This window comes from Mycetomoellerius zeteki, unplaced genomic scaffold (genome assembly GCF_001594055.1).
Source record: "Mycetomoellerius zeteki isolate Tzet28-1 unplaced genomic scaffold, Tzet1.0 scaffold106, whole genome shotgun sequence".
Lineage (NCBI taxonomy): Eukaryota > Metazoa > Arthropoda > Insecta > Hymenoptera > Formicidae > Mycetomoellerius > Mycetomoellerius zeteki.
In genome coordinates this window covers 3,842,376-3,979,704 of record NW_017255975.1, presented here as the reverse complement: position 1 = coordinate 3,979,704, position 137,329 = coordinate 3,842,376, and the positions used below count along the sequence as shown (strand labels likewise).

Sequence of the window (137,329 nt, the reverse complement as noted above, 5' to 3'; positions counted from 1 at the left end):
GTAATGCCGAGTGCGGAAATACGTGAGCACATGTGTTTCAGCTTGCACTCACGCTCAACCTTATACCTACCGTACGTGAATTAATGCCACGAAATCTCACGTATTAATATGTTTTTGTAGAGAAAGGGAGGGACAGAAAAATAGAAATTAGAAAAATTGCGTATAAACAAGACTCTGGAATCAAAGTGGAAACTGGTGGCGTTGTACCGCCGCGCCGCGCCGCGACCATTCCACACGCGCCCGGTATACTCGCGCGCTTAAAACGTTTTTTATCGACGCCAATTCTTTTCATCCCATATTCCAACTTACATGATTTTGACGAGAAAAAGTCAAGCTTTCTTTTTATTTTAGTTTCAAAAAAATCAAAAGGGTCGCATTATGAGAAAAATTGAAAAATACTTTTAAAATTAAAAAATATACATGATAAAAATTTTTTAATGCAAAATAGTATTTTTTATTGCAAAGCCCAAGAAAAAAGCTTTAAAAAACACTCATTATAAAGTTCGTTTGGATAGGTGTGAAAGAAGATATGATTTTTTTAAATAGAACACATTGAGTAAAAACTAAAAATTCAAGCCCCTACATCTTGGCAACCATTTGTACTAGCGGCATTTCCTTTACAGGATTTAAAGAGGTCGACTAGTACTACAATTTAGCAAAGTTACAAAAAGATCGGTGACATCGCAATTTTACGCGGGTACACTTGGGAAATTTTGCCCCATATGGTGCGTTCGGGGAGACGCTAATAGCGCTATTTCTGTCATTCTATCTTCGTTGTTTATTAAACGTAAAACAAGGAATGACACAAATAGCACTAATAGCGTCTCCCTGAACGCACCTATAATATCAGATATTGAAATAATGACATATGTATACATGACAATTTTATCACAGGGAAATGAAACAGCGGCAAAAGCTGCAAAGCGGAGGGATGTTGCCAAAGAAGAAACGGTCGAGGACCAAGATCGCCTCAAAAGTTTTAGATAAATGCGATGACGCAAACCCGACCCTGGCAAAATCGAAATCGCGCCATTGTCAAACGCGAAAGATCATCCCGAACGAATCTTCGAATAATATCGAAGAACATCGTACCGAACCTACCCTGACTTATAGAAAATCGAGAACTTTGGAAGTAATCCACACATTGAGAAAGATTATTGATAGCGTAAGAGAAAACGACGACGCGGAGGAAAATGTTAAGAGAAATGATCACGAGAAAAACGATAATAACGAGATGCAAATGTCGCCAAATAACGACACTTTGCAGAATGACAAACTACATTCTACAAAAGATATAAATTTGGATGAAGCAGATAGATATTCTCGGAGATCAATAAGCACGCAGGTGAAATTAGATTCCCCTTCGTATCACGAAATTGACGCTGAAAAGGATCAAGATCTGATGGAAATTCTAAATTTAACTCGAATTGTTGCAACGCAAACATTGCCAAGTTATATTAGAAATGTAGTTGATATTGGATGCAACACTCCTGTTATCGTATGTAACGATGTAGGAGTTTCCTGCGATCTGATAGGCTCCACAGACTTGACAGAAATGGAACCAACCATGATTGAAGATAAATCGACATCAAATGTTCATATTGAGCCTTCGTCTATTAAAGTTAATGTTGAAAACGAAGATATTAACAGAAACAAGGAACTTCTGCTTAGTGAATGCAAGGAAATATTAAATACGAGATTAAAATTAGAGAATTGTGATATTCCAGCAAACACGATAAATGATGTTGCTGGAGAAATAGAAAAGATTATGCGTGAAGAAGTATATCGAATTTTTTTTAAATCATTAAAAAATTCTGACGATAATACAAACGTTGATATCGATGAAGAACAAGAATCTACAAAATGTTCCAGCAACCACAATGTAAGTAGTACTTCTATAAATAATCTGTTTTCAGAAAAATCTCGATCATCCATCTGCGATTACGATACATCTTCCTCTTCCGAGGAAATCGTGGAAGATCTAACGAGCGATGTAATTGCAACTTTTGAGCTTGCAGCAGAGCGTGCGCGCAATCTTCACGAAGCAGTTATTATATACCACAAAAATTTAATGTCAAGAGAATCTGGGAAGCAAAATGAAGAGAAGGTTGAAGATTACGAAACGTCAGAGTTCAGCGATGAGCAGAATTGTTTCGAGAAATATACTTCTTTTATAAGTCGCGAAAATGAAAATAAGATAAGATCCGAATGCGATGCGATATGTCACTTCGTAAATAATGAATATTTCAGCGGATTTTCAACGTGCTCGTCGCGTGACAGTAGTTCCGATCGAACATGCGGAACCAAATTTCTGAAATCATCGAAAGACGGGAATTATGTTGGGATGAAACGAGAAGAAGAAAATGCCGTTTTTTCAGAAAACGAGCGAGCAATAGCGAGATCGATCCTAAACAAACGCTCCGATCTTGAAGATGTCAAATCGATGATGCAACTGGTGCATCGTACTCAAGAGGATTATGCACTCGAACTGTTAGAATCGGAAAAAAGTTTTGATATGGAAAAAATAAAAAATGATAAAATTTTAGCACTTCCCGCGGCGAATAAAAAAACTTCCCTTATATCGCGCGAGTATCTGCTTTCTTTTATTTATTGCATTGTTTATACTGTAGTGTTTTGGTATTTGCAATATTCGTTCCGATGCGATTCGACGAAATAATCTTCCTGTAATTTTCATTACATATTCAAACGGGATAATATAATTTTATTGTTCGTTTAAGTGATGTTTTTTTTTGGTTTCAATAAATATTCTCTGTATATGTTAAATTTTATTTTGTTATATTTATTATACATACATGTACTTGTTTATTATACGTTTTGCATTATAAAAATATAAACTTATGAAAATTAAGAAAAAAGTGCATGTAGAAAAGTTTTTATCTTAAAGTCACGAAGAAATTTTGTAAAAGACTGTAATAAAGGATTTTTATAATACTGAATAAAAAAGAAGATTGAATATTATTTCAGCACACTATTTCGACAACATATCCTGTGCATTAGAAATGCCTATTTCTCATTAGTTACATTACATTTCATTTTTATCGAAATTAAATTAAATCCTTAGCTCATTATTGTATATAGTATTGACAAATAATTGTTGAAAAAAATAATCGAAATTAATCAATGCAAATTATTTGCAAAAGATAAATTTACAAAAATCGTTGCATTACTCAGTAAAATATCCAAATAAAATTAAAATATTTCGTTATCGCGTTGACCAAATGATTCAGCCAAATGCATCTGACATTCTTAGCATAACGATTGATTTGAATTAAGGTCAAAATGAATTCGAATCGTCACGTAGCCATTCATTCGGTCTCAAGGACGTCGACGGTTGCGCAACCGGTGATGTCGACCAATTCTTTTGAAGTGAAAGTGGCGATTATCTTCTGCTCTCCGGGTTTTTGCGGCACGAGCTGATGCTCCACGTAAACATCTTCCTCGGGCCCGACGTCCCTGAAGGTTAAAGTCTTGTTCCTGGAGAGACCGGGCCCAGCATAGTTGAATTGGCAATTGGTCAAAGTTTTTTTCAAAGGGTTTTTAAAGCTCAATGTGATGGTCGATGGTTGTCCAACTACTGGTTCACCTTCGATCTATAATATCAAAAATAGTCAAAGATAATTTTCTTAGCAAGAAAAAGTCTTTAGATATTTGTACATTGAGAAAAAAATTTGTTCAACTAACTAAACACATTTAGTTGTTTGCAGATTTGATTAATTCAACAAATTTTATTTAATTGAATTTAACTTTAATCTGCTTAACGAGCTGTTCAATGTTAAACAGACTACGGTATAAATTGAGAATAAAAATCATTAGTCCGATAAATTTTAAATAATTCGGATCTGTATTTACAAATTATATATATATATTATATATATATATAAATTTGAATAATTAATTAATTAATATAATTAATTTTAAACTTATATAACGTCAAACCAACGAAGAGATATTTAAATATATTTTCAAGAAAAATCTATCTTGTTTACCTTGACATCGATGTTCGGTTTTAAAACTTGAAAATCGTCCTCGTCCGCCCAAGTTTGCCGAGTTTCCTTGACCGTGGCGATGCAATATAGCTTCATAATGCAATACTCCACCAGCTTGTCCAGATAATCGTTTACTGTCATCGTGAGCCTTAATTGTTCCGCTATAATGAATTGAAATGAAAATGATAATCTAAACGTAAATTACATATTACAAACGGCGTAGTTTATTTGAGACAATTAGCGCAAAGACGTCAAATAACAACGCAATAAAAAGTTACACGGTTTTTCACTTATTCACTAATTATCCAATAAATTATCATTATCTAAGAATTCCAGAGATAAAATCAACCAAGCTAATTAATCAAGCTAAAGCAATCATTAATGATTGAATATTAGCATTTAATGCTGCGGAAATTAAACGCGTTAAATGTTGCAAATTTAATATTTTACATGCCAAATTTTAATATTAGATTATGTTTATAAACATCGAGTTCCTTATAAATAAATTAAAATTCCATTAAAGTATTTTGATTAATTCGGTCTTGCTTATATAAACTCATCATAATTCTTCAATTAGTAATTACGATTCAAGAATTATCAACGCTTTAACAAACTACCGTTTTTGTTTATCTACTTCTAATGTTAATTTCATTCTTGTAGCATTACTCGACTTTTGCCGCGAGCGTTTGAAAAAAAAAAAAGAATCTTTTTCTTACTGGCATTTGGTTGAAGCACGAAGTCACCGGATGCTCTCTTCACCAGGTTCGCTTTAACTCCAGTGTAGTAAACGCTGCCGGCTGACAAGATAGCCTGAATAGTGCGCGTCTGGTCGGACTTGTTCTTAATGTTCACGGTCACAGCGAATGGCTCGCCGATGTTGACGCGTTCGAGCTCGACAAGATCGAACTCGACGTCCTCTTTACCTGGCGATGGCAGCGAGTAGAATCTCTTCGCCATCTCGGTACTGCGGACCGCCCTGTACAGAGTCAGTCTCTCGACCTCGGTGCCTAGAAGTCAATTATTAAATTGAGTTTGCAATCGGCTGACCAAGAAGAGGATGAAAAACATGAAATATCTCGATAATTAATATAACATGGATTATTAATTAATACTGTTAAAGAAACGAGCCAAATTTCACTGAAAATTTTCAGATACAAAACAAAAACTCTTGGAAATAAAATTATAAAATTAAATTAAAAGCAGAGCTAATTAATAAGAAGCGCGGGCGACAGAGCGTTATATCGTATAAATTTATAAAATAATAAATCGATATGTAAAAACAAATTGAACGTTTCGGTTCAAATTTGAGCCATCTTTAACAATAGAGTACAGTAGTACAAACTCAAGAGTTCAAAAGTCTGAATTCAGATTAAGAATATCAATGAAACGTGAGACAAAATTTTCATCATTTAAATCATATATTTTTGTTCGTACTATTTATTGTTGTTGAAGATCGCTCAAATTTGAACCGAAACGTTCAATTCATTTTTATGTATTAATTTATTATTTTATACAATATAACTCGATCTTATTAGCCCTGTTTTTAATTTAATTTTTACATACGTTTATTATTGCATAATAGAATCTGGATGGTCAGAATAAAAGTAATTTGCTTGCATCGCTTACCTTCCTTAGATTTATAAAATGACGTTATATCCTGTCTATCTTTATCTCCATTAGGATCAAAGATCCATGGCGCCTTCGTTAAAATCATACGGCCGATGCTGTGAAGATAATTATTCGAAGATAATTATTTGATTTTCAATATGCGCAAAACGTGCCGTAATGACTAGATCTTTATATTATTCAGGATTAGCAATTGTTTTACAAGAAGAAAAGAAATATGCAACGACACGATAATTAACGAAAAATAGATTATTAATTAGTACTGCAAATAATAAAGAAAGGATAACGTATAAGAATACAAGTGGAGTTTTTATCGTTGGAAACTCCTATGACGAGATAGACATGAGAAACAATAATGTGCGGAATAATAGATAATTTATTACAATAATCTTTATCGTTGCAACGAATCGACCGTCGAGTCTGTCATGTTTATGTTGCGCTTCGCATTATCTATATTTGCCATAGAAATGCCTCGCGGAAATTATGCAAATCGCGACACATCGTACATAGTAATTCATGCTTTACGATGCCTCGAAGGACAATGTAATCGAGAGTTGCAGGCTGAGCAAATAGCGCAAGGTTTGCGTTTCCGCTTTCGTCACTACACATCCATCGTTCACTTCAATGTTTTTTATGTATTTCACGCATCATAGCTTGTCATAGCTATTTCCATCCGCAACGAATTTGCGGTGATCAGCAAATGCGTTATCGATGAATGAAATCATCACAAAAAAATATCGGATGAAACATAGAGAGATGTTCTTTGGGACAACCTCGAGAGGCGTTAATTATTTTATGAGTGCTTTCGAGAGTGTTGATTAAATAATCGCTTCTCTCGGTAATATTCAGCAATCAGAAGTTTAGTTGAATAAAATTCGTAAATTAAAATTTGCAATTTGAATTGAAATAAAAATATATAATATCGTTATATTTTAGTAAATGATATGATTTTCAATATATTATAATACTATATTTTTAACAATATTAATAAAAGATCTATACCGGTTCGTGATTGTTTTTTCTTTTTTTTTACTTCATAGAAATGTTTAATTTCTAATATAATATAACTTTAATAAAATTATGTTTAATATCTGTAATTATAATATACTAAGCCCTAATCGGTATTTGTTCTGAAATTTCCTTTATAACTGATTATTGTGGATGCAATGTACTGATATATATCTATTTAATTTAATTATACCTTTACTCAATTTAATTAAACGACTTTTTTTTATTTTAAAAATCAAAATCCGAGTTATAAGATTATATAAATTAAAATTATGTAAAGTTGTGATATAAATAATTTCTCGCAATTGACAAAATCTACTGGATCCATAAATATCGATTAAGGCTAAAAATACGATAATTTGAAATTTTTCCTCAAGAAGTACGACAAAAGTGTATAACTTCCAACAAAGGTACCAAAACTATTGCATACTCACTGGTACTTATTACAGTCAATCTTGGAATATCCCAGATCACTCTCCGGGTCCTCCTTCCATCTCATCAAATCCGCGTTTACGGATGCCACCATGAAGGTCACATCATAGTTGTAACCAACGGCACCTTCCTTGATAGCCTCCACCGACGCCGGACCGCACTGATAAAAGTTTTCCGACTGCTCCTGAGGAGTGGCATCGATGGCCTGCCAGCCGCCGTAACCCTTGGGAAGATCTGGTCTCGCCATCCACACGTCGTTCCATACATGATAATTCCAGATGGAGTCCTCGCCCATGGGATTGTTCGGATCGTATTCGAGTTCCTCGTTATTTAGATCGTAGTAACGATCCACCGATAGCGAAGCATTAGCGTCATGGGCCGATACCAGATTGGACACCACTCTCGACGGAATTCCCAGAGCACGACACACTGTGGTGACGACACCAGCGAAGACCCAACATTGACCATATTTTACCTCATTGCCAGTTTCCCAGAACTGCTCGAGGATGGGCACACTTCCGGTCCAAGCAGCTGGCGCGGTACCGTCACTGTATTCGCCATCCCAGCGGCCAGTTAACACACCCTTATCGTCATTAGAATTTATCTAAAAACAATGGAAAAAAAATAAATTTTACTTGATTCTGACTTAAAGATAATTTAAATGAAAAATAGCCATTAGAAATTAAAAAAAAGACTAAGTGTTGCAATATTTTCATTCGTTTTTAATTATTTTTTCTAAAATAAGATTAAGTAATTTTGTGATATATCCTGAATAATATAATTAGTAATCATAACATTATATCACATTTTAATTACAAGTGGAAATTAGACCGATAAGAATAAATTAAATAAAAGGAAAGAATTTTATTTTTGAATCATGTTGTCAAAGCAGATCATGATGCTTAATAATATTCAAATGCAAATTTGTAAATATATTTTTTTCAGTTTTATAAACTGCACATTGAGTCAGTTTATCAGCCTTGAAATGCAAACATAAACTGAAGCTGGAAATAACATCACAAACATTGATCGTCAATTTAATAATGATGTTTATTGTAAGCATCTTAAAATTGTAAAGAACTTATTGCGAAAAATATTATCTCAGAACTATATAGAACTAAAAAAAGTATATTTTTAAATTTGAATATAAATATTATTAAACACATCAAGATTCGCTTCAATAGAAAATAGGAATCTTTCTCTTATTCGATCGAATTATTTCAGTTGTTGTTAGACTACTTGTAATTCTAAGTAAATTCATATTTCAAATACTATTGTTAATCCTAAAACAAATATTGGAAAAGATATCTTACGATTCTCGAGATTGCCCGAACCATCTTGACCGGATCGCCCCTGGAAATCGCTTTGATACCGGATCTCTCGAGCAGCAATTGGCAAGCTGGTAACACACACGCGTCGAATTGCCCAAAAACCCATTCTCTACCACGAGAACTACCCCATGGACCTACCCATATCTTCCCAACGTCATTCAGGATGTATTCGTCGAGCAGCTGTTCATCCTCCATATACACCAAATCCTCTGCATCATGTTTAACATTTAATTATATTTCTTTAAAATTTTATAATTATTTTAAAATAAAAACAATCATAACTCATTTAATAAAAGCATTTGCGAAGAAATATTTGTGCAAAACCAACCAAAATTCACAAAATTAAATATTAATGACAATAATTAGCCAAATCTTCTCTAATACCAAATAATTCATTATTAATTATATCGAGTGATTTTTCAATCCTTTAATATACAGGATGTCCCATGGGAATGTGTTGAAACTAATCAGCTGTCATTTTCGAAGGTATTCAGTTATTGAAAAACAAAAATTGCGCTGAAAAGAGGAAAATCTGCAATTTTTAATGAGTATAAATAAAATTTAACAAAATGTTTGTGTATCAATTAATTTTATTGATGAAAAATATGCTCATAATCCCAAGGAGTAATTTTTTCGGAGTGTGCACCATCTGAATTTGTACAAAACACAATTTTTTTACGAAAGCTCGTAAAAACTTTTTCTAACATATCGTTTTTAATATTGCTAATAACTTTTTAAATAACTGCTATTAAATCTGTTTTTCGATCTTATCTGCGATTTTACATATAATTTTAAAGCTTGATTTTAGCATAATTTCTCATCAATACAATTAATTAGATACACAAACATTTTGTTAAACTTTATTTATACTCATTAAAAATTGCAGACTTTCCTCTTTTCAGCGTAATTTTTGTTACCCTGTATATAGCGCTAGAAATTAATATCGAGAGAAAGAGAGAGATTGAGAAAATATTATTAACATATTAGATTTATATCCCCCCATAATATATTTAGACATTCTTATTGATTGCGCTCAACTGCGTACCTTTCAACCACGGGTTGAAGAGCAAGTAGATATCTCTATCATAACTGTAAGTATTCGGTGCTTTCTTTCTACCGAGAGTATTGGTCTCCACGTTCAATTGCCATACTCCGACGGGACTATCGATCGGACTTCTGACCTCGACAGACAGATCCACTCCATGAGTGCCGACCATGCGAACACCCCAAGCCTCCAGATCAGTCAGATAAGCTTCCCTTTTAGTGATCCTATTAACTCCTCTGGTGCCCCGCAGCACGTTGGGATTCGGGCCAAAGCTGAAGAGTAATCGGACAATGTCGGTTTCGTCCACGTACTCGCGATTGAATCTCAGAGCAATGTGGAAGACTTGTCCTCGTCGAAGGACGGGAATCGCCGGATCCTGATGGACGATCTCGAAGTTGAAGGTGCGATGAGCCTCGGCATTTTCCTTCTCGTACAAGTACACTGCTTCAATTTCCAACGGCTCCTCTGACATCTGAAGAGACCAATAAAGTAAATTAGAAAATAATCGCACACTTATAGAGATATAAAAGAAATTATATTAACTTGTTATAAATTAATTTATTAAAATACTCCGCATTAATTATATGGAAAATTGAATTTGATAAAATAAATTAATTTTAACACACAATGCAACTTGCAATGTAATGAATAATAGATGTTATAGACAATAATGGCTCAATAATGGATAATTTTTGAATTATGGTGTATTAAAGATATATGCTCTGTATAAGCATAAGTATTATATCTTTGATGCAACCATAGCTAAAAAATTATCCATTATTAAGTCTTATGTTTTCTGTTCATCATATTATAAGCTATATATTATGTGCGAAAATTATAACTCATTTCATCGAATTATTTTCTTAAGACAAAATATTCTGAAAATTTTGAGAAATAATCTTTCTTATGAAAATTTTCTAATTCTTAAATTTTTTAAATCGTTGATATATATTATAATATTATAATTAATCTAAAATTTAATGATATCCATACAAGATATAAAATTTCGTGTATAGATATGCTAAGGAAAAGTTCATTTTTTTTCAGTTAACAATCATGTTAAAAATATTAGTTTCATATTAAAAATATTAGTTTCGGAAGTAAAAGTAAAATTCGATGCATCAATCGCAATTCTGCAACCTCATTCCTGGGTATTGCTACAGCCAAGACGTGTTCTCCTTGTCAGGTCGATGAGTGGTCAGTATCCGTCATTGATTCACGCGGAGACATTGCGTAAAAGTTTGATAAAAATTCCAAACGCGTAATCCGCGTAATCGTGTCCCGTGAAGGGGCGATCGAACGACCTCGATCGCTGATTCACCCAAAGCGATCTCAGCACAGGTGAAATGCGGGATTCCACCTGTGTGAAATCGCGATATGCCGCAACTCACGTATTCCCGACCATCCGGCGAAAACCACTTGCGCGTTTTTATATCGGTTATAGAAATGAAACCGGTATTTCGAGACGATCCTCTTCATTTGAATAAACAGTGTTATACAAGCCACGCGCTTCTTCGTGTTGGAAGCGAGTTGTATTCTGTGATATTATAATCGAAAAAAGCTGATAATTTACAGCAATATCACTATATTGCTATAAATAAAGCAGGATCTGTAGATAAGCGGCGAGATTTAAAATACGCACATTATACAAAATACGAATAATATTGAGGGAATGGAGATCAAGAAAACTAAATCTCTGATTGGTAGAAAGCGAATAAATTTAAATAAATTTAAGTAATTAAGTTTAGCACGAAAGTATTAATTTAAAACATACAATAAATAATATAATTTTCTTATATATATTAATTATAAAAATATATAATCGTTAATAAAATATATAATTAAACAGATATATGATTGATTTTTTATGCATTAAAAAGTTTAAGTGTTAATATTAAATAATTCCATTAAATAATTATTTATACAAATTAATTTAAGACATAATATTTTGGTAAACAACTGCACATATTAAAATTTAATTCACGAAATTTATAAGAATTTTATTGAACGTAAATACGTTGAACGTAAATTTTATTGAACGTAAATTAATTTCACAGTATATATTTTCCAAATTTTATCATAAAAAAATCCGTATTGATATACCTCGTATCTAATTTTTTAACTAATTTTATTGAATAAAAGCAATAAATTTGAACTTACCTTGTATGGCTTTGTTAAAAATCAATGATGAAACAAACCACGGAACAGAACAACCACGAGCGATAATAGATTTACAAGTTACACTGCAACGATACTGACGTTCGTAAATGCGTTCCTACCTCTTATATGAGATACAGCTTCCTACGGAGTAACCGCAAAGTCCCCACTACGACAATAATCGCGTGTAGCATTTAAATTTCTGAGTAAATGAGTCGATATGATCAAAATGTGTATTATGTATGATTTTATAAAAAAAAAACAATAAATCGATTAATTTTACTGTTCAAATATATACTTGTTGCTTAAAATAAAGTGATTTATTAAATGACTTTTGAGAGACAGAAGACGAAACTTCAGTGAGTTCAATTAAAGTTGCAAAAAGTATTTCTGTTATAAGAAAAGAATACGATTAATTTGTTTTTGCTTTTTATAACACTTTATTTCTTTATGTTATATATATTTAAATAAATTGTATTTATTTATATAATTATATTTAATTTTTTTTTATTTATATTTAAATAAATTATAAATAAAAGAAGATAAATGTTTTTAATTAATATTTAAGAAACATTAAAAATCTGTATTATTTTTATAAACAAGATATGTAAAAAGAAAATTGATATAAATTTTCAAATTTAATATATAAATTAAAATTAAACTTATAAAAATTATTTAACCTTTATAAAACGGAAAAACTTGCACTATAGTGGCGCTGAAACGTCATTTTTTAAGGCAAAGAATACAATGAAATAATGAATTATAAAAAAATTTATTCAAAGGAAAGATGAGTTTTTGAAAATAAAACCCTGTCCTCTAAAGATTAAATGCATTAAAAGTTAAATGTTAAAGGTTAAATGGTTAAATGGTTAATTAAAGGTTAATTAATGATTAATTAAATTGATGATTAATTAATAGTTAATGATTAATTAATGGTCAATGGTTAATAGTTAATAGTTAATGGTTAATTAATGGTTAATTAATGGTCAATTAAAGGTTAAATGCATTTTTTAATGATTCAATTCTTCGACCATCCTTTTAGTTTATATATTATTTACATCTAAAAAAATATAGATGTTTTATATTCTATGTTAAATATACAATGGAAATCATCATTTAAAAAATAAACTTCAATCATAATACGCGCTAATTAATAAGAACTAATTTAATGTTATTTATTTGAAATGAAATTCCTAATTAGACGGTCATATCTTATCAACTCACGATGCAGCGGTAATTAACTCGATAAACCGCAAGTTCTCGTGGGTGGACGTTGCGGTCAATTTGTAGATTAACCGCTGGTGATGGGAAATGCTTGCGTAGAAGGAAACGGGGTGGACCTGGGGTGAGGTAGGCTACTTGTACGACTGAATTGTTTTCACAAATTTATTTGCGTCCTGTGTATCGAGCTACACAAATTAGTAGTAAATTATTGGTCTGTAGTTGTTTTTGGATTCTTTCCTGCCACACGATTCATCGCGTGCGCGCAATAATTGCGAGATCCAATAATATAATCGAGGGCATGAATCTCTCCCTTTCTGCGATTCCGCAATTTCATCATTAACAAATATACCCGCCCATTGTGCACTTCGTGTATCGCGTTTAAAGGCCTCTCACTCAAATCTTTCACAGTCAAACTTTAAAACTAAAAGAAACGTAACTCTTTCCATCTCATTTTTCAATTTCTGTTTCGGAAAATAAGATATATTTCATAAATTTACTTTGTGTGTATTAGAAACACACACAAAAGAAAATCATGTCTAATTTCTATTTTATCTAATTTAATATATATCTTACTAAAATAAATTTAATTATTATTTTAACATCAGCTTTTTAAAATATATTTATAAACATATATTTTAAAAAGTAATTATGCATAAGAAAATTTAATAAATTGAAAGAATAGAAAATTATAAAATTTTGAAAATATAAATTATATATTGCACATATAGTGTATAACAATGAACAATCCTCACGTACTTTAGCAGCTCATCATAGATAACTACCCAGAATATGAAAATTTTTATCTCAGTTGTTCCATCAAGTATTTACTAAGACCTTTAATCGATATATGAAGCACACAACCGACATCAATTGCAGCACATACACATTCGTATATAGCCTTAAATAAACGGACCGTGTGTATTGAGCACCCATCTAAAATATCTAAAAACATTACAGTAAGGCAAGTAGCAGTCATACATAAACAAGAACGAGGAATAGATACTATCGACTACGTAATACAATTAACTAACGCAACATCCGCTTCGGGTAATTTCCTGATCGGGGAATTCATCGTCTTGTGTGCTCCGCATTTTTTTTTCTCTCAATCATCATCTTTTACGCTTCTTCGCGGTCTATAGGAGTTGCGTCGTTTATGTGGAAAAAGTGCCCTTCCTGCTGCCGATTTATACGATCATTGATTCTGCGATCATCCACAGAAAATTAACAAAGTCACGAATAAAAAAACATTTATATATTTTTTTTATAAAATAAAAGATTATAGAAATCAGTTAAAAAGAAATTACATGTCTTTTTAAATGAAAATCTGATTCATCTCATATTAATGTGAATAAGTTTCTATATAAAATATTGTTGAATCTTTTAATTTACCAATTTTTTACAAGAGAAATCTATTCTGTCATTAATATTATAATACGTCAAATAATCTTTTATTAAATTTATTAAATTAAATTTAATTTAATTTAAAAAAATTCGTATCAGGAAATAATTATTACATAATACCATTATTATTGTCAAATAATTGTTTTGTCGAAAATTCAATTTTGTGCGGATAATCAAAAATCGATGACCGGATAACTTTGTAACGTCGCTTCGTTGTGTGAAACGAATCTCAATGATTTGGCATAACTTTGCTCTAGGTAACAAGTTTTTTTTAACATTGACTCCCTAATGTGGCGGAAAAGCTGTACAAGCGCACGACAATCGACAGGAACAAGTATGTCTTCGTTAAGGGTATTTCAATTTTTTACCAAATTTGGCACAGGACTTGGCTGTCGCGTTTATTGGCTACAATCCTCGCAAGACGTCTCGATGTCTTCTCCTAATTTCTTTCACAACCGATCGCCATTAATTTCCGACATGAGATTGCTTCCTCGAATTCAATTTATCGCTACGTAAAAATAAATTAATAAAATAAATCTAAGAATTTTATTTTCATTAATATAAATAAATATAAATAAATATAAAGACCGCCAATAATCGGTCAAAGTTAAATGTTATGAATATAATACATATTCCTAATTTTTAAATTTAATTATCTCAGATGCGACTGTGCGCCGAAACGTTCGGACATTAATCACGATCTGAGATGTTAATAATATAAATATGAAAATTATTAATTAATTTTCTTTCTTCTTGTTTGTTGGATATAAAACAATCAAATGCATTGTGCTATTTGTTTATCAAAATCAAAACTGATTGACAAACGATCTTTGAATTAATATATATTCATTCTTTTTACTTCTCTTTATTGAGTCTTAAATAATGTCCTGAAAAAAATATTTTTATTTAATTATCTGTGCTTGAAAAGAAGCAATCTCGTTCAGCAATACGTCCGCAATAACTGGATGAATTAAAAATAGTCAACAGATTTATTTCTTGAAATTCCAATTTCAATTTCGCGAGATATATTACTGTTTGCTCATCTTAATTCTCCCTTTTTTGCACAGACGATTCCTCTATTCTTCCTAGACGTCGGAAACAGCTAATCCGTAATCTACTTTATTACCCGGATGACAAAACATCTCAAAATTGATATCTCCGTGTATATGCGATGTGGACCGAAAGATCATATTTATAAATTCCAGGGGTTCATCATGTTATGACAATGTACTACAGATCGAGTTTGCAAAATCCCGTTTAAAGGTTCTCCGGCAAAGCGATTTACAAATCTGCTTCTCGTGCGTGTGCTCGCGTTTACTAGCGCATATATCAGAATACTTCCGCCTCTTAACGAGTCGTTTTAGTAACGACACGTCGGTCGATACGTTTCTATTTACGGTCAAACTTATCTCGCGTACGTTCTCATGTCGACGGAATGTTTGTCGCACGCGAAGTCGAGTCGTGTATTTCGAATCCGGATACGCGAAAGATATACTGCTTGCCCCATTCTGTTTTCACTATTTTTTCGAGAGGCATAATCAGAAGAGAATAAACAAGTTCTCAATTCGATCGCGTTCGATCGTTATTTCGCTTCGTTTCCTGCGCGAATATAATAACGTATTCAACGTAGTCAATAGATAATAGAAGTGTAACAATAATGGTAATGTCCAGTAAAAGATCGAAACTTAAAGTTATACCGTAATACCGTTTGTATATCCCGTCAATATAATTAATTATTAAACAATATACCGATATAGAAAACAACGATTAAGGGATTATCCTTTCTTCTTTCTTTCTCTCTTTACATTCTTATAAATATAGCTAATTAATATAACAGCACTTCTCTTAGATTCCATATTGAGCTCGAAGGAGAACGATCGCGCTTACCAATTGCTTTTTTTCCTTTTTTTCGAAGCTAGAAAAAATCATAAAAACGATCTCCTCACTGCGCCGTATATATCATACAAACCGCATTTCCCGTTTCCCCGCCTCTTAAAGATAACATTCTTTTCTTTATTTTACGAAAACAAAGATTTGCGCAGTAAAGAATTAAACGCGATCGTGCTTCTGAGAGCACGCATTCACGATCCTATTATCACAGTCAACCTCCATCCTCTCTCGTCTCCCATTATAATCGCAAATGTAATAACGCCATTTTTTTTCTTTGAACAACTCGTTCCGAAAAGTGTAATTATTACGGAATTTATTCGAATATTGCCCGTTTCTATACGTATCAATATAGATTAACTTTAATCTCGGTTTAATTTACTTTTTATCTCTCTTCAGTTCCGAGAAAAAGATAAAGAGTAAATTTAAGCGAGATTGAAGTTAATCTACATTGGTAAAAATGAACATAAATGAAATATTTCGCGAGCCGTTCGTCTCGAAAATGCGGCAAGTGGTAAAGCTTCGAAACGCGACAAACTTAATTCATTTATGCGGAATTAACTTTTCCTCTACCTGTAATTTAATCAAATCAATATATAAGGTAAGGAACTTTAATAAACACAATTTTTTTATTAATTAAATTCGCTCGATTAGAAATAATTCAAAAAAATGATTTTCCTCTTACTTTTCGAATAAATAATTACAAAACCATAACGAACATTTAATTATAAATAACATCACGTCTAATGCTTTATTAAGTCTAATACTTTATATGTTATATCAAATAGATTATTAATAAGCAAATAAATTATTAGCGATTAAAGCAAGTCAATTAAGCATAAATGAGTTAAGTAAGACACAACAAATCGATGCCCTTATATGTTTCAAGATTCTCAAAATTTTGACAAACTTTCAAAATAGAGTCACTTTCGATACAAACGATTCGCGTGATCGAATCCAGAAGATATATGCCGTCGTTTACTTCCAGAATCAATCATATAGTAGGAATAGTTACGCACAAGAGAATTCGATTCTCTTTCTCTCTCTTCCTCTCTCTTTCTCTTTCTTTCTTTCTTTCTTCATTTCTCTTATATCTCCGGGTCCATCCGAGCTGCGCAATTTAACCCTTTCAGTACCAAACTAAATATAGGGACATTAGCACCTTTCACGTATTAATTCAATGCAATTTTACAGCCGGCGTTCATCAGTATATTTCGCTTAACTTTAACTGTCATTAAGTAAATACTCTCTTACGTTCGTCGCGGGATACAAATATGCAAACATTAATATTTAGGCAAGAGTCCTCATTCTTTTCAACTCTCATTTAAATTTGTCAAAAACCCCTTTTCTACTTGTAATATAGTTTAGTATAGTTTAGTTTATGCTACAGTCTGTAAAGACATCAAGAATCATTTAAATGTCACATTAAAATTATCAGCAAATAACTACAAAGTCACATTTTTCTTCAATTAGCAAAGTTATAGAAATTGAAAACTTTACTAATTGAAAAACCCATTTTGCAATAACAGAGAAAACTTCTCAATATATTCTTTTAAGAATCCGGCCGTTAAACTTTAAAGAAATCGTGTTTCTTCAACGTTCAGATCTGTATTTTTGCTCAACATAGAACGCCACGAATTGTCTCCATTAATATAACATTTCATCGCAATTTTGTTTAGTGACAGCGGAGAAAATTAAACTCTATATGTCTCGAGACTCATGTGACATCGAGAACGTGGCGGGAATTAACATGGGACGCATCGTAGAATAATTTTATTAAATTTTTATATCATTATTAAATGCAGGTTTAAGGCAGGTACTGAAAGAGCTAATGGCGAATAAGGAAAGCGAATTCTATTATATTTCGGTAAATACTTCATTCATGAAGTATTATCGCGCGTGTATTACGCGCTACATCAAGATTATCCAATTGTGATGTTATATAATAGTGTTAATTTTGTTAATACATTGTTATTAATATTGATTATATATATATATATATCAGCTGTGATAGAGTAGTGCCCGACTAGCTCGAAATACATAATTAACGAACAAGTAATCGCGCGAAATATGCGTTGTTAATCTATATCTGTATGTATAGATACTTTATATGTATATAACTGTAGATATATACTATATGTATATATACATATACCATTTTTTGTTCATTCTATTTCTTTTGTCGTACCCCAGGGCTTAGGTACACGCGTGACTAGCTCAAAAAGAAAAAAGAAAGCAAAAACCCTTTCGCTCGCCATTCACTTACCTTCGTATCTTCGCTTTCTTTGTATGCATATATTGTTTATATATGTGTGTCTGAGGTATATTTATCCATATGTGTATGTTTCCGTTAAAACAACGTATAATTTGCAAATACGGCTCGCGCGGGCGCTCGAGGTTCGCTTTAAAGTTTGCTCGAGAAAGATACGCGCTCGGGATGAGCCCGAGATCTCTCGTTTTACGAGACAGCTGCCTCTCTAAACTCCCACGGAAGTCTAGGTACTAAAACGACAATAACTCCTATTCGGAGGGACGATCGCGCGATGATCTACGCATAGAAACGATCCTCGCGATCGTCGACGAGTAGCACAGCAACGACGAAGACAATGACAACGGTAGGCGACAGCGTCGCCGTTCACGAGGTAATGCTATGTGCGCCAGTGGGGCGACGGGGTCTCGTGTCGTTTTTTGGCTGAATTAAATCGAATTCTATCGTCGAGGGCTAACTCGGCGCATCTTCCGGTTCCACCACGCCACCGGCCGATCCCGTCTGGCTACCACCTCGGCTCATCGTTACAAACTGCTGCGATAGCGTCTGCAGGCTCTGCCGCACCTACAAACAAATATATTCCCTCGTATCACAATAAGTAAACATGACACAGTTAATTACTTAGATTTATATTTCGATTAGACGTCTTCATCAATCACACACCTGATCTACTTTTATTATCTGTGATTTCAATTATTGCGATAAAATTCAAACACCTGACGCGATACATGATTATACACTTAATAAAAATTACTCATAAATTTATCTATATTAGATGATAAAAAAATATCTTATTTATCAATTTAATTAATTTAATTTAATAATCATTTTTTATTTATCAATTTAATTAATTTTATTTAATAATCATTTAATTTAGAACTAAAAATTTTTTTAATATTGAAATCAAATATCACCACATACACATTTGTAATTATTTTTTAAAGTAAAAGTCTTATCTTTAATTTAATTTAATAAATCTTATTTATTTTAGTAATTATATATTTAATGTGCACACATTAAGTTAAAAAATATAATTTGTTTACTCTCTGAGGCTAAAAACTTCATTATAATAACGTTATTATTTAAATTTGCACTTCATTATCCAGATAGTACAACGTGAAATTTATGATGTAATTAGTAATAAGTAAGGTAATTTACCTTCACTATTTGATCTAGATTCGTGTTAAGATAGTGCAACAACCGATCTTGCGTAAAACGTTCCGGTGAGACGAGGGGATGGTTTAAATAAGCGGTGTGCAGCCTGTCAATACGCATCATCATTAGAGCCGCCGATACGTAAAGAATTGCCAAGAGAGCTACCAATATCGTTATCACCATGCCAGGTTTCAATCCATTGGTAAACAAAGATCTCAGCCTGTCGGATTTGCTCGGTGTCAGTGTCTTTGTTAATACTGCTGTCTCCAATCTAAAAAAAAAGACGAAAGATAAAAATAAGTGAAATAAGCGACAATTGCAAAATTCAACGTATCATATTTCGTAAAACTATCAACTAATTGTGGAAATAGACTCGATAAGATTATCTAAATCTTTTTTGTTATTTTTCAAGATTTTAAGAAAGCAAATAAAATTATATTTTATTTTATATCCCGCATATTACATGATTTAGTCTCATATATTTTTGTTAAATTTTTAATTAATTCATCTAAAATTAATTCGCATAAAAATAATTTCACGGTAATTAATAATTAACTAATCAATTTTTTTATTTATATGCTTCTTCCTTTAAGGATATATATAGTCTCTGTAAAAAGTGATTAGAATTGGAAATTGTACTTTCCGTACAAAAATAAATGTTATATACTTATGAAATGATCAATAATATCAATATTTATACTATAATATAATATAAAATATATTTAACAATACAATTTTATAGTTAAAATGAAAATTTTCTTATATATTTTATTTTTTAAAAACATGTCTACTTCTTATTGAAATAATTTTTTATCCAGACTCTAAATCGTTGCTAAACACTTTTTATATTACTTTTAAATATTAATTATAGAAAAATCTATAATTTAAAAAAAATTTATTAGAAAATGTGTAATACATCCTTTATTATACGGATACGGAAATAGGAAGACTACCTGGGGGGTACCAAATTCGGCTTATTGAGGGTCTCAGGAGCACCATCGGGATCGGTGGTGCAGACGTTCGGCGCCGTGATATCAGTACCACTCTCGGATACACTCGAATCGTCGTCGACGTCGACGTCGTCTGGCGGGAGATGCTTCGTGTCGGTGTCAATCTCCGGCAACTCGTCTACCGTCGTTTGCGGCTCCATCGCCGCGTCCCAGACCTGCTTCATCAGCTTGTAGGTAGAATCGCGTGAAAGCAGTGAGCAAAAGACGTGGCGTTCCTCTTCAGTAGCCACTGCCACCGCATTCGGTATGATCTTCGCCGTCTTCTCCTTGCTGATCTTCAACACCGACACCGTCGGTATCAGCAGCTTCGTCACGTAGCCAAACACATTGCTGTAGAATGCGAAGTAGTTGGGCGTGATATACAGATGACCCTGTAGTAGAATGTCGCCCACTAGCGCGCAGCTGTAGTAATTCAATACACGCTCATCCTCAGCCACCTGATAGCGAAATTTCGAAGACTACGGATTAGGTCAGTACTGCCCTTTCACTGAAGCGGTGAAATGCAAATGGTTTTTCTTCTAAAAGATCCTATTACCTTGTCCATTCGCGCGAATCTTTGTAAAATATTACTCGGAAAGAATGATATTACTAAAGTGAATTAAAAAATTTAAGTAGACACAAAAAATAATTTTGTTGGACCATCAAAATAATTATGTAGAACGTTTAAGCTGCTAAAATGTCAAAATTTTTTGTATTACCTACTCATCATGCTTGAATTTTTTACAAATTATTTTCAGACCTATATCTAGTTTAATTTTTAGATACTGTTTTCCCTATAGCTGATAAAACGAGCTTGATCGTATTATTACAGAAAACGCAATGTAAAATAGTAAAATTTAAATCTTCGTGGTCCAACGTTTTTTTTTCATTTTTTTTTGGTCCAACCGGGCCACTAGTGCCCGATTGTGTTTTTGGACTCTAAAAAATCTAAAAAATTCTGGCATACTTTTTCAACATTCAAAAATATGATTTTAGAATAACCCGAAACGTTTTTCACATTCATTGTAAGTGTCCGAATCAAGATTTCATTTTCTTACAGAGAAGTTCTAGCATTCAAATTTCTTTTTAAGAACGCCCTTCATTTGTCACACTCGGGACAGCTGGTTTCAAGTTACTATATACTTATTGTTGCTTAATAGATACAGAGTGTACGACATTTTCGTTCTAAAGACGCTCTGTTTCAATTTGACACACGATCCTTGTTTATCAAATATACGTCAAACATCAAAAAGACCTCTCTATTGCGCTCGCATTCATTAATAATTTCACTTGTGTGTGACGCTATTGTGTATTTGACAATAACGTCAATCGACATAAACGCAAAGCTACTGATATAATAATTAATATAATTAACGAAGCTATTGATATAATAATTAATATAATGAATAAAATATAATATATAATACATCCCAATATATTTTAATAATTTATGCATTTAATAATTTATCCTTTTATCAAACACCTGGGACTTTTGTCTCTATGAAGTTCACCAACAGATGAGGGGAAGTATTTTTATACTACACGTAGAGGCGTGCATTGACGTATGCGTTTATATCCTACGTCCGGAGAAGTTAAAACACTATCTGCGCCGGATGAAGATTAAATAAGTATCGCAACATGATAATGGATCCGGGTTAAACAAGTTGTGTGTGTTACTGATGGAAAGAACAACATTTGCAGGGCGTTTTCTTCTAGATCTTCTCGTACTACTATCTCGTATTATAGTACTCTATCGTGAACCTTAAGAAAATTTATGTACCACTTAAACGTATCTGTACCTGACTGAAGTGCCTGTGGAACTTCTTCTGTCTCGCGCTGCTGGTAGTCGGCGACGACCTCGACGAGGCTCTGCTAACCTTTGCTGGAGTTTGCACGCCGCCAGCTGCCATCGATGGAGTACTCCTACTCAGTGGCTTTGAAAGGTGACTGAAAAAAGAAAAATAAATAAAAATATACAAGGGAATTTTTACCGATAGATATTAGATATTGTATTTAACTTTTAAGTACATATTGAAGAAAAATACGTCGTCCGATCGTGTGATCAAAATCGAAAGTATCTAAAAAGATTAAGTATTTTTTTTAATACTAAATAATTGTTGAGATATAAAATTTACATTAAGAATTAAATAAGAATATTGTAATAATTACTATAATACTAGTTGTAAAAAATAATATAATTATTAGAACATAATAGTAAAAATAAAATTTACGTACGCAACAATAATTTTAATTACAAACATAATTTTTAAAATAATAATAAAAATCCAGACATATTTCTCTGACATACCTACATATTATTAAATAAAATTGTATATATAGATCAACTTCTTCATGCGTGAAATTTTCATGACTCTAAAAATTCAGTTAAAACATTTCCCTTTCTACTGACTGCGTTTAATGTCGTTATATTAAGAATGCCTTACACCCTCAAAGATATATTATTAGGTAAAAAGAGAATATATACTAGTGTTTTGCTTACATATCTAAAAATTTAATATATCATTCGTATAACTAGAAATTGTTTTCTACAACATTCAGTTGAAGTCTCCGGAAAAGGATATCGAGTATCCGAAAAATCTTCTCAGAGGTCAGGACAGTAACGCTATGTGTGTTATGAAGGTTATCTTTTTCATACATTATCGAAACACATCCGGACCGATGATGCTGTTTAACGTGTTATACAACACTCATTTTTGTGTACCGCCACTACGTTCGTATAATACGCAGAATGTTTGAGATTTAAAAATCTTTACTAAACAATAATTAAATGTGATAATTAATTGTGACAAACTTCGGAGATTTAAGACACTTCGTTTCTAAACTAATCTGTAATTAACTTTATTTCCAATTTACTTTGACGCTTAAAAATTGTCGAGACATTTAACAATTTGAATTATAAATTAAAACTATGAATTAAAAATAAAATTATAAAGGAAAATTTCGATTTAGATCTTCGTTCGAGGAAACAAAATCACAAGATTATCATTATATTATATCTTATCCTCTATTAAAGCTTAAGAGTAATATTGTATTACTCTTCTACATCTTATCTTAAACTATATTACAAATAAATGAGCAAATAAAAATAATCACTGCTAACATGTTGGAGTTAATTTGTTCGGAGATTGCCCTGTTTCTTTTTCTTATAACGGAAAAACTCCACAAATCGTTGCCACACATCTCCGCTCGCGTCCCCATTGTTAAATTTTTTATTGCACTTCGTTTTTCGCGTTTTACAAATTGAAACAATCTCATGCGTATGCTCTTTTATTGACACAGTTTGCAGTTCGTACAATGGACCACAGTGTTGAACGATGAAAAAACTCACGTATCGTTGAAAAATGCGAAAGCCTTCACCTTTGAAAATTTCAACATAAGCTGGCTAGATAAAATATTTATTTTATTTAAATTATTTCATCTAAATTATTTTAGACGAACGAAGATTATTTTTTTTGTTCAAATTATTTTTTCTTCCAAGCATTGAAGAAAATGTATAAAGAAAATACACAAGTTAAATTACTGCATCAAAATCTACATTTTTCGCTAAAAAGTAGATTCAAAATTTTAAAAATTCTTCACATTTTTTTGCCAATTTAATCAATAAAACAATTTAAATAAATTTGTTAGTTAAAATAATTATTTAAAATAAATTATAAATAATTCACAGAAATTTATACCTTCGTAACGTCTATCTGAATTCACATATTCTTTTTGAACTCAAGTATTTGAGTTCAGAGAATATTTAAAGATATAAAAAATATAAACAACACCCACTAAATAGTTTTCTCTTTCTTACAATAAAATTAATTATAGCAAAATAAGATTCTTATTTTGTTCATTAGAATACTGCTTTCAGAAATTCAAAAGTATTCAAATGATTCAATCCGAATCACCGATTCATCTTCCCGATCGCGTCGCGTATCGTGCGATTTTCGCACGTGAAGATGACCCGTCCGAAGCGTAGCGTAATGCGTAACTGGTTCACGATCCGTGGCTTAACAATCCGCTGCCGGAGGCAATGATAACACGTGGGAGACTGTCTGGAGCGGCCGTTGTGCCATCTCGCTCGATTAAGAGACTCGCCGGAACCGAAACGAACAAAAAAAAAGTCACATGACGATAACTGACGGATGCAATAAGCGGATTCGATGATAATAAACGACGAGATAAACATGGCAGATAGAACTTCGAATATGGTGAGATTCGCGAAAGCTAATGGAAGGTCGGCAGAAATACAAGCGCGAGTTTCACAATTTGGCGAATATAATTCCGTAAAAACGTGCACAATTCAAGCGGCAGGAAACGGAAAAATTTTTTCTTCCGTTACTACAACATCTTTGTCCGTTCAATAAGATCCGTGACATATTGCACGTCTCCCTCATGTCACTTGTATGCTTTTTTTTGGAATTATCTTTCGTGATATATACCGCATGCGATTGTACACAGAACGTTTGTAATCTATAGGTTTGTTCGCGTCGCAAGCTCCAACATGCTCCAACATGCTCCTACCGTAGCTCCTACTCACTCTATCAAGCGCGTTGGAGTGAGTAGGAGCTATGGTAGGAACATATTGAAACATGTTGGAGCTTGCGACGCGAACAAACCTTATCATGACAGTTATCAGAATTGACCTCCAGTAATTCTTCTCTTTGTGAGAGATGTAATTACTTCTATACAATAAATGTAGATAACAAATATATATTTTTATGTAGCGCATTAGAATGAATATTAATGAGAACTTAGCATAAAAACGTAAACATATTTATCTGTAATACTTATTTCTTTCACCAGAATTAAAATAGCTAGAAAAAGTAGATGCGTGAATCTCTTTATAATTAAAAAGTTTCAAATTAGTTGAACCGGATTTGTAAACACTGAAAGAAATTGTATATATTACTCTTTTAATAGGAAAAAAATTGTCATGTTTATATAACAAATTTTATTAGAGTGAGAGGAGTAGGAATTTTACAAAAAAAATTTTTTTTTGTAAATTTTTACTCCGAACAGTAATTTAATATGCGTTTTTGCGTGTTTTGATTTTAACATTGTACATCGATTTTCATGAAGAATTGTATCTGAAGAGGGCTCAATCTTGTAGCCGAAACTTGTAATTTGAGTATCTGTGAGTGATTTAGAGTTTTTGTTATTTGATTGTTATTTAATTTATTTAATTAAATGTTTTATAATTAAATTCAAACTGATTTTAACTTAATTTATTTTCTCTAATTATGTTTACTAATTTCAAACTATATTTATAATGGGTTTGACTCTTATTTTGCCCTTTATTTATTGTTTTTAAAAAAAATTTTCATTTTATAAAAGAATTTTCTACAAAAAACTACGGGAGAAATGTTATTATATTTTTCGCAAAAAGAAATTCTTTTAATTTTATTTAAGAAGACTTGCAAAAATATTATCAAGAGCGAACAACGAAATACTTACACTTTGTACCAAGACGGTTTAGTCACAAAAGACAATTTTTCCCAGATAATACGCGCGACGTCATGCTTTGTACTGTAATAACCGTTTACACAGCATGCATGGAGCGGCTATTGTAAGAAAATGACCGCAAAACATTCCCATACGATTGAACTGTTTCAAAACACAATTCTATTCTCGACATGATTTAACGCTACAAGTGCTGTCTAACTCCGCGGTATTTAGCGTTAAACATGCGATGATAATGTCGACCTATATCGATGCTCTGCTTGCAAATTGCTCCTTTTTAATGCACGAGAGACGAAAATCTGGTTTTTCAGGTCTTGTATTATCTATTAAAATCGATGTATTTCATCGATTTTAATAGATAATATAATACAAGACCTGAAAAACCAGATTTTCGTCTCTCGTGCATTAAAAAGGAGCAATTTGCAAGCTGCATTTAATAAACATTTCATTAAAAAAACAAAATGTATTATGTAACAAAACGAAATAACGTATGATTAAAAACAGATGTATCTAATTTATGCAGTTAATACATAGAGTAACTCCGATATAGATATACGTCGCGTCTAACAAAAACTTAATTTATCAAGTATCATTTACTATGTTTAAAGTAAATAAATTATATCAGTAAAAAAAACTTTGTATATACCATCTATAACTATTATAAAAAAAATATTAGGAGAGAAAGAGAGAGAGAGAGAGAGAGAGAGAGAGAGAGAGAGAGAATATAATATTCGAAAAATATTTATTTTTATATTAAAATTTGTGAAATCTTTGTATTTTTGCCGTATATATTACTGAAATCATAACACAATATAACATACTAATATAACATAAAGGCATATAACAGAGTAATTGCGAACGGATTATCTCCATTCCTCCTATTTTTTCTGCAGCGTAAATACCTTAGTACTCTAATCTAAGTATCTTATTCTAATCTAATCTAACGAAGATACTTCTTACACATTTGTGAGAAAAAAGAACTTTTTACAATCATAAGCTCTTGATCATGTATGCTCCTTAATAAATTATTTACTTTATAACAGAATAATTCACTTCAATGCATTCCAGATTAGAAAAACAAGTTATACTTCTTGATGATAATAAAAAAAAAAACGTTAACTGCATGCATTTCTAAAATTATTTCCTTTATGAGTCTTCTGTTTAAGTTACACCGACAAAAGAGTGGTCTGACTTCGCTAATATTATCACGGCAAGTGTATCATAATAATATTTGAATGCCATAAATAAATGTAGTTATCAGCGGCATTCGATTATTATGATGTGGCAGTTATCTCGAGAAACGTATTTCCCAGTACACAAACAAACAAGTTAATTATACGGTCTTATCACGAAAGCATATAACACGTCTCTTACTTTTCATTATAATCTCTCTCTCTCTCTCTCTTTCTCTCTCTCTTCCTCTCTCCCTTCCTGCACTCTTCTGCAATTCATGTACAGATGTGACATTATCATTTTTTTTTGCTTGGTGATAATTTCCAAGAATCGATAACGCACACTATTTTACGCGCAAATTTGACTTGCGGAAGCAAAGTTGACAATAATATTAAAAACCATATCAATAACATTAATTCAAAATTCGTATAGAAAATTATTTATCGTTCTTAACAATAGAATATCATCAGCAGAATATTGCTCAATTTCCTGCTACGTACAATAATTATAAAACGTAAGTTGTCTCTCTTTTTAAATAAATTAAATATTGAAATAGATAAGTATATATTGATTTCAATATTTTATTTATTTGCAAGTATTATAATATTTTAATTATTATAATTCAAAAAGGGATAAAGCATTTTATTAACGTATTAACTATGTCACATGATTTATATGTGTTGTATCTACAATCCTTTTACTTAAGTAAAATAAATATTTATTTCGACTTAGTTTCTCCCTATTTATTATAGTTTCCGATTTGTTTATAGGAAAGTGTATAATATATAACATTTATGCACGCGCCAATCTTAAAACAATATGTTACTTCACAGAAATATATTGAAACGCCGGAGGTATCACTTCGTTTCGTGCAAGAAACGCATCAGGTTATAAATCCGCGTTGCAGCAAGCGCAGCGGCGTCGAGCGAGCTTTACGACAGAGCGGAACCTCACCTGTCATTACATTTCAAGGCCGCGTGACTAGGGCTCCTCGGAGGCTGAGGATGGCTGGCGCCGGCCACGGTGAGTTGAGACCCGCTGATCGATTGTTGGCCCCCGGCTTCGGGAGTGGTTTGTAAGGGCGTGCTGGGTGCCGATCGCGCGCCTATGGACCCCGCAGACCTGTGAACAAGATGGAAGATAGGATTTGAGAGAAATTGCAAAGAGACTTGGAGAAGGGAAGCTGCTCGACGATTTTCAGAATTTTTCATCCCTTTTAGGCATGTTTTTTCATCTTAAGAAGAAATTGATTATAAATTTCATCAAAAATATGCCAACAGCATTTATTTAAAAAATAATATAATTGCAAAAATTTTAACTTTCCCAGATCTCTTTTCTTAGTTTCTCCTATACATCAATTAGAGTGGAAAGATATCAGTTAAGTACTCAGTGAATCAGTTTTTCGACGCAGCGTCATTTCTGACGAGTAAATATAGTAATCATTTCAAGATTTAAAAATCGATCGATAAAAGTAATACTACTTCGATTTTTTAGTTTCATTTTGTTAAAATATAAAATAAAAATGTAACGTTGGGGAAGATTGATTTGTTAAAAAATTACACGCGTATGCTGATAAAAATTTATATATCAATTTTGTTACATCCATATATTATATTAGATATACAGTATTAATATTAACTACAATTATAAAATAAGCTTAAGTGATTTCTATGATATATTTGTGTGCAGTCAGTTCATTAAATAATTCTATTTTAAATTTCAATATCAAGAGTCTTCATATCGTATATCGATCTTTAATTTGGATAAAATATCGATGACATTATTCACTTCCTTTAAAAGTTTATCTGTCATAAATCACCACGTACCTGGCCCTGATAAGTGGGCGAGACGAGAAGCAAAGGTTGATCAGCGCCTGTGTTTCGAACTCCATCATCGCGAAAAAAGGCCAACGTTACGAAATATTACTGTTACATTATCTCCGAAATAGTATCTGCGAAAAGTTTCCTTTTCTGAGACGCAAGAAGGCTCTATCACGGCTTGTATTAGGTAGCTTCAACGCCGGTTACCAGTCAATCGGCAATCGATGTGAGCTCCGCGAGCAATCTGCGTTGTTATCAGACGGACATCGGCAAATATCGAAGTGAATCTCGATAAAAAAATATTATTATCGGAAATTGCACGAACGGGAGACACGAATCGACGGGTTGATTCATCGATATATTTAACAACATAGTTGCAATTTTCCAAACAGCGACTAATGACGTGGCTTATACTGCACTACCATCACATCTGCTCGACATGATAACGATCAATTTTATCTGCTTTTATCTGGCTTATCGCTCAAGTTGAATAATGAGCGCAACCGTGGAAATAATCGAAGTAGTGGGCAGAGATTAATATGAAAACAGAAGGGAAATAGTGACGAGTAATATTACTACGAGTCGAGTTTAAACGAATTGGTCACTCGCCAATTTTAGCGGATGCGAGAAGAGAAAAGGATAAAGACGAACACCAAGATCAGAGACGAGAGAAAATCGAAGAGAAAAGGAAAAAGGGAAGCTGTCTGGATGGAATGAAACCAAACGGGGCGAAAGGACGAGGTGACTAACGAACCAGTTTCGGTCCTCTCTTCATACCGCGAGAATAACCACACCTCACTACATAGGTTGGTTCAACGAGCCAGGCCAGACTGCCTTTAACAAGCGACAGCGGCTCGCCGTGATGCACAATGAGGCGAGCGAGCGCGAAAAAAGAGGGGCTCTCGTTGCGAAACGGAACAACCGCAGGCTCCGTTCAGTAGAAACCACGTTCGTATCGATACTTCCTGAAGATCCCTCTTTTCGATTGCCGCCACTTAGCACCCATCGATCTCACGGCCAACCTTGCGAGGAAGAAGATGCTCATCTTGAAGCGGCGGTAATCTCTTCGGTGAAGAGAAGACGAGTATCTGCCTCGCGAGAGCGATCGTACCGAGCCAGCGGTCCAATTCTCTCGTTGTGAAAAGTCTAGGGGTCGAGATGATGATCGATGTTGATGAAAATGGACGGAAAAATTGCGAAGTTTGAGCTCCTTGAGCACAAGGAACGAAGAGTCGGAGAAGCTGATGAGGAACGAGAATCACGAGAGTCCGGTACTCCACGGGCCAGCCGGGATATCAGACTGGTCGTGGTTAGGCATGCTCGAAGTTTCTTACCCATCGGTCGACGTTATGACCTTCTTCATAATTGACAAATCCGCGGATGTACATCTGTCTATGTAATGGGAGCTCTATAGCTCGCGTTCTAGAGTACCTACTTGTACTTAAGTTACATGAGGTACCGCGTGATCGGATCGAATATCACGTACGTTAAGACTTAAGAGACACGAAGACGGAAATCAAAATTCATCGATGGTGAATCATTTATAATGTTAAGCGTTACTATTTGTTAAAATGCAGAATAGGTATTATTAATAAAATCTATCTGCAAGAATATTGACCAAGTTCATCTCTAAAAGATTATGCTACTTTTTTGTCTGCGAAAAGAACGATTTTGCTAAAGTATCTAAAAATTTAGTTAGATACGAATCTGAAAATAATTTTGTCAGACTATCAAAATAACTATGTATGCCTAAAGTACATAACACCTAAAAATCGATGATAATTTGCAAAAAGTTTTAGCATTCTAGCAACGAGTTTAAGAGTCCTATATAATTATTTTGATGATCCAAACAAAATTATTTTCAGATCCGTATCTAATTAAATTCTTAGATACTTTGGCAAGACTATTTTTTCATGTGTACATAAATATCACTATATCCGCAATTATTATTATGTAAAAGATATTGAAAGAAATTAATTTATATCGAGAAAGCATTTTATAATATTGCATTTAAAGGATATGAAGGTTAATGAAAAGAAATAATCACTTTAAAAAATCCAAGCTGTTCTGTATATTTATAAATTATGCAAATTGTTGTATAATATGGATGCTAATTAATGTTCGCAATTATATATGCAAATAAAAAAATAATCTATGTTATATATAAAATGGATTATATTTTAATTTACAATAAGAAAATAATAATCATTATTGTAATTACGATTACGTAAAGCGTAAAAAAAAAGATACATGAAACTTCGCTCCAGTTTGCGTCACTACGGATGTTTGAATAAACGTCATTCCGACAAATTGATGCGTGCGGAAACACACGCTCGAATTTCCCGAGCAACGCGACACTTCACTGAACAGGAAGAAAACGCAAAATATTTAGCTGTTAAGCATTGGTGCCTTTAAACTGGAAAAGAGTATGTATGCGTCAACTCGCATTCTCTGGCACTCTCCCAAAAGGTCGAAACGCTCTTTCTCTCGTGCTGCACATCAATAAAGGATGGCGAGAGGAATGAGAGAACACGTGTTTTAATGTATTTTCAAGTTTCCCGCACGGTCTAAAAGCGAATACCAGCAATAGCGAAGCAGATCGAATCTTATATTACTCTCGTTAAACGGTATTAATAATAATCATCAAATAGCAATACCATAAAGTCGGCATAAAGCAAAAATATACGCAGAAAAATGTACGAAAAAATTATATAAATATAACCTTTTATACATGAAAAGAACGATTTTGTTGTAATATTTAAAAAGTTAACTAGATACAAACCTAAAAATAATTTTTTGTTTATTAAAATAATTACGACAAACTAATTACTAGAATATCAAAACTTTTTACAGCATTGCTTAATTATCGTGCTTAAGATTTCTACGTAATTATTTTGATAATTAACAAAAAAATATTTTCAAATCTGTATCTAGTTAAATTTTTAGATACTTCAGCAAAATCGTTCTTTCCATGATATACTATATTTTTAATTTTTTGTTTTCATATATATATATATATATAAATGAACACAAAAGGATAAGAGTAAAAAATATAAAAATATGAAAAAATACAGAGATAAATCAAGCAATCAGTATAATTACAGATAATTTTGTACTACAGAAATAACAATATTAAATCAACTGGCTACGTAATGTGGTTCGCCTATACCCCAATTGAAAGCAAACACATATGAATAAAAAACATGATATGAAATTGACTTATTAATCACTTAAGTCGCGAGATACGCGATTGATCGTTGGTTACTTTAGTGTAATGGCACAAAGTACGAGTACACGTGCGCGATGCCGACGTGCCGGTCTCCGGGAAGTGCAGTTGGGACTATTATTATCTTATACCACGCAGTCACGGACATATAACACGGAATTTGATTATGGGCTCTCTACCTCCCCCTCTCTCTCTCTCTCTCTTTCTCTCTCTCTTTCTATGGACATGATATCAATAAAGCGATGCCCACCAACGCGTAGTCTCGTGGCGGCCTACATTATTGAGATGCGCCAGGTGTTCGCCGATTGCGCGAAGTCTTTCTTGAAGGCCGCAAAAAGACGTCACGCGACATGACACTTGTACAAAGTTTTGTTTTTGTTGTATATCTGGAAGAAGTCTGAAAGTTACGTTCTGTGCCAGGACACTGCGTAACTCGGTGCGACAAATGGAAATGTTTCTAGAAAATCGATTCACGGGGCAATCCAACATAGACAAAAATAAACGTACAAAGATATCGTCACAACGACGATATCCATTAAATGTTATTAAAAATGAAATAAATATTTAAAGTAAACAATTGTAAATGGAAATTAGACTAATAAGAATAAATCATCACAAGAGTAAGAAAAAGAATCATTTTCAAGGATCTTGATGCTTAATAATATTCATATACATATTTATTATTTGTTAACATAAAAATTATAAATTTATATATAATTGTATAATTTCCAAGATTATCTTAATTTAAATCAACAATAAAGGAAAGAATCCCATTCTCAGTCGAAACTTGGTGCTCAATAATATTCATAATGCAAATTTGCAAGTACATATGTATTCACAAATTTACATATGAATGTTATTAAGCATCAAAATCCGCTTCGACTAAAAATCGAATTCTTTCTCTTATTTAACTTCAGTTAAAAACTCTTGAAAAATCATATAATTATATATAAGTCTATATATAGCTTTACGTTAATAGATAATAAATGTATTCAAATGTGTGTGTGTATGTATGTGATATGAATAATGATCAATAATTTAATTAATTTATCCGATTTATATAATTATTGTAGACATTATAGACATTATAGACGATATTTTGAACTTATTCGTTAGATATTATTATTATCAAGGCTCGAATAAATCTCGATAAATGTCTTTCGAATTTGCGTAATTTTCGAGATAATCTTCAGCATGCAAGACAAACGATTGCAACGAGTCGAGATAATGAGACAGAGAAAGACACTTTATTTCAACATCACGCGAATTGTCGGAAATACACAGATACGTAGATACTGTTGCATGCATTTCCTTGAAGACGAATACGCGTTTGCATATTTATCGTTTCAACACCATCGATCTGTCGGGGACTGATTTCTCGAAGACATGGGCTTTAACGTCTGCCTATTGTATGAGAATTATGTACGTGACACACGTCTTTTTTAAAACGCGTTTTCTGAGAGATGAATGCAACGTCGATTTATTTATGATACCGCAAATTATTATGTGAGAGAATATATTAACATAACTAGTTTTTATTTATCATTATTGTTAGTAAGCTACATATACTATCAAATTAATGATTTTTATTATAAAAAATAACCAATTTTTTTGTAGATTTTCTACACAAATTAAAAAAATATATATGTACAAATTAACCAAATGGATAAATTTTTAAACATTTCTTATAGATATAATTTGATTTGGTAAAGTAAATATATATAAGCAATGAAACTTTTGACGTTTATAACATTTGTAATTTATGACATTTGTAAAAAAAACATCGATAAATGTCATAAATAGCACAAATGTCATAACAAAAAATCGTATAAAAGGATTTTACTTCGATTTTGGAACGCTGAGCTACTTACATTTCATTCGAATAACAAACTTATTCGGAAAAGGCCCTATCGATAACCCATACCGATAATCTATATCGATTTATCTACAATATTTTGCAAACATATCGTAGTTGATGAATATTATCCAGATAAACGTGTATTTAATCACAATTTTTTACTACTTTTTTATCTAATTTTCGACAAACGCAACTACAATATTAACCAATATTAATATCTTTCAAATTTATTTATAAAAATATTAATCCTTGTTTTATTCGTGCGTTCACCATTTGCTAATATTGAATTTTGATGTCAATAACACTTTAATCATTTCCTAAAATTTTACGTGAGAAAATTTAATTTAAACTTCCTCTGTTAATTTAAAAACATTAGGATAACAAACTCCTGCGTGCAACATTTGCGCAAGTATACTTTATTGTATACGATGCGTCTGAAAAAATCTGGTTTACGTAATGAATACGGTCGCGTGGTACGAAGCGATTAGTCATTGTTGCGAGTTCGCAAAAAAAAGCACGTGTGATCTCTCCTCTCATCAGCAAACACCCACATGTACATATATATACATATATACGACGCATGCTCGCATCCATATTCGAGAGCTTCAGAAGGTTATTTGATCATCTTCTATGATCGAGAGATACCGTACATTTCCTCATTTATTAGCTGATGTTTCATTGTTCTAAGAAACTTCTTAAAATGATAATATCGATATTGAGTAATCAACTTTTATGCTTGGGCTCTAATAGATTATTATTATTATACACAATAATAAAAAAGATAATATTTTCATAAAAAAACGAACAATAATTGAGAAATTGAAGCTTCTATGAAATCATTAATTTAATTAATATGTAAATATATGTCATATTAGATTAATGTAATACTACTTATATATAACTTATATGTAATACTTCTTGTATAGGTTTTAAATTATAAATACTAATTATACAGTGAAATAAATTATATTGAGAAGTTTTATATATATATAAATTATATTTGAGAAATTTTATATATTTATATTTTTATGTCATTGTTTATATATATAAAAAAAATATTAATATGTAAATCTTCTCACAGAATTTCGAATTTTTTCATCTTCATCGATAATTCTCTACATTTAATAGAATTTATATTCTAATATACATCCACAAATGAAGTCAGGATTTTGTGTCAAATAAAATTATGATAATAAAATAAAATGACAAATTTCGCATGTAAAATTTAAGAAACAATTTTCTACGTTCTCGTTCATTCCATCTTTGATCATTCAATTTTGTGTTTCAAAACTAAATCTGATTCAACTTAACTCTTTTCTAAAAACAGAAAGCATAAAACATTACCTAAAAATGTTTTATTTATTTTATGTATTTATACATGTTTCAAATATAAACGAGATATTTATTCGAATAAACGAGATTTCATCGTCACGTTCAGACATTCAGACATTATAGAAACAACAAATCGCGCAAGCCGCTGATTATACAAGAGTTCACGGCATTGTCTTTCTTCGAAAGAAAAGAAATCACGCCAAAAAATATTCCCAACGCGTCACCGTATAATCTCGTGACTAAGTAATATGCATCGAAGAGTCAAGGTTCTTGCTATGGAAATACGAAATGATCCATGGTCTACAATGATTTGATAGATCTTCGCAAGAAACTTTATGTGCTACGTAAAAACCAAAAAAACATCTCTAAATAAATTCGATTTTTCTTTCCGACTTTTTATCAAACATTTTTTTTAATTAAATTGAAATTAATTAAACTTCTTTGTTGTTTCTTTTGTTTACTTAAAATTATCTCAAACTTATCTACTTTGAAAAAAAAAAACAAAATCTTAATTTAACTGTTTTACTTTTAAATGTATGTTCAGAATTTTTTATCGTCATCATTATGATAGAAATTCTAATCTAATATTGAATAATAATGAGATCAAAAAACTGCCATATTAATGGCTTGTTTTATTAAATATTTATTTAAACGCAATTCATCAAAAAATCAATGCATATTTCATCAACTATTCTACAATCGAAATCAAAATACTAATTAACTAATTATATAATCATATGTTCATTATATCATAGAATAAAATAAGTAAAGTTGAACGATCAAATCCCATTTAGGAAATTGTTGAAAGAAACAATATAAGAAGATTAGATCTTTCAATTGGTTGTACAATCCTTTATCACATATCTCGTAATGACAAAGCTGAAACATTATTATGTTAAACATATATTCCATTTTGGACTTACATTACGTTTATCGGACACGCGAGTATCCATTTGTGCCTACATCAACAAATCCGTAAAATCCACTTAACGTGGCTGCTTGCAATATCATCATTTCGATTTACGTAAATATTATCGCGTGTATAAATGCTAATGCCTAGGAAAGGAATTGCCACCGTAACGCATTTGCGCGGAACACAGGACTTTAGCATTTACGGTACACGCAAAGTACACGATAAACTAGATGTTGCGAAAGTCTCCCTATTAATAGTACGTACATGTGTATCGATCGTGGGGATACACCTTCAAGAAAGCTTGGCGAATCAATCTGCGCAGAATGGATTACTTATTGATGATCCCTATATATATTTGACCACTCTCGAATCTCATCTCACGAGCATTTTTGTCTGTGTAAAAAACGCTGGATGCACGATTGTAGATGCACATATATTTGATATGCTCGCGCTGGTATAAACGAGAGGCACTATCTAATGGATATAAAAAGATAATATCGACTGACCTTCAAAAATAGATTAGGAGATTACTATATCGTTATTGTGAATAAATATCCCGATAACACGCAATTCGATCCTCGCGAAAAGAATTTTCTCTCTGTGCATTTCTGTACGATTTCTTAAGCAATTTGAACGTATATCATTTTGCAAAATTCATGTTTGAATCTCATGTAAATTTCATACTAATCATAAAGCTTAATAACAAAATGATTAATTCATAGTAATGTATATGAGTTTAGCAATGTAACGTTTGTAATAATATTTAATTAAAAAAGGTTTCATAACGCAGTTTATAATTAACAATCCGGTTTTTCTACATTTCACACGAAAATATGTTACTTCGGATAATTTATAATATTTGAAATTATAGAAATTACATTTAATAATTATAAAAATTATAATGTAATATAAAATTTAGCTTCTCCGCTCTTCTCTCTATCTCTCTCGTGTTTCGATATTGTCATACCAATGAACTTGAACAAATCCAACGCATAAAAAGGTCAAACAATGAGAAAGCTAAATTAGAAGATATAACAAAAGGAACGTACTTGCGATCAAATTATAATTTGCCATTCAATATTTGGAGAAGAGTACATCACATAGATCCGTATTTCATAGCGGTTGTACGTACGAGTATTTTATAAAGTGTGTAACATCCGGAAAGTAACATAATTGCCTTTATATCAGGAAGTTTTCCGAGAACAAAAAATATAGGACTATTAGTTTTACCGGTCAATCCTACGCAAGTTGTTCAAGGATAAAAAAAACAGAGATATGCTAAAGGTTCCTTACTGACCTCTCATCAATTTCCCGAATACAGCTATAAGAGTATCCGCCTCAACAAAGTATAATAATATTACAGTATTAATATTTGTATATATAATAAATAAGATATATATAACAAAGAAAATATAAAAAACTGATTAGATAGGAAATAATAAAATGATACATATGATAAACTAATATTTAAAATAATAAAAAATAATGACTAATGAAAAGTATTTATTTAACAAGAGAATAATACTTATTTATTTACTTATTGTATGAAAACGGAGAAAATACAAATGAAAATATCGTGTATTATATATACAGCAAATATTAATACAACATTCGAGTATTATTATATTATCAAACAGTCATTTCATCGTTCTATATACTATAAAATATTGGTAATTGATCTCTAGCAATCGACAGCCCCATTTCAGAGCAGTAAATATACATAGCATCAGCAGTTACACGTGTAAAACGCGTTTGTACTCGACCTCCATAAACCGCTCGATACTCCAACTTGAAATTTTAAACAATGAGTGTCCTTACACGCGCTTATCCTCTCGTCTTCACTTTTTCCATTACGTTGCACTATTCTTCACCTTCTGTTCTAACTAGCTCACGTTTAACCAACTCTTAAATGCATCTTGTGAAAGAAGCGATTAGTTGCCTCATGTTACAAAAACAAGTTAGTCCATAGTCACAAATTTTTTAATTTAATTATATTTACAATTTTCTGCACAAAAAACTTTTAACATTATTAATAAAAATTAATTTCAATAAATTAAATTATCTAAATTAGTGATCAAATTAATATTGAAAATAAATTTAAAACATGGTATTTTTAATTTACGATATTGTTTAATATTTTAGGTCATTTTCATCCATTTCGCAAAACCTTGAAGTACTAATAAAATCACGACCTTCCTAGAACATATGTACAAGATCTTGGCAGAGCATTCCGTAAACTTGTCAAATGAAGAAAAATAAACGAAAGGTAATTGGAAGATGAAGTGATCGCGAAATATCGTAGCGTTCGACAGAGAAGAGCATTAAATAAAGAGGTCATGGCACAGTCAAGGTTGCCACGAGGCAGAAAGTTTTCGCGATGGATGATGCAGAAAACACATTAAACCCGTCGGTTGCAGATTATATTGTCAGCTGAACTAACATTACGTTCGACAGGCAGGCCTTGTGAGAAAAAGTGTACGTCAAATCAAGATCTTAAATATAATACGTAGCTAAATATCATTTTACTATCTATTTATAAATTCTAAAAATAATTTTTAAAGGTCTTTCAAACTTAAAAATCTTTAAAAATTATTTTCCTTAGTTAGAGAATATTTTAACAAATTCTCTTCATTTTTTAAAAGAAATTATTCGTCAATATAAATTCACTCGCGTTAAATATCATCTTGCACAATGTTAAGTAAGCAGAAAAATTACGGACTAAGTTCTACCGACAACCTGACTCTACGTGTTTTAATAAAAAAAAACACGATTGCAATAATTGCATATAGAGTTACATGGATGTTTTTATTTCTGTGCTTCAATAATGCGTGGAATGGTTTTATATTTACGTACTCTGGAATATTTTTTATAATATCTGTTATTAGATAATTATATAGGAAATGCGAGCCGTTTAAAGTGTCACGTGTCGATGATATAACAATGATAGCGTGTTGTCAAGTTTAATCAAAAGTATATACATATATCACATGCGAGAATTAATTTCCCAAACCATAGTTAATTTTATTTATTAAAATATATTAGTTCATTATTAGATTATTAAAGTTTAAATAAAATAATATTTTAATAATTGAATAAATATAGCTTGGCTTTTTTGTAACTTACTTTTTAAATAATAATATACACATAAAATGCATATTTTGCCATAAATCATTTTTTGGATCTCTATTTTCCCGCTATTTGTAATCTATATGAATAAATAATGAAATTCTATTTGAGTTACAAATTTGCATTTGCTTACGTCACGCCAATTTCATATGAAATTTCCGCAAGCTGTACCGTCTTCGTGATTTAGACAAAACGGTATATCGCGTGTCTTTCTTCGTGATATAACAAATATCTGGTTTTGATAAAAAGATGCAATACGATAGTATCGAATTTTCTATACAATTAAGTATTCTAAATAATGGTTTCGATCAATTTAAAATAATATTCTATTTATTATTATATTTTTTTATATTTCAATAAATTTTATAATAGTAAATATAAATTAATTTTTTCTTGTTATCTAAAATCTAAAAGACTGAAAAAATAATTGTAAATATTTAATGAAATATTTTAGCGTGTATCTACCTACTCCACATAAAAATGTTTTTTTATATTTCTAATTAAATACAAATTTCTACAAAACATTTTTTCACAAATGCTACAATCACTATTTAGACTTTAATGAAATTCGCGAATTTAATTATTAATTAAATTAATCGTTCGAATTAAAGTAATCGTTCAGTAGTATAATAAGTAAAGAGTAAAGAGAATGATGAAACAATTATTAAATTATTAAATTAAACTATAGAACGCGAATGTAGATCATCGATTTTGCTAATAATGTATTATTAGGTCAGACTGAATCTTGTTCCTCAATGTTACGTGATTATTGTGTTATATTGTTACGGAGAGATTAGTCCGAGTTATCGTATTTAGTTTTGTCGATATGATTTCGCTGTTTATTTAACATACTGCGTGCAAGATTAAATTCTTATCTGTTAATGATGAAAGCCACAAATAGAATATAAGCATCAGAATTGAATTGTTGCAACTTATTGTTTTAAAGCTAAACAAAAATTATTTCCAATAATTAGTATACAATTTACTCTTTCAATATCTCTCACAATCTTTAATACCTTTTGGTTAATAAAACTGTCTTAAATTAACTTTTGTGGACAAAGTTTAAGATAAATTTAAAATTACATATTATCAAGATTTCTTTAATGAAGAATTGTTGTTCGATGCAAAGCTTTCCGTGAAACTTTAGCTATTTGCATGCTTGGTATTATGCTATATTTTATCGAACAAATTATAAAACAACAGTTATTAATATTGAAGTATAAATCTCACGATATAATTCTTCTCTTCAATAAATGAAAAAATATAAGATATCTAATAATAAAAAAATTTTCAGAAAAATTCTTATGACAACCTACAAATTCATTCGTTTAAGAATTCTTAAATCATGTATATTTACGATGACACATAGCTCCACCAAAAATAAAATAAGAGAATCCCAAGAAAAAGCGAGCGCGCGATTTTAACAGATCCCCAAGATCTGTTACACAATAGAGTCGCAATTCGTAAGCCGTAAGAAATTAACCAACCATTTGTCGATTATTTTTGTCATATTCAACTGTGAATTGGCAATTTCTTACGGCTTACGAATTGCGATTCTATTGTGTAACAAGCCTAAGAGAAGCTCTCGGAGAGAAGCTCAACGTCTTTTCCTACGATGACCTATTAATTCCGACAGGGCCGCGATGATCCACCGACGCATGTTGTGAATGAAGCGGTCCGGAGTGCGGAAGTTACGGCGATCGCAGTATACAACACGACGGCCGGCTGAATAACAGAGCAAGCCACGTGAACGCGCTGTGAAAACGAGCCGGCGACGGCAGCTGCTACTGCGCCCGCGAACGAGCTCGCCCCGAGACACCGCGCCGCGCGCCGCGCCGGTTCCGCGAGGTCGTCGTTCTACGAGCCGAGGAGCTTAGCGGTATATTTCTCTCTCTTCCGTACGCCCCGAGACCATCGCTGCCGTCATCCGTCGCCGCTACTGCTGATTGACCCTAGAAACTCACGAGCAGCATCGCGTATGATGACCCCGCGTATGATGAAAAATTCGTGCTTGTAAACATTGCAGCTAGTTCCGCAAATTTTCTCGGAGATTGAAACAGAATAAGAGAAAGAAGAGAAAAAAAAGAGACCAAGAGAGAGAGAGACTGGCGTATGTAAAGAGAAAGAAGATTAGAACTTAAATTACGAAAAATATATTTAAAGAGATGTTCAATGTCTACAAAAGTAAATGTAGATTAGAGTATACACAGAATTAAAGTACAAGTGAAAAAAAGTACTAAATTACATATTTCTTTGAACAGTACTGAGTAAACATTTACTTACGGTAAATAAATATTTACTCAATAAAATAATAGTTAATTTAAATTAATAATTTTTATATCAATCAAATATGTCTATTATACATTTAGTGAATTTTATATTTACTTAGAACTATTCAAACAAATATTTATTAACATTTAGTATTTTCTTCAGTGTATAATAAAATGATAAAAAAGCTTATATCTTTACACAAGAAAAATTATTTAACACTAGAATTACTGATTCCTCGCCCACTGATTGCGTGTCTTCCTTTTCATTGCGTTTTATACTGCCGCTGTATGTTTTCGTTCTTATTTGTTATACATCAATACAGTCATCATTATTATTATTATAAGCACCAGTTTTTTCACTAAAAGAGCCAATTTTTGAAAAATCAAAAAAACTTCAAAATCCTATCTTTTCACATAAAAAATATAATATTAATCTATATATATATATATAAATAATAAAAACAATCAATGATAACCATTTAATACTTTTAGATTATTTAAAAGACTTCAATGCACGTTTCTAAAATAAGCTGTTTAAAACTATTTTAAAACTATTTTTTTCATATGTATAAATATCACTTATATTATATACATTTCTGTGAATGTAATAAATAATTTCAGAGAGTTAGCTTCATAATATTTCAATTTTTGTTCATTAATTTCTGTAACAATAATACGTATGAGATATATTACTTAGAATCGACATTTTCTGATCGATGTTTGTACTGACAATATTTGGTTAACTAAAAGTATCGTCGCTTCGTATTTCAGGGAAATATTAATGAAGACACCACGCTCAACTCATATCGTCGAGCAACTATAATGCGTAACTATAACGGTTCAGTCACGACGAAACCGTTCTTCACTGGGTATAAAGCTGCCTGTTCGCTATTTTGGGTTACAACCGTCACGATTCGATCATTCGTAAAACGAGTGTCCCAATTGTCGGCGATATCCAGGAATTCGAAATAAAACGTGTTTCAAAGTAGAGCAAAGTAAAAATCGTATTTCACGTCATAGATATTTGTATAAATCCATGAAAACTACTCAAAATAGACTCGTTAAGTATTAAAAGTTCCAGGGTTAAAGAGGTTCTCACGCTTCCTAATCAATAAACAGTTTAAATTCTTAAAATTGTATATATATATATAAAACAATTGAAATAATAATATCGAAAATATTATCAACAATATTAATTCACTAATGTCATTATACATAATCATTATTAATTTTATATGTTATTAAGTATCTTAAATTAACAAAAAGTTATAAGACGTTTATTTAATGATAGGGTTAGTCAGTATACTTGAGATTATACGTCTTACTTTCAAAATAGTGCACGCGGCAAAATATGCAAATAATAGAAATAATATAATATCACAATTATATGACATAAATTTAAAAACTGCTGTTGATAAGTTTAATATTAATACTTCTATAAGTAATATGCATAATCACAGACACATGCGTTGATTATTTGACAAATATTCTTGCTTTTCTTCATCGAAAAATATAAATTCCTCTCAAATTGTACGATCAGTTTAGACGAAATTTTACCAAAACGAACTTAAGTGTTTATTTTGTAATATTATAACGTTTTTAAAAGTTCTGTTTTATACTTGCAAATGTTTCAAATTAAGAAAAAATATCTACGGAATAAGGTTTGGCGTGTATAGTCGGGGCCTAAAAGGTTGCAACATTTTTTTTTTTTTCGATGGGTTTCGGAATGGAGCTTGCTCAAAGAGCGATTGATTCTTATTCATGGATCGACAAATAAGAACTAATCGCTCGGTGAGTAGGCTGCATTCCAAAATTCATTTTAAGAAAAGTATTGCAACCTTTTAGGATACATTTAGAATTAAATATCTTCAAAATAGTATAGTAAAAATCAATTAAATTTTTCTGGATACTTATTATATTATTGATATAATCACTTTCGTATCAATAACATAATACTTAGAATAATTTGGTTTTTATGTATACAGACTTGTCTTATATTTCATTAAACGCGAGAACCTCCTTGAAGATAGTAAACTGTCGCTTTTCAAGTGGGACGGAATTTTAAATTTGAAACTTAATCATCGGAAGCAATTTCTAACATGGAAAGTTAAAGGAATTAAAGAAACTACCGGTACGAGATAATCACTAATTTGTATAACACATGTAGCGTTTAACAGAAATGTAATATAGATAAGCGAAAAATATATTATGTATAATTATTTTTTTTTGTGGCTCGATGAAAAGACCGGCACTTATAACTATACTCACGATTGGATCAATTGTATCAATTAGAAGATTGTTGCAACGCTAGATCGTCGTATCATTGTTCGCCGACATGTCGACGGTTCGGCACACAACAGCGAACTATCCTTCCTTTCGGGTCACGTCAAAATTAGAAACGTTCATTTCTTCGTGTTAGCGCACAACGAAAATACACCGCAGTGAATCCGCAGCTTTTCATTAGAACACCGACTGTAACTCTGTTATTTTTCCTCGTTTCCTGCGATTAATTAGAAACTTGCGAATCTGTTTTTACTCATGATGTAACGACGCAATATGCGTCACGCGAGAACTTTTTGCCGATCATCGACACGCAAATATATCATATCTATATGAATATTCATCTTCATCGACCATCCCTGCGTCATTTTTTTAAATGTTTTATTTTTTGCATCTGTAAACGCTGTAACTACTTCATTCACAGAAGTCGTTATAGAAAAATTAATACCGTCATATAAAAAATATTCAATATCATAGCTGAACTTATTCATTTAATTTTATTGTATATTTTAAAAAATCAGATAAATCAATCATTGTCGATGTTTAGAAATTAAAAAATAAAATATTTTAAAATAATTTTAATTTTTATAAGAGATCTTTTGATCGATTACACATAATATTTTTTGAGACCTTGAATTCGAAGCAAGAATTAAAACTTTAGTAAAGGTTAAAAATTTGCTTTATAAACGAGTTTGTTATGTAATATCAATTCAAAAGCTTCTTCTTTCGAAGAAGGCTAAGTTTTCAGTTGGTTATAAATTAAAAAATCATAAGTGAAGAAAAGTCAAATCTGATCTAATTGAAACTAACGTCATCAAATTTATAGCTTCCGTCACGCTACATCAAAATTACGAATATTTCATTGGCAACAATAATGTTAAATTAATATCTTAATATCTTGAGAATTTCCTCGAGCATATTGACTGCAAGAGGAATAATTTCCCTCGAGCGAATCCATGTGTTGTATGAATAATCGACTCGTGCGTTTTGCAAAACTAAATGTTTTATGGTCGAGAGATATAGAAAACGAAAGAGAGAGACACGAGACGCGTAAGGCCGGAATCGCGGTCGGTCTCTCGTTGCTTTGAGCATCGTTGGCCTCTCCTCTCATCTTCTTCGTACACAACCTGTGCCAGTTGTTATGCGCTTGCGACGTCAGTGACCCAAATAGGACGGTGCTAGTCGAGAGAAAAAGGAGAGAAAAGGAAAAAACATGTTCTCTCGAATCTATATTAACCCTTGCGCGATAAGGCGTGCACTCTAACGCGAATCTCCTTCGGTAATCCTTTTCACGCGTCCGTATTTAGCTCAGGAGAAGAAATATCGATGGACACCGTGATGGCTGTCTTTGTCCAATGACGCGAATTTAAAACGCGTAAAGCAGCGTCTACAATGAGCTTTTGGGTATAAAATTTAAACTTTTATCCTTAAACCGTAAGAAATTGACTAATCACAGTCAATCGATTATTCACCTCACATTCGACTGTGATTAATCAATTTTTTTAATTTCCTTTTTTAAGTTTTGTACCTTAAAATGTCATTGTAGATAGCTTGATAGACACACGAAATCTTTTTATCCAGTGACGTATTAGCACCTAGGCTATGTATGGCAACCTAAGCTATGCATGGAGGCGGCAAATTTAGGTGAGGAAGCGGTATTTTTTTTAATTTCTAAAAAAATTGCCAGTTTTTGCCAAATACGAATGATTAAAAAAAATTGTTTACCAGAGGTAATAACCAACAGAATATAGAATTTGATTAATTTAAATTAAATTACATTTGAAGCTTGACAAAGGGCAGCAACAATTTAATCGCACAGGGGTAGCATGAGTCCTAATCCAGCTTTATTTTTATATCGATGTTATAAAAAAATTATCAAATATCTGATATTCACAAATATCTGAAAAATCTGATTCCGCGAATGAGAAAATAAATTCATTATTTCACTTTCGTAATATTTCCGATATTTTTGGTAATATAAACTGTCTATCATTCAATTTGCAATATACAGTAATGGATCTGGTTAATTCGCAATGTCATTCCGTTTTCAACAGAATTCGAAATTGATATCGCGATGCAATTCATCAGAAACTGCATCGAAATTAATACAGAGAGAGATTAATGCAACTTAAATACATATTTTAATAAAATTTGAAGATGTAAATAAGGCACGAAAACAATAATTCCGTAAAGCAATAATAATTCCATGAAGCGCATCAAGTTACATAAATTATAAGATATAATACAACGAATTGTACGATTAGCGGTTTTATCGTATCATACAAATTGTCATAATTCGGTCTCTTTACTAATTAGTTATCTGATTGATTACTCATTTACTGAGCTAATTCTAAATGCAAGACTAAAAGCAATCTACTCTAACAATTAACAAATATAATGTGCTACTTATATGTAAATTTATTGTTTATTCGCATCTTCTGCCGATTTTACTAAAATATCCATACATTAAAAAAAAATTATTAAATTTTAGTATAATATATTTCTTTGAATAATACTAAACAGTAATTTACAGTAAATATTTACTTAAATATCTATATCAATAAAAAAATTGTAGTTAAATCAAATTAATGATTTATGTTAAATAAATATGTTTACATTTAATAAATATTTACTTAAAACTATTCAAACAAATATTTATTAAAATTTAGTTTTTTTCAGTGTATTTTAGAAAAGTAAATTGAACAATAAAAAGTATTTCTATAAAAGCAACTAAAAGCGGCAAATTTATAAATTATTTCAAACTAAAAACACTTTTAGGGCGCGTTCACACCTTGACCGGAAAAGCAGAAAGCAGAAAAGCAGTTAGCGGCTAATCATAACTCGATCGCGCTGGTAGTAAGTAGTACAAAAAGCCGAAATGTAGACTACCAGCGCGAATTCTGATTGGCTGTTACTTTTCCGGTCTTTCTGCTTTTTCGTCAAGGTGAACGCGCCCTTAGAATCGGCAGATCAAAAAGATTTCCGGCGATCTCTTGAGGATACCTTCCTCATACACCTTAAGGGTATACCCTTAAGGTATAAATTACGCGACTTAATTCTATTTACCTTTTATTACGTCGCGATTTCGAGTCATCCTTCGTGTAAAACCCCTGAACGAAGCACAGCATTATGAGTTCTCTGAGATGATCGTACACCTCTCCCATGCACTCCTGTTCGCACACCCTCTTTAAAATCCACACAAGGAGTCTCGAAACTCCCAGACTTCCGTCTATTCTTAATACTAAGACTTTGTCGTAGATCGCGAACTATGTTTCTTTCCGTCGAGTTAAACGTTTCCAAGATCAGCGATTTCGATTTTCCAGGGTATTTTCGTTTCCGTAAAATATCCAGAATGAAGGTGCGTAAATCCAGACTGAAATTTATCGATCCTCGTTTTCGCGCAATTTACGAACGATCGGCGATTCGACGAGATTCGGATTGATTTGGCGCTATTCTCGATCGGCTGATTCTCGAAGGGTTTCGATCAGCTGACAATTTTCCAATTCCTTCTTTGGCGTCTTCCACGAAGCGTCTTCCACGAAGTGACCGTCTCTTGCGTTCTCCGCGTCGTTCTTCGTCCTTTGCGGAGAACGCAATTCCGTGCTCCGTCTTTATCGTCCGGGGGTTGCGGGGGCAACACGTCGGCGCCCTTAAGGTATAGCCACGCGGTTGCCAAGCCAACAGCCAGGAAAGGGCGAAGCACTCGTCGAACTGCGTACTAACGACAAGAAGGCACGAAGCCCGTGCACTCTATTGATTCTCTTCTCTCTTCTTCTTTTCTCGCTCACTCTCTGCTCACCAGTCGTTAGGCAAAGATCAACAAAATGTCGTTGACTAAATATTTTCAGCGATTAGGAACTGATCGAACATCCATCGCGAACTGTCTCAGAGAATCGTGGATGTGACTCTTGTTTAGTCGATTGCTTTCCTATACGATGTTTTACGGATGCTGTAGAAAAAAAGCATCGATACTTCGTCTGTGTTTTTATTTTACGATCGATTACACGAGAGCCTCTTGATAAGCTAAGCGTTAAAAGATACTTGAAATGTATCTGTTCGTCAGTCTCATTCGAGGATAATTATCATAAAATACTAATAATTGCGATAATAAATTTAACAATCGATTTCTGAGGATTATTCTACGAGCAATGTACGAGGACGTTCAAACCTTTCCATTTCCATCGATGTATGCGAGATCGTTCCATTCGTTTTCTGATAATGCTTCACTGTAGCCCACAGCGTTTATTTGTTAACAAGACAAATTTATGCGACCGAGATTTACATAGATTTAACGACGCGTGAGTATCCTGCGTGTGTGGCTAATGACAATATAATTAAAACCTTCCGCTATTATCGAAGCACGCGCTCTCGTTGATCCGCTCGTTGCTAATCCAACACGTTCATCGCGATTTATTTATAAATTAACAACGAAACTGGAGGAAAATAAATTTACCGGGCATCCAGACTGCAATAGATCATCGCACGACGATTTCTAAGAGTCTCCGAATCGTTCTATTCCCGATTGGAAGCGTCCAACTCGTTATCTTGCACTCTGTCTATAAAAATTCATTCATAAACACAAATACTAAGTTCGCATTTATTTATCAGAATCCTCTCTCGCATCTCGTTGACTAATATTTAAATCTCTCCGTGTTATCTGCGTCCACCAGGAAAAATTCCGTTTTACGTTACGAAATCCGATTTAAATAGCAACCGGAGAATTCGCCGAAATCGCCGATCGATCGAATCTCGCGCGGGTCGTCGGTATCCTCCGCCTCCGGGGTTATCGGGGGTTAACGCTCCCCGGGTTGGTTATTTCTCCGGCAACCCGGAGAGAGCTCGACGCCGATGGCACTCGGAGCCGCTCGGATGGCACACGAGACGTGCAGCTGATCCTGTTCTTCGTTCGCCGATGAAAAAGTCGACGGAACACACGGAGCGACTCCAACGCGAAGTCCAGGACGACCTGGACGAGCCGTATCTCCATCAGACACTGACGACGGCGAAACGCCACCGCCGCCGATCAGCGCGCGCGTTCCTCTCTCTCCACAGCCGTTGCCGCCACCACCGCCATCGCTCGATACGTCTCTCTATACCGCCTTCGTCCTAACTCGCACAGCAACGCGACGCTTGTTATACTCCACGAGCTTCACATGCGCGTTGTCTCTGACGCACCTACATCACGCACCGTCCTTATGCACGCGCCGCGGAGCAGGTGGCTGAGAAATGGGAACCGGTGTTCATACACCGTCGCATGATAAAAACAAACCGGCACTTTTCTCATAGACGATTGTACGAACTTGTGTAATAACATTGAAAATAATCGCGCTATTAATTTCTGCGTTTCAATGATTATTGATACTTTCCAGCAAGCGACGCAGTACACCAAAACTGTACGTAAATTATTATATAATAAAATATCCATTGAATTATGAAAAAAAATTGGTCCAATGAATTCTCATAACGATTTAGGTTATAAAACTATCACTAGAATTCATTGCAAGAATGAATATGTAGTTATAGAAATGAATCCAATTATCAATGAATTAACTGGACATTAAGTCGGACATTGATTAACGATCATTCATTGAACCAAAAATGACCAAAATTTCATCCGGTATAATCATTTCAATTTTGTGTAACGTTGGCAAACATCAACAATGTAATGATTCACTGTGTTACATTATGCCATTTGTGTCTCTTGCTGGAAAGCGTCCTGCAATACTTATTTGCTATTACCAATAACAATTAAAAAGCAAAGCTTTTGAAAAGTAAATTTAAATGCTTCGAATATTATATACATTAAAATTATATAATAATATAATTTTGAAATGCAATGTTGGCGTAATAATGGCTGATTATATAGAAAAGTGTTTTATTAAAGCATGTTTTTTTCTCCTTTTCTTTATGTTCTCGTGGTTTTTAAGCAACTAATGCCTGTTTCCATCAAAGTGGATTAACTTTAATCTTGGTTTAACCTATTCTTTTTCGAAGAATTAAAAAAAGATGAAGAATAAATTAAACCGAGATTAAGGTAAACCTTATTCGTCTTTTTCTAATTCTTAGAAAAAAAGTTAGTTAAACAGAGATTAAAGTTAATCCACATTTGGAAACAAGCATAAAAGCAACTAAAGATTTAAAAAATCACAAAAAACAATTTTAAATTATGTCACTGTTATTAAAAGTGAGCGATATTATGTACATATTAGAATAAGAAAAACAAAAAGTTTTCCATCTCTCTGATAAATTTTGCGTTTATGTGGCTGATAAAATTACTTTTAATTATATCGCATTTGCGAAAGAACTGTGCATTATCCACATTCACGGATTTTATATGTGCCATCACATTTTGTTATTAATATTATGTATTGAAAATATTTCATTCATTATCGTTAGTAAAAGCAATAATAGTAAAAAAGAATGTCTTACACAGTATTATATTAATGCTATCAAATGTATTTGCTTTCTGAAAGGCAGAAACTTCGAAATAATTTTCTATCTAAAGCGATCTAACTGCGAAATAATTGCGTTATTATTTACAAGGAATAAATATTTTATTAATTTTCCTAAGCATCACCTTTCGATTGCAAAAAACTTTGTTTCTTTATGAAGTATTATGAACTTTAACGTTCGCAAAAGTCAAGTTTATAGAAAAAATGCCTTTTATATTATTAAATCATTGATTCAGGGCAACATTTATGATAAGATTTTATTGTAACGATAGTATAAAGTCCCGCTTGTCGAGTCGATTGCGACACACAAGTATATTGATGCGAGTGCCTCAGATCCGATTACTAAATTATTACAAGCCTCGCAATGGACTCGGCTTTTTTTCTTCTACTGTCGTAGCGGCGGCAACGTCTTGCGACACGTGTAGGTGCCGCGTGGTCTCTCGCTAAATCAATACATGCGTCGTACTTTCTATGCGCTAGAACTAACTTCGAAAAAACAAGTTATAGTTAAGAGATAATAAACACGGCAGTTTATCGAATTACTGCATTTTTTCCCTCCTTTGTGCGTGCGTTTTATTCAATATTATCCGTAATTTCATATCGCATGAAATGCGATTTTCCTCGAGAATTTTCTCTGACAGTTATCCATTCTGCCACAACTTTATGACACGATTGAATTTTATAACTCTACCTAAAAACCGTGCGTGATATAATCTTAACGATCGATCTTGTTACTCACAGGTGCAGCGTAGTCTTCCATGTGGCCATGAATTGAAACGGAACACTCAATCAATATCTTTTAAATTGGTATTGATAAGAACCTATACGCAGCTTATATTCAATGATCATTTAAAAAATTCCACGTGTGAAAGCTATAACATTTTAAACAAATCTTATGATTTTAGACGAATCTTATTGATTTTATTATAATGGTAATTTTATGAATTTATTGTAATGGATAAAAATAAATTTTACATCCTTGTTCATTTTTCAGACGTATTCGAATTCTCACCTTACAAAAATTATTAATGAATGTCCCATGATACTAAATAATTTTATAAAATGCAGAAGAAAAAGACAAAATTAATATGTGATAAAATAATTAAGTATTTGAAAACAAAGAAAAAAAGTTCGCTAGCGGGGTACTCAAGTCTCATTTACATTTGTATAATAATGTTTAATCTTTTTACCGAAATAGGGAAGCAGCGTATTACGTAATAACCGAGAAACGCTATTAATAGATGCAGCTTAACTCTGAACGTGTTATCCGCAAAATATGTTTAGACTCTTTAGAAACAACGAATTATACTTTTAAGACGACCTACTTCAAATGATGTATTTTATTGTATTTGCACAAATATACGAAGAACAAGTAGCTCGTGATTAGATACGCGTTCCATTTTAAAAGTCTTATCTTCTTTTGTCGCAAAATGACTGTTTCGTAACCGAATACAAGTCTTCAACAACAAAATATGTAGTTGCTATTTTCAAAACTGTGAATACATAAACAAGTAATGTGTTGTTAGACAGGTTATGGCAAACGTAGTGGCTAAAAAACTATGAAACTGAAATTGAATTATAATATAATTGGAAATATGATTGGCAATAAATTATTTAAGAAATTTAATCTGCTTCTTTTTTTCAATTGTGTTATTTTTCATCAATTGTGTTTCCTTCGTTAACATCAAGGAGTAAATTCGTCATAAAATGTTTTTATATAACTTGCACACAATTCTAAGAATTTTTCTTGCTGTATATCCTCGATTTTGCCCGCACAATATTCAAGACATTTAAAATTCCAGTCAAAACTAAAAGCATTAAATCTTCGCTGCGCTAGATATCAAAGGAGCAAAGTTAACTTAATCTTAAGTTAAATAATATTTGGTTATTTTTAATTTCCATCACGTCAAAATGTAAATTAATCCATTTTTCTGTTATTAGTTTCAAAATACATCGTCTATGTTAACATATACGCTTAGTATAATAAAATAAATTTGAATTAAATTTAATACATTTTCTTGAGTTAAATTCCATTATTTTAATCAAATTAACATATTAGATAGAAACAGTGACGGCAGAAATGATTAAAAATAACTCAACTTGACTGTAATTTGACATTATGAATTAACAGTGTATATGAAGGCCGTTTCCCACAAGAACTAATTAAAATTAAGTGAGTCGCCATTTTTCCCAGAATAAATAACAATACAAAATAAGTTATCAACTATAATGAAAATTAAGATACATAATTTACAATTTATGAAGAAGAGCCTGCAATGCGATTAAATAGCGATAATTAAATAACGGTTACTATCTTTTTCCCCTACCTCGAAACTGTCTAACAACGTTTCTCAACGCCTACAAACGAATTACCTGTTTCTAAGATATTAATTCTCGTCCATCTCTATACCGCACCATGTTATCCGGATCACTCAGCACTATCACTCACGACAGAAACGCGCCACATTCTGGGGTGAATCTGCGACCCTTGTGGAAGCGACTGATGTCGCGGCGTCAAGCTTGTTTTCCTTGTCGACGGAATAAATGCGATGTATATGGAAAAATTATCGCGTCGCGTCCGTTATCTGTGCAACGAGTTATCTGCGACGAGTGGCAACGACAATGGTATGGAAGACGCCTCTGCCGCCGTTACTATCGCCGCTGCGTTGCAGCGCTGCAACATCTGCGCGCGCGGAGGCTGGTAATCTTCCGCCTCGTCGGCAAAAGGAATCGTGGATCGAAGTGTATATCGAGACAAAAACCGTCTATTAATCGATAAAGTTCAATTGACCATTTACCTGAACACTTTTTAAAGACGCCCGAACGCTTCTAAAGACGCGCCCGACCGCCGCTATAGGGAATTGTATATTATTTAAATACCTTCTGCGTGCGTTTAATGGACGGCCATTACGCGTATTAATTCGCGGATATATTAATTCGGGCGTGTTAACCACTTGTGCAAATTTAAATCTCACTGCAGAGTAATCATTATGTTGTTACTAGGGGATTAACCGTCGGATAGTTAAATAGATTTGGATTTAGAAACATAGGAAAGTAATAAAAAATAAAATTTCTTATTTAATAAATATATTATGTAATACGTTTATGTATTTTTATGTATTTATAATTTCTTTAAGGATGTATCAGGTATCAAAAAGAGTGACTAGAATGAGAAGTTTATACTTTCCATGTGAAAATAAATGTTATTCAAATGTTTTATTATACATATATGAAACAGGCATCGCGTTTTTCTCATGCTTTAAGACTTTAAACGAATGGCTTGAGAATACACATTTACAATTATATTTTATGTAATGATAGATACCGTAAGCCAGAGATCGTGACGTAATAAGATTACAGGTCGAATATAAACGATATATAGTTAGAAATTAAAACTGAGGGAACCGGCAGGTTAATCCGACAAATAACACGACCCCATGAAACCCTTCACGTGACATCGATTGGATTTGTGTCTTATTCTATTCGCTTCGCATCATCCTTCTCACTTTCTATCGTTATACAATTTGCGAGAATTAATGATAACTGACATTACGACATACTTGAGTTCTTTTAAATAATTACTTAAGTATCTAACAAGGAAAGGGACGCAACTGTCTCCCTCCGATTTTAATGAGTTTTTAATATGTTATTCTCCAGACAAAAATAAGCGACACGTATTTTTTTATACGTGCCCATACGCACTTTTAGGGGGTGAAACACTCTTTAGAAGAAAATCGGTTTTTCTCTTTCGAAGCGAATATCTCCAGAACTGTAAGAGATAGAAAAAAATTTTCATTATGAAAGTTTTTTTCTATCTCTTACAGTTCTGGCGATATTCGCTTCGAAAGAGAAAAACCGATTTTCTTCTAAAGAGTGTTTCACCCCCTAAAAGTGCGTATGGGCACGCATAAAAAAATACGCGTCGCTTATTTTTGTAATGTACGAAATATGACTGCAATGAATGTATCTATTGGAACAAAAATTCACCTGCGTTTTGGTACAAATAAACGAAATTTAAACTTTGAAAAAGAGTTTTAAAGCTTAAAATCTCTACTTTTGAAAAGTCACTATTTTTTGAATATCTGTGACTTCGACAATTTTTACATATACAGGGTGTTAGTTAAGTATGTTGCCATACTCAACAGAGCGATTCTTTGGTTTATTTCAAGTAAAAAAGTCCATATAAACATGTGTCCTAAACGGCTTAGTTTTCGAAATACAGGTGAATATTCGCAAATGTTTGACAAAACGGTAAATTGTGTTGGAGATATCTTCTTGCATAAATATGTCTTGCTTCACGTGAGTTACCATTCGCACAACCGTAAACAAAGTGATAAGATCAAAGTCAAAGTCACAAAATCAAAAATAGACTTCAGTTCTGATGTTGCGGGTCAGTTAGCTTGTACATACGTTTTCGGGCCAAATTGTTTCAGTCCATTAAAATCGTAAGGTGGACATTTTCAACAATTCATCTAATTGTTTTATTTCATCAGAAGAACTGAAGCCTGTTTTTGTTTTTCTATTTTTGACTAGTTTTTGACTAGTTCAAGCTGTATTTCTTTCAAATAAACAGATTATTACTACACGTTTAAATTTTTTTATTTCGGAAACTAAGTCGTTTGGGACACATGTTTATATGGACTCTTTTATTTGAAATAAACCAAAGAATCGCTCTGTTGAGTATGGCAATATACTTAACTAACACCCTGTATATAAAAAAACTATGAACTCTTGTGGACAAATAGGAAATTTTTTTCTCTCTTTGTGGACCTATCATGTATCATCGTTTTTAAAAAATATTCCTAATATTTTTTGGCTCGAATGGTATAATTGCCAAAACTTTTTGTTCAACATATGTATAAAACATGATACAAATAAATCAGCGCTACGAATTTTTGTTCCAACCCAATATGTTTCACTTTTTCTTTATTCAAAAAAATTCTTTATCATAAAAAATTTAATAACAATTATCGTGGTTCAAAATAAAATTTAAAATGTTTAAATTTTCATCGAAATAAATTATTCGAGTTTGAAATTACCGCGGAACAGAATTTCATAATTTAATAATAATTATAACAATTATAACTTTACATTCGTATATAATGATATATATAGTGTTATATATTTGAATAATTTAAAATCACAGAATCAAGTTTCGTCCTTTTTGTTAATATTAGTGTCCAGGTAAATGGTCAATTGTTTTATATTTTCATTCATTGACTTTTAATCCTTACAATTTTGTATCTTTTTATTTCTAAAATATGACAGATTCATTTGAGTCCGTGACTTGCCAAACCCTCATCTCATTTATTTCTCATTAACACGGTATATTGCATTCAACACAGTTAAGATCAACGGTTTTGACTGTAAAATCACCGTTGCTTCAACGGAGCACAATTGCAAAACGCTCGTTTCATCAACCGTATGCACACTTGTTAATGCCTTTTGATAGTACGCGATAAGTGCTGCGCGCAAGGCCGGCCAGTGGCACGGACGACAGTTCATTGCACCGCAGTTATTTTTTCCTCTTTTTCTCATCCATTCCTCTCTGGTATGCCCAGCAATCAAATCTACAAATAAATAGTATTCTTTTTGACCTTTTGCTTTCAAAACATCATTATCTCGCAACAACAAGAATAATAATTCCCGAAACGATATTAAAAAATTGTGGAATCAGGAATTTATCATACATGATAAATTATTTGTATACTCTGTAGTTTGATCGCATTTGCGATACATAATACGTTACTGTATAATTCCATATTACATCAAAAGTGCAAGAAATAAATGATAGTGTTGCGGTTATGAACTGTTTTCACATCGACGATAAATTATGATCATAATTCTTAATAATTACCAGTAATGTAATATTCTCTTTTGATGCCAACGCGAACGACCACTCGTAATCGTATATAGAGGCCTCTCTGAAAATTTCACGACGACGTATATTTAGCTGGTATTAGCCGGCTTGTTCCTTCCTCAAGCCGGTCTCTCAACATCGTAAAATCGAACGCGAACGCAAGCCATCTCATAAAGATCAACGTGAACGCGAATAGAAGAGGGTTACGGACACGAAACGGTATTAATAGCGAGATGGAAGAACGAGTCCTCTTTCTAGAGCGATTATTGGCTACAGAGTCCACGAAGTAATATTGCGTGGCTAAACTGGAAGTTATTGTGATAAAATGTTTCTGGTTAAACTCGATCCAGCGAATGTTAACTCGGAATCGCAAATAAATTAAGATACGACATTTTCTTCCCACAGATCTTAACTCTGACAAGCGATTGTTACAAATTAACAGATCATTACATGTGCACCTAAATGAAATATATAATCTTTTATACATAACTCAAATCTAAACTGAAATACAAATATTAAAAGTAGAGAGATAAAAGAAATAAAAAAATATTACAATTAGAATTTATATTTAATTTTATCTCCAGTTTTATAATAATAAAAATTATTCAAAATAAAAAATAATATTATATAATTTATATAAATTAATTTCTCTGACTGAGAGCGATGTATTTCAGTTTGATTAAATAGTTCGCACTCTAATAAAATATTGATTTTTATTTTGCCAATTTTCACAAAAATTGTAATTAATCATTTTAATATAAATATAAATGTTTATTGCAAGTTGGATAAAAATAAACTTCAGAGAAAGTAATTATCTCTATGCATCCGTTTAAAACTTTTCGGCACGTAATTAAAATGTATGTATAAAAGAATGAACGTGCCAAATAATCTTGGAATATTGATATTCTTTATACATATATTTTATTTGTACATCGAGAGTTGAAAAGTATTATCAATGAGACGAAAATGCTCCAAGCCCAAGTTCGTCCTTAATTAAGTCCTCGAAGGATGTTACGGTGTTAACTATAAAACATGCGATGCGATTTTTTATTTTATAATAAGCAACTACATATGTGCGATATGCGAGCGTAAATAAATGTCGCTTCTTAATATTAATTTCACTTGCTCGTGTTATCCTCGGAGAAAAATATTGAAAGATATACATATAAACTATATAGATCTTAAGCAAATTAAGGCTGATGTAAGTAAGTTAGAAGTATAAATTTAAGCAGACCGTAAATCTTATGGAATTACATAGAATGTTATATATAATAACATTAATAAATTAACACTATAAATGTAAAGTTGTGGCATTATTATACATCTGAAGGAGACTTTCCTCGATAAATCACGGATGTCACGTTTTACCAAGACGATAATACGACGGGTGTTCGCAGTGAAGAAACTTTCATTAGGAAGATGATCCCGCATCCTGTTCATTCCCTGTGGTATTTTACGCTGTTATATTTTATTCCACTGAAAACGCCTACACTGAGAAAAAAGTCTGGTATTAGCTACCAGATGTGTTGAGAGAAATAATTTCAATCAAATGTTTGAATAACGTAACCAAAAATAATCTTACTTTTATAAATACTTAGTAATTATTATCAAACGGTTATATTATTATGTTTGGTAAAACTTTATACTAAATATTTATAGAAAAATAAAATTATTTTTTGTTATATTAACATTATATGAACATTTGATTAAAATTATTTCACTTAATATTTGATGGCTATTACTAGACTCTATTTTAGTGTACGAAACTATTTGGATGAACAAAATTCGATTATGCACCGTCATAAAATTATTTCATAATTTTAAATCAAAATGACGTGTAATATATAATGTTGTTATGATAGAATATTATTCTTAGCCGAAAAAACAGAGGTTATCTAACAAATTTTTAGTAACACCACGATAGCATTAATTCATGTCCGCAGACGATGCGTTTTCGTAATGATATCGGTGAACGGTAAAAGATGTAATTATCTTAGGTTCATGACCGAAGTTCCGATGATATTAAAAGGAAAAAGATATCGTGTAAATGAAAAGAACGCGATAGTTCCGCTCTTATTAGAACAAGAGAAATGATCTTGAAGAATAGAAGAATAGAAGAAAGAAATAAGAGTAATGATTTTTTCACGAGATAAAAGTTATAATGCAAAAACAAAATTGGTTTCACAAAATCGTGTCTGTCAAATGACTTATTAAAATTTAAAGAACTCTGCATTAATTATACGATAAATTAGATCCGAGTAAAATGAAGTAAAATTCTGACGTATGATATAACTCATAATGTGATGAAAAAAAGATATACACTCAATAATGGATCATTTTTTAATTGTATTATTGTGATGTATCGCATTATAATTTAAGAACTATTCATTATTTAATCTTGTACTTGTATCGATGACATTTTTCATTCATATTATAAGCTACATTATATGTGAAAACTAATTCATTTCATCGGGATTTAATTTTCCATTAAATAAACAGAATCCTTTGTAAGAAAATATTTTAAAAATATATAAATCAAATTACATTAAACTGAATTAGATAATGAAAGATGAAATTCAGATTTAATTACGTATGTTAAAAACGGATCGCACTAGTCATAGACTACCGCAATCTCTCACTCACTCTGAGACCAAGGATGTAGAAAGCCCACTTTCCAACGTGGGATATTAACTGCAGTTAATATGCCATCGTGAGAGAACCGAATGCCTGGTGCAAAACCCAAGAGAAAACTAGATCAAGAAGATTAACCTTAATATCAAAGGTTTAAGCGAAACCTTAGAATTAGTCATTTCATGGGAGAAAGAAACAAACTAGAGGAAACACATTCAGGGAATCCCGCAAAAACCGCCGGTTGCCCTAATTCATCACCGTGCATCGTAATTAGATTTCGGTCTTCGTAAATTCACGCGATTCGAAAATTCGATCGTGAAATATGGTATTCCCAGTCTGTATATTGTAAAAAGCATTCCCAGTACATCGACTCTCAGATAAAGCAAATTTCCGGTAAAACATATATACTTTCTACCAAGTAATTTCGAAAGTAACGGTCGATCGCGTCAGTCTCGCACAAGCCTGCATTATCATTAAACTAGCGCGGATCTCTTATTATCGAGCACTTCCACGTTCGTGCAGCACCTTTTTATCTTCATACGTGCGTAGCGGTGCATCGCTATAAAGCACTATTGCACGTAACAGTTTTCTATTGTGCACGCGTAATTCACGCCGACAGTGTTTTAAGCTCGGAATTATGACAGTCCGTAAATAACGCTAATTTATTGGTAGCATCCATCGTGAAAGAGGAAATGGACCTATGCTACACGATCGGGAATCTGTCACCGCATGCGTTTTCCAACACTGCTCATCCCGACAATAATCGATACTCCAGTAACGATAGAAAACTATTCTAACCGGCAGTGCGTCGGAAAATTTTACATGAAAAAGCGCAATTGCGGCTTTTATAAAACGTAATAACTTGGCTCTTTCGTGCGATTAATTGCGAAAGCACGACGCTTGGCAGGATGTTCGTTTATACTCATACGTATGTAGAGTCGTATGTTGTCAATGTTGTTGATCGCCGTTATAATTACCCATTGCTATATATAGACATGAGAAACTGCGATGTCTAATGCAGAGGCGTTTTAATTTAATTTCTGTGGGTCTCAGATGGTAACAGTATCTAGATACGTAAATTATTATTCTGTTTCAACTGCATAAAAGCTCTATATACAATCTAGTAAAATTTTAGGACTACATGTGCTGTTATTATTACCATCTCTCTTTTCTCCTATGTATCTTTCTAGGTATAATAATAGTCAATAATGAAATACAAACGTGAGGAGACTCTTATTCTCGTTTTTAAAACATACATTTATCTTTTATACGCAGCTCGAGATATTTAATTAAATCATATCAACTTAAATATTTTAGATTACCACCGCAAAAGTTTAAACGATATTTACATATCATGATTTATCGCGAAAAACAAGAAACGTTGCCTTGACATATTGGATCATTTTATAATAAAATTCATATTTTACCGGATAAATTGCAAATCGCAAAATATTCCCGTCTCTCATCAAAACGCATTTTAAATTTCGCCCACGCTAATCTCGACGCAATTCATCGTATTGATCGTCCTGTTAGCTATCCACCACAAATTCTATTAAAAGTCCGACTCGGAGATCGACCTATAGAGAGGAGACATCGCGACAAATTGACAGCAATGAATTTGTCTCAACGGCGATGCACTTTAGTTATGCGATGAATTTAAATGCAAACTCATTCAAACATTAACGTCGCCTTGGCCCGCCCGAATCGTTGATATGTCGGTTCTAAATAGAGTATACCGCTACATGCGAAGTTTATTTTTCATTATTACCCACCGGGGATTTAAAGGTCGAAGCTTTTTGTACTCGATATACGGATATTCTCGATATACGGTTTTCCCATTTAAAAACATAATTTAGAAAGTACAACAGTTACGGTGAAAATGCACACAATGGTTGATGTTTTACTAATTTTCTTGAACTGTGAGTGCGAATTATTGAGCTACGTAATTTATTGTAAGTGTAGAACTCATTTGTACATTAATTTTATTTAATTATAGTTATACTCAGTGACGTTCAATTTTAATACACTTTCTACGATGCGATGAATCGTCATAATTGTATCCTGACAAACAAGCATGAGAGAGAGAGAGAGAGAGAGAGAGAGAGAGAGAGAGAGATATCATAATATTTTCCAATAATATTAATTACAATCGGCACTTTGATTCATAATTTTTCAATAACATCAAACAGCAAACTTTATTAACAATAATCTTTACTTTTATCACAGGGAAAAAATATTCTAATATAATTTAATTAAATTCACTTTTTCAAGCGACTTTCTTTTCTTTATGTTATGTTTTTTCTTTCAAAATTTGAGTATTAAGAACACTTAACAGAATTTAACAGAGCTTAAAACTTTTGCTGTGATAATACAATGAGTAAAAAAGCTATAAATGTTCAAGTGACGTATATTTCGTTGAAAGCTATTAGCATACCAAGTATGGAATAATGCGACTCTACAAAGGAGGTGGGTATATTTTATGTTCACATTTGTTAGTCTATTGTTGCTTTAACGATCCGGCGACTGGTGTTAGCACGGCTAATTCTCACATTTGCTTCCTGATGTTTCGCAGATTACATGTAAAAACGCCCGTTATCTACCTGTCTACCATAAATTATAGCGCACAAACACTGTCACAGTTATCTACGTGACACGATAAACAACAAAGGAACTTCAGCTGTCAGGGAATTGCAAAATTTTCGTTTTTATTAGAACGCACTTATGATACTATGTAACGATAACTGTGTGATAATTATTCAAATTCACATTCATAACATATATCGTAAATTATTTCCGCTGTAAAATGATATTACTAATTATCACTGATATAATAACTTGTTATTATATGTTATTGATAAAAATATGAATTTATGCGTATACAATTTCATAAATTATACCGGAAGCGAGTATAAATAAATATTTTTAACATTTACGCCTTCTTTGCGGTTTTTATTATTTCTAAGTATAGTGTGCTTTAAATCAGTGTGCTTTTAAAATATTTATCTTCATATCATTGTTTACTATCGGCATTTTAATTTTCGAATTAACAAATGCTAGTTATTTTCAAGATCCATATTTAGATATTATCGTTTTATGAATCCAAAAAACGTATCAGATAAGACACTTGGAATAAAGTTTTATATTTGGGACACAGACGATTCAATATCCTCATTTTATGATAAACATTCCATTGAGTGTACATACTCAGCTGATTGCGAGAAGGGAACGATTAATCCTCTAATAAAGTATTATACAACTGTTATGGAATACTTCATAATATTTGCATATACAACAAGATAGTTATTAAATAACGTTCTTAAATGTTTTTACTTCGAGTAATACAAAACCGAATTACTGATAAAGAATAGATAAGCTATGTAAAATTTAAAACTCGATCGAAATATGTAAAACACATATCGAAGATCTTGAAATATTAATTTCTTGCAGCAAATTACTAATATATTATTTCTATGTTATGTTCTCAACGGAAATTTCTGGTAAAAATTTGTATCTAACAATTCACATATAAAACGTTCCATAAATTAATAATTATACTATACAATTTTAAAATTTATACGTATTGCGTTAATCAACTTTAGCCTATCCATTCTAAAATTGTCCTTTTTTATCTCTTTATTTATCTCTCACGCTCTTACTTTGAGAGAGAGAGAGAGAGAGAGAGAGAGAGAGAGAGAGAGAGAGAGAGATACACATAATATATTTATACGTACATAATATATTTCATGTAAGGTAAGATGGTACAATTTCAAACATGGTACCATTATGAACGAAACAAGATCTAGATCCAATTTCGAGATTCAAGTTTCGTAACCTTAATCTCACATTGTAAGGACACTTTTTAAAGAGTACCCCCATCAAACAGAAAAAAACCAAACTTGAATCTCGAAAAATGTATTCAAATCTTATTTCGTTCAGAATTGTATCATATTCGAAATGTTACTATCTTACCCTAACATATTTTCATGCAGATCTATCACTTTAATCCATTCTTTTATCGCCGACTATAGTTGTCTTCAGCGAAACGATACGTCAATATTACCGTCGACTGCTATAGTTGTCCTCCACATATATTATTTATTAAGCATTATAATTTGCGAAAATAAATTTTTTATGTAAATTCCATTTCTCTTTATATACTTATATCTTTTAAAGTGAACTGTAAGAGTAAAGGCCTGAGCACAAATATGGTTGTAACCTGTAACTATGAGTCGTGAAACATGAGTTGTAATCGTAGGTCAACGTAAATATATGCCGTATCGACATACATATGATATAATTAAAACATTATGCGTTGACCTACAACTACGACTCACGTTTCACGACTCAATTGCAGCAATTATTACGCTCAGGCCCTAATGCGTAACTTAAGAACGTGTCGTAATGTTATTTCTCTGCCGACAATGTTGAACTTATATACAGGATATCAGAAATAGTTGGCCAAACTTTAAGAGCGTATTCCACTCATTGTAAGAAAAATATTTATATTTATATTTATATGAAAAAAAAAGTCATATGGGTTCGGAAACACTTCTTTTCCAAGTTATAAACATTTTTTAGTTACTTATATCTATATTTTCATTACAGAAATTGCTGGAAATGATCGTCTTTGAAGAAAGATTTGTTGATAAAGACGTTGAGCTTCTCTGATGTTTCCATTAGCTCGCCTATACATATAGTGGATATCTGCCAATTTGATAATTGAATAAGTTGTTATGTTGATGAATACCATCTTCACTCTTAAATGCTTAAATAAAGACTGATTCCAATTCCATACAGACTCTAATAACTCTTTGTTTACTTTAGAAGATGAATAGAAGTACAATTCATGAAACATCGAAGCGAGGCATGTCTTCCGACGTAAATACGAACAAATAAGAAATGTTTATAACTAGGAAAGGAAGCGTTTCCGAACCCATGTTTATATGACTTTTTTTCATCCTTACAATGAATGGAATATGCTCTTAAAGTTTAGCCAACTATTTCTGAAGCACCCTGTATATATTTTTACTTATGGAAATTTTAACGAGTTTTCACTATCATAGAAGTTGGATTTTATTTATTTTTTATAGATTTAAATTTTTATTAGATATATATATATATTCTGAAAAATAAATCAAATACAATCCCACTTCTATGATAGTAAAAACTCGTTAAAACTTCACACAAATAAGAGTGAAAAATTTTTCAAATTTTTATATAGTCCATAACAATATAAAAATCTGTACTAAAATTGAAAGACAGATTGCGGACGAAAGGTGAAAATTTCACATTTAGCCAAGAGAAGATTTACATGAATGTGTTATTGATCCGTATATAGTATCGTTATTTTTCGGTTAGACCGTACCCGAGCAGCACAATTCATTGGAGAAACATTAACATACATTGGGGATATGTTGGGCCAATGTTACGCTGATAGATTGTGCTACTAGGGTAGTGAAAAGATTAATAAATAAAAAATAATATATTACTCACACATCAATATAATCCGTAGTGGAGCCGCGGCGTTGTAACCACATTTTGAAATTCTCAAACATTCTCTTCTTCCAGAGATCTGTTCACTGCACTTTCAATACACACAATGTTCGCGAAAATACAATTAATAACGATCGCGCGTACTAATCACCAGAACAGGATAATCACATGGTATTTCCGATATTAATCGCACGCGACACGCACTTTACTATCGCACATTGTCACGTTGTTGAAGAATAATGAAAGAAAGACACGACCATGATTCGCGTTGTGATCCGAAAAATTCCACTATCGTTCGAAAATATGAGAAATTGAAATTTAATATTGCATGTGTAATATATTTCAAACTCCAAAATCGAAAATTTGCAAATACGCATTTTAATAAATGCTATCTCTATATATAAATATATGTATATCACGATCTTTAATTATTTAAATCACTCAAATCACCATTCACATATTAAGTACCTCGCGATATCAACTTGAAAATAACAAATTTCGTTCAAATTTAAAGTATTTAAAATTATAACTCGTATAAATAAAACAATTTAAGTTTTCGCCTCTTATCACTTCGATTCGCGATATGAAATGACTGGATCACGAGAGATACTTCGATAAACAACCGATACATTTACATTCGTGGAAGTTAATTAAAACGCGTGGACCGACAGCTAATTATTCGTATAAAGTAATCGAGTTTTGATGAATAATATGAAGACGGAGCGATCTGCATTACCTGCTCGCTTGAATATTGCCACATGAATGATAATACAACACGAGACAGCCTTGTCTCTTGTGTACGAGGTCGAAACAAAACAAACGTCAAGGTCATCAGCCAGACAGCCTGATTGTTGGGAAATGTTTAACGTATTATAAAATAATTATGAATGCTAATTCCGTTTCTTCCTTTTCAAATCAATTATTATCAATTCGACATAACGCGACTTCTCATATTATCGGATTTGTATTATCTAACGTTATCAATTTCAAAATAGCACCCTGAGAAAAATATTTGATTGGATTAATTGGAATTTTGGTTGAACAAATCAGAATTTTTTGATTAATTTACTAGAATTCTAGTTGTGATCATTGGAATTCTGATTGATAATCAGAATCTTCTAGTTCATTTTCAACCAGACATTTTTCTCAGTGCACAAGTAAAGCTCCTATTCTGTAACTCTTAATGACAATAAGAATATCGTTACATTGTCGTTGAGCTAGTTTTGTATATGATAAAAAAAACTGCGCAACGACAATATGACAGTCGTTACTGTCGTTAAGAATTACAAAACAAAGGCCTTAAGTTATATTTTTACAAGGTTAGAATTATATCGCTAAAAAAATAGTTTTTCTTATATCTATCTTACATCTTACGTCTTTCTTACAAATTCTATTTCTTCATCTTTTTTTCATTTGTGATTTCTTTAACAAAAATACAATTGTAAATACGAGTCCAAAGAGAGAGGATATTACGTTATCCGTTCAGTTTGTCAAGGAATCGAAGAGAATCGTTAAACCAAACATCGTCTGCATTCTATTTGTCAGAATAATGCAAAGAGAACTGTCGGGACTGTGTAAATAAGTCTAAGAGCGCGTACGAAGGCATTTTTTAATCATTTATTTTTGGATCTCGCCCTTGAACGATGGAGAAAAAATTGTTCTAAAAATACGTAAGCGAACACGGGAGTTTTGTTTACGGGCCATGAGACATATTGATCAGCGTGTAATGGCTTAGCGCACAAGTCTCTAGGCTGCATTTTACAACGCATAGAATCCACGATATTAGAGTTGATTGTTATATAGCGATTTTTAACGCACACGTTGTACCACTCATTTTCGATCGAATCAACCGACGCTACTAATTACGTAATAATTAATGCAATCATTATGATTAATTACGGCCATATTTTCGCGTTTATCGAATCGTCATTTCGAATTGACAAAAAACTTTTCTACAGCGAGAACAGAGTGATAAATTCTATAAATGATTCAATAAAAATATTGTCAGATAATCAAGTTTTTTGATAAATAACAATATTATTTTCGTTATAGAATTACGTTTAATTTATTTATTATATAATATTTAAATATCGATTATCGAGTTGAAGCAATAATAATGTTAATTTTAAAAGCTTTATTACGCAGCATTTTAAATAAAGTTTTATATAGACTCTATTTTTATTTATTTATTTAATTTCTAAAAAAAGCACGCGTGTAATCAAATTTTTGAAAAATAATATACAAAATCGCTATTTCTTGTCCATTTTTACGAAAAAGTATTTCGAAGTATATATATAACTACATCTATCGATCATACAAACGAACATCAATTAAATAAGTTGATAAACTTTCTACAGAAATCTCTCGTCGCGAAGAATTCGGAAAAAATAAATATTTGACACTACACAGATATTCTATGATAATTTTCAAAGATTGTAATAGATATAAGCAACGATTTTTAAAAATCTACATCTCTTTATTTCCATTATTTTTTCATCACATCTTATATTATAAAATGTACATAAAAAATAAAATAATTGTATAAAAGAGACAAGGCCGAAATGATATATTGAACATATCGCGTCATTCAATTAATCAACGATTCAATCTGTTCATACATTTATCAATCTTTTCGATAACCAAAATAATCTATGATTCAACTGTAGTCTTTTCTAAGCTAAAAATTATTTTAAGACCCAATAATAACAAAATATATCTGAGTAACTTATGTCAATTGAATAAATATTAACAAGTGTCTTCATACTTTTGAAAGAAATGTTTTCAATACATTCCTAAATACTATACTAAATTATACTCCATTTAATTTCGGATTATATATTTATTTTTTTTTACTTTTATTTTATTTTATTTATTTATTTATCTATATTTTTTAACTCTGAAATATACGGAATATTTTAAATTATATATTTAATCAAGATTCTCAATGTGTTGTGTATACGTGTTATATATTTTATTATAATTTAAATTTTCTATTATATATGACATATTTTTAATAATTAAATTTATTTCGTGCAATATAATTTTATTAATTCTACTCGCGTAAAGTGTCCAGAAAACCCCCGCTTTATAAATTCGCTAAATGTATAAATGCTATTTATATACACATTATTATTTATTTATACACCTGCAAAAAATAATAAGTGTACAGTGGCCTACATTTTTTACAGGTGAGTATATTTAGCGTAAATTGTTTACATATTAAAAAAATTTTTGCATTTATATTTTTCTCTAAAGGATATACAGAATATTATCAATTTTTATTAAATTATAAATCATCAAAGAGAACAATGAAAATTAAAATATAATATTGAGATCTCTCATGCGAGTAATTACGTTAAAAAAACCACACGAATAAAGTAGGTCTAATAATAAGCTTGCGAATATATTATTTTCTTCATAATTAGAAACTGTAAACATCGCACACAGATATATCAAAACGCATTATGATATACTTACCACTTTGACGTGCTTTCATGCTTTTGCAGATGCGCCTCCTCTTCATGACACATACACGATATTTGCTCGTCGCATAACACGGATCTCTTAATTCTTAGCCGATGCAACACGATCTCGTAATTCGCCAATAAACAATTCTTGCAAGTCCGAGAAATTCTCAGTGCCGTCGAGATGTTGTCTTTATTATTAATGAGTCTGAGTCGTCGGATTCGCAACGACAACTCGGATTTTGTATCGCGAATTCTTGTCATTTTTCAATCGAGCGCCACTCAATCACTGATGCGATTCATGTGTCGTACAAGATTTCGCCTGCACCTAACATCTTGCAGAGAGCTTCGACACTTCCTTCCTACTCTTTCGACCGCGATTCGAAGTCTCATCGCCGAAGATGTGCGGCAAGAATTCTTCTTATCAATTTACGTTTGCGCTTGACAAGAAGTTGATGAAGAATTATCTACTATTTGGCAACGACAGCCACCGGATCACGAGGCGTATCATTATAACGCGATAACACGATGCACGATCCTATTATAAACACAGCGATGCTAAACGATACGAGAATATAGGAACGAGAACAATTTTGTTGACAGTGCCGCAAAAGTAACAGAGCTTATCAGATGTGGCGACTATTTGTTTATCATTTGTTGCGTATCTGGTCGTTTCTCTACAAAGTAAGTGCCGTGCGTTGTTACGCATGAGTTACGTACAAGAAGAAAAAGTTATCGACTCGAGTACTTGTTACAGCTAAGTAGTCTTGCAATATAGAGTATACCGATATAATATAATCTAAATTGAACTTAAATGAGAATCACGCTACTTCTCTAATAAAATACTTGTTATTAAAATGTGATATATTTGCGATTTTTCTATTCTCAATAATGAAGATAGGATGATAAGCTATTATTTATATATTTATTCTTATTAATATAAAAAAGTATGATCTTTAATGAAACAATTAGTTACGTCTTTCGAAAATTATTAAATTTGAAATAACTATATACTTTCGAAACTTGATTATTAACGTCTCTCATTTAAATATTATTTTTTATGTTATGTTATATTATTTTAAAAAAATAATTTATATATAATATAAATATAATTACAAATATTATATTTATTTTATTGCATGTCTTTAGCACAGTATTACCGTTAAAGTATTGCTCAGAAAACTAAATAATGTTGCATAAGAATTAGCAAGTTAAGAGATATGCTAGATATGTATTTATACCGAACTCTTTATCACTCAATGTCGATTAGAATCTTTATGTGTCTCGCTTACACGCTATTCATTCATAAAATCGTTTATTCGCCAGAAAAGAATGGACGTCAGTACATACGCAAAATATTCCTAGAATGCCTAATCAGTTGGAATCTAATTTTAGATAGCCATTCATCGAAATCATATTTTCTCAATTCTAATAACTAGTAATAACTTAATGCGTTTGCCGCTCTTGTAATTACTATATTAATAATAGCATCACTTATTTCTGACTAGGCCGTTCCCAACGTTAATTAAAGTTAAGCGATATCAAAATTAATGACAGTTAATTTTTCAATAATTATATTCAATATTGATAATCGACATTAAAATATATTCAACATATTGCATATATTTTCTATTTTTTTATTTATTTCGATATTGAAATTAATGACAATTAATTTTTGAATAATTATATTTAAATCGTTTGTTAATAAAATGCTTTTGATTTTAAAAACAATGTACAATAATATACAGTTCAATACTTTTCACTTACTTGGTGTATATTTTTTCCTCTTTTTTAATAAAAAAATTTTTTAGGAATTAAAGAATTATTATCTGGTTTTTTCTCTCTAATCCTTTAATAAATTTATTTAATTAAAATAAGGGAACGGCTCTAGTCTGTAAGTCTCGAATTGCTGATATTAAAACTCACCCATTGATGATGGAAGCGGATTCATCGACGTTAGGTGGGCTCGACACCTTGACTTTGGGCACGGTGTAACCGTCCAGGTTCTGTCCATAACCTGCACCTTGCTGCTGGTGATGGGCAGTGGTATAGTCATCACTGTCGCTGCTCGGCGGTTGCTCCGACCCGACACCGCCACGAGGTCTACAATGAAACGAGTTACCGGATATTGATGAACAGATGAACGAGAGACACAAATTTTATTCCGTCGCCATGAAGTACGGTCGCGTGACTCTGCGTCGAATTTCTACTCCACGAAATTTGTATCACCGAGAGTACACAAGATATATCACGCGATACGCATTCGAACTGAAATATGTACACCTTTCTAGTGATATTTAATCAGTTAAACTATTCCGTTCTCTCACGTTTCACCGAGAGATCAATATTTCAACTCGAGTTTCCAAGCTTCGTGACAATCAGTTTGTAATGCGCGGAGACACGTGGATTTTAAATCGCCGAATTACCGTCGTGATATACGATATGTAACCGTACGATATATTGCCAACAGATGTGTATTGATCCAGTTAGAAACGAAAGATATATAGAGTATCTCTGATACATATCTACCCTTGAAGATGATTTTACTATATAAAGTATCTAACAATTTAGCTATTTATACATATGTAGTTACAGATCTGAAAATAATTTGGTTGGATCATCAAAATAATTACATAAGAATCTCAATAATGCGAGTAAAAAGTTTTGACATTCTAACAACCAGTTAGAACGTCCAACAAAATTATTTTCAGATCTTATAATCTAGGTAAATTGTCAGATACTTCAGCAAAACCATCTTTTTCGAGTAGTTTATATAACTTCTTTTCTAAAAAAAATTGTAGAACACATTTTGTATCTATAAAATGTCTAATATAAGAAATAGAAATAATGGCCGATGTCGGCCATTACTTTTATTTCTTATTGTTGAATTTTCAAATGTACGGTCCAATAAAATTCTTATTGTTTATGTCTATAATATGTACGGTTAAAAAAATATAGAAATTAAACTTGCGAAACATGTAATATATATATATTCTCGTAACAAAATAAGTTCTATCACAGAAATTGATAAAGAGATAAAACATACACTAATAACATTAAATAGAGACACTGATAATTTTGTCGAGAGCGTTTAGGATGCGCAAATTTCTGAGTTTTAAAACTGAATCGGAAATACTCGAGGCATGACGACAGATAAACGTCACGATCAGCTGTCGCCACAAGCGTGACGAATCCCATTGCGATGCGGATCGGAAAATTAACTGGTTGAGTTAACCAAGCCGCGAGTTAATCAACTCTATCTCACATGGACAGAGAGTACAATACATATGCTCTTCAACGAGAGCAGCGTGGAAAGATTCCTATCTCCGTGAAGCATACCCTTTGCGCACGTTACTAGAGCAATTGCTGCTTATAAAGCAAATCGTTCGGCTTCTTTTATTAGCGGTATCTGAATCGCGTTCAGAATACTTATCGCCATTCATAGAATCATAATTAAATCGCGAAAGCGAAATTTGAAAGACAAATGAAACGTAGCTTCAAAATAATATTTTAATTGTGATATTAAAATAATAGTTTCATTAAAAAATCAAGTTTTAATTTAAATGCAAGATTAGTCAGAGTAATTTTAGATTTTTGCGATGTAATTTTTTAGAAAACGAGTAAAATAAACGTTAATTCATTGATATGCCAATAATAAAATTTGTAAATTAAAAAACAACGTAATTCCCTTTTAAGAATTCAATTTTCTGATAGTCACTCTAGCATAAAATTTTATCCAGGAAAGAAATTATTTTTGTGATAATTCTATGTAGAACAAGCTTTAAAAATAACTAAATGTCCACTTTTTTGTATCTTGATTTCAGTCTATATTTTAACAATTCAGTGTTCGTATTGTTTTTTGCCTTTTGCCTCTATTTTAATTTTCCGGATCCTTATGTCATATATTTTACAGAGTACAAGACTGTAGGATCGATTGTCCTAAACTCGCGCTGGCATTGCGCCAGTGCAGCCGCATTATTGAAGTATATTTCTAGAATAGTGATAAAATGTATACGCGGTAATGAACGAAAGAGAAAAAAAAACGTAAATATTCCGCGAATCCTCAGACTGCTCTATCGTTTGCCTCATATCCGTCACGTCGAGCGAGAGTGTTCATGACAGGACGAATGCATTTGTCGTACAACTGCGAAGGCATTCGTCACGTCCGGAACAAAGTCTATCCAGAACAAACAGCATTTGGAAGCAAACGCAATGATTTCTTCAATTTCATATCTTACAAAACATTCGCATTCACACGAAGCGCGTTGTTCGCGCTAAACTCGAACTATATTTTGTTCACGATAGATATTCTTTATCGAGATAAATCACGAAGCACTGAAAATTCATTTAATAGTTGGAATATTGTTTCGTTGCGAGCTACAAATTTTGCATTGAAAAAGAGCTTATTTTTCATTCGCGATGGTATAGCATCCAAAGTGGAATCACTGTGCTACGTAGAAGTCATGCAAATATGTATCTACATCTGTCAGTCAACGTGGTAGTGACACTCCATATTTATATTGATTCGTTCGTTCTTAATTAACCCTTCATTTTTAGTAACATAATTGATCATTCTAACAAGGACGTGATCTTTGATCTGTGATTCTTATAAGTAAAGACTTGGCGGGTCAATAGGTCAATATTGATCGTTCGTGATTAAAGCCGCATGCACAATCGCGAACAATAAAATAAATGTTAAAATGACTGCGAAGAAAAAAGTAAAAGCCAAGCATTGTGATACAATATCTACTTATGCAATGATAGCGCGATAACAATAGATGATCCGAGAGCTGAAGAGTAGTTCAGTTCGAGCCCATTTCTTTTAACAAACGCTGTTTTAAGAACTTGAGGATATTTATCTAAATTTAATACGTACTCCCAGTTTTAAGATTGATCTTCTCTTAAATTTTTTAAGAAACAATTAGATCTGCAAAAAAATGTTTCAAGTGTATAACGTAATTTCATAAATTCTTTATGTTTTATCTTAGGATGCCAGTACATTTAATTAAAGGATAAATTAAAGCGATTTACGTCAATCGATCTGAGTCAATAGCAACAAAGTATAATTACAATTGCAACTGACTCAATTATAACTATAATTGTAACAAATTATAATTATAATTATGAAATATTGCAAGGCCAATTGCAACAAATTATAATTTATTACAATTACAACTATAATTTGTTACAATCATAGTTATAATTATAATTACATAATCCTGAATATATAACGATCGCATTTCAATGACCGACTAAAATCAGTTTATGAACAATTCGTCTACATTGATACTTTCGACGTCGACACGCGGGCCTTCGGTCGCACCTGCGATGAGTGCTATCGTAGCTGGCAGTCCAGTAGAGAGGCGCCACTGTCCCGCGTTATCGCTGCTCACAGCGGTGGATACATGCAAAGCCTCCTCCTGAGCTGGAACTAGGTCTTGCCCCACGCGAAGCGCAGCTTCAATTATGCCAATTTTCCCGCATCCTCTATCACGCCTCGTCGACGTGTCGCCGATGATAAGCCAACGGCGAGCGCGAGGACCGCAGCGGAATCTTCCGCGCGGCCCCGGATGTGACACTCTCCCTTATCAGCTGATAATACCTCTCCTCCACTGTATCTTCCAAAAAAATCCCTCTCAAAACATCGTCGACGTTCTCTTCTTCGAGATTCCCGATATCCTCGTCTTTCTCGAGCTCCTCTTCTTTTCTGATCCTTTTAGCTGTCACCGAAAGCAACGTCACCGAAGATCCGGGAGAAGGATGGGAGATTGTCCTGCAGATGTTAGTAAGCGCTCTCCTTGGAAGAGAAGATGCGGCGACGACGACGTTGACAGAAGAGAACGATGCACCGCCGTTTTCTTCGCTTTGATATCCCGGATGTATTCTGACGACGAGAAGAGGAATACGGCAATGCGGCGCGAAACGTGTCCGCGTTCGTGCTCCACTCTCCGCAGCAGCGGGTCTCGGCAACGCTTTCGCGGATGTACGTGTGGCACGGGGTACGATGATGTGAGCACCACACACAGACGAACGGGAGCGACAGGCTGGTACCGCCGCGTCTGCGCCGCGCAGCTTACCTATTGACCGAATATCATCGCGATAGCTATATAGCTACGATAGTGGTGCACACACCAGCAACGGGAATGGCGTGCTGGTCGTATTCGCGGGAGCGGTTGCTTCGAGGTGAATCCTGAGGCTCGCTCTCGCTCTCACGCCTCCTCATCGAGCGGCCACCGGTGAGCGCGATGGCAGCATCAGCTGATCGTCTGCCGTTCGCAATTTCGAGACTCTGTAATTGTCAATCAGCGAATTTGTTTTCCTCTCGTTTTTCGCCGTTCGATAGATTTTCCACGTGAAATCCTCCTCCCAAATTTTATCTTTCCGTGTCGAAAGTAGTTGTGCGATTTTTTAGATTCAATAATATATCTTCATCTTTCGCCTTTTAGTTTTATGAGAGAATCATGCGATCAATCTTCTAACAAAAGTTCTAGACACACTGTCTTCTTCCCCTTTTTTATTTTTCTTCTGTCTAGTGTCTTGGCGATCTGTTATCCTTTTATCCTGTTTTTCTTTTTTACGGAATATACTCATCTGCCTCTGTTACGCCGCAACGCTCTTTGTAATGTCAATATTTTCCATCGTCCGTCTGTTTTTCTTATTATGTTTACATCCATATATTTTTGTTATATAATTCCCACGAATATATAATATACCGAAAGACTGATCTTTATTTTAACACTCAGTTGCAATAAATTCCGGAGAATTGTAACCGATATACTTTCGTTGAATTTAATTTTGTGATACTTTGAGATATGATCACTGTACGTTCCATACAGGGCGTTGCGATATACACTGCCAGTACTGAAAGTCTACAGTTCATGTTACGTACATATACTGTAGAATTTCAATACTATATATTGGATCATGGCCACATTAGACGCCCTCTAATCAGAGGGTGCGGTCAAAATCTCACTACAAATGCTTTGAAGCATTTGATTTGATCAATCGGAAGAAGGAATTTTATGAACTGACCAATCAAAAAATGCTTCGAAGGCTTTGTGGATGCTTTTCATTTGGTCACACAAGTCGACACAAACGTCGTTTTATTTTTGTTATTCTCTGAATACTAAGAAAGATAGAACAATGTTTATGTCAACTTGTGTCACTAAATGGGAAGTATCCTTCAGCATTACATTGACCGTATCTAAGAGACCTTATAACAGAGTCTGGCCACGAGCAATTTTGATAACAAAATAAAAGTGAAAGAAGGATAAATACTGTCTCTTTTTATATATACTATCTCATTCTAACTCACACTATCTTATTCATTCTAATTTACTGAAGTTGACAAAAACCGACGGATTAATCAAATGTTTGTCATCTCGTGGCCAAACTCTGTTATAGGATCTCTAACCGTATTCAGAGTTACGAAATACATCTATAATTTTGATTAATACTGCCATTTTTCAGCAAATTAAACAGTATATTTTCAATCAGAATTCCAATTAGTGCGACCAAACTTTTTTTCCAGTGTACAGTCATAAAATGGGATTGTCGACCCAACGTTATTTTGTGACTTTGATTAGAGAATCTCTATACCGTATAAGAACGTTCCAGCAATATGCCAATAACATTGCAACGTTGCTGGAATGTTACTGGAATGGAACTCTGCGTTGTAGGTATATAGGATCGCATCAATCACCGCTTCTCATGTCTCTTAACACTGTCCCTTTATATTGCAACAAGCGGGAGAGCATCGACACTGCGCCGTACCTGCACAGCTACATTTAATTGTCTCACGAGACTCTCGTGAAAATGACTTCCTCGTTGAAGAAGGGGGCCGTTTGCGACTCGCTCGTTCCCAAACGCGATCGCGGAAGTCCGTCGACATCGTTCCAACCCGACAAAGAAGGGTCGTCCGGAGGCAGGAACACGAAGCGTTTGTTGCGAGGGCTAACTCGAAGTGCCGTTCACACAACAATCAAACGTCGTTATAATGCACACGCTACCGTACCGTAAAAATCAGCATTATAAGAATTTTCATCCTATTTCCTAGAGTTACGACACAATGGCCTCTCGGAGTTGCAAATCTTGTGGGAACGATACTTTAACGAGATACAATTATATCCAGATAAATGCGTCGAAGTGTTACGGGAGAGGAAAGGGTAATCGGGCTATTCTTCTAGACTCATTCCGACGTGGGCGGAAACATATCCCGACGTGATCTTTTTTCACGTCTTCCGTGTTACGTCATACCTGAGTTGCGCAATCAGTACCAACCCTCGAGCCGATCCCGTTCCATTCGATGCGACTCCTCTTTATAACGTCGCCTTGACCGAGTAAATAATCAACGCCATTGAGTCACGTCTCGGAGAGATCGGGGCCAATATAATTCCGATGAGTTCAGATTCCGATGCGTTCGCCACACGTGTCAAGATCACCTTTATATTCATTCATGACAATGAAATAATTGATATGACTTCACTGACGTGAAGTCTATTTTTCCTGTACGCTTTTCGCGCGGAAAATTGAATTCAACGAAGATTATACTCGTATCTATAGTGGCTTCGATCTCCCTGATGTGAAGAGAAAGGATGGAAAGTGTTGGAAAAGTGACTTACGTGGGCATCGACACGGCAGGACATCCAAGTTGCAGGAGGCTCCTGGCGAGGTACTCTGGTGCAGGTGCGTCACTCGCAGCTTCAGGTACGCATCGCCTGGTGGACCGGAACGGTCTATTATTTCCGCCGCCACCGGCGCATCTGTCCGTCGACACGGTTGAAGAAGACGTGGAGGTCGACGTTGACAACGACAACGTCGACGACGGCGACGATCTCGTGCTCGTCAAGCGTTCTTGCGCGACGTGATGATCGTCGCTCGTCCGTGAGATCTTCAGAGAACCACCGCGACGCAAGCCTAGCTCACTCTCTGAAATTTTAAATTCACAATATACATATGATTAGTCACTACTTATATCGATGATTGACGTGGGCTACTATTGACGTGTCAATCGCAAAAGTGAAAGCAATCTACGAGTAATGATTGGGAAATCTAGAGAATGGAGAGAAGTGTTATTATAAAATTTCTCTTTCATACTCCTTTTAAACTAAAAAACCAGGTATTTCCCAGTATTCTTAATTTTTATTTTTAATAGTGGATATTTGTTAATTAAATTTAACATCGATATCTTTTTCGAGAAAACTATTTGCAATTGCTTCTTGATTCAAAAAAGTCAAATTCTTATTTTTAATATGCAATTTAAATGGAATTTGGTGATTAAATTTCGAATTAAAATCCACTCACTTTTCCAATATATTCCATGAAACATCAAACGCCGGAAAGAAAGTGTTTGGTATTTGTGACTATAATTATATGGCAAAATAATTATAATAATTAAAATAATTAGAGAGAGAGAGGAGCTCTATTTTTATATTATTATTGCTATAATGTTAATAATAATAATTATACTCTCTCTTATAGTTCGATATAAATATAATTATTATTACTAATAATACAACAGTAATAACTATAAAAATGAAGTTTTTAATCATATAATTACTTTATCACGTAATTATGCAAATATCACTTTTCTTTTAGTACAATGACTCCTCTACAACAAAAGCTTGCCACAACATTACTACAACATTTACAATGTTACTGCAATATTGCTGGAATGAGACTTTGCTCTGTGCTGTATGGAACTTGATTATCTAAACAAAATATGATTTTACAATATATCGAAGTATAAACTTTAAGAGTGCCGTCACATACAGTCCTCAATCCATAATCCGCACCGGATGTCCGCAAAAGCATCTAGGGATTGCGTATGTACGACAGATATTTCTCACGTAATCCGCAACTACGTGAAAAGGGAGTTCTAGTGCAGTCTAGTGAACGTCAGAAAACAGATCATTTGTTGTATTTGCACTAATAACATATATCAAAGATTCATTATGCACTTCTAATTTCAAAATTGTTGTCAAACAAATTAATCACTATTTATAAATTAAAGGTAGATTATGACACGTTTATTTTTGTTTGACGTCGGAGTGCAATTGCGTGCTTATATGGCTCCTTATGTCCCATGGAGCCGCAAAATGCGGACGTGTAAATGTAATATTTTTTATTTAAGAAGTTATACTGTTCATTTTCATTTTATTTTATAAGAAAATTACAGAATATATCTTTTGATTATAACAAAAGTTTTAATTAAATCGTCAAATTTAGTCAAATAGATAAAATTAGGAAAAGTATTACTGGTAATAATTAGTAATTTTTATGGAAATTTCATGGGATTACTGATCCATGGGACACAAGGAGGTAAAACACACGTAACGTTACGGACGCAATACCTGGTAACTTTTGCAGACATCCAGTGCGGATTACGGATATATGGGCTGTACGTGACGGCACCCTTACACATTTCGAAATAACAAGCGAAAATCTCTTACGTTCTTCACTCGATCGCGGAACTTTTCTAATGTGCCTTCACAAAACTACCGAACGTTCGTGTGATAGCTTTCTCTTTTGCGTGCAACTCTTTCGAAAGAATTAGTTACTTCGATGAACGCAACAAATTACTGTGATTTACGGAATCAAAAAAAGAGCGAAGCGATGGAAACGAAACGCATGCCAGCAACGCACTCGTCGTCCGATTGAACCTGCTTCGTCCCCGTCATCGACGACTTTAATTCGTTTAAAACCTCCGCTCGTGCATTACGTCAACTCGTATATTAACGGCATGCCGCATCTCCGATATACTACCTGCATTACGTGAGCGTATTACGAAGGCAAGGTGCCTTTAGTAAGTGGCTTAAGCCTCATGTCGAACGCGCCGGCTTACCTTGGATCTGGAACATCCGCAGAGCCATGTTAGCAAAGATCGAAAGCCCATTGCCAACCAACCATCCCTGACGATCAGCCTACACCCTCTAATTCTGCTAAATATTACAAGATTTTCAGACAAAACGATCAATCGATCTTAGGATACCTATTTGAGCTCTATACCTACAAATAAGTGTAAAGAATTCGAAATCAAGAAAATTCAAAACAGAAATTAAAGCGGTATAACTTTGGTGAGTTTATATACGGAAAGAATGATTTTTTTGGTGAAGTATCTAAAAAATTAGCTGGATACAAATCTGAAAATGTGGAATACTTAAGCATTGCTAACAATGCTGTAAAAAAGTTTAATATTCTAACAATCTATTTGATCGTTCTACATAATTATTTTGATGATTCAAGTAAAATTATTTTTAAATCTACACATATATATATATCTAGCTATTTTTTTAGAAGTTTTAATAAAATCATTTTTTTCCGAATAAAAAAGGATCGATCATAAATCATTGAAATGAATATTTCTATAAGAACGGAAAATTTTATTTGAATTGTTGAAATTGTAGGTGAATAACTGATATAAAATGATGAAAACAATTGGACGAGATTTACATATCATTTTAATAAGAATATAATATTAATATGAATATTCATTCAACAAGAAAAGCAAAAGATTTTACCATATATCATTTAAATTGACTATTTTAACGTTTAAATTTTGACAACGGTAGACGCAAATGTCCAGAATATTTATGCGCTATGCAAAAAGCTTCTAATTGTAAGATCAATTAAAAAATAAGGAAATAATTTTTGAAACGTAACATTAATGTAGACACACAAAAATTACATTATTTATTATTAATTAATTATTTCATAATTATAATTTATTGAAAATTTACTTGAATACACAAGAAATTATTTATTTATAATTATTGAATACACAAACAATTAAATTATTTTATTCATTTATTCTTCATTTAATGCAAGCTTGTCTCTCCGAAAAAAATAGGCTCTTATTGCAAAGTAAACTTTTCATGTCGAATATGTATAAAATCGAGATCACCAGAATTATACCAATTTCGATTTCTAATTTCTGTATCGCTGCTAATTCAATGTGACGCGAATCAATGACACGAAAGTGGAACAGATAGATCTATTTTTTTTCACAAGAGATATTTCACAATTGGTTAACGAACGTTATACGACCTCGTAGCCTTCCGTTCAACAACTGAAAAATCAAGAATGTCGAGCAGGCGCGCGTGTACACCGGAATTACCACGTTTTTGGCAATGTGCCGCGCATCGTTCTGTGTACCGTGCGAGAAAACACCGCATTTTTCGGAAGAATCGACAACGCGCCGCTTGGATCGAACGTGATTCGCGAATTATTTGCGGCACAACACGACATGATAGAGAAGCAGTAGGCGGTTCCCTGGAAACCGCAACGTCCCGGAATTCCCTTTCATTTCCAGATACTGGAAATCGTAGGTTGAAGAAGAATGACGTGTTTCACGGAACTTAACTTGCGATTCTAAACCGGAAAAATAAAATACGAAGAAATAAAAATAAATCACAATATCGCAAAAGAATTCAACAGAAACGAGAAATTCATTGGCAGAAATTTAAACCAATTTCTCTAATTATATACGTATCGAATTTATTTTCAATTAAAGAAAAAATACTAAATAAAAAAATATTGAAGATTTGAATATCTACAAAAAATATATACTTTCTATGCCGATAATTTGGAGCAAAGCCCAATCAATAATGATTTGCATTAAAATAATCTGAATCTACTGTTATTCAAGTACATTAATTCAAAGTACATTAATCATTATTTTAACTCGAAATTTTCTTTAAACGTCCTGCTATTTTTTATTATTTAAGAATATTTGATATCAAATAATTGCATTACATTTGTTTATCATAATCTTTTCCCAGACGAAACTCTGATGCAGTTAAAACGTACTTTATGCTTAATAAACCTGAAATTTACGAACGCTCTTATCAATCTACATATTTTCCCTTTTGTTCAAAATGCTGATATAAATTCTCCATTATTACCTCACACTATCCATTACAATTAATCTATCCAGTAAACATCGATCGTGTTTTAGACGAGAATGCTCGTTTATAACAACCAAACAATTTATCTTCGATATTAGAACGAAAGTCGCTTGCATAATTATATTTAATTGCTGCCATTAGATGCAGCTGCTGCTTTCAAGAGCGATAAGCACTTGCGATTTCGTCATAGATGTATTGAAATAATTCTACTCAGTATGTTGCAATAAACATTATAAATACTTCAAATATCATTCTGAAAAACGAAAAAAAATTAGAAAAATATTTAATATGAAATGTAATAATTTTACAAAAATACATCTGTATGCATGGCCCCTTTCCATTTATAAATTCAATATATTTAATAAAAATATTTAACGTTATTTTGTAGAAATAACGTTAAATATTTCGTGATAATTATCTGGCGAACGGTCATGATATTGTTTAATAATATGCGGCTTCCTACACAAAAATTGTGAATTAAGCCGGATACACCTACAAACGAACGAATACCGAATGCAAACATTCGTTATTTGTTGCACAAATGTCGTACAAGTTCAAGTTGCTATGTGCAGATATTGTTATATGCTAAGCTCTACCACTGAATTTAATCGAATCAAATCGAAGCATTCCATGCAATCAAGAATAGGAACAAATGACTTACAAATACAAACATGAATGTCTCCGAACATTTGCGTTCGCTAAGCGTATGCCAGTTTTAGTAGGTTTGTTTTTTTTATAGTTGAATTTGTCGCACCGTTTATCTTTTTTGTCTTTTATCCAATTTTTAATTATGATGTATAATATATTTATTTCATTTTTGTATTCACTTCGTTTGAAGAGAATGCAGAAAATGTTATAATCTCTCTAGAGTAGAACTATTGTCATGTTCGTATTACGATGAGATTCAATAAATAGCAGCATGAATCGTTTTGCATTTCATTACATTTAAAATGATAATTCTCGTAATAAAAAATTAACCTGCACGGTTAATCAACTTCAGCGATTCGCACGCGTGTTAAAATGACTGTTTATCGAAACGGATATTTCACATTCATTTATTTGGAATGAAAATTAATAGAAAATCATAATTACTCGTTATAACTTCCGAGAAATTATTATTTCGAATGTACAACGTGCTTTGAATGTTATGAAATTAAATATAACTTATTATCGTTCTTTATCGTGGAAAACGTACAAATCACTGGACAAGTATTATGAAAAGCGATGATATCGAACGTTTGATAATAATTAATTCAAAATGTAACAATATTCAGTATTTAATTATTGTTGTAGAAATAACAAGTACGTGATTCTATAAATGAAGAATTTTTTGATTGGTCAATTAGTAAAATTCTTTCTTCTTACAATTAATGCTATAAAATTCATTCTTCTGGTTGATTAATCAAATGTTTCGAAGCATTTATAATGATATTTTGACCGCAATCAACGTTACATATTTCATAGTAATAACTATTTAGCATGTGACTTCAGCCGCAAGAATGATAGTGTATTGTTCGCGCCGTATTGTTATTATTCGCGCGTCGAGTCGGCAGGTAGCAGCGCGAGCTGCTCCACGTGTCATTTTCATCGAAATGCGATCGCATCAAATATGAGAAGGAATCGAACGCGTTTATTTTCAACGAACAATTAGCTCGATTATCAATCCATGCAATTAATTGACTCCTGCGACGAACGACTGTAAACTTCGTGAGTAGTTTTATCAAAATATTTCACGCAGTTTATTCGTTTTATTTAAACATTGTAGCGGCAGATAGACAGATATTATAAAGTATTGTTTTACTGCGATATTTATGCACGTACGAATGAAAATGAATTGCTAAAAGGTATTTACATTTGAATGTATCAAGCCTCGAATTTTTCACGTATTTAAATTTAAATGCAATTTGTTCGTTATATAATACTTTTAGATTGAGAGCGCAGAATAGATTAAATATTTCGAAATACAGAGATATCATTTGTTGCGTTAATTTCGAGTCGCACGTGTCGCGTGAATTATTTGTTTTTTTCGCATTGTTTTTACAATCGCGTTTCGATTGGATTTGGGATTTCGCCGCAATGTAAAATAATGTCGCGTGCGACGGTGCGACTAATATCGGGAATACCGTGCAAAATGCGAGAAATTATTCTATCATTATGATTAATATACGCGATATCGTAATTAACTGTGTTTTTATGAGTGCAACGAGCGAATCTGCGAAGAGAGGAAGACCTGTTTTAACACATGCAGTCCCACTAAGTCATGTCAGTGAAGTAACATATTATTATTTTAGATTCTTTTCTCTTTTTAGCTTTCTGATTAGCTTGTAGTTAAACTTAACCTGATAATGTAAAATTGTATTTTCTATCTATAATTAACCATTAAATGATGGTTTTGTAGAATAACTTTTAAAGTTACCACACACTATAAAACTATTAATTTAGTGATCAATCATAGCTAAAAAAGACACAATTTTTACATTATCATTAAATAAAATTAAGTCTAAATCACAATTAACCAAATAATAAAAAAACCGAATCTTATCTCAGTTCATTTACTTCGAATTTTTCTTTCAAATCATTAATGTATTACATGATCTTTTCAAATCGTTTTTACCATATTATATGATAACAATCATATATTGCATATGTTTTGAGAAATTTTCTCTAGAATAAGATAAATTAATAAATAAATAAGAGTGTGAAAAAGTAATAAATAGGATCAATAATTTCTTTTCACTTTTGCTTTGTTTTATATTTGAAATAATAATTCGTGAACGATTTGAATGAATTTTTTAAAATATTAAAAAAATGTTTTTATTTGCTTGTTGTTTGTATGACATATATTTAAAAAAACATTTATTGCGTGGGAAAATAAATGTTTTCCCCTCCGAGTTCTAGTTTTCTCAAAAGGGCAGGCGGACAAATATGCATTTCCTACACAAATTGCACATCGCTTAGATAAAGACTTAGATAAAGATCGAAGTGCGCACGAAGATAATAACACTTTATCGAGATGACATCGGTAATATATATGCTATATTCATACCATATACTCGTACATTTTCGATTCAATGCAAATAGATGCGATCCGTGAGCCGTCAGCGATTCAGTGATCTCAGTTTGCCAATTGCATATTGGAACCAAATTAGAATTAATACATATTAAATTTCTACACGTTTTGCATGATTCTCAACTTTCCGCTATTGTATGATGCATCTATATGAAACTAGATTACAATTAGTATCAAATTAGAGCTACGGAGCTTCTCTGCGAATTAAAATAATATAAATAATTATATTATAAAATAATACAATATATATATATATAAAAGATATGTACACGAAAAGAACGTTTTTGTTGTAGTATCTAAAAATTTAGCTAAATCTGAAAATAATTTTGTTGGATCGTTAAAATAAAGATTACGAATATATTTTTATATTTCACTATTTTTAAGATCACAATTATATAATGTTTTATATATATATATGTATATATAACATTACATAATTGAGGTTTTACTATAAGCAACGAAATAAAAATATATTCGTATAATCTTTCGAAATAGATAATATATATAAATAATTAGCCAACGTGTCATTAAATAGCAAAAAGCGATTCTATAGTGACAAGATTTAATATAAAAATGACATAAAAAAATTGTTCTAGATTCAATTAAATGAAATTCACTTTCAGAAATAAATGTAATACAAGAGCGAAAAATCAAATTAAAGTTATTGTTAGTAAGTTACTATTTCGTGAATTTTTAAATTATTTTTGTACCTGAGCAATGTGATCGTCGACTGCACTTGACTGCAGTTGAACACAAACTCAACGGTTTTATGGTTACAGTGACTTGGAACGCGGAATAGTTTGCAATAATTCGGTCAGGGTGACGTCAGTTATCAGACAGCTGCCAGACGAAGTCGCGTCGCAATATCGTTTAATTTGAGAAATTCGCGACACACAGATGCAAGCAGACACAATATCTAAAGATAAAATAATCGAATGTAGGAGTGAGAATGCGTGAAATTTTGCCGAGGGAAAGCCGGAGGGTCGTTATCCCGACGTGTCACGCGGGTTTCGAGAGAATACCGTTGGGACTTGGGAAAATTGCTTTCGTCGTCGATCAACGTAAATCCCATCGGAAAACTTCAAGCAAAACCAATAAAAGTAGATTTACAAAACCTTCTACGGAACCTTGAAACGAATGATTCAGACGAAGCCACGCATATCGCAGTTTCAACTATATACTTTGGTGCGTCTGTCAATGATTAAAAGACCGTAACAAGCACTTGAACATGAAAATATTGGCTATCGACAAAGTTGATTTTACAGATCAAATATACGATTTCAAGTTACGTAAATTTTAGTTACTTTTAAACTAATTGAAATTAGACTTCAAACTTAATATTAAACTTCAGCGTGTGGCCAAAGCAATTGCTGCCAATTATACACATGGAGGACTTCTCTCAAAATAATCCGTCAATATTTTCACGCTAAATATAGAACCGTGTATAGTACTTAAATAAATCTATTTAAATCAATTTAATAGTAAGAAAATCAGCTAATAATTTAATGAATAAAGTCACAATTATAATAAATGAAGTTGATCTTTCTCTGATGCGGAGTTCTTCGTGACGCAAGCACATGAATCACAAACAGACGTTGCCAAATGTTTCCTTTTTGCTATTAATAATCTTATGATGTGCATGATAATAATCCACTCATACGAGAATACGTAACGTGTTGCTTGTGTCATATGTCACATATGTTTCTAATCGTTGACATGCATAACATTGTATATGTTCCATTTGACTAGTTTTTTTCAGCTCGTATTTCGCTAGAAAGATGAGTCAGAACGAGGCCAGCAATTAAGCACTAATTATTTAATCTCGGAATTTGTGATTCGAATAAAGATACGTTGTTTTAGTGACCTTTTTCCTTGAACTGTTAGAATTTGTGATGAACAAAATTAATAAGAATTTTTAATAAGAGAAAATACAATAATATTAAATTTCTCTCTCTCTCTCTCTCTCTCTCTCTCTCTCTCTATCTCTAGATAATTGTGTTGCAAAGGGTGATGCTTTTTTTAAGGCATTCGCTGCTTATATTTCTATATAAATTCTTTACAGTTTTCTCTTATTAAAATGTATACAAATATCTCTAAGAAATTAATTTCAATATAACATATATCACAAAAATGTTTTTTAACTAAATAAAAATTGCAAAAAGATAATAATAATTGTCAAGAGAAATATATTTTTAAATTGTTAAAAAAATTTATGACCGAAAATATATAATTTAGGAATATATATATTATATATATATTAATTCTTACATTATTTTGTGTCAAAATTTCATTACAATAAAAGCTCATGTATTATTCTAATGGAATCCAATAATTATTTTGGAATGGGATGCTTAATATAGCAAAGACAAATATACATGCTCTTTAGTACCGGAACCTATCGATCGCGATGTGCAAGCACACATTGTATCGCACATTACAAGTAAGAGAATATTTCGTGTCTCATAACTAGCACATACGATATCAAGTTTGATATTTCTCAACTAGTATTAAATATCAGATCACTTTCAATAATCACGGATCTATATTTAACATCGAAAATAATTATTCGACGTTACACGTTTATTATTTTCGATGTTAAATATAGATCCGTGATTATTGAGCGGAGATAACCAAATAGAAGTTTCATTGTAGCTTTTTTAAAAGATTTCGATGTCAAGAGTATTGAATAAAAAAATAAAAGTTCTAATTTAAAAAGTGGAAATTCCAATTCAAATTTTTAAAATCAACTTTGAGAGTTCTGTTATATCTACACTCAAGGTTAAATGAATATTGCCGTTTGATGAAACATTTTTTTCTTAAATATCTTATTTTCAAGATATTTAGCCAGTTCGATACTTTTGCTCACTCTGTATAATATACAAAGAAAAAATTAGGTCAAATTAGATCGCACGAATGCGATAAATATGATAAATGATTAGATTTGAATACTTTTCACGTCGATTAGGAAAATCGTTGGCAAAGTTTCGCGGGTCTTTTCGGCAAATCCTACCTAAGTATCTAGCTTACCTTCAACAGAAGAAGTTGACGGTATCTTGCAACTTGAATCTCGTCGCAGATCGACGACCACAACTTCCACTTCGGGGTCCAACATTCCACTCATTCGTCAAATTCGTTAAAAAAAGATATAAAGAGAGAAGGGGGGAAAAAAAAGATAATCGTACAATAACGCGACGACAAAACTCGGCCAAACTGAGTTAACAATGGTCAATGGCGTCTATTCTTGAGACAGGCGAGGAATTCGCGAGTATGCTTATCGACCAGCTCGTCGCCTATCGTCTGGATCGGCCAATGGTAGTGATAGGAAATAGTCACGTGCGTCACGTGCAGCAGCTTTCAACAGCGTATTTTTGATGATCCGTCAGTCATGCAACTTAAGTTTTATAACGTACACTTGCATAGTTTATAATCGCGAGCATTTCAGACGCCACCGATCGGTACTGATAGTCACCACTCATCGTCGATTCACACTGTTTAGTGTTCATTCTCGAGTCCCACACGGAATTATCCGTAAGAACCTCTTTTTTTTCCTCGTTTCCCACACAAGGAAATTGTCTTCTTTCCTGTACTTGTGAGGTCTTCGACCGAATTCTGAATCACTCGGGTAAACAATTTGATAATGTCTCCGAATGAATTATTGAGAATTAAGAAATGTTAGAACAGATGCATCAGCGTGACGAGATTCTAGCAAATATTATATCAAAATTACTATATTTATTTATATTACAACTAATATATTATATTTCTGTTGTTAAAGTTTCGTAATTGTGTTGATATTATCAGCATTTAAGTAATAACTAATATGTTATTATTTCATTATTATATAGAGTGAATTAGACTTTAGAACTTAAGCAATTTTATCAAATTGATAATCTCCTCTTTTAAAAAGAAACAGAAGTCCAAGACGTATAAAAGATAATACTCTATGTCTTTATGGCATCTTTTAAAAGTTATAGCGTTTAACTTTATTATCGAGTTATGCAAAATGCTTTTCACGAAAATTCAACGGCGTTCGGAAATTTAAATTTTAATTAACACTTGGAGAACAAATAAGATAACTGCAACCAATATAGTCTAATATCCAATATGGCTTACTTGCCATTTATAGATAATTACATGAATTAAATCTTCACTGTACTCATGTATTGAAAGTGTGTCATATTTTTAATATTCATAAATATTTTCTATTTTGAATCTCACGATTAGTTTTTAATGTTGGACTCAGCAAAAATCGCAACGTTTAGCCATATTGAATAAAATTACCTTACATGATAAAAATTGTATTTTTTTTTAAGTTTAATAATTAAGCTAATTTATAAGTATTTTATATACAAAATATCGAAATATATTTCCCGAATATAGCTGTTTCAAAAATAACTCTTGACTTTATTGTCATTAACATACTTTTCAATTGTATTCTTCAATATACCGATCATTCGCAGGTGCAAGTTTCTCGCAATTATCGAAATGACGCAAAAACATTTCGTCAGAGTTAAAATTACGATGTTTGCAATTGAGAATCGATTCGTTTAACTACACCTATTGTAAAACGAGATCAGTCACGATCTGACGAAAGTCGCTCCGATAGTATCTCGCGCGAAGCTGTGGATCACGATGGTCGACGTCATACTGCCAGAAGTATCATCTCTCGCATATACCGAAGAGCCGACCGCCGCTTGCTTGTGATTCGCGAATTTACGTGTCGACGCGTCAGCTTCTAGGAATTTGTGTGATCTCGTAGATCTGGTCATTTTTTTTTTATGACGTCAAGAGTCGCGAGAGTACCATTAGTGAGCGATAAAATCTAATGGAATAGCTTGTTCAATGAACGTTTTGTCCATTGAAAGCTTAAAACGTTGTTGGTGATAAGCACACTGTTGATAAGCTTATGATTGGCTGTACGTCATGAACGTTCGGACGCAACTGAGAGACTGAGTTAAAGCTCGATGGTTTATTTCTATTGCGATATATAGTGGACGAAATGCCGATACTTCGCGATATGGTAGCAGAATTAATTAAACGCGTGAAATGTGCACGGGAAATTATTTTTTCCTCGCATGTCGCAAAAATGTATAACGAAAGAGAACGCTAAATGTGCGAATTATAAATTTGCACCTGTGTCTCAAAAAAGAAAGGATTTCAATGCCAACTCGGAATTTGTTTACACAAGGCCCGAACTATGTCACTGTCAAGCTCGCGTGAAGCTTTAATCCTTTGGCTGCAGCCAAGTAAAACTGATCTTTCGAAATTCCCGACAAATAGAGAAGTAGAAACATATATTTATAAATATTAATATAAATAAACAAGAGAGAGAGAGTACTTAATAATAAATTGACAACAAGGAAAATATCAATTAATCATTTACTTAAAGCTTTATTTGTGAAATTTTCAATTTTACTTGGAAGTGTAATGTCTGCAACTAGAGAATTAAACGTAATTTAATTCTTCACGAAACGAAAGCGATTCGCACGAGTCCAAATTGTGCGAGTACAGCGAGCGCCCGAGTGTGACTGAGGAGCGAGCCATGCGTTAAATAAAAGTTCGTTTATTTCAGTTATCGCGTCGTGCCAAAAAGCCGAATGCAGCTGACAGCCAGTCAGTGACATAGTAATCGTGGCAGCGACATCGCACAGCATTTCCGACATAAATCAATCGAGGTGTTTCCGAAACAATCTTTTGAGACTGTACTTTCAAGGAATAAGTCTAGATCCACAACCTTGCTTTAAGAGGCTGTAAGCCGTAAAGCCTTAAGAACTGTGACCAATCACAGTTAAATGAGAAAAATAATCGACTGTGATTGGTCAATCTCTTATGGCTTTACGGCTTAAGGCCTTTTAAAGTGAGGTTGTGGACCTAGACTAATAGGACTTATACGAACAGGATAATAGGAAGAGGAGTTGATTTTATTACTGAGCATTAGAAATTTGCTATAAAGAATCTCGCACTAATTATATGGAAAATTGAGTGGGAATGAAATGATTTTTCATATAATGTAGTTTATAATGTGATAAACAAAAGGAGTCGTAGACACAAAGCTCGTAATAGACAGTTTTTGAGCTATGATATATTAATGATACTCTGTGAGCACAAGTTTTACACCTTTGATACACATAACTAAAAAACTACTATTGTTGAACCTTATATTTATAACATTTTTATTCATTACATTATAGGCTACATTATGGCCGGTATTCATAATCTATTCTTATTTTAAGACAGACTTAAGTAATGCCTTAAGACGCTAATACGATTCTGTGATTGGCTTATGACAGCTTAAGATTGTACTTAAGACCGTCTTAAATATAAGAACTGATTATGAATACTTGCCTATACGTGAAAACTAATTCATTTCACCGGGACCTAATTTTCTATATAATTAGTGTGGAGTCTTTTGTTTTAGAACTTACAAAGATCTCAGCTACGACCCTGAAAAATATGGATAGAGAGATAAACATCCGTCATTACGGGACGTGATAAAAAGAACACAATCTTAGAAAACTAGCATCTTCATTTTTCTTTCTCGTTCAATATTTTATAAGTATACATAATTGTTCTCACAAAACTTTCGTACTCCGCCCTTGACGGAGATCCCTCTCGGCGAGACGAATCTGCCTCCTCATTTCTCACATATATTCTACATAACTTCGTTATTATATTATATTTCACTTTTACGTATCACTGGTACTCGATGACTCGTCGAAGTCGCTACGAAGTCGCGAGCGAATAATGCGGGAATTAAGTATCGATAACGATTCAATTTTGCCTATCTACATTGAATCCTGCTTATCGCAATCGTTCTAACTATACACGAAAGAATTTCCTCACGAATCGAAGAGAATAATTCTTTGAGCACCAAACTGGAATATTTCAAAGTTATAAAAAACTTTCTTTCTCTTAAAAAGTATTCTCTTTACAAATTTTTAAAATATTTCTCCTATAAAAGAAAAATTTTCCTTCGCCAAGAAAGACCAGGTGGTTAAAAATAAAATTAAATATCCCTTAGAAGGATTTTAAGTTCGAAATATGAAAAAGATATTCTCATAAATATATAAATAAAATAAAAAATTAGAAAATACATACAGGGTGAATCATAAATATGTTTAAAGTTTCTGAATGAACGTTCCTGAATAAAAAGGAAAAACAAATATTCCTATGAATTTTAGGTCGTAAATGCTTCATTATCGAAATGATAAACACATGAAGATTTGAAATAATGACTGATTGTGAATATTAGATCAGATTCTTGGTTAGATATGTATGGAAAATGATACAGGATACTTTGAGCATTTCTTGTAAACAAAAAAATCCTACCTGAAACATTTAAATAAAGTCATTATTTGATACTACTGTATTTGTGTCCATTACTTCGACAACGAAGCATTTGCGACCTAATGTTTAAACAAACATTTGTTTCTATTTTTAATTCAGAAACATGCTCACAAAATTTTAAAACATACTTATGACTCACTCCGTATATTGGATGGAAAGCACACAATCAAACGTCTTAAAAATATTTCAAGAATACCAAAAACCTTAAAAAAACAAATTACATTGAAGATGAACTACTTTAAAGAAACGCCACTGAATAACATCGTATATATCGAATATGCAGTGTTGGGTAACTAAACGTTAAAAGTTAAAAAAAAGTTAAAAAGTTAATAACTTTTAACTTAACTTAGTTAATTTTAAATGCATTAAATTTTAACTTAACTAAGTTACTTTTAAACGTTAACTTTTTAAGTTAAAAATTTTTATCTCTTTTAAATGCCTCAGAAAAATAATAAAATATAATAAGACTAAGGGCGTATATTCGTAATTCGTTTATATTTTAAGACCATCTTAAGTAATTTCTTAAGATGCTAATACAGCCCTTTGATTGACTTATGCCTTATATCATAAGACTTAGTCCGGATCTACAATAAGCGTTTTAAGCCTTAAGTCATAAGAAATTGACCAATTACAGTCGAATGCGAGGAGAATATTTGACTGTAATTGGTCCATTTCTTATGGGGCTGAAGGCTTATTAAAAAGTAAAAACCTAAAAAGTTATATGTTACATCATATGTGAATAAAAAAATCAAAAATTTAATTTACTTAATAATCTATATGATAGTTGTTATTTAATCTCATTTTAAGAAAAATTAGGACATTTTGACTTCAAAAATAATTTTTTTCGAAATTAACTTTTTTTTTTAACTTAAGTTAATTCAATATTAACTTAACTTGATTAACGTTGTAAAGTCATTAACTTTAACTTTATTCAGTTAAAAAAAAACATTAACTTACCCAACCCTGCGAATATGTCTTAACGTGACTTAGACGATACGAAATCACAAAAAAGAGAGAAATTGTGTTGCAACAAATTATTGTGCGAGCATTAATGCGCGACCGCCTGCACGCTTATTACTTTTATATTTACACACCCTGATGACAAGAAAAATCCTATACGATCGACTCATCGCGCCTTCGTCAAATTCAAAATCTCAGGATGCTAATCCTGATCATCGTAAGCCTATTCTCTCAAGATACTTGCAAAATCTCTCGATGAATATTTTTTCCTGCGGGCGCTTGACCGCCATCTCAATGATACCGACACTAACCGAGCAAAAGGATTTGACGAGCATCACGTGAGCCGCCATTAACAAATCGTCATCGGTAGTGAAACGTCTGTCGCGAAGGAGCGATGCGAGTGACGGCTCGTCGTGACACCGAGCGTCCCAGAAATCGTCCTCGCGGTAACAGGCGTGCTTCGCGTACGCGGCGGTGAGAACAGCGATCAAGTACGCCAGGAACCTACGGTGGCACCACAACGTCTCGTGATTATCGTGCAAGGTGATGTACTGCTCGTTATACAAGCACTCTTCCGTCCAGTATGACAACGCCGTTAGGTAACACCTGAGTTTGCGGACGTCGGCGGTCAAGTAACCGTGATCACGTTCCAGACGCGCGACCTCGCGAATACGTTCCAGCAACGTCCGTTCGTCGTCGTCGAGGTCGTGACGACCCATGTAGAGAAATGGGCCGTCGTACCTGATGGAACGGTAACCGGAGTTGTCGTGCGTCTCCCTGCCCGAGGAGACCACTGCCAGGATGTACTTTCGCAGCAGGAACTGCCGATAGGAGTACGCGCTATGGTCGGACACATGTTGCCGGCACCAAATGAGCGTACTCATCCATTCGCTATCGAAGCTGAAATGATGTAAACCACGAGACTCGAACAGGGTGACCAAGTGGCGTCGATAGCTCCACGCGTGGTAGTTGTTCGCGTAGCGATCGGCGCAGGTCTGCACGAGCTCGAGCTCGTCGTTCGCGAGTGCTTCGGCGACATCGGTCCGCTCGGCGTCCAGGACGAACGGCATCAGCCAGCTTCGATACGAAAAGGCCTCGAAGCACTTTGGAGTGTGATAGAGCACCGGCCGCGTGAAGGATAGCTCGTCGCGCGGGTCCAACCTGCCAGCGCGCACCAGTTCTCGTCTCATATTCCAGAACATGGTCACGCTCGGATTGAACAGAAGAGCGCCCAGCAGCCATCTCGCCACGGTGCTGGGTTCCTCGCGCCGCTGATGGCGCGTCCGCCGATACTCCAGCAGCCGGCGATACGTGTACACGTAGAGCGGCTGAACGCACCACGACGCCAGGCCCAAGCTGTCCTCCTGGTGAAACACCGGCGATCGATTCTCGCTATCCTCCATAGGCAGGATCACGAAGCTCCTTCTAGAGATACAGAGAAGTCGCGACTATAAACTGTCGCTTCGCTTTGTGTGTAAAAAAAATTTGAAAAAAAAACGTCCGTAAATTATTTTTGGTAAGACTTTTAAATTAAGGAAAGTGAAAATAGTTATACACTGTTAAATTTATCAAATTATACGCAATCTGAGTTATTTTTAATCATTTCTGTAGGTCATCGATGCTTCTATTTAATACGTTATTAATTTAACTGAAACAATGGAGTTAAATAATTTAATTCAAGAAACGTAATATAATTTGACTCAAATTTAATTTATTACTTACTAGTTGCATACGTTAATATTTATATAAACGCTGTTTACTTTAAAACTAAGCAATTCAATCCAGAAATAGATTAATTTACATTTTGACACACACGGAAGTTAAAAATAACAAAATGTTATTTAACTCAAGGGATTGAAGTCAATCGTTGCCCCTTTGACATTTAACAGTGTATTATTCCAAGTTTTCGTACATTGCTTACATTCACTCTCCGGAGTTGATTTAGAGGACCTGTTTTTTTTTTGGACCTACTTAATTATAAATCTCTGACAAAAATGTCAAATAATTCATTTTTCTTTACATCTGCAAAATTTGGATTATTCTTGTTAAAATATACGTATTTATTCTTTTTTTTATACGAGATATGTCTTTTTGGTTTCTTCAAATTAATTATGTGCTTTTTAATTAATATAAAGTGCTTTTTAATTAATATAAATTAAATGGATCTTATAGATCCAACATAATTGTATTACAAATTTTGGCATTACAGCTTCGACAGAAGGAGAGAGAGAAAGAAAATTAATATTTCTTATTACTTAGCCTAATATATTTAATACTTAAAATTAATCGTAATAAAAGTCTATATATAATCATTTCGAGTAATATAAATATTATGTATTATATTATAAATAATTAATATTAGAAAAAGAGAAAGAGAGAATATGTATAATTATTCTCAACAGTGTGAATATAAGGCAAGGAAAGAAAAAAATAAACAAGTAATTATCAATGTTTTCAGTGATAAATAGAAATTAAGATAGTGCGTTTAATATCTAAACAATTTTCGTTTTATTAAATGTTTAGAAAATTATTTCTATATTCGGCTATGATCTATTAACATGTATAATTAAAATCCGTCATGGGTAATGCAGCTAGATAAGACAACTGTTCGTCACAATGCTGATGTCTGTAGGAATGAAGAGTTTAGCTTGCACCGGCAAGTTTATAATCTCTCTCACATAAAATTATAAGTCTTCTTATGTCCGTGTTCGAAGTTCTCTATTTTTTTAGTCTAACAATTTAAACAATACTTTAATTTCTAGTTATCAGTATGAACTATTGAATATATTTTACAAAGGAACGTTTATAACAATCCTTTTCCGCGATTTCCACGAAAGATTTTTTTTTAGATTTTGATGAATTCTTTTTTAATTTATTGTAGAAAAAACTTAAATAAAAGACTATATTCTACTTTTTATATGCAAGTAAAATATATGCCTGTAAAATAGTTTCCCGATAGTTAATTCCTTATATTTGAGTTTCCTTATATTTGAGTTCTATATTCGATTTTACGGAAATTACATAAAGCCTGTTATGTAAGATGATACAATTACATGTATATGAGAAAATTTTATAATCACACATACACCGAAGTTCCAATAGTTGAAGGAGAATCCGCAAGTATATAGACACAATTCTGAAATTTTTTTCTTTCTTCGCCGCGATTTAACCGGAACTGGTAAAAATGAATGAGTAATTAAAACCAAGTACATAACGCAGTGGAATTAAGGATGGCAAACAAATCGCGATTATTAGCACTCGATGCTCTTCGGATGGTGCTATTTTACGGACGCAAGCTGATTAATTATTTATAATGCATGACCATCTTTTTGTCTCCGTCGCACACTTCTTCTATGTTTGACGTTGTAGATTTTTTATTTTGACTTAATCATAGTCGCGAATGCGAGTTTATTTTAATCTCGAGCTCAAAACCGGGATAACGAGATTAACAAGCGTTTTCGAGAAAATAATTGGAGCCGGTTTTAACTTTTTATTTTTATACAGCACTCGGAAGCTCACATTCATATTAACATGTGAATTCAAAACCTTGAAATTAAACAGAATAAACGTAAAATAGGGCGTTAATAATGCTTGCTCATTACTCTCTATATACGCATGAGACACGTTTTGTGTTAAATCTAGGATTAAGAAGATTGGTTTTAATTACCCTCAGAGTAATTCGAATAAGCTGAGTGCCAACCGCAATTTTCCTATGTCAGTGTTACATAGTTGACTAATTATTAAGTCTATTTTACAATTGCGTCAGCATATTAGTTGTGAGTGACTGTGTTGTAAGAATTAACCAATCACAATCGAATATTCTCCTCATATTCAACTGTGATTGATCAATTCTTGCAACTACAACCATTTACAAATTACAACTACGCTATTAAATTTATAATGTCAAATTATATCCAATTTGAATCATTTTTAATCATTTCTATAGATCACCACTGCTGCTATCAATATGTTATTAATTTAACTTAAAACAATGGAGTTAAACAATTTAACTTGTTAAATTTAAATTAAGTTTAGTTTATTATTCACTAAGTGCATACACTAATATGGACGTTGTTTACTTTGAAACTAACCACAGAAATGGATTTATATTTTGATATTCATGAAAGTTAAAAATAACAAAATTTTATTTAACTCAAGGGATCGAGTTACCATTGTGTTTCTGCGAATCTAACAATGTACGCCTACACAATTGCAGAATGGACTTAACTGTAGTTTCGCGAAATATAAGAAATCACGCGAGCAAAAAAAAGGTCAAATAATTCATACGAATTAAAAAAAAACGAAAGAAAAACATTTACCATTTATTATTGCATTGAAGTTTCCTTAATAAATATTTACGGAGATTTATTACTTTTAATAAATCTCAACGGAAATTTATCAAATCCGATAATGGAACTTTCGACAATACCAGGAGAGTTAATGTTAAATCGAGCGCGCTCTCTCAATATTTCATAGATTATGATCTAGAGCAGCGGTCAATTATAGTTGGAGCACGTGACTCGCGATAGACTCGCAGTCAACTTCGCGGCTATTATCGCGGCACGGTCGCCGTGACGGCGAGCGGCGTGGGCGAAAGTTGGCGCGCGCGAGATCGATCGTCGCGTTAAAATCGCGAGGTCGACTCGCCTCCACGATCACCGGTGCACGCTTTTTTCCCTCCCCTCGCCCTCTCACCGCCCATCCCTTCGAAGACTCCGCCCTCGCAACTGCGCGGTTAGGATCGCGTGTGCGTGTTCCGTAAGTTCTGTTGCCGGTTTACGGGCGTTACAGTGCGGGCTCCGAAACGAGAGGCTCTCTCGGAGAGCCATTTTAGGTTAGGATCCACCGAAGTAACTCCGCGGCGATTTTAAATCGATAACGCGTATAAATTGGACCACTTCGTCTGCTTAGCAGCTCTCTTACTCCACGTTTCCTATTATCAAGAATAAAATCGACGTGTATAAATGCGTTTAGACTTTGAAAAAGATAGAAAATAACAATCGTAACGGGATGTAGAAGATATATTTGAGGAGAACCGACGAAAACCTGACGAGGGATCGTAACACGATCGTAACTGATCGTAACTTGCACCGAGTTCAAAATCGCGACACCACAAACGCGCGGAAGTGCGATCGGCTGTCTCGTGTAAATGACGGAACGAACGCGGTGTGGCAGCTTTTCGCGCATTCACGACGGTCGAGTAGTCGTTGCCGCGGTTCTACCGATTTCAATCTTTGCCTGTCACGAGAAACGGGATTAGAGACGGCAAAACACGCCCGTGCGCGGTGCAACAGACTTCCGGGTTTATTCACGAGGAAAAAGATGAGAAAAAACGCGAACTCACATGGTGGGATTCCTCCGGACGGTGTTCTCGATGTCACGGAGGATCTTCTCGGCGGCCGGGAACTCGTTGTCCACCATCGTGTGAGCCGCATCACATCTCCCTCGTGGACGTATCAATCGACGGCGGACGCGCCAGTGTGACACACCACCCTTCGCGTCCTTTCCTTCTCACTTCCACCCTCCGTCCGTCTATCTCCCTCTTTCTGTTCTGCCGCCCCGCACGGCGCGTCCCGTTGCGGCGTATACGGCGGTGCGGCACTTCGCTCTGCGGAAGCGCTATCGGAGCAGCCGGATGCAGCCGGAGTGCGGCAAGCAGACACGCTCGGGTGCGCGCGGCGCGAAGTCAGTCGCGAGTCGGGCCGGGCGCGCCGCCCAGGCTCGCCAACTTCACGCGGCCCCGGCCCCGGCCTCGCGACTCTTACCGCGCACCGAATCGAATCCTACTTTGTGCGACGCGCAAATTTTCTTGCAGGTCGATTAAATATAAAAATTTTTTAATTGATATGTATCTATCTTATCATTATATTATCACTATCTTTGGTTATGAATAATTTTCTAATTTTTTTTATAACATTTATAATTATATATAATATAATGTGTAATATATAATTTATAATTAATTAATATGCGCTATTAATTAAAATGCACACATTTTATACATTATTTAAGTACTTTCACGTATAATAGCGAATCGCCTAGATTTTAATCTCTTTTAAAATTTTCCTTTGATTTTAAAATAATTTTAAGAAACATTTAAAGATATTCATCGAATAAGAAACGAAAGTTTACATCTGAATTTTAGATTGGACGTAGAGTGTCGTAAAACGTCAACTTTGAATGCTTGATAAACAATTGAAATATCGCATACCCCTATAAACTTAAGTATAAACTTCCTGCATAAACTAGGTATTGTTTTCTCTTTATCGCTTTTCAGAAAATTATCGTGTCGTTGATTACCGTAAACGTCTGATATGTTCTCATTGGACGAAGCGCGATAATACCGCGACCCGATAATAAGGCGAAAGGTAAAGCTTGCTCTTACTAGATCCTTTTGGATAACGATAATCGCGTCATATCCCAGCGCTTGTTGTGCGATAAAACGAAGGCTCTTTTGCGTTTCCCGTTTTATAGATCGTAATAAAACTAGCGAGCTTACTGCAGCACGACGTAATATAAGTTGCTTTCTCTTTACACCGAAACTCAGATAATTCATAATTCTTATTTATGACGTCATGATTCAGTTGAATGTACGTTCTTTTTTATTCTACACTCAGAGAAAAAAGTCGTATCAGTAACTATAAATTTGTAGTGAAATAGCGCCTCAACTATATACATATTATTAAATTCTAATAAGAATACTAGATTAAGTGAACTAAGAAAATATAGTACATTAACCATATAAACAATTTATAAATAGTTAATATTACTATATTTTCTTAGTTCACTTAATTTACTTATTGTTCTTATTAAAGCTTTATAATACATAGTTACAAATTTGTGTATGTATTTCTTATTTATTTTTGTCTTCCAAGTTTGAAACCAAAGCTGCGCCTTTTATTGTAAGCAAGTGGTTTCCTTCTTAGGAGAAACTGAACTCCGCTACGTCCTTCTGGTGACAAAGCCGCGTATTACTCGTACTGAGCGACACTTTAAAAATTTTTGTCTAAACTAGAAAAATGTAATTGTTATATCTATTTGCATGAAGTCCAAGTAACTACTCAATGTAGTTGAGTCACTACTTCACTACCAATTAATAGTGCATACAATTTGTTATCGTGACTATATTTTTATAATATTCAGCACTACTTTAGTTTCTATTACTTTGTAAAACTAGTTATAGGTAGTTCAATTGCAAAAGTTGCCAAATTTATAGTTGCTGGAACTATTTTGTTTTCTCTCAGTGTGACAAGTGAGATTCAACTTTTTACAATCTGCACAAACGAGAGATCGAATCTTCCCAGTAGACAACATGCATGTAAGATCTAGTTTGACAAATACAAGATTAACTTTAATCTCGGTTCAATTTACTCATCTTCATCTTATTTCTATTTCTTAGTATTGGGAAAAGATAAACCAGTAAGTTGAACAGAGATTAAAGTTAATCTTACATTGATAGAATCAGTAGACCTAAAAAAACCTCATAGAAATATCATAAAAGCATCTTTTAGGACATGCACGTGTATAAAGATGTTTAAAATAAGACATCATAAAGGCTATGTTCCAAATTTACTATCAGTGCGGAAAATTACAGCGCATGTAATGTAAACTATAGATTTTCAGCGCTGGTAATAAATTTGGAATACGGCCAAAGATATCTTCTAAACATTGCGTGTTAACTCACGTTAAAAGTGAGGTTATAAACCTGTGTTGTTACCCGATAACTTGGGCTGTGTTCCAAAATTTACTACCAGTATTGAAAATCTATAGTTTACGTCACGTGCACTATAGATTTTCAGTACTGGCAGTAAATTTTGGAACACAGCCTTGGATCATCAAAGTAAGACGTTATTATATGAATATAAAATATATTCACATCTTAAATTATTAGACTCAGGCTGTGTTGTCAGTACTAAAAATTTATAGTGCACGTAACGTAAACTAAAGTAAATTTTCAGCAGTAAATTTGGAATACAGTCTCAATATCACTTGGGTGGAAATGAAAAGCAACTGTAATAATGAAAAACCCAGAAACCGCCTACGAGACTGACTGAAAACTGAAACAAACCGCGGCAAAATATCGATACGGACGTGACATCGAAATCGAGATCTCGACGAATGTCACGTGACGTCAGGCAGTCGAACGGTACGAAGTGAAGTGAACGTGAGTTGTACATAACCTCATCGTGCCACAATTCCGTTTCTATCGACTCATCCTTGCCTAATAAGGCAAAAAAAGAAAAGAAAGCGAAGAGACTGTCGATTCCTCGACGCACATCCACGACTCCAGCTTCTCTCGTCCTTGACGTCCCCAAAAAGGTGAAGCGTCCGTTTGCGAACAACAAATAATGTCTGACCCGCGTATAAGAACGCTCAAGATTAAGACAGGAGTAGTGAAGCGTCTCGCGAAAGAAAAGGTCACGTACGAAAAGGAGGCGGCGCAACAGCGCGAGAGGATACAAAAGTTGAAAGAACAGGGTGAGGATCGTTTTCAGTTAAGAGGGGAGGAAGGATGCAATTCCTTATCACTTCACATCGTAACTTTTTTCATAGCCACGTAATATATTCGGAAATATTTACTGCGTAGATTCATCTGATATATAATATTCAATTTGTAGTGTTTAAAAAATATTTTTATTAAAGCGCTTATAAATGTTTTTAGTGAAACAATTGTTTCATAGGATCATAACTTTAATATTTAAATCAATTTTATTCACAAGATGCTTTCCTTTCTTTAATTTCAAAGTCTTTGAAGTGATATTATTGTTAAATTAATATTAAACAATTTTTTTACATGTGTTGTTGTAGATAAAGACGGCTACGACATAAAGAAGCAAGAGGAGGTGCTTCAAGAGTCCCTTATGATGGTACCAGATTGTCAAAGACGTCTCGTTAAAGCATTTGAAGAACTCAAGAAGATTCTGGAAACTGAGCAAGATTTAAAGGAAATTGAAGATTACATTGAGGCTGAAAAAGTATTGCAGGAAGCGGAAGAACAGTTGCCGAAAGAAGGAGATATCTTGCAGATGTGTTAAAAAAGTGCTCTTTAATGATTTTCGCTAAATTATTTTCGAATATTATCCAACATACATTTTTATTTCTTTCCTCTACTAACCTTTTAAGATTGATTAATTTTACACTTAAAACTTATAGCCTAACTATTATAGTTTAAGTTTTTTTGTCATTTTTCTCATTTGAATGCACACATATTAAAATAAATATGTACAGTGATCAATCTTTCCAACAAGATACTGGACAGACTTATCAAAATGTGCATTTTAACACGTACTATCCAATAAATCAGCAACCATTTACATACAATGTAAATTACGGTGGGAATATATATTATAATGTTTATCCAAGCCATGTAACATGTGATAACAGTACTGTTAATAATGCGACGTCAATCGATAGAATAAGAACAAGACAAGAAGATGAAAAGATCATTGAACAGTTCATCCAACAGACAGATTCAGTAGTTCCTACCAAATACAAACAGAAAGATCCGTTTAAGATCGCGGACACTAAAAATGCATTGATGTCCGTGGCTAGATTAAATAAACAACTTGAGGCTTTTTGCGCGGAACTTAAGAACAACCTTAATTTACCGGAAGAGGAATGGCAAGAGAAGGTCAGTGCCTGTAACGCTGCAAAACATGAAATCTGTGAAATCTTAAAAACTATAAAAAATGTGAACTTTTTAAATAAAGTTAAGAACAATTTAGAGAAACGTAAGAAGAAACGTGTGAGAGAACGACTTAGAAGAGAAGAATGGAAAAAGGAGAAGTTAATGAAGGAAGAAAGAAGAGCAAGGTTACATGCAGAAGCTGATGCATGGATCCGAAAAGAACAGGCGGTAATCGAACAAGAGAAACAAGAGGAGAATTTGCGCAAAGACGCGGATATGGTTTTATCTGATGTTCGAAGCAAGAGGAACGATGCACGAAAGTATCTAGGGATTTTACAAGAACTACGGAACTTACGAGAGATCAAGGCGAATATTGCTCGAGCACGGGGCGAGAAATTGTCCTTAGCAACCGAGAAAGCCTTCAACAATACCATCGGTAGTGTATTTTATTTTACTATCCTGATGGAAAAAATTTGTCAGAGTTGGTCCGAAAAATATAAAAAATAAATTCTAAGAAATTCAGACAGTATTACCGAAATTTGATGGAAAGTATCTTATTTTATTTGTAACTGTCCGAATTTGTACATCTCGACAATTTTCGGAAACATTTAGGACGAATTCAGACACATTTTGACTACATTTCGGACAATTTCAGACACATTCGGACAAATTTTTCCATCAGTACATATCATTATTTTCAATGATAAAAATAATAAACTTAAATTTTTTAAAATGCAAAATAAAAATAGATATATCGGTAAATAACAATATAATAAGAAATTCTAATAAATATAAAATATGGTTAATAATAGAGTATTTAATACAAGCTAGGATTTTTTAATTGTGTTGCTTATATAAATATAATATAAATTATAATTATTTTATTTTTAATTATAAATGTATATTACACCTAAATTAATAGAACAGTGGACTACTTTGGATCGCGAGTACACAATAGAAGAACAGGAATTGAAATTAATGCTAAAAACGGACAACGAAAAGAGGATCGAAAAACAAACGAAAAATTTATTCGACGATTGGGAAAATGTGTTATTTGGAACAAGTATATTGGCTGCTGAACAATCCTATAAAGATATAGATAGTTTTATCACGATTCGGTATGTATTTAATATCAAGACGTAATTAATTTCAAATGATATCGTATCAATTTTTTTCAGTCGAGAAAATGTATCTTTTTTTGCATTTCAGTGAGGCCTGGGATAAGTTCATCAGTTCAGAAAATGATGCGACAACGATTCCAATTGGGTGGATAGTGCCTGAAAAACCTTCTTCTGCTGCTTGGCAAAAATGTCTCAATAAGGAGACTTCTTGAAATAAGCGAATGACGTGTCAATTTAAGTTTAAAAAAATAAAAAACAATTTGCTAGAATATTTTCAATTAAGCTTATGACTTGTATACACCACAAACTTTTTCACTATAAATTAATTTTTGAAAAATTTTAAATTTGTTATTCTTCACTTATTCATTAAGGGGAAAGTATTTAAATTGTTGCTTGTTTATTTATATTTCGAGAAATTTAATGCTAATGTAATGTAAAATTATGTACAAAAAACTATTTTACAAAAATTATTTTACAATTAAATATTTTATAAATTATTTTAAGCTATATTTAAAACAATATCACGTTCTGTTTGAGCGGCGTTTGACGGTTCCAAGCTTTGAATTTCTTTTACAGCAGGTAAAGAAGATGTTTCAGCGCCAGACAATATCATTTGCATTGAACCTTGCAATTGCGTTAAGGCTAAAATTAATTGCTCTTCCTCCTGCAATTTTTGCAACAGTATAGCAAACGTTTTTCGTGTTTCCTCTGACAGTTCGTCCAAATGATCTTCGTAAACGTCTATTAAACAAAGAATAGATTTTATTATTAATGTAAAAAATATGTGAGATTCTAAAGAAATCTAAAAGGAAATATTTAAAACTTACCTAATAACACATTCGCTACGTGCGACAATACTCTTCCAAAACGTATACTGCCAATGTATTTGTTCAAAAATTTAATAATATTAACTAGCGACTTGCCGTCTCTACCGGCCAAAGCTCGCTTTAAGCCTTCGCGCCTAATAAGTTCCTGTGTAAGCGCTACAGTGACATGTGGCGTTTTATTAACCACATAATTCATCATGACACAATCGAGCGCTTTACTATATTGAAACTTTCGCAAGCAGGCATCGTGCTTGCTCATTACCTCTTTGACTTCTTGGTGCACGACTACGTCAATACTTCGCACATGCAGATTTTCTCCTGCATGCCTATATGACACCTTCTTTCGTTTCGGTTTTATTACATCTTTCACGTCTTCCTCGCGTCTTCTAACAGAAATCATACCGTCTACCATACCAGCTACGACGGTTTCGTCGTCTACCTGCAATTTAATATTAATGCATTTAACTGTATCAATTTTTACAAATAATTCAATTTTATAATATTAAATAGATTAAATTTATTAATCCGAGAGTAGTCATGTTTTACGTAAACGATCACCTGAGATATTTTTAAATCCCAATTAAAAATCACTTATCATATAACAATGTATCATATTATTGAATATTTTCCAATTTGTTAGTCTTTGAGAATATTACGGATATATAGATTTACTCAATTTTCTAAAAAAAAGTAAATAGAAACCAGACAAATATTACAAACAGATTAAACGTTAAGTAGCTTATTATGACAGTATTTTTGAAAAATAAAGTTGTTTATTAAAATGCTTTCTTATTGTGGGTTTTCGATGAAATTGTATATTTAAAGATTCGTAAAAAAAAACAGTTATTAAAGAAGAAAGTAAAGTTATTAAAAATGGAAAAATATAAAAACACCCCAGACGATTTCCCGGGTCAAATAAGTATGGATGTGACAGTAGATTTAACGCGGTAACGGCAAAAAGACAATATTTTCTTCTTACACTAATTCCTATGCTGAGAACCGCATTAGGATAATCCAAAGCATGAAGAGTTTTATATGTTCCAGCATCGTAAACTTTAACATGCCTGTCCAACGAACCAGACAGTATTCTATTACCATTAGAAGCAATTTTCAGGCAAGTTACAGTTTTATGATGTTGCGTAATTTTCGCGATCAATTTGCCACCCGCAAGAGCATCCCATACTTTAATATCTGTCCCACCTTGAAATCACAGATAAATAAATAACAAACAATTTTATACATAAAGCCTCAACTGTATGAAATAGTATAGAATGTGTATATAATAATATGTATAATTATTATACAATTATTTACTAAAAAGTTTATAAAATTTTTTAAACAATAATAAAAGACTTATTAAAACCATATAATGTGAATACACAACGAGTAAGAATTTAAAGCCTATAACAGTCAAAACTAGATCTTAGATGCTTATAATTTCCATGTGAATTTATATACTACATATGTAGTCATTTGAATTGCGCATTGAAAATTCTTTAAAATTATATGATACGTAAAATATAATCAAACTATCATAAATATTATACCTGCTGACAGAAATATTCCTCCAGTCGGCAAGAAAAGTAAACTTTCTACTGGTGCGTTATGATTAACACTAAATACCTTCTTATTCGTTCTGACATCATACATATTCACAATTTTGTCATATCCACCAGATAATAACACATCAGAGGATACAGGACTTACTGCGCCGGCTCTAACGTAATCTGTATGTTCATTGAAGCTTGTCAATTGTTTTTCACTAGGTATATCCCACAAAACTACAGTCTGATCGTCTGAAAATGAGGCAACGTGAACATCATCAGCTGTGAAGAAAGCTCTGTGCACTGCAGCCTTGTGTCCAGAAAAGATTCGCAACATGCTATTTGAACTGATATTAAAGAGTTTAATCACTGCTTCTTCTCCACCGACACACAACAGCTTGCCGTCTCTACGGAAGCAACCTCCATATGCAGCTTCTTTGAACTTGCTGTAAGTTTTTGTGGTTAATTTTGTGATAGGATTATACAGTTGTACTCGTACTGAGCAGGTTGTTGCGAAATAATGTGGCTCTACTGGTGAGAAGTCAATGTAGTCTATCTGACCAAATTCTTTTATTAAAACTGGAGGCTGTAAACATATATAATTCACACAAATAATTTATCATTCTCTACAAATATAATTTTAATGCATAGACTACAAAAATTAACCCTTAGTACACACGATAATTTTCTGATCCTTTACTCAGAGGATCATTCATGTTCTGGATTAATTTTCATCACTTTAATAAATACACAAAGGTTATTAAATCATTCTTACATATACTTTAATATCTTTAGAAAGTATTTCTAAGGTTATATATTTAAAAAAATTGTATCTAAATGTTATAACTAAATGATGCTTAGTTTTTCGAAGAAAAAAAATATGCTGAGCACGAATGATTTAATTGCATATACTAAGGGTTAAAAATCTAAGAGATGTCTTAAATATATCAGACATTTATTATAGGCAAATGAAAATATAAACCAAATGAAAAGTATAGAAAAGTTTTATTTAAAAAATATAAATTAATAGCCCCCCAGCGTATAATAAATCTGTTTAAAAATATAAATTAATAGTTTATAATTATATTTATATTATAAATACAGATTTGTGAAACAGAGACCTTACTTATTTTACAGTCTTATATATTAATGTATGCTATATTCAGAAATCACCAAATAAAGACATACAGTAACATATCAGATATAATATAATTTGATGACATTCTAATAAAGAAAAAGATTTTTCTAAAGAAATTAAAAAATTCTTTGTATATGAATCAGAGTGTTTATACACCATTCTAACAAAGAAATTTTAAAGAAAATGTTTTCCTGAAGAAATTAGAAAATTCTTTCTGTATGAAATCAGAACGTTTATATGACATTCGAACAAAGACATTTTAAAGATAAGGTTTTTCTAACGCGCGACAAAATTAGAAAATTCTTATCTTTTTAGGCTTTTCTTTATATACGTTTGAAACGTCACGAGCAACATTTCATAAGTAAATAGATCAGAGCTTTCAATTTAGATTAATACTATCGGAAAAAATCTATATGTCTATATTTCATAAGAATGAAATTGTTCTCTTTCTTTTTGTTATTAGAAAACGTGAGAAAAAAATAAAACCTAAAAACAAATCGGTGAATCTACTCAGGTTATGTATGCACACGTGGACGTAGTATTAAGGAGAATCACGTTTTTTTCACACAAACTCATAAACATACATACCGCATATTTCTTCCAATATATATTATCTTCAGTTAATTCCGGTCCTGTTCGAGCAAACACTTTGGTATTTATTTTCTTAAACGACGTCATTTTTAAAGTTATTAAGTCTATAAAAACAGTCCAAAATGAGTATATCGAGAGATTTTCGGCGTGCCTAATATTTGTGGTAGTTTCCAAGATAGAACAGTAGTTTGTTCGCGTTGCTCGAAATCTTCAAAATTTTCGAACTTAAACGAGATAAATATACATTCGGGCGTTGAAGAAAAAGAAAGCGAAGATGCTGAGTGCAAAAAGTGCAAAAAGTGCAAGCAACGTGAATGAACTGAGCGCGGAATTGTGTAGAATCGTTGATACAACGGGTCTGTTTTTTGTGGCTAAACTATTTTTTATGGAACTTGAAGTGAGATAGATATATATTTAATATTTGGCGAAAGCGAGAGAGTTTTTGTGCAGTTTAGTGTTGGAATAGGCCTGTTTTTTTTAATTGAACTTCTTGAATGGTTCATCTTTTCTCTTTTCTCTCCAACGATGAGAGAAAGTTAAGAAAGATGAACCGTAGCAGGAATTTTAGCTAAAAAGGACTGACCTCGTAAAAGAGATCTAACGTAAAATCTTCCTTTCGAATTTGGACAAAAAGATTATAACTTTTTTCTATGCTTTGCGAACGCAATAATAGGTCTGTTCGCGTTGCATGCACTTTTTGCACTCGGCATCTTCGCTTTCTTTCCTTTCAACGTCCAAATATATATCTATCTCATTTTAAGTTCAAAAATTTTTAGGGATTTCAAGTAACGCGAACAGACCTATTGTCGCAAGCGCGAATCGCTAGGCACATTCAAGCCGGATACACAAGTAAGAACCAATCACGTTCAATCGCTCGGCGAGCCGATTGTTTTGTCCAATAATAAAAGTGCCCATTAGATTAATTTTTTTATTGCTACACTGCATTAGAATTTTTCTCCTCGCTTTTATCAAATTTCAAATATCACTTTAAAGCCCACGACACACAAAAAAATGTAAAACAGTAAACGAATTGGCCAATCACAGTAAAGAACGCAAGGCAATAAATAACATAAACAATAAAAGAAAATAATAAATCCAAACTGTCGATTTGCTTACTGTTTACGTTTTATTACTTATTATTTAAGTTTTTTTGTGTGTCACAGCCTTAAGTACAAAAAGTATACAAGATTCAGCAACGATAAAAAAAAATAAACTTATTCTCTTCGATTCGCCATCGATGGCGTCTAGAAAGCTTATTTTGCGACTATTAGAAATTTTCTCGTTGAGATAAGAATATTCCTGTAGATTTAAAAGTATTATCCAATCAGCGAGAAGAAAAGTTCCAACAGTTACAAAATAAACTACCTGAACGCAGCCATCACCATTGTTCGGAACGTTCCTTTACGCCTGAAACTAAGCAACGATAGCGAGTCAGAGAGGAGGGGAGAGTTTAAATGACCCCGCGGGTGAAGAGGGGTAAGGGGGAAACGTCAAGCTGATGTTGACAGTTGTAGGTGTGCACGTGGTGGAAAACCATCATAGGTCATCACGCACACCTAACGTGCCGGCCGTTCCTGTCATGCTGTCGGGATAAACATCATCGTCTCCCCCCCGGGTGGCACGCAGAGTTGAGATCGTTGTCGACGCTGCAACGACGGTCTCTCTCGGATTATCAAGGCGCTGAAGCGTCGCCTTCAACATGGCGGTGCCGTTCGTGCAATCACCCCGTACGTTTCGCCGCTCATCATGACCACGGTGGATCGTATCGGCCGCGTATCGTCTCTCCGTAGTTCCAGTCGCACGGCACTCCAGAACGCACGCGAACGACGTTGCTCGTAGGCTTACGGCAGGCGAGCGAGGTTACACGCGTCGATTCCAGCTACTTCAAGAGCGTGCAACGAGGAACGGGCATCGGTCCCGGACGGACAGTTGACCCTCCTTTGTGGAGCGCGGTGCTGCGATCTCGATCTGGACGGACCCAGGAGTCCTGGTGTAATTATACGTCCAACGTACGTCGAACTCGAAGAGGCAGAGGATACCTGTCGCGGCCCGACTATCGTAAATCGCCACCCGTGACTTTCATTGTCCTCGTACAAGACAACTGTAATTACCGAAAAACGGTAAGCGACCGCAAGAAAAAAAAAGGGAAAACTCGTTTCATTCAGGTTCCTTTAACGGAAGTAACAGAAAACAGGTAGAAACTTCGGAGTCGTTGCAAAAAAATCTAAACACACGCTGAGACATTTCAAACGTGTACGAAGAAAAAACCTACGAAGATAAACATTCTGATTCGTAAAAAGAAATTTCTAATTTCGTCTCTTCGGAGAGACCTTTTCTTTAAAATGTTTTTGTTCCTGTCTGCGTTCCCTTTGGAATTCACAGCATTTTAAGCATCATTTTTCATCCTTGTTTTGTTTATCAAATATTAAACAAGAACAAATGATGCTTACAAACTAGTAGCGCCGAACGCAGCCGTTCTGATTTATACAAAAAGAATTTTCTATATAGTTTCTTCTTTTTCCTTGTTTCTCAGAAAAATATCTTTAAAATTTCTTTATTCGAATGTCACCATATTATGTTATTAAATTCTGATATATCATTGTAAATGTTTATTTTGGTCATTTGAAACTTTGATAAATAGACGTTTATTGAGCAACACTATGTATAGAAATACTAATATTTATTTTGTCCTTATCTTAACGTTGTCAATTCTTTGTTGAAAAAAATGTTTCATTTATCATTATTTTGAAAATAGGGTTTCTTAAAAATTGACTTATTAGAGAGAGAGAGAGAGAGAGAGAGAGAGAGAGAGAGAGAGAGAGAGAGAGAAATATTGCTCTAATATAATAAATACAGTAATAAATTAATATAATTCATACTAATTGTAAGTAAATTTATACTATTTAATTATACTAAAAGTAAACATTCTAAAAATGTATATTGACTGAAAATTTTGTTTATTTTAGATCGCAGCTGATTATTGAAGATATTTCTTGACGGATGTATCTTGCATCAGCCTATCTATAAATAAAACTACATTCGTTATATTTCTCATAATACTTAGATTGTCGATGTTAATTGAAGAATTTTATTTATTGTACAAGCAAATAGTCCAATCAATTATTTCCAAAGACTTCTATAAGCTTGCAAGAAACAGGAGTAACAGAATAACTATTTAATCTAATAACTAATTTGATTAATTTATAGGAAAAAATTTTTAAGAAATTTCTTTTTCTTAGAAGTGAAAGTGTGGAAATAAAATAATCCATTTTTATTAGCTACAAGAAATTCAATTGATATGATATAAATACAATTGTGTTTATAAATATAATAGTTAAAATATATAATTCAAAATCAAAATTTAAAAAACTAATTCTTGTTAGAAGCAGTTTGATCAGTATATTTAGACATCATCTTATATATAGTGCCTCCTTATTTTATCACTGTTAGTTACTCAACAAGGAAAACCTGTTTTACTCAAACCTTACGGAAGAAAAACTGGAAGGAAAGCTTCTTGTCAACTTCTAGAAATTTCTGACGTATCTTAGGATATATTATAATTTGAATGTGACTTTACTGATTAATCTTATTACAATCTGCCAAAATTTTGTAAATAAACACTTAGATAAAAAAAAAATAGAAGCTTAAAGAGGGAGAGAAAGAAGGGAGGAGACGTTAAAACTAGCTAATATCTCGTAAGAGACTGCTTATATTCATAGTAAAAAGTATTGTTCAAATCGCAAATATTGTTGCCAATATAGAATCTTTTTTCTTTTTATTTGACATAAATAATTATTACCGGTATTGTTTTTATTTTCGCTAATAAGACTTTCCTATTCAATAATAATACTCAGTGTTCCTTGCAAGTTGCCTGAATATTGTAAAGTCCGTTAAACGTTAAATTATAATAATGGCTGAGACGCAAAGAATGACTGTGTACGGAAGACATCCTCCGTGTGCTTACAGCAGCAGATTGGACGATCGCCGATCTAAAAGGTAAAAATCATTGATGATATGCTGTAACGTGCATCACTGAATTAATTGTTTTTTTTTTTCTAGGATGGCATTACGACATGAAAGAAATAGAAAGCCGGACAAGCCGGATGATTTCGTATGTTACGAGTCGAGCGACGATGAAGCCGAGACGGTGACCGAAGGCAAACAGTTCCTGAGAACATCCTTCAACTTTGTAGATTATGTGCGCGCACGCGAAACGAACACGCGCGAAGTGCGGAATATTAATCAGGAATACGGTTCCCGTCATATATTGACGCACGATCTATTCAAGGAATATTCGGTCAGCTTGAACAACATGAACAAAGTATTCTGTTCTCAGTGGTTGAGTGATAGACAAGTAGTATTCGGTACAAAGTGCAATAAGCTTATGGTTTATGACGTAGCGACGCAAAAATTAGATCAGATTCCGTCTCTTCACGGAAGACAGCTCAGTCCGGGCGGTAACGTTATGCCCGAGCAGCAATGTGGCATTCATTCCGTTCAAATTAATCCTTCGAGGTAAAAAAATTTCTGGATTTTTCTTCTCATCACTTCTTATCGTCCAAAGAAATAAAAAAAAAAGAACAAAATTTTTTATTCTACGTAAATTAATCTATATCTTTGTCTTACAGAACTCTTTTATCCACCGGCGCGAGAAATAGTAATGAAATAGCGATCTATAGATTACCGACTTTAGATCCAGTTTGCGTCGGCGAAAGTGGCCATAGGGACTGGGTATTCGACATGTGCTGGTTGGATGATGAATTTTTAGTGTCGGGTTCTAGAGATACGAAAATGGCTCTATGGCGTATAGATAGTGATCTCGCTGAAGCTCCCGATAAAGCAGATGTGCCTACACATAGGTAAAATCGAATATACAATTAAAATTGTCACAATTAAAAAGTCTCCTTTGCTACACTAAAAGCAGAAAATCGGAATAATTTTCCTTTTATAATAGATATTAAAATATATTAATTTTTTTTATCCAATGACTCCATAGTGAGGTATTAGAAATTCAGAAACATGAAACTGGAAATAATTATTGTTAATATTATTTGTATTTTAATGCTTTTAGTACTTATTTTTATTAATTCCATTATTAGTTTTAAAAATAATTTCTAATAATTATTACTCCTATTTAGATTGATTCAACCTGTCTGCGTGAAGGAATGCAAGTCCGCACAGAAAGTGCGAGCGCTAGCATTCAATAAAGCATACAAGGAGATCGCAGCTTTGACCCTCAATAGCTTTATACATATCTGGTCGGCCGAATCCTTCAAACAGAAAATATCTAGAAAACTGCCAGCCTGCCAGGAAAACGTTTGTCTTGCTGTACAAGACGATGGTGTGTACGCAATTGGATGCAGGTCTTATACTCTTCTACTGGACGCACGTACATTACAACCAATTAAAAAAATACCGTCAAGGTAAATTAATTTTTTTTTCTAGTAATCTAACTTTTTCTTAGTATTCTAGAGTCACTTAATAATACCAACAAATTCTTGAATACAGATATAGTGGTTGTGGCATCAGATCAGCAAGTTTTCAAGGATCTGTCCTAACTATCGGGACTGGACTAGGAATGCTTATGTTCTATGATGTTAGAGCTCAGAAATACTTGGAATCTTCTATAAATTCTAATAGAACTGTTGTGTTAAAAGCTTCAAAAGGATATGTGGTAAGTTTTATTGTGTTGTTTAAAAGTAATGAGTCATATATTCGTATTCAAATTTATAAATAATTAGATAATTATTGCATTTTATAACTGAAAAATATTGTGAGAATGCTTTATCGATTTGCACAATTTTTAGATTCAAATTAATTTTAAATTAAACGTTTTCGTGAATCATCATATGACGTGTCCACAAAGAGTCAAATATCGTAGGAAAATATTAGTAACAATATAAATAGTAATCACGTGCGGTTTTTTTGGAAATGTTCCAATTTTAAATCTAACTTTTTATTATATTTGTGAACGTCACTTTAATTTAATTCATTTTACGTATGGAATGATTTATGTATTTATTCCATTACCAGTTTCCGGACGAAGAATATATAGATGGTTTCCAAAATGTGAAATACACTCCCGCCATTTATACACATTGCTATGATGCATCGGGTACTCGACTATTTACAGCAGGTGGTCCATTGCCTGCAAATCTATACGGCAACTACGCAGGATTATGGCAATGAAGATTTAAGCGAATGAAACAAGTATGATAATTGCTAAATTAAATAGTTAGGACATAAGTCGTATGTATATATCATGAAAGGCTTGACTGCTTGATTTCAAAATTACAGGCTATCGTGTGTGTTTGAAGTTTCATATTAATTTAATATTTTAGGTCTCGAAAAGACGATAAACTTGTCAAAAAACTTTTAACTTTCCTCGAAATTATTTAATTCATTGATTCTTTTCTTTTTTCTTCCAGAAAATTGATTAATCCTACGTATTACATGGAAAACTTGGAAGTAGAAATAATTTATATTTACAATAACTTCATGATTATACTGAACCCTGTTACAAACATAAAAACGTATTTATATTTTATAAAAACGTAATATTTTTTAAATTATAAATAATAAAAGAAAAACGTTTTGTTGAAAGGACACAAATATACCATTATTATACCTTATAACATATGTATGTGATAATTAATTTAAAAAAAACTTTTAAAAAATTACTTTTTTATTTCACTAATTTAAAATTTTTAAAATTGAATATTTTTAGAAGTAATGAATAAATTTTTTGTATAAATTTAATTATAAGTAAATCAGATCATAAAAAATAATGATCTGATAAGTAAAATCAGATCATAAAAAATTAACGCTGGTCGCTATTTCTATTATGAACAAATAATAATTTAAAAATAATATCAATATTGTGTGTGTGTATTTAAATATTACATGATGAAATAAAACTGCGTTCCATAAGCATCATTGATACTTTGAGCGAATATAATTTTCATTTGGACGATATATTTATCACATGATAAAAGATTAAAAAAGGATCATTAGTAACTATGAGTATAATAAATTTAAATTAATTTGATTTATTTTTAAATTGTTAAAAAATATCACTACTAACATATATTTTATTATAGTTATTATAGAAATTATCGAAACATTGTGGTAAATTCATGGCAATATTAAATTATTTCAAAATAATTTGTATTTGTAAAAGCAATCGCTATAAATATTTTAGATTTATTTTTTTTTATCAAACAGAATGAGACAAACATAGATGATATGTGAAACTTTATGTTGTTAAAAAAGCGAAAATGTGATTCGTAATTTCTGCATGCAAGTATAATATAATATGTGTATTATATGCGTTGTTACAATTTTCCAAATGTTAATTACAATGCAATTGAATGAAATTGCAAATCGCAAAGATTTTCTTCAAGAGAATTTATTTATCCCTAATTTAATTTAAAGTGAAGCATTATATATATATATATATACATATATATATATAATGCGGTACAAAAATATATTGTCAACGAATATTATATTAATAATGAATATTAAATTTCAAACTTATCAAGTTGAAACACCGGCCTCGAAATAGCAACATGCAATGAATTTTGTTTAGCATATACTTATTTTAGCATAGCAATATCAATTTTGACCTACATATTACTATTTCACATATTATAAATAATATCGCAAAGAAATCCTGGCTAGCATCAGTTTTTTACTAACGACTAACGTGTCCGACAAAGAGCGTTATTTAATAATAGCTTAAACAAGAAGATTCTAAATGCATCAATAGCACAATAATCTAGAATATTTTTATCTAGAAATATATGTTTTATATTTATTCGCCTTTGACTACGGTCTTTGACTTGATGCTACAAATACTTCGAAGAATTTTTTGATTGATCAATTAGTGAAATTCCTTCTTCCGAATGGTCAATCAAATGCTTCGAAGCATTTGTAACGTCAAGTGGACTGCACCATTTATTATTTACAATTAGTTTCGAATTAATTATATTTTTTCACTAGCTTTTGAATATTTATTGAGTTTAACACAAGTATAATCTGACTGTTTAAGTTTGACCAAGCTCGATGTTGCTGCGATATTTGGCATGTTGGAGAAAGTTATGGAATTAAGCATTTAGTAACAAAAATGTCGACCTGTGATTATTATATAAAAATATCGCGTTTGTGTTGTGTGCAATCGAGACAGCATTTGTTTCCATTATACGTTGCATATACTATTGTATTCCCATCGTCAGCTCATTAAGTATCTTACAACGGTAACATTAGAGTTCGACGATTTTTAGTCGAACACGCTCAAATACGATTCAGGAAGTAAGCCTCCTCGGTTTAGCATAAATATAAATATGTTGTGTAACGCGTACTTAAACGAAATAAGATCCACATTGTTAAATGCATTCAATTATCGTATGATGAGTCGTCGCGAGTGCCGCATTCTAGTATAAGATAGCACAATGGCGAAACGAAATGATCGGCGTCAACGTCATTGAACCCCGTTATAGTACATAATGAGCATGTATGTTAACAAAATATATTCCCGACCTGCATATTTATAAAAGTGAGAGTGAGAGATTGCAAGTTGTTAACGTATAATAATTATAGGGTCTCACAATATTACGTTAAGATATAGATAAATGTGTGCATTGTATCCGATAGCTCTGTAGTTTCACCGATACACGTTCATCTCTCTATATAAATGAGCCGATATATACATACATACATACATACAATAGGATTCACCGAGAGGCCGCACGGGCATTTGTTTCGCCAAAAAAAAGAAGGATGAAGATCTTTTAGCATGTAACCCAGAGAACACTATATAGCGTACCACAGCATACGTTCATTGTATGATACTTACGGATGTTTAAATCCAATTTAACGTCCGACATTTTTACGCGGAAAAATACCGTATGTAAAAATCTGTAAGTGTCATTCCCCCTTCCTCCCCCCCCCCTCTCTCTCTCTCTCTCTCTGACAAGCGTTTAAATTCAATATTTTAACCGTAACACTCACAAACATCTCTGATAGCCTATTTTTATAAACAAGCAATAGTTAACGGGTAGCTTCTCGAGACCTTACTTGGCATCATTTCGCGCCCCTCAAATCGTTTGGAAATATGTAAGACGAGCAGATAGAAATTCGAATTCAAACCGCTGCCACTTCCAGTGCACTCTTAATTTGTAACAAATAACATACAAAAATAACAAATTGATAATTTTATACTTGAAATCCATACTTGTAAGTGCTTCGACGACAGTTGTCCCGTGTTGAAAGAGCAGCTATCGTAATAGTGTAAACATAAAACTATCACAGTGGCAGGGTTTGTGACCGGTGATTTTTGATAATTTTCCATGACACGAAGATACTTTTGCACGCGAACTACAATTCAATTGAATGAGGAAAACGACGGATAAACTATATCATTGTGACTTTATATATGTGCGACTTCGTATATCTATGTAAATAAATATACCAAGCTCTTGAGACTGATATGTCGTTCACCTTCTTTTTTCAGGATGTAAAGTGCAACAGCAAATAGCAGAGACAAACGAGACTGTTGTTTGTTAATAATTTATTATAATGGCTTGGTACCTATACATCTCTTAAGATAGACAATCATCACAAATAACGTGTAAAGTGGGTATACACCGCGTACAAAAGGCGCAAAATGTCGATAAAGAGTCCTCTTTTTTTTTCTTCTATGTCCTACGTTAATAATCATCGAGATAAAATCGCGATGAAATCAGATATGTAGAAATTGTTTCTTTAATCGAGTGTTATAAAAAATGTGCACGTACAATAGCGCTAACAGTGAGTTATGTACGCAATGCACATCCCGATACTTTCGCAATGCATGCGTTTTACTGTTTGTGCGTGTACGAAGAAAGGTGACCGATATATTTATTCGTTTTGAGAAAATTCACATAAAATCGAAAAGAAATTGAAACGTATTGTGACGCAATTAAAATCTAACTTATCTCTAAAATATTCGTCAAAAAATTCGTCTTTTCTTGTCAATTATATATTAACATTTTTTGACGTTATGAAATTATAGCTCTTTTAAAACATATATTAAATAATTAAATATAACACTGTTTTAAAATAAAAACCTCGGCTTTGCCAGGTAGAAATATATCTAAGGAGGAATCGCAGAAATTGGAGATTACATAGAGCACAAAGATGTGTCGCGTGACTACCGTCGGTTTCCAATTCGTGAGAGAAGAAGGAAATTCTTTGCTCGGGCATCCACTATTATTGCACGCGACAATACTAGCATTATCACATGCGCGGTTTAAGATGGGAAAGACAATCTGTCTTACGTAGATATTTATTAGTTCAACTCTGGTCAGCGAATGGACCTTTGTAATTTTCGAAAACGTTCTTCCATTACGCTTTGTATTCATCGCAATACAGATAAACGCAGACAAACATAAATCTGCTTTTGCAGCAGGATTTTAACTTCGTATGAAATTCCTTACAATCGCGATTAAGGTTTAACTCCAAGTCTTGATTATAGAATATTTAAAAAGAAACCATCAGTTTTAATTTCTTCAATCATTGTACGTTGTGACTGCATAGTTTTATTACACGAATAAAATTCAAGGGAAAGGCGAAGTCTCGTTCCAATAATAGGATGGGATTGCAGTTCCCCGTGAGTTGTATCCACCATTTGCTGAGAAAAGGAAACTAGAAAACCAGATATTCCATGACTGCAGCCAGGTAGATGCGTCGGCGTTGGTGTATCGGTTTACTTGACTGCAATCATAGAATGGTCTGGCCGCTGAAGTTTTGGAGTTAGCTGACAAGGCCGCTCGTGACAACAAGACTAGGATCATTCCTCGTCACCTGCAACTTGCTATCCGCAATGACGAGAAATTGAACAAGCTGTTGTCCGGTGTAATCATTGCTCAAGGTGGTGTTTTGCCGAACATCTAGGCCGTATTGCTACCCAAGAAGACCGAGAAGAAGGCATAATTATAATCTGATACAACGCCTTTCCCTTGCCAGATAAACATATCGAATCTGAATTGAAAACAAAATTTACTATACAATAAATTAAATTAGTATAAGCAAAAATACATTTTCGTATCCCAGTGGAAGAAATTAAGAAAATTTTTGCTTATATAAACTAATGAAGACAAATAAAAAAAAAATCCCAAGTCAAGTTAGATAGTCTAATATGCAGTTTAAAAAATATGCAATAATTTTAAGATCAATATTTCATCTTTTCTATCATCTTTCTTGATAAGCTTATTATACTCCTTTTTGGTATGGATTGACAATTGGTATCCTGCACGTAAATATATGTATATAACACACCAATTGCATAACGCAGGTGAAGTGTGTCCTTAAAATAAACGGAGTATTAAACAATTATTGCATAAATCAATGAGCGAGTGGTTCGCACTGGGTATCCCGACCCGGCTACTGGGTGGGGGTGATCGCGAGCAAGAAACGCAGTTTTTTTTATCTATCGCTATGAGAAACTATACTGTCGTCACACTGAAAAAGTATGCAGCATGTTGTCTATTCGCCGTGAAATAAAGTGCAACGAAGCGCGCGTGTCCAACGGATCGTCCGCTGTTCGTCGATCGACTCATCATCGATCACGATCGCGAGACCGCCGTTGTCGAGAGAGACGGACATCTTCCCGGCAATCGAACCGTGTTGTTGGCCATCGATTCGTTCTTATTAACATTATGTGAATATCATTCTTATAGAATCAAAGCCGCCTAGCATCCAACGCCTTGTTGAGGTCACTGACTAGCATGCCGAGAATGGGTCTATGTTCAGAGTCGTATCGGAACACCGAATCCAAAAATTTAGGGTACGCCAGGAAGTCGAACACCTGGTCGCAACGTTGTGACGACTTGTCCGTGAGATGTGGCTTTATCAACTGCTGGAGCAACGTTCGGCAACGTTCCATTGAACCTGTCAGGTACTCCTGGTCGTAACTATAATCCACCTCGTAGAATGATACGACAGTCATCACCACTGTCCCCAGAGCTTCTCGGATCTCTTCCAGCTTCTCGGCGTCGTTCGAACGGAACTGATGACTGCGCTGCACGAGTCCAATCTACGGATTGCATTTCATGAGTTAATTTATGCATTCAATGAAAATTAATATCATACAAATACAAAATTAATTTTGCGTTTAATTTATATTATACGTATAAGTAGCTAATTATTATGCTAATTATTAGCATTTAACAATAACATTATTCCAGTTTTATCATTACATACAGATGAGATAAAGTAAAAAAGAGGTGAAATTTTCAAAGTACACGTGTCTGCATTAAAATAAATGTATTTATTATTTCATGTTGATTAAATGATGCTAATTATTGAATTTTTAATTATGGAAGATACAATTCAAAACAGTTCATTGAACGTCATGTTAAATTATATTTTACATTTAAGTTGTTCCTTTCAGAACTTCAATTTCAGATATCTATAAGTTTGCAGGAATAAATAACATATACAATTTCTATTGATGTTTTTTTTCTTCTCAATCGGCTTGAAACTTATTCAAGCAGAATCTGCTGTTAAAATTAAAATCTGGATTCTGGAATGCTTTACGTATACCTTAATAGACAATTTGACGATGTTCTTGAGAACCTTCTCGGGCTCCTTCTTGTCCAAGTGTGGGTTGCTCTTGGCGACGCTTTCCATCAGTTTGTACAGATTATCAAGCAACGACGTCGTAGCGTCGTCAATGAAGAGCGATCGACCTGCATTAGTGGACATTATGCGGCCGAGAAGCTTCTTCTGGGCGCGTAGCCCTAAATCGCGGGTGCGACTTCCGGTCCCGCCACCGGCGGAATACGATCCGCCGCCTCCACCTCCGCCTCCGCCGCCACTTCCGATTGTGTTTGCCGACTGCATCACTGCAATATTTTCGCACAGTGAACGACCGCTGCTCGTGTGCATTGTGCGCGTTCGTCCGTGTTCTCGCTTTTATTTAGCGGTAAATGCGACCGTGTGATCTCGGGCTTTATTCATTTGAGGCGAAGCTCGCGTCCGGTAAAAGTCTTCAACCGTTAATATATTGCAAATAACGAGCTTCTTTTATAATAACATCAATATTTAGCGTCGTTTAATATTAGAAATGACGCTATTCACAGCACGCTTCATCCGAAGGACATCTTGAGAACGCTCTTCAGACGTAAATACGTCTTCTGGATGTCTTTAGGACGTCCGTTGGATGTTTGTATTGTAAGTATATGTATATGTCTAATATTACAGTGAGAGAAAAAATTATTACAATTACCATAATTTAGCTATAATTTATAGTAATTTTTTGGGACAACTATATAATTTATATAGTATTTTAACCATAGTAAATATAGTCAATTGTGTTATTAATAATAGTCCTACAATATTTGAAAATCTTTAGTTTTTTTAACATATTTTTAGTTATTATTACCATTAAATAGTAAGTGAATTTAAAAACAATTCTATAATTGCGATTATATTTACATATATATGTTATCTTTTCTCTCAGTGTAGAAATATATAATCGACATTTATTTAAAAATCGAATTTGTATCAATTTAATATAAATTTTACATTTTGTATTTATCTAACACGAGAATTTAATATTTCAAAATTATTGCGTAATAATATTTATACGTAATACAAGATTGCACTTAACGTGAGCTATCACATTTCACTTAGCGATAAATATTCCATGAAAAAAAAACCGTCATTTCCTCAAACCTACGGTTGAACAACTTATACTCGTGAACAAGGGAACAAAAGGCTTGCGTGTTTGAATGTGGTACAAAAGTAGAAAGTCTGATGACTTGGGGAGACGGAACGTTACAATTTCAACCTCCTGAGAATGGCGCGAAAGTGGCTGTGAGTCTCAACGAGGTTTTACAACTATGGCTCGGTGTGCGTATGTTTCTGTTTGCACACTTCGTACGATGAACTTACCATCAAGCATCGGTAGATCACCGTTTCCTCTGGATTGTGATAGCGGGTGTGATGGTAAATTAAATAAAGAAGCGACGATTGTGCGTGAATAATGTCCAGGCAAACTCAGGCAAACGTAACTAAAATAACCAAGGGTTAATAAACGGCGAATCGTTCACATGCGTAACATAAATGTTGCGGATTCATGGAAATGCGCGAGACACGATGAATGGCGAATCTTCGCTACCTTGATTGCAGTCGGTGACAGCCACTAAATGATAGAGCAACCAGCTCTGCAATTCCATTACGGCTGTGCCCCACGCCACCTGCAAAAATTTCAAAAAAGATTTACAGAAAAATCTGTAAATATTTTTTAACATATATAATATAAATATTTTTAGACATACATAAGACGCTAACACAAAGATTTGATGAGAAAATTGCATCTCCTCGAAAATTACGTAAAGTTTCGTTTACGTTGAAGTTTCCATCGCGAAGTTCATCGTAGAAATAGAAATAAATAATAACGGTATAATAAAATTATTATACTGCAGAAGTTAATTTATAATTATTCAGTTAATTTATATTATAACACAATTAGAGACAAAATTAAAATTTTGTTTTCAGAAAAGGCATTAAATATTGATGTAATTATCATGGGACTATCGTCGCTTATAAATTTCTTTCAACAAAATTCTCACGGGAATATTTTGTATATTAAAAAAATGTATTTAATTTTAAGATATTAAAATGTTTTTATTCTTGTCTTCGTTTTTTAAACATTTAAAAATGTTTTAAACTTTTTCAATAAACAAAACATTATGTGTTTGGATTTGAAATTGACACTAAAACATTTAAAATTGAAATATCTTTTATTATTAAATGTTTATTTTGCAAAGATGTTTCAAACGTAAACATTTTAAACACTGCACTTTTTACAGTATGTAACAAACAACAGCCAATATCGAAAGTGGATAAGAAATTTTTGTGACTTCTTCATTCTTGTAAAAGTTAATTATTGTGAAGCAAAATGAACAACATTTGTCCAAAATGCATTCAGCGAATCGTTGCCCGATTCCTCGAACGCAAAGCCGCTACAAAACCCGTCGAGATAAAGTTAATTACACTTCGTTGCCTGAGTTAAAAGCATCATCAAAGATATAAATTGATTGGTTCATAATCCAAATTTACTCCTCTTGAGAGAAACATGCTTTTCAGCAAAATACAAAGATTTTTTGCATCAAACGAAATAATAAATGCCGAAAAATAAAAATTTTCATGCACGTCTGCTTTCTCTAATTTATTATTAAATTCATAATGTCAAATTATATCTCATATCCAATTTAAGTCATTTTTAATCATTTAATATAAATCGCTACTATGCCTACTCAGTATGACGTTAATTTAACTGTACCAATGAAATTAAACAATTTAACTCAAAAAAATGTATTAATTTAACTCAAATTTAGTTTATTACTTATTAAGCGCTAATATGAATGTTGTTTACTTGGACTAAGCAATTTGACCAGAGAAATGTTTGAGAAATTAATTTTTTTAACTACATGTGTATTAAAATAATACATTTTGACACACTTGGAAAAATAACATTTTATTTTTAACTTAAGGAATTTGTTCAAATTTTATCTTTTAATATTTAACAATAAAAAATCACAGAAAGATATTCTTTATGTTTATCTCGTGTTTGTCTCGTAAATATCTTATAAATACCACCTACAGATTTTTACAATGCTATCAGCCTTGACACATATAAAGGCACTTTCAAAGGATAACTTCGGGGACACAATGTTTATTGTCTTTCTTATATAAGCTTTTTTATATATTTAAGCGTAGAATCATTCTAATGCCTGTTTCCATCAATGTAGATCAACTTTAATCTCGGTTCAACTTATTTTTCATCTATTTCTGATTCTTAGACTAGAAAAAGATGAAGAGTAAGTTAAATCAAAATTAAAGTTGATCTACATTGGTGAAGCATAAGTTTACACGAATTCCTCTATAAATTTGTAAAAATATGTTCAAACTTTGCTGGATGTTTGTTTATAAAATTTCATTAAAAATGTTTTTAGATCTAACTCGCATATTTTTTTGTCAGGAAACTATCACTCAAATTCGTGTCAAAAGGGAACGTCATGAAGCGTGGCCGAGAAGCTCTCCCTCACTCGTACAATTCGTCTTAACAAGTGCGAATGATCCTAATGCTGGAAATGAAATGTAATACGAGCCGACGGCATCCATGTCGCACGCTATCATTCGCATCTATACATACACACGGGCGTACAATATAAGGCACTACTTTTGCCAGAGTTGGATCGATTTAGTAAGGAGCGTCAAGGAGAGCCAGAGACTCTCATTCACCTTTGCACGGTCGAACTGACAGCGAGCAGTCGATTAAAACTCAAGCAATTCGCGTCAATCCATGCAGCCTTCCGTTTTAGATATTTCGTTACTGCAGAGTGAAGTAATATCGAGTTCAATAAACTAAACTCCACGTGCAATACTATTATATACAGAGAAATCTTTCGGCTATATAAAAAAAAATATATATATATAATATCATAATTAAATTTATCGTCGATTTAATAATAATGCTATTAGCATTTTAAAACACTATAAGGAACTTAATGCGAAAAATATCCTGGCTAAAAGGTAATATTTTTCGCAATTCGCAATAAATTCTTTATAGTAGGTATGTAAGATTATGCTAATGAAAAACTGAAAAGTTTAAAAAATAAATAAATAGCATTAATAATGAAAAACTCAGAAAAATGTTGGATATTAATTATAATACGTATATTCGTTAGAGTTCGTTACAATATTTAATTTTCATGCTTAAAATCTGTAAAACTCAAAATATTGTTTACAATATTATAGCAAAGAGATTCTTTCCATTCCATAAAATCCGTTACATTATTTAAATCTTGAATAAAAAGAAATTAGTTCGATTTTGATTCTTTTCGATGTTTGTTTTTATCGGAATTTCGGTTGATTTCATCTTATTTCTTTGATCTCATCGTATATTTTTACAGAAAATCGCGATTGCGCGTATCGAATTTTTTTATCGTTCGATTCTCATTGCTAAATTTTTAATAATTATCAAAATACAAGGAGGGGATTTTTAATAATTATCAAAATACAAAATATAAGTTAATCTAAACCGGTATATAAATAAATAAGGAAAGAGTAAATATATACGGTTGAGATTACAGATCTCGAAATACCTAATAATATTTTTATCTATAAATTCTAATTCTAAATACATATTTTAGTTATAGAAATTGCGTGTCACTTATACTGTTGGACTTGAAACGCAATCATATATATATATATATAAACTACAGTTAAAATAATAGTATTATAATTAAATTGATCGTCGATTTGATAATGATGTTACTAATATCTTAAAATATTGTATTTTAATTTATATCGAAAAATATCTTTGCTGAGATAATATTTTTCGCAATAAATTCTTTTTGCAACGAGTTAATACAGTATTTTAATATATTAGTAATAACATTATCAAATCGACGATCAATTTAATTATTATTATTTCAGATTCATGTTTGCTTTATTCGTTTCCAGTTCGACAGTGAGCGGTGTACAATTTATATAACTGAAAGATAAATCTAGAATTTACATATAAATTTACATATAAAAATATTATGCACCAAAATGTACCCTCGATCGTAATAGTCATTTCTTTACTTAAAAGAAGAATAATAATACACTGAAAAAATTTACTAAATTTTAATACATATTTCTTTGAATAACACTAAGTAAACATTTAATTACAACAAATATTTATTTAAAAAATATAATAGTAAATCAAATTAATGATTTTTGTATCAAATAGATATATGTTTAAACTTGATAAATATCTACTTAGAACTCTATTCAAACAAATATTTATGAAAATTTAGTATTTTTTTTAATGTACAGGAACGATAATGCAAATATAAAAAAGACGAAAATATAGACTAGATTCTAGTCACTGAAATATATTTGGATAAATCATAAAATGAAAAAAAGAACATCGATCGTTTAATCCCATTTTTCATTTTTATCAAAGTGCTCAGTTATTAGGTTATTATGTTAGTATCACGTTCGCTTCGTTATAAATATCCACTTTTACGAGTCATAGCACCGCTGTTTCCGAATCCAGCCACCCGGACGAAATTACACAGGGATAATACGTTATGAATGATCGATCGTTGGACACTTTCGCTCTCTCCTTTTCCTCTCTTGGGGTGGGATTTCATTTGTGCGTTTTTGTCGTACGACAAATTTTTCAAGCCTGTTGATTGACTATAGGATAGAGAGATTCGAGGACATCTCTGTCCTGCACACATTTGTTGTACGACAAAAACGTAATGAAATCCTACCCTTGAACTTCCGGGTTGTCGGAGGCTTTTGGGGCTTTGTTTAGGTGCCCACGTTGGCGTTTTTGGGCACCTGTTTGTTGTCGCGTGCTCGTTCAAACAATGCCAATCATCGCCAATAGTCAATTGTTGCACTAAATGCGCAATTTCTCGCGGAAAATACGCGTCCAAGTTACTCGATGCAAAAATGTCACGTGCGCAAAAACGAAATTACGCACGCAATAGATTATCGACCATTTGGCAAAATGGAAGAATAAAATTTTTTTTCGTCAGTCGATGATTTGTGATCGACAGAATACATGCGCATATTCGCATTAAACTCTCGATAGAGAGAGAGAGAGAGAGAGAACGTGTATTATTTTAAATTCTCTTTCCAATGAAAAAGAAAAATAATTTAATTTCGTTGAAAAATACATTTTATAAGAAATTCATTTTTTCATCGAACAGCGAATTTATTGACAGCTGAATTTCTTTTAATTCTTATACAGAGACATATTATTCCTGGTAAATATTTGCAGGGACAACTCGATTGCGAATCCGAGCTCGTGGAAAACATCGGTATCTTCTTTTTATTTCTAATCGACGATGGCAATCGTGAACAAGGAAAAAAATCGTATCTCCGTTAGCACACTAGTAGATCCGGTTACTTCGCAGTATCGAATAATTAACTCGAATAAACTGGAATCTCTTGAGGTAACTATTTCTTCCCCGCATGTATCTTTCACGACCGTCCATCAGGTGGCTTGTCTTCGGAATATTCGATCGGTAGCTATAAATAACCACGTGTATCTCCCGTGATTGATTCGATTTACCTTCCCCAACCAGCTTGATTCGATATGTACATGTCGTGAGTTTCCCATAAAACGCAGCGTTCCACGAGGATCCTAGTCGCTTCGTGGAAACCAGTTTGGCTGCGACTCGGATCTTCGTGAAACGTGTTTGCAGTGCGATATTCTGATATGCAATGTTTCTAGAATATTGCGAAAGAATCTGCAAACATCTCCGATTAATTTGGAATTGATTCTTCCTGTACGAAAATGGCCGTCATTCTATATATATGTATATAACTAATTTCATTTAAATTATCGCAAAACTTGTAGTGTTGACGAAATTATTGGAATTATAAGTAATTTTCAATATACACTCCTTAAAGTCTTCAGGAGAAAATTAATTTTAAACGAAAACTGTTTTAATTAAAAGGATTTAATAATAAATTAATTATATATATATATATATATTTCTACACATAAAATCGGTTTAGAACGTTTTCCGACGATTTTCAATCCCTGATCACTCTATATCCTTCCACAAGTCCTCTTACAAGTTTCTTTCTCTTTATTTCCTCTTCTATACCCTCTCTCCAGCTCCTACCTCTTCTCCTTCTCTCCTATATATTATAATTATGGATTATAATAATCATAAATAAATATTAAGACTATAATTAATAACCACAATCGATTAAAATATCACGGATAAGGTATACGTATAAAATTGTTTATAAGCGTTGGGAAATTTTTCTTTTTCTTTTTATCACTCGGATTTATTCGAGCTTTAAAAAAAGGACTGAGAGTGTAAAATTTCCACAACTCGTGGAAATGATTTCCACGCTTATTTCCGAGAACATCAGAAACGCCAGAGATCGATCAGCGCATCTTTTCCCGTATCCGTGGCCTCGAGAACTGCGTTTCTATCCTAAATTATACGATTTCAGCGTGCCCTACGATGCCGGTATTCGCGCGCGAGTCGTCGCGAAACAATACCGCCGTAAATAAACTGCCGACCGGAGGCGAACGTAATTATTGGTTCTCCGTACACGTGCGCCCGCGTTTCGAATATCGTTGATATATACATACATATCGATATCACGATACCATTTCGCTCTTCCTCCTCAGGAAGGGCAGGGTTTAAACGTTTACGTCAACGACGGGTTAAACGTTTTACGTCGACGTCATCGCACCGACGACGAACTACGCTCATTAGTTATAGGCGCGAATCTCGTGGAGAGAGAAAGAGAGATGGAGAATCTCGTTCGTAAATTATTTCACCTCCATCGCGATACATGTGTACTGAAAACGCGTCCCAACACACACGTGCGTGCTAGGGGTCAAATTATGTATTTTGAAACGGTGAATTGCAAAAGTGAGCAAATTTACTACGTGTTAATCAGTGGAATTATATATTATAAAACATCAAAATTTTAATTTGACAAAGGCTCTCAGATTCAATAGAATTAATTTTCGATGTGAGATATGGGCAATTGAGAGCAAACGCAGTTAAATTTAGCGCATATCTATTTATGTATAATAATACTAAATAATAAGTTTATAACATTATTTCTTTATTAACACGAACGTTTCGACTTTGTTTAAGTCATCTTCAGCGTATATATCACTGTTTATAATTTGAAGTTTTCATTACTTGGTGAATTGAGATGATTGCTAATTCGAATATTGAGAATAATCTCCTTAACCAACTGTATGACTGTTAAGATCATTAGAAATTATATAAATATTCTAATAAATTCGCTTCATCTCGTTTCAAGATGCACAATCTTCTATGTGCATGTTAAAGTCATTGTATCTTGGATCTAATCCAAATGTAAAGGTAAAATATCTCAAATGATAAGATGCTCGTATGATAAGATACATTTTATCAAATAATACAATAAAGTGTATTGAAGATTTGGCGGTTTAGTTTGTTTCTGTATTTATAGTAAGCACACATCTTTATGTCGATTTATACAACGACTTTAATGTGCACTGTTAGATTTGAAGGAACAATAGTAACTTTTAATCCCTTGAGTATTATGTACGTAAATAATAAACTAAATTTAAAATTCAAATTTAATACATTTTCTTGAATTAAATTGGTTAACTTCATTATTTTAGTTAAATTAATGACATATTGAGTGGGAGTAGTGATCTATAGAAATAATTAAAAGTAACACAAGTTGGGTATAATTTGACATTACGTTGAATTTGACATTAAATTGAATTTAACAGCGTGTTAGAATTAAAAAAGCAATGGTAATTCAATTCCTTGAGTTAAATAACATTTAGCTATTTTTAACTTTCATGTATGTCTATATTTAAATCAATCCATTTCTGTGATTAGTTTCAAAGTAAAAAATATATTAACGTATACACTTAGTAAATAATAAACTATATTTAATTAAATTTAATATATTTTCTTGAATTAAATTGTTTAACTCCATTGTTTTGGTTGAATTCGACATATTGAATAGTGACGACCTATAGAAATTGGATATAATTTAACATTATCAATTTAATAATGAACGCACTGGTGTGTCGAATTCGTTACAATGAGAGACAGCATGACGACACGTGCGTTCTCTCTTCACGACGAAGTAAAAGCAACGGTGCGCGGCGATTTACAGTCGTAAGTTCCGCGGACAAGTCTACGGGGATCCGTCATTTCTAAAATTAGTCGCCAGCATTATCTACCTCCCATTATCGCAACGACGAGCTACGAAGGACGCCGAAGCGACTAACAATCAACATTTTCCGATATCCGTAAATTTAGCTCGGTCGTTTAACGGGAAACGTCGCCGGTGCGACGATCGGCTTTTCCGCGAGAGTGAAACGGATATGTCGATACTTGGTGACAGGGTCAATCAGGGTGACGAGGCGACATGAGGGCAAATGTTTCGCAGAACGACAGCGGGACAATTCTCGATACTGAAGTCGAGCATCATTACGAAGCGGTTTAAAGACGAAATTGTATTATCTCTTTCGTAAAAATTGCGGAAATATTAAAAAGCAATCATCATTTATAACGTCTTTGACCGTAGCGAGTCGTAGTTTCAATCGATCTGGATTGGATTAATGGCATTGCTCTACTATTGATAGAGCATGTAGTATAACAGGCCTGTCCAATTTGAGCTCCGGATTCAAAACGCAAAGCCATCGACGTAAAAAAATTCAATGTGATATCGACATATCCGTTTCACTCTCGCGGAAAAGCGTCGCAGCGGCGACGTTTCCCGTTAAACGACCGAGCTAAATTTACAGATATCAGAAAATGTTGATTGTAAGATTTTAAGAATAAAGTGTTGATATAAAAGCGTCACTTAGATACATATCAACACTTTACAGTCCACGAAATTTTACCCACGTTGAATTTTTTTGCGTCGATAGCTTTGCGTTTTGGCTCCGGAGCTCAAATTAGACAGACTTGTATTATAACATCAACCAATATCATTAATCCAAGGTCGATTCAAACCCGCTACGGTCGAAAACGCTATTATATTATCGAAAAACGTATATAAATATCATACACTGAAAAAAATGCATGTAATTTTACATGGAAATTACATGTTTATGACTGGAAAATTACTTAAATTGCATAAATATGATTGGAAATTTACTGGAAATTGTAAATTTTCAATCATATTTAGGTAATTTTCCGATCATAGACATGTAATTTCCATGTAAAATTACATGCATTTTTTTCAGTGTATATATTTATTCCGGTGTCTCGCAAGTTCTTTTTATTAAACATAAAATACGCTTAATAATATTCTTCGGTTGTTTATTGGAAGAATTCTTACGACGCGCGAAAACTCCGCGCGTAATAAAGTCATCGTAAAATGCATGTTTCAGTGATTTATGACCGAGTTTATCAAGCTGTTATATTTTTAACCTTGGAAAATTAAAATACGGAGAAATAATAGTAGATTAATATAAATAAGAATTTTATATAAAATATCAGAAAACGCACAGTGAAAAATGTACTGTAATAATTAATAATTAATTATTAAAAAATTAATATAATTACGTACAATTCGAAACAGGAACATTGGTTACGTATTGTAAGATATCCTGTCTTCTTTTTTCTAATCACACATTTCGAAACTAAATTATCATCGATCACTAATCAACGAACTGGGAAGAAAGTTTTAATCACAATTCCTAAGAAATCTTCAAGCTCCAACGACCTGTTCAATCATCTTTTCTTTTCTTTCTTGTGCACATATACGAGTTCCCTACAATCTTTTCTTTCCAATAACTTCGCTATACTCCATCAGGCGTACGAATGGTGATATAGTTACTTAATGTCGCAGTGAAACAAATCGAACGTCAGGTTAATTAGCGAAGTTTATCCGGTTGACGTAAAACGAAGTTCCCTTACTCCGCTCCGTCGGACTCGAAACTTATTTCCACGGAAAAAAAATCGATGGACGGAAGAACCGACTCGCACTCGCATTCGTTAATGTTTACGGCGCAATACTACCGAGGTGAGGTCGAGGAACACAGACCAAACCCCTCCGTCGCTTGCTCCGCGGGCTTGCTTTCTTTTCGCGTCCCCAAGATGCAGCTGTCGCACACCACCGACAGCTGTGTGCGACCGGCACAGCACGCGTTACCCCTCCTCGTTAAACTGAGCATCTTCTCGCACGGGATAACCACCACCTGCCCCCGGACTTTATGCATGAGCACTCGCACGCACCCCGAGATATAGTAGCGCGTCTAGCACGTGGTTGTAGAGCGAGTTCCACGAACTCGGTGGACAAGTTAGAAGACGAATTATGCACGCCACAAAAGCTCGCACGTCGGTCTGTTAAAGACTTCGTGAGATCGTTGCGCTCAGCTGAAACTCTATCAACTCCATCCAGAAATAGTTGGGACAATACGAGTTAATTTGCTGTCGCGAGAGCAAGTTCGTTTGATGTTTAAAGTTATTTTAGAGCCATTTTGATCATTTTGATTAGCGAATAATTGATCAATAATGAATTTCTCTTTGACATTGGAATTGAACGGCGAAATTGTGATGAAGTTTTATGAAAATAAAGGTCCGTATTTATACCCACTTTTATCGATAAATGCGCGCATGTAGAATACACTGTTAAATATCAAAGAAGGAATGGTACCTTAATCCCTTGAGTGAAATAACATTTTGCTATTTTTAACTTCCACGTATTACATTTTTAACTCCTATGTGTGTCAAAATATAAATCAATCCATTTCTGTAGTTCCAAAGTAAACGTTCATATTAACGCACACACACTGAGAAAAAATACTAAATTTATTTATTTCAATAATGTCAACTAAACATTTATTTACAGTAAATAAATATTTATTAATAAAGAGAAATGGTAGAGATAAATCAAATAAATGGTTGATTTATCAAATTAATATGCATATCTTTATATTTAATAAACATTTTGTTGGTATTATTCAAATGAATGATTTATTAAAATTTAATATATTCTTTTTCAGTGTATTAAATAATAATAAAATAATAAATGTATTAAATTTAAGTCAAATTTAATACATTTTCTCGAATTAAATTGTTTTCGTAATTAAATTAACGATGCATTAAAAATTTATAGAAACAATTTGGACAAGTGATTATAAAAATAACTCAAATTGGGAATAATTTGATATTATGAATTTAACAGTGTAGTTTACATTACATATACCTACCATAAAATCTTAGAAATAAATGCATGCATTTATCAAATAAAAGTGAGATGTGAGTAACTCTATAAAATGTTTTTTTAAGCATACATGGGGAATTATACATGTTTTTTTAGTGTACTGCTAAAACAATTTCTAGGCGCGAAATAATCCATACGCGATGCTAACTGAAGCATGAACTTTAGAAAGGAAACAGGATGTGAAAAATAGTAATTAGTTAGAGCATTATAAACGGAACGTGCGTTGAAGATCTTCAAGTATATCAAAATAATTATCTTGTCAAAGAGGAAGAGAGACTCGATTTTAAATATTAAACGTCATATTATATTATATATACCAGAATAAAGATCATCTTCTATATTTCCGCTTCCTTAAATAGACTGTCGAGTTACCGTCGATCCATTATTGAATGAAATGAAACTCGCTAAAGCGTAACGGATCAAAACAGTAGCGATGTGCCAATTTCGATCTTAATAGTTTCGCTAAGTTGCCGTTGCATCCGTCAAGTGTGCAGCCAATTTAGATATCGTTGTTCAGATACACACTCGCGTTCCTTGGCGCGAGAAATTTCTCTCAAGAGATCGTTATAAATAAATCGTTTTATTCGTGAGTACGCGTCTCGCGTGCACGAGAGATACGCGCCATGTGGTCGCACGTGCGAGAATACGAAATCGCGAAAGAGAACCTCGAGCGAGGGATACGCCCGCGAATTACGATGTCGGCCGACGATATTACGCCTGAAAAAAAGAGACAGATGCGATGCGTTATTTCCTGCCGCGAGCCATGGCGAGTCTCCTTCGACCACATGAGAATTGACGACATGAGAATGAACGACCCCGCAAGAAATTACGCCTATAAAAGACACGCATGTGTCGCTAAAATGTGCGCGAATTTATTTCGTTTCTTTCATTCATTCAGTATATTGTATCGCTCATTTGCTACAATTAATAACACAATTAAAACAATAAGACTTTCCAGAAAATAAATTGAAATATTTTGAATCGTTACAATTTTGTAATATTAATTTTGAAGTGCAATTTTGATGTAATAACTGATTGTTAAAAAATAAAAGTATGTACTTCTTAAAAAATTATGTTTTTTCTTTTTTCTTTAAATTCCTGCTCTTCTTTTTACGAGAGACTCAAAAATAATAATTTGTTTGTTATGTCGTCGAGCGAAAGAAAACGAAAAAGACAGCATTTGAAATCTGAAATTTCTAGCTCTTAAAGCATGTTATTTGCATATTATAAACGAGCTTTGTTTTTCTTGAAAATTTTTCAATCAAGCTCTAATTAAATGCAGACGTCTGGAGGAGAAAACGAAGTGAAGTAAGAACCTTATTCTTAAAACAGTTTCGAATTACTTAATTTTACTTTAGTGAAAATTTTACGTGAGTTCTCTAGTTGCATTGTAATATTTTACTTTCTTTAATTGGAACATGCATTACACAAGCAATTTATTCTAAAAGAAAATGTATTAATTATTTTTCAAGCTTGGAAATTTAATACATTTCTTGAGGTAAACTATTTATCTCCAATGTTTTAATTAAATATACGACATATTAGGTAGAAGCAATGATGACCTACAAGAATAATTAAAAATAAATCAAGTTGGGTATAATTTGACATTATAAATTTAGCAGTACACGATCGCACGAAAGTCTAGCTTAGCATTTAATATTAAAGGACTCACTAATTAGCCCTTTGATTAAATTTTCATTAAGTAATGTGTGTTATACAAGATGTGAAATGATATTATTAATATATGCCACTCCTTAGAACATCGTATATATTTCTATCAACTTCTCTCTTTCTCTCTTATACGAGGATAGATATACTGGCCAAGGCTACCGATGATACGAATTCCGTGCGTGCTTGAATAATAAAAAAAAAGCATTCCCTCTAGAGGAGAATGCAGTTATATGTTACCTTGCTGCGGCCGGTCGCAATAATAGAAAAAAAAATTAACATAGCGTCGCTGTTACAGGAATCGTGTCGATCAGATATGACTCCATGTACATATGCATTAACACGCAAATACGTAGAAATGTTTCATGTTTTACTTTTAGTGTTCTATAAAAGTTCCAGAATGCAATCATTCTGCAGTCTGAAGCAAAAATGTTACGCTAAACAACTGAAACGAGAAGTTTTACAACGAGCATCAAAGTCAGTATTTCAATAGTAATTTTAATATTTCAGCGTTTTAGAGAAACGTTAAATTGAAATTAATGAATAGATTCAAGATTAATTAACTGTTACAAATCAATGCCAATGAAACATTCTGGCGTGTGTCAATATTACGTGCGTGATTATTCTGACAAATTAATTTAAATATTTTAGCAAGTTTATTTGTTTCTGAAAGAGCAAGAAATATATGTATTTTATACATCTGTCCTGGCCAATTCGGTTAAATCATATGCCAATTATCGTTTGGCGTTCTCTTGCGTAATGTCGACGTCAGTCGCACGATTTCTTTGATCGATACGAGTGACGTAAAAAGATAGATGCGTTTAAACATAACAGTGTACAACGGAATCGATGCATAACGAATAATAGAAAATTCGGTCACTTGCATTACGTAAGATTAGTGCATACCATATAAAAAGCGATATGAAATTGGCAAATTTAATTCTCCGTGGCATATATGAATTTTAATTTTTGTCAGTAACAGGGATCTTCAAAATAAAGTAACAGGGAAAAACAAAATAAATCTTTTATTGTTCCGAATTATATAAAAATCAGAAAAATTCCAATATACTCGTCAAAGATTAACAACGAATTTTATGAAAGTCATAAGAAAAGAAGTCGGATTATATTTTATTTACTTTATATAGATTTAAATTTACCTGCTAAAATTCACAATCAAAATAAAAATTAAATATGTAGATAAAAACATATAAAATGCTCAATAGTAATAATTGTTACATTATTTCACAGAATATATACAAATTATTCCGTTGTCAAAATTGATTATATTGTACTGTATTTAAATACTTTATACCGAAAAGAGTTTAGCTGCATTAACTGAAATTCTGTTTAAAAATGGACGAATCAAAATTTTATATAGTCGAATCTATTATAATTTTAGCTGAAATAACCAGAATTTTAATTAATATGATTAGAATCTTCTGGTCCATTTTCATCTAGAAATTTTTCTCCGTATATAAAAGAATGCAGTGTAGTAGTAGTGTCTAAAAAAGATAAAAACTTGCGAAACTACACGTCGCAAGGTGTAGATATTCACAAATACTCATGACGCCGAACGTAATACTCGCGATAATTACTCTTCTTCAGGATCATCACGAGTTCGCTTGCGTACAAATTGCGCTTTTTTGGCTCTCTTAGTCCTTAACGCGTTTATCTCGTGAAAAAAAAAGAAACGTAAAAAAACACATGAAAAGTATAAATTTTCCGCCGTAACCGCTCAGTCGATTCGGACTCAATTCGGACACGCAAATTCGCTACACGCGCCTCGCGGAATCTCGTTTACATGCAGCAGTAGTTTAATGCGGCCGTTTCCCCGGCCGCCCGCGGGGAAACGCAACCGTCGGCACGTGTGTTTGCGTAGCTGTGGAATTATGAAAAACCGGTGCATCGCGCGTTCCTCCGCTCCGTAATTGGAAGCGAGCGCGGGCAACGCGCTAACAGCAACCTCATTCATCGTGGCGATTACTCGTTAGCTTCTTCTATTTACGGCACGCCCCGCGTGCGCGATCGCACGCACTCGAGGAGCACTCGTTCACTCCAGATATACACTGTTAAATTCATAATGTCAAATTATAATGATTAAAATAACTCAAATTATACCTAACTTGAGAGTTATTTTCACTATAATTTTATATATATTTTATATATATTATATATATAACATTATATATATATATATGAATTTAACAGTGTATTTGCTTCATTTAATTCAACTTATTGCACCAATGTGCACTGATTTAGAGAATTCCTCGATAAAGAACAGGCTTAACATGTCGTTAATTTAGTTAAAACAAAATGGAATTTAACTTAAGAAACTGTAGTTAAAGTGTACACGTTAATGAACGTTCGCTTTGAAACTAACCACAGAGTGGATTGATTTACATTCTGATATGGGCAGAAATTAAAAAATGTTATTTAACTCAAGAGATTGGCTTTACCATTGCTCCTTTGATATTTAACAGGATATGTCGTAAAAAACGTACAAATTTCGTGTTGAGAAATCCTCATTAGTAACAAACCTTTTTTACTAATTCCGAGATCGAATGAGAATATTCAGATAATTCTCAAGTTACGAATGGAAATAAATTTAATTAGATTCTCTCTTTCGCGTTAATTACAAGATTAAATACGAGAATGCGAAAAATGATAATTTCCTTGTATACTTAAATTACGTAAAGCGGACTCTTTGTGTTCTCAGAATTTTAATTTAATTAGCAAGATGTTCGATATTGGATATTTAATTGGAATCAATAACGGCGTAGCAAAAAATTGTTCTCAAAGAATAATTCGCTGAATTAAAAAAAATGCTTTAAGTCTATATATCTAAAAATTGCAAGTCTTCCACTTTCTTATATAGCTTAATTAGTAAGTACGTATATTATTATGTCGCTGCGCTTGGCTTAGCGCCGAGAGACTCATTACCGTGTCTCCAGATCAGTGCTGCTTTAAAGTGATAGATCGAATTCTAAGGGTCTCTTTCACCAACTTCTGATTAAATTAATCGATGAACTCGCAGAAGTTCCAATAGCAGTTTATTGTGTCAGAGACTCCTCTCTCTTCCTCTTCTAAGACAAACTGTATTTAGTTCTAATGTTGCTATGATGGTGATGATTGAATCTACCATCGATTAGCGTTAATCGGAGTTGGTGAAAGATGCCCTAACACGAGTTCTGCAACAACGCCAGCAACAATTCATTAAACGAATTCCAAAGGATACACAATATGTATCGTTTTACGCTTTGTGTTCCGTAAATTAAAACAAATAAAACATTTCGTGCATTCCACGTTCTCAATATTTCGCAGATAACACGTGCATGTGTCCGCACCAATGAAATTCATGCACCATGAACGGATTTTACACTGTAACGACCATCGATTCCGTTCGTGACCACCGGAGCTTTTTTTCAGGCATTTATCTCTAAATATAAATTATTGTATCACATTCGCGCACACGATTTTTATATGCTGATGGTTCTGAAAAAAATACCGAATATCACAGTTAGAGATTCTCGACGGTATCATCAATATTGTTTACTATTTTTTGTATTATTATTAAAATTAAGATTAGGATTAATTATAAAAATAAAATAGTTCACTCAGAGATTAAGAGCGAGAATAAGAGCAATTTTTTTTATGTGGTTGAAGTTTGGAGCGTTCGTGGAGCGAAAATTATAAATGTAAGCTTTTTTTTAACATAATAAATGTAAGTTTTTTTAACATAATACGAGACTGGAGTTCTTATTATTCAAGTAAACAAACGTATTTTTAGTTCTGGTCGTTTTAAACGCGTTATATAACTGCGATATAACGCTAAAACTGGAGCGCAATTCAAAACTAGAC

General features: G+C 32.9%; 9 protein-coding genes across 14 annotated transcripts in view; 4 read left to right on the top strand and 5 right to left on the bottom strand.

The window, feature by feature from the left end:
* The window catches only part of LOC108722978 (uncharacterized), an 8,863-nt gene extending 6,157 nt beyond the window's left edge, over positions 1-2,706 (top strand). Inside the window, exon 4 of the mRNA XM_018448382.1 lies at positions 895-2,706. Coding sequence (XP_018303884.1) covers positions 895-2,677 — 1,783 coding nt within the window. The 3' untranslated portion in view covers positions 2,678-2,706. The remainder of the gene's footprint in view (positions 1-894) is intronic.
* A 442-nt stretch (positions 2,707-3,148) lies between these two features.
* Positions 3,149-11,694, bottom strand: LOC108724532 (hemocyte protein-glutamine gamma-glutamyltransferase). Its single transcript, XM_018450959.1, has 8 exons — positions 11,610-11,694; positions 9,450-9,921; positions 8,387-8,613; positions 7,076-7,677; positions 5,634-5,731; positions 4,724-5,014; positions 4,008-4,168; positions 3,149-3,611 (listed from the first exon to the last, which is right to left on the bottom strand). The coding sequence occupies exons 2-8, from the start codon at positions 9,919-9,921 to the stop codon at positions 3,327-3,329; spliced, it is 2,136 nt and encodes a 711-aa protein (XP_018306461.1). The 5' UTR covers positions 11,610-11,694; the 3' UTR covers positions 3,149-3,326.
* Positions 11,695-16,939: 5,245 nt separating this feature from the next.
* On the bottom strand, positions 16,940-87,335 carry LOC108724413 (uncharacterized membrane protein C20F10.07). Of its 2 annotated transcripts, XM_018450777.1 has the most exons (8): positions 86,901-87,335; positions 76,520-76,826; positions 69,825-70,001; positions 28,128-28,295; positions 22,331-22,478; positions 20,496-21,010; positions 19,546-19,813; positions 16,940-18,951 (listed from the first exon to the last, which is right to left on the bottom strand). In XM_018450777.1, the coding sequence occupies exons 1-8, from the start codon at positions 86,992-86,994 to the stop codon at positions 18,841-18,843; spliced, it is 1,788 nt and encodes a 595-aa protein (XP_018306279.1). In that variant the 5' UTR covers positions 86,995-87,335; the 3' UTR covers positions 16,940-18,840. The 2 variants fall into 2 exon arrangements, with proteins under 2 accessions (XP_018306279.1, XP_018306288.1); XM_018450786.1 differs by lacking the exon at positions 28,128-28,295.
* Positions 87,336-92,187: 4,852 nt separating this feature from the next.
* Positions 92,188-97,886, bottom strand: temp (protein prenyltransferase alpha subunit repeat-containing protein tempura). The gene is made up of 2 exons (XM_018451077.1): positions 97,525-97,886; positions 92,188-93,605 (listed from the first exon to the last, which is right to left on the bottom strand). Exons 1-2 carry the CDS (start codon positions 97,599-97,601, stop codon positions 92,393-92,395), a joined length of 1,290 nt encoding a protein of 429 aa, XP_018306579.1. The 5' UTR covers positions 97,602-97,886; the 3' UTR covers positions 92,188-92,392.
* A 582-nt stretch (positions 97,887-98,468) lies between these two features.
* On the top strand, positions 98,469-101,252 carry LOC108724640 (Tubulin binding cofactor A). 2 transcript variants are annotated; one of them, XM_018451101.1, is made up of 3 exons: positions 98,469-98,548; positions 100,139-100,658; positions 100,989-101,252. In XM_018451101.1, exons 2-3 carry the CDS (start codon positions 100,529-100,531, stop codon positions 101,213-101,215), a joined length of 357 nt encoding a protein of 118 aa, XP_018306603.1. In that variant the 5' UTR covers positions 98,469-98,548; positions 100,139-100,528; the 3' UTR covers positions 101,216-101,252. The 2 variants fall into 2 exon arrangements, with proteins under 2 accessions (XP_018306603.1, XP_018306609.1); XM_018451107.1 differs by lacking the exon at positions 98,469-98,548 and adding an exon at positions 99,484-99,498.
* A 19-nt stretch (positions 101,253-101,271) lies between these two features.
* Positions 101,272-103,203, top strand: LOC108724631 (golgin subfamily A member 6-like protein 2). Its single transcript, XM_018451089.1, has 3 exons — positions 101,272-102,244; positions 102,719-102,926; positions 103,018-103,203. Exons 1-3 carry the CDS (start codon positions 101,401-101,403, stop codon positions 103,139-103,141), a joined length of 1,176 nt encoding a protein of 391 aa, XP_018306591.1. The 5' UTR covers positions 101,272-101,400; the 3' UTR covers positions 103,142-103,203.
* A 213-nt stretch (positions 103,204-103,416) lies between these two features.
* On the bottom strand, positions 103,417-107,259 carry LOC108722988 (U3 small nucleolar RNA-associated protein 15 homolog). The gene is made up of 5 exons (XM_018448407.1): positions 107,027-107,259; positions 105,304-105,886; positions 104,736-104,956; positions 103,757-104,195; positions 103,417-103,670 (listed from the first exon to the last, which is right to left on the bottom strand). Exons 1-5 carry the CDS (start codon positions 107,114-107,116, stop codon positions 103,429-103,431), a joined length of 1,575 nt encoding a protein of 524 aa, XP_018303909.1. The 5' UTR covers positions 107,117-107,259; the 3' UTR covers positions 103,417-103,428.
* Positions 107,260-110,459: 3,200 nt separating this feature from the next.
* Positions 110,460-113,547, top strand: DCAF12 (DDB1 and CUL4 associated factor 12-like protein). The gene is made up of 7 exons (XM_018448579.1): positions 110,460-111,025; positions 111,089-111,544; positions 111,658-111,888; positions 112,168-112,452; positions 112,538-112,703; positions 113,063-113,239; positions 113,458-113,547. The coding sequence occupies exons 1-6, from the start codon at positions 110,940-110,942 to the stop codon at positions 113,216-113,218; spliced, it is 1,380 nt and encodes a 459-aa protein (XP_018304081.1). The 5' UTR covers positions 110,460-110,939; the 3' UTR covers positions 113,219-113,239; positions 113,458-113,547.
* A 4,660-nt stretch (positions 113,548-118,207) lies between these two features.
* sigmar (Tumor necrosis factor alpha-induced protein 8-like protein sigmar) overlaps positions 118,208-137,329 on the bottom strand; it is a 24,764-nt gene continuing 5,642 nt past the window's right edge. The window contains exons 1-4 of one of the 4 annotated variants that reach the window (XM_018451186.1): positions 130,145-130,199; positions 121,194-121,272; positions 119,615-119,916; positions 118,208-119,105 (exon numbers count right to left, since the gene is read on the bottom strand). In XM_018451186.1, the coding sequence (XP_018306688.1) occupies positions 118,752-119,105; positions 119,615-119,916; positions 121,194-121,272; positions 130,145-130,162 (753 nt within the window). In that variant the 5' untranslated portion in view covers positions 130,163-130,199 and the 3' untranslated portion in view covers positions 118,208-118,751. Of the gene's footprint in view, positions 119,106-119,614; positions 119,917-120,967; positions 121,087-121,193; positions 121,273-130,144; positions 130,200-137,329 lie in introns of those variants that run through there. The other 3 variants (XM_018451213.1, XM_018451194.1, XM_018451203.1) reach the window with 3 other exon arrangements.

Coding starts and splice junctions, on each gene's coding strand:
- LOC108724532 (XM_018450959.1), bottom strand. CDS start 9,921: ATGTCAGAGGAGCCGTTGGAAATTGAAGCAGTGTACTTGTACGAGAAG. Junction 4,169..4,723: donor CGTGCTTCAACCAAATGCCA/GTAAGAAAAAGA, acceptor AATTCATTATAG/CGGAACAATTAAGGCTCACG. Junction 3,612..4,007: donor AACCGAACATCGATGTCAAG/GTAAACAAGATA, acceptor TTGATATTATAG/ATCGAAGGTGAACCAGTAGT.
- LOC108724413 (XM_018450777.1), bottom strand. CDS start 86,994: ATGAGTGGAATGTTGGACCCCGAAGTGGAAGTTGTGGTCGTCGATCTG. Junction 76,827..86,900: donor GTCAACTTCTTCTGTTGAAG/GTAAGCTAGATA, acceptor TTAAAATTTCAG/AGAGTGAGCTAGGCTTGCGT. Junction 18,952..19,545: donor ATCTAGATCAAATAGTGAAG/GTAAATTACCTT, acceptor ATTTGTTTGTAG/GTGCGGCAGAGCCTGCAGAC.
- temp (XM_018451077.1), bottom strand. CDS start 97,601: ATGGTGGACAACGAGTTCCCGGCCGCCGAGAAGATCCTCCGTGACATC. Junction 93,606..97,524: donor GTCCGGAGGAATCCCACCAT/GTGAGTTCGCGT, acceptor CTGTATCTCTAG/AAGGAGCTTCGTGATCCTGC.
- LOC108724640 (XM_018451101.1), top strand. CDS start 100,529: ATGTCTGACCCGCGTATAAGAACGCTCAAGATTAAGACAGGAGTAGTG. Junction 100,659..100,988: donor ACAAAAGTTGAAAGAACAGG/GTGAGGATCGTT, acceptor GTGTTGTTGTAG/ATAAAGACGGCTACGACATA.
- LOC108724631 (XM_018451089.1), top strand. CDS start 101,401: ATGTACAGTGATCAATCTTTCCAACAAGATACTGGACAGACTTATCAA. Junction 102,245..102,718: donor AGCCTTCAACAATACCATCG/GTAGTGTATTTT, acceptor TGTATATTACAC/CTAAATTAATAGAACAGTGG. Junction 102,927..103,017: donor GATAGTTTTATCACGATTCG/GTATGTATTTAA, acceptor TTTGCATTTCAG/TGAGGCCTGGGATAAGTTCA.
- LOC108722988 (XM_018448407.1), bottom strand. CDS start 107,116: ATGACGTCGTTTAAGAAAATAAATACCAAAGTGTTTGCTCGAACAGGA. Junction 105,887..107,026: donor TATATTGGAAGAAATATGCG/GTATGTATGTTT, acceptor ATATGTTTACAG/CCTCCAGTTTTAATAAAAGA. Junction 104,196..104,735: donor TTCTCAGCATAGGAATTAGT/GTAAGAAGAAAA, acceptor ATTAAATTGCAG/GTAGACGACGAAACCGTCGT.
- DCAF12 (XM_018448579.1), top strand. CDS start 110,940: ATGGCTGAGACGCAAAGAATGACTGTGTACGGAAGACATCCTCCGTGT. Junction 112,453..112,537: donor ATTAAAAAAATACCGTCAAG/GTAAATTAATTT, acceptor TCTTGAATACAG/ATATAGTGGTTGTGGCATCA. Junction 112,704..113,062: donor AAGCTTCAAAAGGATATGTG/GTAAGTTTTATT, acceptor TTCCATTACCAG/TTTCCGGACGAAGAATATAT.